The sequence below is a fragment of the Aythya marila genome (assembly GCF_965140915.1).
Source record: "Aythya marila genome assembly, chromosome: 1".
NCBI classification, from domain to species: Eukaryota; Metazoa; Chordata; class Aves; order Anseriformes; family Anatidae; genus Aythya; species Aythya marila.
In genome coordinates, this window is record NC_139042.1 from 173,766,407 (window position 1) to 173,910,585 (window position 144,179).

Sequence of the window (144,179 nt, forward strand, 5' to 3'; positions counted from 1 at the left end):
AGGATGTGACTGCAATGACTAACTGCATTACTAATACCTGTTTGTTTCTGTCATGAAGGGGAAACCATTCAGTGGCTCAGTAGAACAAGGTGTCCTAAGCAAACCGGAATTTTGCGATCGTTTTTACTACAAAGAGGACATCTAGAAAACTGCATTCTGTTTTGAATTACACAGTTCACTTAAAGACATATCCATGTTTTTGCAAAGCATGCTAGAATCCCGTTATGAAACAAAGGGAGCTGACATTCAAAATGGTCTCAACAACACAGTAATGAGAAATGATCGAAGGGATGAAGACTTTTAAAAATCTTCCAAGTGGGACTGAAAGAACTGCAGGCTAGGAAATCTTTTGTTCAAATTAGGAAATCTGGTAGAAACTTGTAATAAAAATATCCCAGAATCAATCAAAATGTGATAAACATTTTCTAATAGGGAAGAGTGGACACTGCATTTGCACAGGGAAGTCATATCTTGCAAATTTACCAGAGTTTTTCAAGGGTGTTCAAGAGTAGGCAGATATGGGTAATCATGGTAGATTTTCAATCCAATTTTCAATAAACATTCCTCTGGGAAAAAAAAAAAAAAAGCTGCCATTACAGCAGGGAAGATCCCCTCTAAACTTCAGATCTGATCAAATTATAGAAACAAAAGGTAGAAATAATGAGCTGGTTTACAAGTAAGGGAGTTCACTGGGGATCTGTGCTGAGGCTTGTGGTATTCAATATAATAATAATAAATGACCTAGAAAAGGAAGCAGATTGTAAGGCAACGACATTCTCTGATAATTCAAGGTTTTAAAAATGAATATTCATGTTATTTACTGGTGTGCTAGTAAACTAGCAGGGGAAATCTAATGCTCCTAAATGCAGGATCATAAACAATACCAGTCCAAACTAGATCTCTAAAATGGTAGCCTCAAATAATATTGAGTATTAATTCTATGAAAAATATTTTTAAGTTAGTATGGACAAGTCCCCATAAAAATCCATTCAATGCTCAATGCTAGTTAGAAAGGTAAAGAGAGAAAGTGTCAGAAAAGGAGTAAAGAAAAAAAGAGAAATCACTGTTATTATGTCACTATTAGGCTATGACAGGTCCATATTTTTAGTATTATTTGCTATTCTGATGACATGCATGTCAAAAAATATGTCATCATATGAACAGGAGAATTATATGAACAATAGATACTAATACACTCTATTTTTTTAGCTTGGAAGAGAGAAGACTCAAAAAATTATGCTAGAAATCACTGGTGTTAACCATAAGTGGCGGAAGATGAATAGGATATGATGATTCAGATGTTTGTGGTCAAAATTAAAGGACGACAAATGAAGTTATTGGACAATAGTTTGAAAGCAAAAAGAGAGAGGTGTGCAGTCATTTCATCTAATTAAATCATAGAATTCACTATGAAGAATGGTGTAGAGGCCAAAATCTGAAATGGTTAAAAAGCAATATAAGCATTTATAGAAAAATAATGCATTTGGGGCCTTAAGCTACAAAGATACCACTAGGAGTTCAGGAAACCTATAGACTGCAGAATGCTGGAAGAAAAGATAAGAGGAAGAAAAGACAGAGGAAGTATGTCTGTCTCTTCCTGAGGTACCCACTGCTCTCCCCAGTGAGAGACAATATACTTTGGTCTGACCTCTGAAGGCAAATATGGATGGGCTTTGATGACAGTAAAAAGAAGAGACAAACAAAGATAAAGGAAGTACTAGCTGTTATGAGGTCTCTGCATATGGATCTCATAAGGGATGTACACTGCAGCTTACTGTTGAACAGATAAACTATACCTGTTTCCAAGAATTAAATTAGGCATTCCAGGGGATTGTCATCCAGGACAGCTTTACACTGTATGCAACAGCTGATGTATCAGACTCTTTAAAACATTTTTCTCAGAATCTTTTCATTTTCATCAAAATTCTTCGATTGAAGGATACAGATGGTACTGCTAAAAGGCTGGGCATGCTTGAGAAGGCTCTCCTTGGGGCCCTTTTAAAAGTCAGTCACAAAATTCTCATTGATTTCTGTGTGGTTAAATGTTGTTAAGTCATTAAAAAGGGATGGGCTTTTTGACAATTGATTTAAAGACAGGGAACTGGAATATGCAGGTGCTTATACTTCACTGTTAGTTCTGAGCAACCATTATCATAACATTTTACTACATTGCTTTCTTATTACTAAGTGTGGGCAGAACTACATTGTGTCTCAAATGGTATGATGTTTTCCCACAAAAAATTAGCATTGCTCTTTTTCTCATCTGGGAGCTTTGCCACTGGTTATTGAGTTGATTACTCCACTGAGGACATTCTGTACACTGCTCTTATTAACAAAGGAGTAACATTTAAGCCAGGTTGTTTACTAGAGTTATTGATACAGTCATACCGCCAGACTTATCAGATCTGCATAGGTAAGGCGGCCACCCCACGTGGATTCATTCTTACAACATATGTGTATGCAAGGAGACTACGGAGTTTCAGCACTAGCTTTCTCTTAGAAATATCAGACTTCATGAATTATACTATATAACCTCTATTTAACTTCCTACAAGTACAATATAAGACTTAACAGTAAAGAAAAATCATGCAATTTCCCCCGCCCCCCCAACAACCAATCAAAAAAGACAACACAAAAAAAAAAAAAAAACCTTTCCTGTAATTTGAGTGACAACTGTCTACTCTGTAGTGCAGACTAATACCTTTCATGTTGACAACTGTGGAGAAAAATGTTGACCTAGTCTCGTATTCAGACCCTGTGACTGAGTGTCCATTGTGTGCTGTACTTTTCCTAGCATTTTATGAGCCCAGTACCACTGCACAGCACTTCTTTAGGAACCCTGGAATCTCATGTTCTGACCACTTCACACAGCAACATCTGAATCAGCTGAGATCAGTAAGGGTAGTTGGTGTTTGCTGACCAAGGTATTGCTATAAAGACTTCATGGGTGGTGTTGAAGGAGCTGCCCCTTTAAGTCCATATAAAACTTCTAAGAATTTTGGAATTTGTTATCTTGTAAGTGATCTATATCCCATAAGAAAAGAAAAGAAAAAAAAAAAAAAAAAAAAAGACCGGCTCAGAGTAATATAACCTATGACTTCTTATATATTCTTATGATAAATAAGATTTAGTAACAGTATAGTGTACTGATTATCACTTTTAGATATAATAGACTTTACTTAGATCCTTCACATTAGAGAAACAATTATACTATGCAAAATTATAAAGCCATGTGAACTGTACAGGAGTTGCTAATATTACTGTATGGTGAATGTAGCCACTGCCTTATAACCTCACTGTAATTCTTCACAGATATACCAGTACTTTAATTGAATACATCGTAAGGAACAAAATGCATTCCAAACAGGGTAGGAAATACTTTATGACCCCTGAAAAGACACCTAATTCATCAGAAGTCCTGCTTTGTAAAATCTTATTAAACATAAAGCTATTTACAAAGCACTCTGTCATACATACTATACAAAGGCATGGTGATTTAGAAGACACTGAGGAATGCTCAGCTAAGACAATAATTCTCATTTGGCAAAAGTAATGGGAAATTCAGATTAGGATTTCTCAAATATTATTCCTGCAGACATGCCAGACTCTGAATACTTTGCATCATATAAGCTAGTGAATATCCAAAAGACATATGAATTGCAGAAGGGCAAACAGGGGAAGAGTGGGCTAGTATTATGGGTCAACAGCTTCTGTCAGTCCTAACTGCAGTCAGTTAAACCATGGCTGTCGGCAGTCATCTCCACTCCTCTGCTGGATGTTAAAATGGCTGTTTCTGCTCGGATCGGGTTCTTACCCCAAACCCCTGCAGCTCTTTGTGTTTATAAACTAGTAGGTCTGACCAAATTCAGCAGGATTACTCCTGTTCTCTCCCATGGTACAGTGTATCGACCACAAGTAGCTTTCATGCTAGTCTCTTTTGGTTTAGGACAAACAGGTACAAAGAAAACAAGCCATAAGACAGTCAGCAATCTGCACACATCTTCAGTTTGCTGTTAGGTGTGCCAGAAGCTATAAACATAAATTCATAAAACTGTTCTAGTCCATGTCTTCATCTGTCTGTCGCACTCTAGACTGGGGTCCTGCCTCCAGCCTGTCTCTTTAAAAATAAATAAATAAATAAATAAATAAATAAATAAATAAATAAATAAATAAAATAACCTCTGTGTTTATATGCCTTTTCGAACTAGTGCAACTTTCCCAGAGGGTGGTGCTTTCCCAGACTTGTTTACCTGTCTGGGGAATTTGCATTAATCTCTCTTTCCAGTGAACTGGGAATATAATACACAATACAGCATTTTTTTAAGCATTCCCTGTTCTAGCATCTAAGACATCTCAGTATAATTGTTTTTGAAGTTTCCAGGCTTCTGAGACATCCTGCCTGTCATATGTTATTACCATTTATTATAGATTGTATAAAAACCCTGAGAGGCTGAGGAGAGTTCTTGTCTCACTAGTACCTGTTCTTTGGTGAGGAAGCAAGTGATACAGCCAGTGGACTAAACTCACACACGTATGAAGAAGACCTAATGCATAGGAGAAACCTCAGGAAGGAACAAAATTTAAAAAGACCATATTATTATAGGTAATATAAATCTGTAAGTCTTGAGCTAAAAAACAGTTAAAAAAATATTTTTAATTTTTCCATTGTTTGTCTTAGATTCAGTTTAAGCAAGTTCTGTCTAAAATGGGAAACAGGTGCCCAAATTTTCCCTCAGTCTCATAGAGCAATACAGTCTGTCCTACTTTCCAGGATTATCTCATGTATGGCTACATAAATTCATTAGGTAACTCCCTTCTTAGCTTGAAATCTTCTGAGATATTTGCCTTTAGTCTCCCACATACACTCAGAAGTGGAAAGATGGGTGCTTATCTCCTTCCTACACCTCTCATTTAATGGGTTACTTCGATGGGTACTTGAACTCAGTTAAAAGCCCCTGGAGAAGACTGAATTGTTAATTGTGGCCAGGAGTACAACTAAGCATGTCTGATGCTATGCACTAGGCATAGTTGTTTAGCTGCTGGAATATTCACCCAGGAAGTGAGGTAACTGAAATTTAGGTCTTAACTGGCACAGGGAAGCAAACATGCATCTCCAGCACACTAGTGCCAAAGTACCAAGTGGCAGGATAAACCTGAGAAGTCAACATCCGCTGGGGAATATAAGTTGCTGGGTAGGAGGGAATGGCAGGGCTAGGAGAAGAGCAGAGCAGAAGCGGCCCTGCTGCAGCCCACAGGCTGAGGCCCTCAGCTTGTAGGGGCAGGGCTAGGCATCCTGCCCCCACTTCCAGCACTGTGTTTGTTCATCGGGCAGTGACAGATTAATATAAAATACCTACACATTTCAGGATACAGCTGCATAACACCTGATCTGGTCTGACTGCTGTTTTAGCACCAGGCTCTATGATTTCTCATCTGTTCTCAGCAACAGGGAGACAAGGAAGCAAGGCCTGTATTACTTCCACTGAATTCAGTGGCAGTGCTCCAACACCAGTAAGATCAGCAATTAAACTTAAATGATGAACTCAAACCCACAACAGAAATTAGTGGCAAAAGAGAGATTAGAATGGAGGAGTTGTTGGCAGGATTTACAAATGGACATGTCAGTCATGTTTCTGAGACGTAACTGCTTAATTAATGCTTAGATAGGTTAAAATGACACAGGACAACTGGAAGAGCTAAAGCCACATTTCTAAAGTTTCTAAAAAAACATATTTCCTGAGTTTGGTAGAGGCCACAGAGGTAGAGGTAGAGGTTGAAACCTGGGTAGGATGCTTTAAAAAGAACTAAAGATTCATTAATCCTGAAACACCAATGTCATCATAAACAGTTTTTTTTTGTTTGTTTGTTTGTTTGTTTCACTTCTCATGTCTGCCTGCAACTATCTCCTCTCACTAGTACATTTACCCACTTTAGATCACTCCTCAGACAGGGAGCAGCGTAACTGTTTTCACTGTGTCAGAGGAATCTTTTGCACTATGTAAATGACAAAAAAAATAAAATAAAATAAAATAAAATAAAATAAAATAAAATAAAATAAAATAAAATAAAATAAAATAAAATAAAATAAAATAGATTTAATATATCTATATTGTTATCTGCTTTCAAAATATTTGACACATACATGAACACTCCTACAAACCATTACATAGAGAGTGGTTACAGAGAGTGGTTTTCAGACTAAAAACTGGTTTCCTTTAGGAGCATAAGTTGTTTGTCCATGTACTTGATCCAAGCATATGGATGCACAATTTATGCTCTTAAAGAAACTTCAGTGGAGAATAGGCCACATCAATCCAAACCTCCAGATCCCAGAACTCACTGAAGCAGCAGCCTCTATAGAAATCAAGAAAACTACACACTTGACAGGGAGATGTTCATATGATGAGCATCCTTGATCACAGGACAGGGGAAAATAGGATCTGTTATTCTAGATGGAAAAGTTTTGAAACTGGGTATCTTTGAGCATGAGGGTCCTGGGAAGCCTAAGATTAGCTGCAGAGTCACAGCTCCCTCATGGATGCAGGACTCCATGAAACAAGCTCTTATCCGCAGTGAAAATGAAGCTGCAGTATCAGTGCTGGCACTGACCTGTGAACATTTCAGCCATAAGCACTGGGGCTGAAAGTGGGGAGGCAGGGTTGGGTACACAGACACACACTTATATGGACAGCCTAAGTCTTGTTATTTAGTATAAGATAGAGGAGTCAAAATCCAGGGTGCCTCTTTTCCATGTGAGTGATTAACTACTGGACTATAAAGCCAGGTTTGTGTGGCTCACTGACTTGTGAAATTGCATGGTCTGGCTCCAACAGGAGGCTTGGTGAGCACTTTGTGTGCCTTCATCCTCCACCAACATGTGGCTGGGGGCTCACGTTTCTCTCAGAGGTGGCAGATGTGCACCTGAATTTTCAGGCTGAGAGCAAAATTAATTGAGTGCTTCCTTTGCAACTGCTGTAATACCCAGGCTGTTGTGTAAAAAAAAAAGGTCCTTGTCCAGTCAACAACTTTCAGAAGAAAAGCATGAACCCTGTTCCATTACATCAGAGGAGGGTTTCAAGTTTCTGCTGCTGGGGGAAGGGGATCAAGAGGCAGACCTTGAAAAGACAGAAGCAAGTTTTAGCAGACGTGCATTAAGCACCTCAAAATATGTGGGCTTAATATGTATTATTAAGACTTCTCTACATACCCTGAGCAGATTTCTGCACAGCCTGGAGGATTTGAGGTTCCATGTAATGTGTCTGTTTGCCCAGGCCTGTAGAGGAAGCACAAGAAATTACCCAAAACTTTTGGATTTCACTCTAAAGTTTTGATACACAACAGTTAATGCTGTAGTGCCTCACTTATAAATAAATACTTACTTTCTTGAAGTCTGTCCTCTTCTAGTAGATATCTAGTGTTTGAAACATCGGTATTTCAGAGAATCAGGACAGAGCTAAGAATATAATTCACAGCAATTAATTTGACTAAGTTGGCCACTCTCTCACTTTGTGAGATGCAGGGAGGAAAAAAATAAAGCCAGATGATTTGAACTGTCACTGTCAGTTTCCAAGCAATGTCCTCCAAAACAGAGGCAAGTTCAAGGGAAGTCGTATAAACCACAGTGATTCAGTCATCTGTAGGTGTAAAGCCATCTTTGGCATTGTTTGTGAACAGCATATTTAAAAAGTGGGTAACCTTAAATAATGCTGAATAAATGCATTGAAATACATTGTTTCAACAAATCTTTTCATTAAATTCAGGCTGTTGTTTGATGTTACAGAAAATCCAGATTATGGATTTTAGTAGTTTGTCCTAAAAATATCTTGGCCACAGAATAAAAATTAAAATAAATAATATTAAAACAAAACAAAACACAACTCTAATATAGCCTGAGCTCATTCCAATGCAAACTTGTTGAAAAACAATAACCTGGGGTTCTTTTTGCGCAGCTAGGCCTTACACAGGATCAGGTATTGTCTTTCACCCCACTCTTAACTTTGTGCCAGATCAGGTAGCATGTGCAGCACTTGCAGCTGCTGGAAAGCCAGAACAGAAGCAGAAAGCCAACATAATTGTTCTGTTGTGTGCTGTGGGTAATTCAGCATAAATGTGTTCATCTGTCCATACATAATCTGTATAGTATTTGTACTGTTGAATCACCTGGTATAGCAGAGACTCTGTAAAAGCAATCAAGAATGCAAAATATTATTTGCCTAGCAAGGGAATGGAGAGGAAATACAATGGAGTTTAACCAAAACAGAAATTAATTATATAAAGTTCAGGAGATTAAGGATACTAGACACATCTTTACAGATATGTTCACTCAGTGAGATTGCACCTAATATACATCTGGTACATACATAGCTTAACCACCATCTATATGCACAGGGGGCCAAAGCACCAGTCTTACTGTGCCATGACTGCCTGACTCAACTTGTCTGGCAGTGGACCTACCACATGATGACTCTGAGGATCATCTCAGAACAGGAGCAACGGGCTTTGCACTCTGGATTTACCACCTGTACAGAGCACTGTGTAATATGCCTGCAAGATTTGCTCTTCACATGCTCTTTGCATGGGTGGACAGGCGTGTGTTATTTCACTAGTTACAAGCTAGAAGAAAAATACCCCTTCCTCCCTTAAAAAAGAGGGGATAATGAGGAGGGAGAGGGGAATTCATAGTTATAAACCTTTTAGCATTGACCGTACACTGGCAGAATGAACGCTTTTCCTTACTCTATGTAGCTTTTTTTTTTTTTTTTTTTTTTTTAATTCTTTAGAGTTTTGGTCCATTTGTTCAGAAAATCATGTTATTTTCTCAGCAGGCTTCTCACAGTGGTAGGACAATACCTCATCTCCTTCCTCTCTTTCATCTTCTCTCTCTACACAAACACATTCTAGGACCTTTCTTATGATTTGGGAATCCAGTGCATATTCCAGTACTCTGGTGTAATTTCTAATATGCATAACTTGGAAAGTGCCTTAGGCTGGTGCGCCACTGGATCTGCTCCATCCTAGATGAAGCTAATCAAAGTGAGACAAACCCTACTGCTGTGGTTTCTGATCACTTCCGTATTCACAGAAAAGACTAAATACACCAAAAGTTACTTGTGGGTAAACTGAGCAGAGAATATGTATTGAAGGACATTAGTGAAGCCAGTAAAAGCAACCCACTCAAAGAAAATAGATTTTTTTCCAATGAGCTGTATTCATTTGAGGTTAGTGGTTAAATACAGATTTATATCAGAGTTTCCACCTAATAAAAGAATCTGTGTGGATGATTTCTGTTTAGTTACTGTTAGTAGGGATTTTCAAAATGTAATTTTCAAAAAAAAAAAACAGCAGGATATCTTACTGACAACATTATCAAAAGTTCATGAAATCAGGGGGTGTTGATTGTGATAAAACATAAACAGCATTCTTGATTTCGTATGTTTTTCTAGGCTGGAAGAGGAATGTATTGCTGGAGAAGCTGATACATTTGCTGTTCCAAGAGCACAAATAGGGTTTGTGACCTGAATATGCTGTGCATGTAGAAAATATGAAGCTATATAATCTGATCACATGGTAGATGTGACAACTTACAGTAAATATGAAACTGAAGAAATTTTTATGGTTATTCTGTAATCATAGAATCACAGAATCACAGAATCACAGAATCACAGAATCACATAATAGTTTGGGTTGGAAGTGACCTTAAAGACTACCCAGTTCCAGCCCCCTGCCATGGGCAGGGACACCTCCCACCAGACCAGGTTGCCCAAGGCCCCATCCAGCCTGGCCTTGAGCACCTCTAGGGATGGGGTATCCACAACTTCTCTGAGCAACTTTTTCCAGTGCCTCACCTCCCCCATAGCAAAGATTTCTTTCCTTATATCTAATCTAAATCTACTGTCTTTCAGTTTAAAACCATTCCCCCTTGTTCTGTCACTATACTCCCAGACAAAAAGTCCCAAAGACATCACCATAGCTTGCTTATAGCACAAATGTGAGAAGAGTGCTGGGAAAAAAAAAAAAAAAAAAAAAGAAAGAAAAAGAAAAAAAAAAAGAAAAAAGAAAACTAAAGCTTATATACTGACATCATTTTATCTTGGTTGCTGCATATGACTTTTGTCATGATCAGAAGTCATGTACTTTATCACAAAGACTAAGGACCATTCTCCCAAGACTGAGGGAGGTGAACCAAGACAAGGGGACTTGCACTGGGTCTCAGAGTCCCTGGTGGGTTAGACTTCCCAAAATGATGGTGGTACTGAAAAAGATAGTGGAGCTCATTGAAGTGTAAACAGGGTGATAACAGTTTGAAGTGGGAAGATTTCTCAGCGGTATGCTGAAGTTGAATGAGAGCTACCTGACTTGATATTAATAATACAGCAAATCAGTTGCCTTTGTTATGTATGAGGTCAGATGAACAGTCCCTTCTTGTCTTAAAATGTATTAATTTATGTATGGGAAAAAAATTACCCTCACTAAAGCTTTATCCATCCTGAGAGGATCAGTGCAGCATACAAGGAATAGTAATCAAGTTTCTGGTTAATATTTTAACAACAAAAAAAAATGCCAACAACTCTCAACAATTCTTCAGATAATTCAAGGTTTTCCAAACTAGACATATCAAAATGTCATCTTTTTAAAACTTTGCATTCCCTTGTTTTCCCTTACCCCCTCCAATCGCCAGTGAATCACTCCATTTGTTCACTCCATTTGAAGTCTTTTTTTTTTTCTTTTTTTTTTTTCCTCCTTCTGTGTTATTCTCAGGAATTCCTCAGGCTTGAAAACGTTACGGAGTTATTAAAGGAAAACTGATGGTCTCCCCTCTGGCAGGCACTGGCTGTTTTCTCCCAGCAGCTCCATCTCACTGGCTGCCAAGACCCACAAGGGGTAATGGCCGGCGAGTGGCAGCCAGACACCCACAGTCTCACCAACACCTTCTCCCTCCCCTCTGCACCCTCTCTGCTGGTGGCCAGGGGGGAGCTCAGCTTGCAAGCTCCTCCTGCAACCTACCACCACCTGCAGTTTTCCCCAGGGAAGACGGATCTGGAAGTTTTATGGGGTGATTCAAAGTGGCCAGAGACGTTTGGAAAATCAGGACATTTGCATTGCTCTCCTTTTCCCTGTCTTCAATGAAGTGTTACATTGTAAATGTAAATTGTCTCGAGCAAAAAATAAAAAATAGGAACATTGCAGATGTACATTGAATGAAATCCAGACTGCCTGATGAAAGGGCCAGCAATTAATTAAAAGATTATTACAAATCAGGACTTAATCATGTTCTCACGGGTTACAGTGTTGCCTTTAGACAGTTTGCTGATATTCAGTATGGAAAGTTTTTCTTTAGAGTTGTTCCAGGGAAGAGGGTGGAGGGATTGCAAAGTTTACCATTAGAGACATCAAGAAGTAGTTTTATCAACTGCTGGATTGCAAATCTGTGACAGAAAAATTACTCCAATCTTTTCAAATTGCTATGTACTTAATAAAAGACCAATCCTTTAAAGGGAGAAAAGATATCATAGAAGGAGTTTTCTTAAACTAGTGCAATCTGGGGTTGAGGAATTTGGAAGGTGTTTTATATGGATTTTTGTGGTTTTTAGCTGGGTGGCCAAAGTATACTACATTAATTTTAAGTCTGCTCTTGCAGACTGCAGCAGAGTGGAGAGTAAACAATTAGGTTTGTTTGCTCTCTGAATTGTGATACTTTGGGTCTTTCATTGATTTAAAGGTATGTTGATATTACTTTACACTTTGACAGCACCTGCCAATACAAGATCTCAAATGCTCTACAATAATTAATCAGTGAAACCCACAAATGCTCAGCAAGCCAAATACATTAATGATGAAAATGCAAATAGTTGATACATAATAATGAACAACAACAAAAAAAACTTTTAAAAATAAGAATCGTTCTCTTTCATAGGTGTTTTGAATCCTGTTTTGTATACATGGGAATAGAACAGCCAAGAAGCTGATAGTCACGGCCAGCTAGCAGCAATACAGCACAAAAAAAAAAGCTATAACCACTGAAGCAGGCATCATAAATGGGACCAGTATTTTGAGAGGTGCCCAGTATCCCGTTAACTCCTGTGCTTGTCCACAAAAAAACAGCTGGAGTTGTAGTTCATACAAATAACTGTCTTTCAGCTTAATTCTTCAGCTCCCAAACAAGGCTCCTCCTGGTCAGAGATTACAGGATATGAAAGGTTTGTTTCTGCTGTTATGGTAATGGGAAAATGTGGTAAGGATAGGCTGAGAGAGAGCATATACTGCTCCAGGCAATGCTAATGAGGGGGCCACTCATTAGCACAGTAGCCTTCCCTGCCATAAATCTGCCCCTGATTTGTTAATGCTTGCTAATATGTAGTTTACTGCAATAAATTAGAATAAATTGTACTAGCTAAATTGCCTGTGAAGTTGCAGTTTTCCTTTGCAAGACTGGAGCTGCCTATTTGGTTCATTTGCTTGTTCCGCTCTGTCCTGCTCTGCTCTGTGTGGCTTCCTGAGTCTCCAGTCCCCAAATCCAAGTTACAGATTCAAATGTGCCCAGGAGTTCTAAGCAAAACAAAATAGAAACCATTGAGTTTCACTTGGTTTCATGCTGAAATCGTGCAAAACCAGACACATTATTTTTAGAGAAGGTAATGAATCAAATTACACAAATGAGGTTTATAAGAAGTTTCCAGTCAACCTGAGCTGAGATAGAAGTACCTACGTCCAGACCAAGGTGTTAGACCAAGACAGCGCTGATCCCAACCACCTCATGGACTTTTACCAGTGCATACGGTAAAATGCTGATACTCATTTTCTAGATCCATGTGCTGCCATCAGCACTGTTGACCACACAATCTAGACAGACGCACAGAATAATCACACAGAATACCTCCATAAGAGGCATTCAAGGGATATGCTAAGGTGCTAAATTAGTGCTATTGTCCCTAAAAATAATTTTAAAACTTTTCTTTTTAAATCTGTTCTCAACTGCAGAAGTCTCATGTTGTTGGCAGAAAAAGATTAGAAGCTTTTGGTTTTTGAAAACAAGACTCATAAAAATACTTTCTCTGGCAAACAAATTTAATGTAAATGCACTATTATTTGGTTAATGGTAAAATATTACAAGTGTTGGCCTAGACCATAATGATATCTACACCAGTCACTGTTTCTGAGGTCATTTATGAAGCATGATAGAACACAGGATAACTGTTATTGGAGGTTAAGATATTTACTGGATTGCATAGCAATCACCTTGCAATGTACTGTAGAGATTTAGTGGTGCTACACTACAGTATTATTTTTTCATGTAATAAAAAGTCCCTGGTTTGTCTGAAACTCTTGTAACTTTTTGCACATGAAAGAAGTATATGTAGTGGGAGAAAGGAGAAATTATGGATGATCTTCAGAGGGGTTTTGATAGGATACAGATTCAGCTTCCTTTTAATCATCTGGATGTCATCTGGATAATCATCTGCTTCTTCACAAAAGAAAACAAACACTAGACATTTTTGGCACAAGATTTAAGTTGGCTGGTATTAACCAGCAGCTGTAGATCAAGTCCCCCCATAGTAATTCTCCCCCTCAATAGAGATTCTAATTTTAAATATTTAAGTTTCCATGTAGATGAGACTGTGTACTTCTGGAGACACACTCAGGCATTTGTTTATAGAGAAGGGGTTGAGAAGAAATTAGGTGTGTTTTATTATTTAAAGACTTGTTATACTTTGCCTGTCAGGAGAAGTTTAGCACTGTAATTAATGTTTCCATGAATTAAACATGGGGGTCTAGTACGTACAGTATTTTAAGTAAAATATATGGTTTCTCTATCATCTGTTTAACAGACTTTGCCAGTTCATATTTCAGTGTTCATTTTCAATATCAGTGAATCTTTGTTTCTTCTTCCTTTATATATACATACTTTCATATTTATAGTATTGCATTGGAAAGAAATGTAAATCTTCATTACTATAAAAACAATAAAATATTTTCAATTTTCTGCAAGTGCTCAGTATATTTGACATGCAGTCTAGACTCTGATATGAATCTAGGGCTGAACCTAGTGTAACTAGTGTAACTTTCTGGTCCTGGAAATCATTCCAAACTGAAAACACTGAGCATTGAAATGTTGCTTTACACATTATATTTCCCTTCAAAAGAATGCAAACTATTTAAAATATTTTTGCCAGTTTACAAAGATATATGACACGTTCATATGCCAACAGCCATACGGACGAATATGCTTTACTGGAAGATCTTATTTCAGATTTTCAAAATTGTAAGGCTCTGAGAGGAAGATAAAAGGTTATCAAGATAGGTCTGTGCCTATCCATTGTCATTATCATCAGTAAAGTCTTTGGCATGTGGAAATCTTTAATAATCCAGGTACTTCTATGCACACTGAAATGAGAAGTGCTAGACGTTGTGAAAATCCATCTGATATAGTGAATGATCTTTCAATCCAGTTTCTTATGCCAGTGCGTACCAATCAAAAGGATAAATCCAGCTTATTTTATTCTCACTTAATGTTCCATTAACTATCTGTGAATGGGATTGGCAATGTTTAGTTCCTGAAGAACTTGTGACTTAAGTGCTGCTCTGAGATTGGATCTGAAGAAACAAGGAAACTCCACTTACTACTTTTTTTTTTTTTTTTTTCTTTTTTTTTTTTTTTTTCCGAGTGAAGAGGGCTGGAATGAGACATTATCTTTCAATATTCTGAAAGAAAACAGTGCAGTCAGGAGCTGAAACCAAAAAGAATGCAAGGGAGCCCACAAGCAGCATCTTGTATGAAATGCGTACAGAGAATGTCTTAGGTTCTACCCTTCAGAAGCTAACCACAGTGCTATTTTCTTGATGGAAGATAAGTAAAGAAGCATAGTAATGGCATGCAGGGAGATAAGGTTATGCTTTGATGGGGAGATGGATTTTAGGAGAGATCAGGGCAGGGGAAATTTGGTAGATTGCAGGCTAGAAATTAAGATGCAAAGACAATACAGAATTAGTTCTGGTTAACAAGTGAGAAGTATTTTATTTTACCTTTTTCATATTTTTTTTCTAGTGGTTTCCAGTTTCTTTTTCTCCAGTTCACAATGCAGAATCCCCAGAGCATTTCAGTGGCAGAGCTGACTCCACCTCATCACAACTTCCTGAGATGGAGAATATGGGAATAACCTCACAGACCATTTTCTTAGGCCTGTTACAAACAAAGAATGTTCAGAGATGAAAATTAAGTTTACTTTAATTCAGGCAGGAGGAACTACTAGGTCTGGGGAGTGTGGGTAGTGGTGGTGGTGGGAATGTTAAAGTTTTCATTTTCAGAAAAAATGACTTGAATGACACAAGAACAATTTAAGGTAAGAGGAACTGTGTATCCAAATCCAGTTACCAGAAGTATTCATGTCTTCACATTAACCATTTTTGCCTTGTATATTTCTCTCCTTTTTCACCATTGAAACCAGCAACTGAATATAAGTACATTAAATTAAAAAACTATATAGGATTAATAAATGATTTATTTTGCAACATGCAAAGCTTATGCAAACTTAAATTGAACATATGTTTTGACCTAGAGAGGAGCTTGCTTGTTTTGTTTACCTGTAACCATACAAAATCCAGGTGGTAAGAGTGCCACATAAATGGACTGAGCAAATGAAGAGGACAGTCTAAATGATGAATGTGGACTTGGATGTTTCTGACTTTCTATCAATGGGAGCAATATATAGGTTCATCAGAGGTATGCAGCCAAGTCAACTCATTCCAGGAAAAAAAGTAGCTTTGAAACCTGGAAAATATTAAATAGGGAAATGTACAAAGATTTCAGAAAAAGATAATAGAAATAACATCTTTTCATAATTTTCTACCTAAAATTCTTCATTCTACATTCTAATTACTTTTCAAGGCTAGTGATTTAACCCTTCCATTCTAATCAAGAGAAATTTCATAGCTCTATGATGAAACAAATGAATTTGGTAGGTATTTACCTCTTTGGCATTCCTACCAATGGATCTTCTATGTCAAAATAATGCATTTCTTGAATTGCTGACTAGTTTTCCTTAAGTAGCCCACAGGGGTATTTGGTATTCGCAGAATATTACTCACACAGTTTGCAATTTAATCTCTAACACGACAGAATTTTCCACAGAACAGTTTATAAACATCAGCCATTTTATTGTTATTCCAAGGGCAAAGAAACAGATTTTGCTCCAAATTGCATTGACAGCTCTCTTCCTCTTGTGAAACGTGCAGTTGTTAAACATTTGCACCAGAAAACCTAAAGATAGGGCTTTTCCCACTGTTGTGTATAAATCAAATTACAGTATGGACATAATCCATGAGTCACACGTTGAAGATGGTATACTTGCAGGTATAAAGCACAGAGCTGCCACTGATATACCCTTACAATCATGTTCCCAGGGACAGCAGCTAACAGGAAACACTTGGGTAACCCATGCCTGGATAGTGCAAGACTTGTAAACATATACGTAGAGAACTATTCACCTCCATCTCCTTCACAGAAAGGCAGAGAAAGTCCAGGTCACCTTTTTTTTTCCAAGAGCCTAAATGTTCAACTCAGTGAAAATTTAGTTTGGGACTAAATCTCTCTTGAGTAAATCTCTCTTCAGTTGCTTGGAAGGATATGGACTTTATGAGCCAGATGGTCCTTCCCAGTCATGTTTGTTGTATGAGAATGGAGTCTAATGTAAGTGATTTGAATAACTCTTTTAAGATGTTACTTCAACTGTAACAGATTTAGACTTTTACTTTCAGTTATTTTGAATCACACCCAAGTTAGATATTTCAAACAGCCAAAAATCAGCTCTTCAGACCCCCCAGGGTTTCTTTTCCAATGAAAGAGATAACAAATCTCAGACTTTTGATGGTGGAAATGTCTCCATGTCATAACCAAAGACTGTTGACACTCTTAATAACTTGTTTTGATTCTGTTACTGTACCAATAGTGTTAGAATTATAATAAATTGATCTCAGTTTTGTTACCATTAAATGTATTTAAACACAAGAGGGTGGCTAAAATCTTTGTAATAAGATTACATTAGCATTCTCTCTGTTGCTATAGCAAGAGCAGCAGAACAATGGAAAATGGGAAAATACCCCAATACTGAGAGTTTGCCTGTAATTTATTTGCCTGATGCTAGGTAGAATGAATACTGCAGTGAATTTTTACACATTGTTCAAAGTTCACAATACATCAGCAAGTAGCATGGACCAGTGGATGCAAGCTACTTGGTGCTGTACATATTTCAGATGTGTTTATTTTGGACTACTAGTCTGGTCCTGTGGACTGAATGCCCATTAAACAGTTGGAGACTCCCGAGTGCATTCCTGGAATATATCTGCATTTATGATCTCTGAGACTACTCAACAATGTGAGCTAAAGCAGGGAAAATGGGGCCAAAATGCCCTCCTTATGACTACTAGGGATCTAGTCAGTAAAATTGATGGAATCGAGCTCCATAAGTGCCTGTGTTTCTCTGTTGACTGTAGTGAGAGCTTGACATGATGAGCTTATTATAGCTTTCTACACTGCAGGAAACAAATGCCACGTTGTCCATCAGGGAAGAAGAGAATGCTGTGTGAATAGGACATTTCTAACAGCATGACCTTATGCGAGTTCTTCCATATCTACTAAATGTAAACTAGTCTCTCAACCCATTCTTCACTCCATTCAGCATGTTCCCTCTTCTCCTCTTTTATCTATTTTCTGGTAATTGGTAGCACATAACCTGCTGGTTCTCTGTCTCAGTTAAAACTGGTAGTAGGTTCCAAAATGATGGGGGATGACCTGACAGACATGAATGCTGAAAGACTGCTCACTCCTCTACGCTTAATTTCTTCAGGGATAAAAATAAAATAAAAAAATAAAGAAAAAAAAAAACATTGAAAACATTCCCAAAATCAAAGCAGAAGACTCAAAAATGGACCACTTTATATAAAAAAAGGAGCCAATATTTTATAAGCTTTGCAGTCAAAGTAGGGCTGCCTCACCCAGTGTGTGAGAGCAATGCAACACTGCAGATTTTTTAGCTGGAGCCACTAGCTGTTAAGTAAATATCTTTCTTTCAAACCATTCACTTCCATTTTGGTTTTAAGTTACATTGGGCAAACAGAGCTAAAAGAACAGAGCTGAAGCAAAGAGGCACTGAAATTCTGCAAAGGAACAAACCAGAAAAAGGCATTCCTTCTTTTTCTCATATTCATACAAATGGAAATCTGAAAAGTGAAAAACTAATGGTATGTTGAATGTTCTGAGTATCTTGGGCTGTTTAAACCCTTATAGATTACTGCAGAGAAAAAGATATTTCCACTGAGTTATTCTCTGCCAGTATCAGAAATTCCCCTTTATTAAACAAGTTCAAATAACAGCTCAGTTTTTCCTAACTTAAAGAAAATGTGAAGTGTTATGTTTTCCACAGAGAAAATGAGACAATATTTTCTTTTCTGGAATAAGTCATTTTACATTAAATGAAACAACAAAACCAGAAAAATAAATAAAAAAAATCTTATTGTCGTGAAAGTGCAGCTCCATCTGAGAACAGCAGCTGCCCCCGGAGAAAGCAAAGTCCTGGAAACTGAAACATATTTGGTATGGAAAATAGAATCATTACTGTTGTATGTTACAATTTTGTATACTACTTTTCTCATATACTACTTTTCATACTAAAAGTATGAAAAACAGAACTCTGCTATTACTTAATTGTATATTAAGAATTTAGAAATCAGCAATGCATCCAGCGATGAGGACGTTGATAGACATCATCTGGAATTTTAGATCTAATATTTTTCTGTCAGAAAATATCATACGGTTTCAGGTCTTCCTTGAGATTCAAAATGAAGATCTAATGAATAGCTTTTAATGCAGGGATTTTCAACACAGAGTTTTTGATCAAAATGAGCATAAAAAAGATAGCAGCGCAGCCAGTAGCTGAGAGAGGTGTGTATGGTATAAGACGATGGATGTAGGCTCCTGAATTGCTTATACAAATTTGAGCAGCTGCACCATGAGGGGCTGAGAGGTGTGACTGAGTACTTGGTGATCTTGTGGTTAAGACATCCACTGGGTTGTGCAAAGAACTAGTTGTGCAAAGCATGGATATGAATGATATTCTTCCACATTGCTGCATTAACTGCCAGACTGTTCTGTGGTGGGTCTCTTGCCTTTGGTTTTGACCAGACATTCCACCTGGTCAACACATAACAGTTTCCACATTTCCCAATAAAGCAAGTTTCACTGGAAAATTCCCAGCCAGCTTTCATCAAGAATGGGCTCTTTTTTGTCGGGCCCAATGAGACATCCCACCACCTGACAACCTTTCCCACACTTTTTGGCAGGTAGCACTTGGTACGAATGCCAACGGGCATCATCCCGAGGCCGGAATGTGTTCACTGTAAACTGAAGCAGGCACTAAGGGGACTCCCATGAATCAAGATAGACGCTGAGAACATTTTCATTCCTGGATAACAAGAGATCTGGAGAGAGGCAGCCCATGATGACAGCCCATGATCAAGCTGCAGCAGATGCCTACACAGGTGCTAAGACAAGAATATTGAGCTGAAAGCAGACTGGGGGAAAATTAGTGTTCTCTATTTAGAAATCAGATTCCAGTTAGACAGTGAGACACTGAAAGCCATGAATTACAGAATCATGGAATGAATGTACTGCCCAGAAGAAAAAATGAAAGGAGACTCTGCTAATATACCTTTTCAGATGCTGTAATTACCTGTGAGAAACTGAGGCAACTAATTATGCAGTATAAAAACACCTAGGGACACAAGAAGAGAACATAGGAAAAGTATTAGTCCCAATGTGCATGATATGTACCTACAGAACAACTAGAACTGAACTGTCCAGAGCAGCACTAAAACCTAATGAAACTCCCAGGCCATGTTCTCTAGAGAAGTATGAGTGGGGTGTGGTGCCTCACTGCAAGCACTGGTAACCATTTCAAAGAAAACACTACATGCTGTAAGACTAAGCACAGTTCATGTTACTGAAACACTATTGTATTGCAAGGATAAGGAAGAACTCAGTAACAGCATTCCTAGTGACAGAGGTACACATCAAAGCATGCCTTCTGAAGTTAAGTATTCTGCCAGCTCTATGAAATAGAAAATATGTGCAAAATGCAATTCCCTTTTTTCTCTTTTGAGAGTAGTGAGGATGGCAGACAGTAGGAGAGTTCATACTCCAGAGCTAGCCATATGTCAAGGAGAAAATGCCTCAGGAAGTTAGTCTCTATTATAGACAAAGCTACAAGATGGACTTCTGTTTGAAAGGGAGGGATAAAGCAGCAGTTCCAGAGTGTTGTGGTTTAACCTGGTTGACAGCTAAACACCACAGAGCCGTTCGCTCACTCTCCCCCCTCCCTCTCTGGGATGGGGGAGAGAAATAGGAAAGTAAAGCCTGTGAGTTGAGATAAAGACAGTTTATTAAGACAGGAAAATAATAATAACAATAATAATAATAACAACGATGATAATACTACTAATAATAATAATGCGTACAAAACAAGTGATGCACAATGCAATTGCTCACCACCTGCTGACCAATGCCCAGCCTAACCCCAAGCAGTCCAGCTCCCTTCCCCTGGCTAGCCACCCCTATATATTGTTTAGCATGACGTCAGATGGTATGGAATACCCCTTTGGCCAGTTTGGGTCAGCTATCCCGTCCCAGCTCTTGCTGCACCCCCAGCTTGCCTGTTGACAGGACAGAGTGAGAAGTTGAAATGTCCTTGGGTTGGTGTAAGCACTGCTCTGCAACAATTAAAACATCAGTGTGTGTTATCAGCACTCTTCTCATCCTAAGCCAAAACATAGCATTCTACCAGCTACTAGGAAGAAAATAACTCTGTCCTAACTGAAACCAGGACACAGAGGATTTGGCAGTTGGCACAAATGCATTCATCGCATGTAGAGGAAAGGATGTTTGAGATGAGCTGGAGGAACAGCTACTTCACAAGCAGAAATGCTAAATTAGTAGCATACGTGGTTCTGTAAAAAATATTCATAGTCCATCAGTCAACAACAACAAAAAATGAGATCTGTAATACATTTTTTCATTATAAAAAATTACAGAAATTACAAGATAGCAACAGATTAGCACTCCATTTACTAGGAAGTGGGCTGAATGGAAGGCAAAACTGAGGTCACAGCCAAAACGTCTGTGACGCCTATAAAGCCTGTCAACAAGTTGCTCTGATTGTGCTGAGACCGCTAACATCATGCTGACCAAGAGCTTCTTATTGCTTCTTTGCACTACTCTATCATCATTTCTACTTGTGTGCATGGATTCTCAGCTTACACATAAATTCACACAGGGACTCCCTTTTTGATCTTTGGAAGATGTGTGGCAAACCTGACTTGTTGAGACAACAGGCCTCCATGCCCTGCAGTAGAGCACAAATCAGTCAGTGTCAATTGGGAAGTTAAGCACAACTAATCATGGAAAAGGTGCTTTGAAAGCAAATGAAGACAGAGCTGCAAGACATCCTAGAGTGTCACAGTAGTTATCAACCATACAAGAAGGGGCCTTAAAAAAGGATGCATCAGAGAACAACGTTTCCGTTTCACACTCTAACAGAAGAATGAATGACAGAACAAAAAAGCAGTAAATGACAGGGCAGAATAATGATCTAAAGATCCAAAGCCAATATACTCAGGTCAGCAGATATGGGTACAGCTCTCAAGGACTGGGCAAGAGCCCTGCAATAGGCAGACAAGCACTGGAGAATTGCAAGTGATCAGTCATTATTTATGTAGTTAAGCTGAGGACAGGGTCTGGACTAAATAAGAATCTGGACCATCAGTGACACCAAACACTTCTGATTTTCCCACAGGACTTGCAAACATCAGATAATAGCAAGCAACGTCAGGAGCAAGCTGGAGGCAAATGCAGTAAAAGCTACATGAACTAGAAAGCAAACAAGAACACAGAAAAAGACTCGCAAATCCATGGTGACATGAAAGGAAAGGGTGGGTTCATCAAACATCTGCACACTACTGTCTGGCCCCAGCAAGTCAAGAAAGGCTTTCACAGAGCACACACAAAAGTTATGGTACAGCTGTTCAAGAAGTATACACCCACCATCTAAGTGTTGAGCTCACGCTAACTGGGGATAAGCTATAAACTGTATGAAATGAGGACCGTCTATATTTTCTCTGAAAAAAGGATCATGATTAAGATGTGTTTTCTCCAAAATCAGCATCTCAAAAAGCACCTCCAATCCAGAGCTCATGCTCTGCACAGTAGAGGATTTTCTCTGGGTCTGCCGTGAAAATCTCTGGACAGTTTTGATGGCTATGTTCAGAGGGAGTTGAAGGCAGTCACTGACTTCTCCATCCAGAAGCTACAACAAACAGTGTGAGAGCACCATTATTAAGAATAATTTTAAAATAATAGTAATTAATATATATATACATGTTAGTATTAGGACTTACCTTACAATGAAGCAGATTTACAGCAACCAAATGAGATCAGTGAAGGGAGTGCTGATTGCTGCAGTGAAATGGTTAAGAAAATCATCACAAGTTTTTTTTTTCAAATGCTGGCTGCAGTTGTTAGTCTACAAATAATCATGTTCTTTAAAAATCTATGAATCCGTGCTTGGTTAGTGAACTGCTTGGAAAATAAGTAACAGCTCTTAGCATGCAGTTCCTGGCAGTATGCAGTGCGCACTGTGCAGTGTGCCCTGGGGAGCTCCAGCAACCAACACAGAGACAGGATTTTGATAATTGCAGTCTTGGAATCAGGAACTTAATTTTAACCTACAGTACCTGACTGCTTCCGTGGGCCAAAGTCACTCACTCAAATGTGCATTGGGAGTCAATGGCAGAGTTGGAAACTGAGTTTTGCCTTACATGCCAGAACTCAGGAACAGCACAGGGAGGACACTCTTACTGACACTTCCAAGAGTGGTTGTAACCCACTCACAAGGAGCTTCAGTCATAGTCTATGCCCAGCAGAAAACTATGTCCTCCGTGTACGCAGTGGACTCTCCAGCCACAAGAAGTGATGCAGATGCCCAGACAGAGCTCCCAAAGGAAGAAGAAGGGGAGATGACTGGTGGAATCATACTCTAGTGTCCTTGGAATTGATGTGTCAGCCAGCCACAACACAAGAAATTAAGTATTCCCTACCCTCTTGCCGCCAGGCAGTAAATGGGGACCTAAGAGACGGGGGGGAACAGAAGCAGGTTTCTGCTCAGGGAAGCTGGCAAATCCCTTTTTTTTTTTTTTTTTAATTTATTAACAGCAAAAGGAGGACAACATTTATTTATCTATTTATTTATTTACTTATTGACAGCAAAAGGAGGACCGGAGATGACATTGGTCCATTACTCAATGAGGATGATCACCTCACAAACAGGGACATAGATAAAGGAGAGAAGTTTAATGCCTTCATTGCCTCTGCCTTCAACACTGATGAAGACAGTGTTGAAGACAGCTCTGGGATCCCTGGGGCCCTGAGCTGAAGGAATGTTACTGAAGTAATGATAACTCCCAGACAACCCCAAACTCGTCCAGGATTTGCTGCTCCACCTGGATGCATATAGTTTTATGGGACCTGATAGGATTCATCCCAAGGTACTCAGAGAGCTGGATGAGATTGCAAGACCTCTCTCAATTATTTTTCAACAGCTGTCAGAATCTGTAGAGGTTCCAAGTGGGCTGGAAGCTGGCAAACGTTGTTACAATTTTCAGGAAGAGCAAGAAAGAAAACCCTGGTAATAAGAGGCCCGTCAGTCACACTTGGTAAAAATATGGAGAAGATTATTTTGGGAGTTATTGACAAACACCTAAAAGACAATGCAGTCACTGGTCACAACCAACATGGGGGTCACAAGGGGAAAGTCCTGTTTAACAAACTTAATTTCCTTTTATGACAAGGTCACCCACCTGATTGACCATCGGAAACCAGTTGATGTAATCTTTTGGATTTCGGCAAAGATTTTGATACTGCTTCTCACAGTATGCTTCTGGACAAAATGTCCCGCATACACCTAAACAATGCATAATAGTATGGGTGAACAATTGGCTGATGGATTGGGCTCAAAGGGTTACAGTAAATGGGATTACATCTGTCCATCACTAGCGATGGTTCTGGAGGGCTCCATTTTAGGGCGTGTTCAATTTAATGTTTCCATAAATTATTTGGATGCAGGACTTGAAGGTATATTATGTAAGCTTGAGGATGATTCTAAATTGTTAGGAGCTGCTGACTCTCTTGACTCTCTGGAGGAACACTGTGGAGAGATCTTGACAAATTACAGGGCTGAGCAATCACCAAAAACATGAAGTTTAGCAAGATCAAGTGCTGGATTCTGCATCTGGGGCAGGGTAACCCCAGATATATGTACAGTCTGGGGGACAAAAGGCTGGAGAGCAGCCCCACTGAAAGATCTGGGGCTTCTGGTCTACAGCAAGCTGAGCATAAGCCAGCAATGTGCCTTGGCAGCCAAAAGGGCCAACCATATCCTAGGGTGCATCAAGAACAGTATTGCTAGCTGGTCAAGGGAAGTGATTGTCCCACTCTGCTTTGTGCTGATGAGGCCCCACCTCAAGTACTGTGTGCAGTTTGAGACACCACAGCATAAGAAGGACATAAAACTACCAGAGAGTGTCCAAAGGATCACTACAAAGATGGTGCAGGGTCTAGAGGGGAAGACGTATGAGGAGCAGCTGAGGTCCCTTGGTTTGCTCAGCCCCGAGCAGAGCAGGCCGAGGGGAGGCCTCATGGCGGCCTGCAGCTCCCTCACGAGGGGAGCGGAGGGGCAGGCGCTGAGCTCTGCTCTCTGGGGACAGCGACAGGACCCGAGGGAACAGCATGGAGCTGGGACAGGGGAGGGTCAGGCTGGGGGTTAGGGAAAGGTTCTGCACCTAGAGGGTGGTCGGGCACTGGGACAGGCTGCCCAGGGCAGTGGTCACGGCACCGAGCCTGCTGGCATTCAAGAAACATTTGGACAACACTTTCAGACATACAGTCTGATTTTTGGGTGGTCCTGTGCAGAGCCAGGAGTTGGACTCAACGATACTTGTGGGCCCCTTCCAACTCAGTGTATTCTATGATTTTATGAACTCTGTGCTGAGGCTACTCTTATGTGACTGAATAGAAGCCGAACTTACCAGGTTTATAATCAAGAAAATATATGTGGAGCAGTGTCCTTGCTCATTTAAAATCAAAGCAGAAATAAGCTTTGTCTTTTTTTTTTTTTTTTTTTTTTCCTGAGATTAAACAAATTTAAGTATGTACTTGAATTTATTTTATTTTGGGTGGAGGGGGGCAGGAGAGATGATGACTTTGGCAGTTTCCTTAAAAAAAAAAACAAACTTGCAAATATAAATTTTAATTTTTTCTCCAGAGAAGTTTGATGAACTTTTAACACTTTTTGCCCAAGGCTAAGACAGTCTTAATTGCTTACATAAGGGAGAGAACGGAGACCTATTGGACCTGTCTAGAGATATCTTGAGTCTCTCCAGCACCTTATGACTCTTCACTCTGTGGAAGCTGCTGGCTTTGGATAACACATTTAAGAGATGGAAAGCAGAAGATGAGAGAGCCCATCTGCTAGCCACAGGAACTTCCCCTGCTATCCCCATGTATTTCCTGTTGGAGATCCAAGCAAGAGTTAGCACCTGCTTCAAAGCCTGAGGCGCAAATAGCTTCCCTCCTGTCCTACCTAGCTGTAGCTGAGAGCTGCTGGGGGCCTTGGTTCGTGGCAGCCAACTTGGGTGGTCACACTGCAGGGACTACACTGGGCACATTAAAGAACGGGCTCTAAACTGGACCCTAGCTTTCCTCATGTCTGTGAATCCAAGAATCACAAAATACCCACCTACATTTAGGGAGGAACAAAGCACAGCCTTCTGTTGTTACTGAAATTTAACAAAATTATTCCAGAAATAACCTTGCACCTCCACAGGCTACGTGATTCCCAGAAAGTGCCATCATTCACTGAACTGAAACACCTGATTTATTATACACAGGTGTGAGCTAATTATTACATATTTATTACTTATTATTTTATTACGTGTTTATTTTGGAGAGGCAATAGACTTTCTGTAATTAGGCCTGCACCCATTATGAAGCCCTATTTTAAGCTGCTTTGTACCTTTGACTTGCCTTAGCTTGAAATTTACCACATTTATTCTGTAGGCAATGGGGAAAGGGTCTTGTATAGTTTGAAAAATGAGCATGACCTACTGCTTCAGTTACTGGATTTCAACTCAGAAACAGCAAAGTTACTTTTCTTGCGTATTTCATTAAAAGGTAAAGGGTATGTTTGATGGAGGAATTACATCTGTTTTGTTCAACTTTGACAAGTTACCTATGAAATCGCCGGCTCTAAGGCACATGGGCCTTAGTCCTGCCTTTCACTAGTCTGATCAGTCTGAACATTCACAAAAAATGAGTGAGTAAAGCAAACAGGTGTCTACCTAATCACAATTAATCCTCCAGATTCAGGAGTTTATGATCTGTTTTCCATTTTTCACATGCATCATCCTCTGTCAGATCAATAGCATATTTGGTCATGAGACAAGGAAATAAACTACCTTCAGTTTGAACTGGAACATTTTAAGTTCCTTACTGGTATCCATTGTTGCATCTAAACAGCTTTTGTGATTTATTTATTTATTTATTTTTAATAATAGGTTCTATTACCATAAGTGCCCTCTTTTCTCATTATTTAAACACGAATCTGTGTCCCCCTAAACAAGGTCCTCCCCTTTTAGTGGTAAAATGGAGGAAAGTAAACCATTTGATTAATGCAATGGTAAGTTCCCATGACTGCAACCAGGGATAGGGTTGCTTTTTGTAACAATAATCTTTTCCCTCAGTAATTCTTGCTTGAGGTTCCCTTTAAAACCATCAAGGTCAAGCCCTTGCAGTCCTCAAGTACAATCGGTTTAATCATGCTTCCTTCCCTTCAGCAATTAAATGGTTTCACTCCCTTTTGCTCTACTCCTTAAGGAGAAAAATAAATATTTCTTAAAAAATTTAACACTTTTATAAATTATAACACGGAAAATAATTCTGTTATATGTTGGAATTTTTCTGGGTTCAATTTCCTCATTCTATTTGCTTTAAATATTTTATAGTTACAACTGCACCGTTACATTTATACGTTAATAGTTATAAAAAAATATTTTAAGTAGAAATAACTTCTGAAGAGACAAAACAAAACAATTGAATGGTTAAATTACATTTTTTAACACAATAAACAGCTTTAGACTTCACATCGAGTCTCTCCTTTGTTTAGGTAACATCTTTAACATCTTTATGGCCTCTTTCAGCTGATGCCCAAAAGGTGCAAACTTTTCAGCAGACTAAACGGTTTTTCCGTGTGAAGCAAAGCTGTCAGCGATGGGCTGAAAAAGTAATTACCAAAGGCCTTTCTATAAGGATTAGAATCCTTTAATATGCTGATTAATCAGCTTTTAAATAATGACTACCCTTGAGTAAGCCTTTCCACGTAAATGAAATGTCTTTACTTGCTGGTATATGACAATGCTATTTGAAAAATCAATAGTGATTAATACCTGAAGTGCATTAAGTGTACAAATATAATTATTTTTAGAAAGGAAAAAGTGTTTAGTAACATATTTACTGTTTATCTTTACTGCCTAGCTGATGCTTTATTCAGGGGATTTCTTTTTCTCCCAGGAGTAGGCAACAAGCATCCCACTGACTTTAAGCCTTGCCAGGTAGCTGATCGTCTCCGACTCCATCCACAGTTATTCTACACATCAGGAGGACTGCTTTGTATTTGCACTTGGATCCTCTTAACTCCACTAGCTCAATAATGGTCCTAAACAACTAGTTACTGAGGGCATTCAGCATCTCAAATTACTTGGCACTTTGAGAAAGTAAGTGATAATAGGCCTGCTCTTTCGAGCTCTAATTAGTGCTATGCATTGTAAATGGCTTCTGAAAGCTACTTCTGATGTCTCAGGAAAAGGTAACCTCAAAAAGCAAATAAATAGTAGATGATTATTTCTTTATTATTTCTTTTAAAAGACCAGTTATAATTATTATTCAATGTAATGTAGGAATATTCTACTGCTTCTTTACAAGGAAACATAATCACTTGTAAAGACTTCTAAACTTTTAAGTAGCAGGCCACTCCCATCCACATCTTTGCAAGTATTTACCAAGAAGAAAATGTCAAATGTTCTGCGTGAACCAGGACTGAGTCTTTTGTCTGTGCTTCCTGGTAAGCTCAGAAATATGCTTACTGGATCTTTCACTTTTACACCTACTTTTGTGTTAACTTTCCTGCCTTCCAATTATTCTCCTTTACTGCAATCTACATTTCAGGATACAATTCCCTATTGATATCGATTTGGCTATTTAGATTAATTTTCTTCTGAAAACAAACCCAGAAGCCTGCCTTTGGAATTAAAACATCATTCACACTTCTAAAATTAAGCATGTGCATAACTGTTTGCAGAACAGAGCCTGAAATTACCTCTTGTCTCTGTTTCTAATATCTCCAGGCTGCATTTATTTGCTGTCCTCTCATTTTTGTCCATTCTTTGAGATCACCAATGAGAACAATAAATGTAAGCCTTGACATCCTACAGGACGTTTCTCTCTGGTGTCTCCAGTCCCTTTGTTGTTCTTTTCTGAAGTTTCCAGCTGCTGTGACAGATCAATTACAAAACAAAACAAAAAAAATCAGATTTCATGGCACATATGTATTGACTGTTCTACTTTGTTCCCAGAATGGACCAAATACAGAACAATTCACTGAATCCATGGCAGTAGTAGGACTGTTTTAAGGTCACTGCTAGATACGATGAGATATCACTGTACTGTTAACTATGGGATACAACAGCATAATTCTCACTAGTTCCCTTACCTACAAACTTGGACTTTATATAAACATTGTTTTAGAACAAAATTTATAAAAGCTGACAGTTTAGCAACCTTGGGGAGAAATGACAGCCTCTTTAAAGCCAGGTAATAAAACTCCCATTAGTTTCAGTGTTATACCCCTTATTTGAAGCTTGTTTGGTCTGTGTGTGGCAATTTCAAGTCTAGCAAAAAGACTGAAAATTCAGTTGTGTAACAATTTAGTGAGTTTGAAAGAGTGAAGCAAAGGTTCCTTCTTTGGGAACTTCTAACGCCCCAGCAGAGATGGTGCTTCTATCAGTCACAGAAACCTGTGGGATGCAGCAGGATTTGCAGGTTTTCCTGCCAGGCTGTTGAGCCTGAGGCTGCTATAGAGTCTCAGCTGAAGGCTGCACTACCTGTGCTGGGAACTGACTTCTTCTAACAAAAACATACGCAGCATATGAAGTTAAATATGTGTGATCATGTGTGAAGAAAGTTAAAGTACATATAAAACATATTTGTATATGTGTATAAATGTGTGTTTATATATGAATTTACAGGTATAACATACAAATGGGGGTCTGAGCTTTAACTTCAAGTCAAGAAGGCAAGATTAAAAATGTGCATTAGAGAACTGTAGCATACATGCAAACTTTGTGGCTTAGACAAGCTTCTGCAACACTAGAAATGGAAGAAGAACTTACAGTACAAGCACTGATGTACGTTGTCTGGACTCTTTTCAACTATTTTGCAATTTTTGAGCCTCTATACATTTTTTGCTGGCAATATGAATGTCTATCAGGCTTATGAAAATGAGGTTGTTTTTCTTGTAATTCTGGTTTCATGATCAGTAATACCCGACCTCTGCATTTCTGGAGTAAATGGAAGTGCACAATGGAGCCAGATCAGGTGTGACCATGTAATTGTGTTCTGCAAAACTGGACAATATACAGTTTAATGCTATCTTTAGGATGTTATGCTAGATTTGTGTGAGCTATGGATAGATCAGATGTGATCCAGCACAAAGTTAAACCAATGGAGGGGGACAATATCTGAGCCAGCACCTTTTCAAGGGCAATGATACTAATGGAAAGAAATTGAATGCATTTAAGAAGCAGAGTGAAGTTTGTAGGTTAAAAGGACTATGCTGTTTCTAATCTCAGACTCGGTGCCCAAAACCTGGATTTACCACTATAATAAATCAGATTCTTCAGGCCACAGTTGATTTCATATGCTGTTTTCAGCAGTAACAACAGCCTAAGGTACAGTCAGGACCTCTTCCTACTGGCTCCCTGTTCCATATCATGACACCTGGCACTTTTTGTGGGGCTGCATGACAAGCTACATGAATGAACAAAGCCAGGTTAAAAATAACTTCAGAAAAAAAAAAAAAGTAATATCTAGCTTCCTGCAAGGCACCACAGGCAGCTGTGCTCACGCTGTGGAAAGGGTAGCAGGGGCAGGTCTGAGCAGGTAGTGGCACTGAATGGGAAAACCTGCAGCCACAACTGCTTGAGAAAACGGTTGTGAGGAACTGCTCACAGGGATACTGTGTTTGCACAGCATTCCCCCATCCTCCCAACTTGAAAAGTTGTCCATGGATCTAGAAAAGTCCTCTGGTGTATCAGATGTGCAATTTGCTGAAGAAGAGGTGCTGGAGACAGCTTCAGACTTCCCGTGCTTACTGAACAGCTGCAGCTACGATCATTTTCCTGTCGACTGTAGTCAGGTCTATTCCACCAGAAATCTGCATACTTAGATCCTAGTTCATGAAAGAGTTCCGGTAAGGAGGCATGCTCACCATCCATCCCAACAGGCTTTCAGTTTTGTATCCAAGACTTATTCTTAAATACATGCTCAAATGCTTTTCCGAATCAGGGCTTTTTACAAGAGTCTGGAACTCAGACAGCTCTGGAGATCAGTGTGTGCCATTAAATAACGACAGCAAAAAAGGGTTGTTTGCATTTGCAAAGTAGTCAGTAATAGTTTCTTTGGTAGAATTATTCATTCATGTGAGCTTCTCTAATGCATTTTAAAATTAAGTAGATACATATAATTCATTAAAAAAAAAAAACACGTTTAAGAAAATAAATTAGAGAATGAAGTATTTGGAAAGCATTATAGTAAGTTTAAGAGACAAAAAATGCAAAAAAAAAAAAAAGTCAGACAGCTATGCTTAAAAAAAAATCCTACCACTTAATCTTTAACTGTTGCCATTTTTTAAAATAACAACATACATTCAAAAGCCATGCAAGAGATTATGGGTTTAGTCTTAACTCTGAATATCTCTGAATACCCTTTTTTGTTGATTTCATTTTAACATAATTTATGGTTTATTTTTTATGACACATAGCCATATATATGGGTAAAAAGCACATATTTATAATTTAAGAGTTTAATTTATATACGAACTGAAATATACACATGACTAAGTTTCTTGGCTAGATCTCTTTTGATAGTATTTTAAAGTTGTATTATTTTACTAATAATATGGAAGTCCAAGGGTTTAACATTGCCTCAGGAGAATTAGACTCTGAGGAACACATTGCTCGCAGCTGCAGTGAAATATCCATCACTGAAAATTTCAGCACTTCTAATTCCATCTCAGTGACATCAGTCGGATAACTGAAATATTACTCACATGTGGTATTCAGGGAGTGTGTGTATGAAATTATCAAAATTCTAGGAAAGTAATTTTGTGTTTATCATTAGCAGCCTTTTTCTAACAACAAAAAATCAGAATGAAAAATAATAGTGCAGTGGATTTTTTTCATTATGATTAAAATAAGATGTAATTTTCCCTACATTTAAAATGATCAGCAAGCCTCTTCCTGTTTATTTTCTAGCTTTTGTTTCACAAAAATGGGAAAATTGTACTGCAGAATTAACTTAGCCAAGCTTAAGAAGACATTTTTTGATTTATAAATCATTGAAAGAATAACTCAATTATAGAGTATCTGCAATTCAATGAAAGCCAAAGCCATGGTTTCTTAACCACTGTTGCCAGATTTATGCCCAACCTGATCAGATGTTAGTATCGCTTTGATTTTGACATGGCACACATTGGCAAAGGCACCTAAAAACCTATATTGTGTCTTCTTATCCACCTAGGTTGTGGTAGGATGCTGTTTTTTTTTTTTCTCTATAAGGTTGCTTTTTCTACTGCTCAGGTCAGGTACAGTCCAAAAAGAACAGCCCAGTGAGACACTTTAGCTTGTAACACTGCTAAAGCATTGCACCCTTTTAGGCTATTTAGTTCTTCTCCATAGGCAGCAACAGCTACAGAGGACAAAACTGCACAGACAGTCCCTGAACCAGAAGTTTCTTGTCTGGCAATGACAGCAAATAACCAGAAAAAGACTGAGATTCAACATGTGCAACTCTCCACACTCCTAAATATTTTCTTTGATAGATCAGAGAGTACAAAGAGGCCTAGGAAAGGGAACAGTGAGTGAGAGGAGCTGTCTAGGCTGCGGACCCGGGATGGAAAACAACAAAGGAAAAATTCACAACAGAAAACATTTGTGTAAATGTTTGGTAACTGTTCTCTTCACTTGTCCTGGAAGAAAACCCACCTGAGAAAGTCACAGAGGGCCCAAGCCAAGAGAAGTGTCATGGCCATTAGTCAGTGCAGCGCACCTAGGATTAGAAAGCTGACAGCTAGCAAGGCTATTTGGAAGGTATCATCTGCATTTCAGAAGATTCTCAAAACATGTTGCCCTAATGTGAGAGATGCCAAAGAGGTCACACAAAGTTTGGCTTGTGTAAGATTCATAAAAGGTGTCAGAGTGACGAAAATGGTATCCTTTCCAGTTTCTCCCCATTTAATACTAAGAAGATCAATACAAAGAGAGTTTTGCAGAAGGTTGTTCACCAATCTGGCCAGCTGGTGCACAGTGCTGGTGTTTTCTGCAGCTCCTGCTGGGCTCTAGCTGGCGCCTGGCCCGTGCAGATCAGCACGCAGTATTTGCTGCTGTCAGATCCAGCCTGCTCTTTGATGCTCTGGCTCACAAAGTCAGACTTTATTGGTAAACATGGCTATTGCAAGTAACTGCTTGAGCATCTGAGTAAGTGGTGCAATGTCTGCTTGGCCTACTTCTTACCAGGTCAGTGCTTGCTTATTTTGCTTTATATAATAATTGGGAAAGCAACAGGCGGCAGACAGCTGAAAGGGGGGAGCAAGGACAGATGACACACAGTCTGCTATAACTCACCAGCTTCCCAATGATAGCAACGGGATAGCTGTGCAAAATCTCAAGTGCTACTTGCTGTGCTGCAACACTGGGTATTCATTTTTGAGAGCTATAAACTGTGTCCTCCTGAGCCGTTATCAGCTTTCTGTAACCCTCTCCACTCCACTCCTTTCCTCCCCTCCCCTTATATCTGACCCCAAATGGGATATGATACTTCACCTCAGCCCTCACCAGTCCAACTGTCATTATTTAGTTCCCTCACATAGAAAACTCCAACTGATATATCCTAAATGCCTTCTGTGATGTTTCATTGTTGACACATACTTGTTTAGTTTGTGATACGCTACTTAGATACTTTTCACAGGGTCCCCATTTTGTATTCGGATGATACTTCTCTTAAGTATAGCACTGTCCCTTAGTTTTACTAAATCTCATTTGATTTAATGTTAATAAATCCTTAATAGAACTTGTTACACCAGTAGACCACAAGCAAACTATTATATGGGTATAAAAAAATTAAAAACTACACCAATTCATATTTGCGAGAAATTTTGCTTGTTACTATTATAATGACACTTAAAGATACCTACAGTTTAAAAGGTTTAAGAAATATATATACGTATTAGTCTATTTAGCTATTTAATTTGTATGTGTAAACGCATACAGTGGGAATCATCTAAAAATACAGGATCTAATCTCAGCTAGTCATAAGGCTCTTTCCACTCAGTGGAGAGGGAGAGAAACCTCCAGAGGCTGATTCATTCGAAATGCCTTGATTGCTCATTTTAGAAAGGTAGTAATCACTCTCTGGAGGTGTCTTCCTCTATCCGCTGACTACAGAAGGAGCCAAGACAACTGCTTTAGAATAGATACCAAACTTCTAAATTGCTAAAATTACACAAGATGAATCCCAGCTGCAGCTCATTCCCTCTGGAACAGTCAATTAAACCTAAATTCTTCAAAGATTTAGGCCTTGAGTCCCACTGATTTCACACTGTGAAATTCGTATAGCCACTGACTTCAATGAGAGTCACACATCTAAACACAGTGCATACTTAATTTTGGAGGCCTCAGAACACTGACAAAAATTGTACCATATCTGCCCACGATGATTTAAACAAATATTGCCTTCAAACATTCACGCTTCTCCTCTGGCACACATTTCCATCTCCGCTGCAGAAGGGAATGTGTTAGTGCTTCAGCTGCAGTAACACACACACTGCAAGGAGGGGAGGAGGGAAGAACTGGAGGTGGTTGTGTCTTGGAGAGACACAGCTACATTTGACTGAGCATGTCTTTCAGATTCCCCTTTTGGCCACTTCTTGATCTTTCTTACCACAAAACGATTATTTATTTTAAAAGATTATTAAAAAAAAATAATAATAACGTACTAAAACAACTAGTAGAACAGACCTGGCAGGTGTTTTACTACAGTAGCACTATCCTGAAATTACTTCTACTTATTTTTATTCAAATTGACAACATTTCAACTTGAGTGCTCCTTAATGACATAAAACTAACTCTTCTTTTTTCCCCTTTGAAGTCACATCATTGTAGATGTTGATTGTTTAATTGTCCTTCCAATCATGCACTTAACTTCCCACTTAGCCCCATGCAGGACATGACTTGAAGACATTAACAATCGTCACTAATGTGGATTGCCTTAGGATGTTTAAGTTTATTTGTAATGGAGGCAAACAGTGTTTGGATGAATTCTATAAATGTTGAACATTTTCTGCCTTAGGCAAAGTTTTCAGAAAGAGTTCATACGGTTTTTCTGGTTGTAATCAGTACATTCAAATTATGCATAATTTGGTTTTCATGGTTTCAGTGTTGGATCACATAAAGTCAAGTTTAATTACTACCAAAAATAAATTCCTTTATGCACCTTGGGATATTCACTGTGGACTTATGATGCACTAGTAGGAGATTCACAATTGCTAGGAAATTATTTAAGAACAGTATATTGCTTTTCCGCAAATGCAAGTGAAATTACAATGGTTAATCACAGGAATTGAAATAAATGGTCATAAAGTTTTAATGCTATTATTAACTAAAAGTAATATCAATTCCTATACCAAATTGGCAGACGAAAAGGAGGGTGGGGAACCTCTGTATTTAGAAACATTTCCATGAAAAATATCACATGATGTGGGGTGAGATTCTTGTTTATATACACAAAGAGAAAAAGTGAAAAAGGTCTTCTGCTCCAACAGGGGAGGGACTCTTTGTGGGACTCTCTAGCAACTTCCAGACAGGTGCCTGAAGCAAAACCTTCTATTGCCTATTGCAAGCTATTTCATGTACACAAGCAGTCTTCACCAAAAAAAAAAAAAAAAAAAGTTCTGCATTCTGCTCTACTTTTTTTTCTCTTTTCTTTTTTCAAAGCAGAACGATCTCAACAGTCAACTTCTCCCTCCAGCTGTGGCCTTAGAAAAAGTTTTACTAGCCTTACAATTTCATTTTTTTTTTTTTTTTTAAATGGGTTAAGTAAGGGGAACCTGCAATAGAGTGGTGGTTGTCTGAGGATGAATTCTTACTTCCTTCTCCCAAATAGTCAGTCATAAACATCTTCAGCTAGAAATAAAATGTCACTAGGAAGATTTAGGAATGAATAGACAGGACACTAATTCTGCCAATACTCCTGCAGGGGCATTTATGGATAGGAAGGTGGATAGATGGACCACTGATTTCTATCTCACTTTATCTGAACTGAGATGTGTCAAAGCATAAGTAATGTTCTGTTTTGCTTTTGCTTCTTGCTGCTGAACACTACCTAACTCACTTTATTTACCCATGAAAAGTAGAGTATCTGAAACAAATAGTAGACACAGTTTTGGATTACCTGGTAGTCAAGGAGTACACAAGGAGACTATGATGTCCTTAATGAACACAATCATTCATTGGATGTGGAAGTGGAATCATTCACTCCTTTTGACCTTCTGACATAAATTCTGCAAATTAAACTTTACATAACTGAATAGAACTATATGCAATTGTCTCTTGAAGTGGCTTGACTCCTTTGAAAACTGACTAAACAAATTGAATTTAGATTAATCAAATTGTTAAAGTTCCTAGTACTGGTAAAAGACATTCTAACTTTAAGACATAACAGAAAATGTATAGGATCTTAGTTTGGTTTTACTTTCAGTCATCTGCTAAACCATTTGAGGCATTCTTCTTGTAGAGGTAGGTTACTTGAAAGCAGTGCTTATTTTCATTGTGCTAATGATATGTAAAAAAAATCATACTTAGCTTATGGGTGTGTCTTTTGCCTGAAGTTAATGCATCTTTTAAACAACACATGTTTGGACTTGAATCTGTAAATGCTCGTTTATCTGATTTAAAATAATCAAGGAAAGAAAAAGACATCATCAGTCTCATCCCATAACACCCATAACATCCCAATGAACGGTTTACAGTTCACTGTGTAACTTCCTTTCCTCCACTCCCAACTCACTCAGGCTACCACGCTGGTAGTCTTGTGGAGAAAACAAATCTCATTAGCCAAACAGAGAGCTTGAGGGTCTAGTTTTACAAGATTTTTTCTCTGCAGCCATGCTTCCCCTTTTTCAGCAGCGTCCCCTCAGGCTGACCTATATTCTGGCTGCCTGGGAGAGGGCCGTCTTTGCCTAAACAACCATCACGACTGATAAGCTTCCCTGTACAGTTACATGGAAAACTGGAAGAGGGAATTATTCCAGCTCAGAATGGAAGGTGGTGGTGGTGGGTGATTGTTTTTGTTTTTGATGGGTTTGTAGTCAAATCATTCTCTTCATCATGTTGACTTTGCAGTTACACTAATGCCAATGACAAACAAGGGTCGCTAAGAAGCCTTGTTACACGTAGAGATAATAGGGTGGGGGAACGTGAGACTTTTCATTTTGATAAAAGCTTACTTAGGGCAGATACAGCCCAGCCAAACCCATGAAGAAGACATATTGGAAGTCTCCCATTAGTATTTGCTTATGTACAATCATACTGCACTCTCATTAAAACTAATGATGAAGAGACCCCTGGGTTTGGGGGCTGCCAGCCCTTGCAGCGTTCGTATCAGTTGCAGAATTGGTCCCTGAGATTTCTGGAGAGAACAAATCTCCCTGTGGAAAGAAAGACTTCCTCTCATGGGCTCTGAAGGCATACAGGCATTTCAGAATTCATAATATAATCAGTTTTAAAATGCTTTTCTGAGTATTCAGATAAAAGAAGCTGCAAAGACAAATGGCTTAATTTTCTGAATTGATTTACCTTTCTTAATTTAAAACAGCTTCATATATTACTAGCACTAAATATGCATTAAGTTGTGTGTTATAAGGGCACAGTATTCCATGAATGCATGAATGGTTTTCAAAATAACAAAAGTTCTTGCCCTTTTCAGTATTTTCACTTTTTCCCCTGCTTTTTCTCAGACTTTTTCTTGTTCCATACTTCACATATATACCAGATATATTATTCACTGCTATCATAAACTAAGTACAGAATGCTTTGCTTGTATTTTTTCTTACCCTTGTATGTTAAAACTGACAGTTTAATGACTCTGTTGCCACTTACCAGTGAATCACTGCCCTTGCCAACACTCAAGATAAGACAAGCTCGCTTTTCCCAAGTAAGAGGCACTTTGCTGTGTACTCCGGGAACTGTAGTACAGAGCTTGGTTACTTTAAATCAATTTTAATTTTAGTAAGGTGTGCAATAATTCTCTGGTGCGACATAAGGATCATCATCTTGAATTTTGACTACTTTGCAGAACTAGCAAATACAGCCTATTTTGCCTAAGCAATGAATGCAACATGTTCAAGTGTCTCCTGTATAATGGTGTGAGACAACTGCACAGTTAGAACAAATGCTAGCACTTTTGAAACAGAAGATTGCTAATGATGTATAGTTTTGAAAATCTGAATTTGGCACTGTCCACTTTTTTCCTACTGGATACGGAACAGCTCACTGTTTCACAGGCTTTGTTAATCTAATGTCAACCTAATGGCTTTGAAGGGAAGAAAAAGGCTGCAAAAAGAATGATTATGGCATACCAATGTTCCCAAGATAGTTTTCATTTACAAGAAATAAATTAGAATAACTTGCAAATATACACTAGTTTTTATCCTGTGTTTCATTTGTTTGCTTCTTTGCTTTTACGTGTACAAAAATGTTTATTTCTGCAGTGTTTGTTTGCTTTTCTGCAGTGATTTCCTTAAGGACCACCAGCGGTCAACTGATCAGATGCTGAGAAAATACCACATCGCTCTGTGTACCCTGTGCACCTGAAATAGTTGCACTGACAGCGGCACGTGAGTGTTCTTAGTTATGGCATGCCTGCTTGGTTTGCAAATTTGGGATTTCTGACTTAAAATAAAATGTAGTTTTGTTTCTGTAATGTAACCTGTTCCCTGAGGTACTTATGGGAAAAATAAAAAAGTTTCAGCCTTACATATCTTGGGAATGGAGGTAAGGGTCTCTCAATGCTGCAGGACACGATGCCATCTCCCATCTCTTAGGTGCAATGTGCGTATGTACAGGTGGGACACAAAGTGCAGGGTCCATGCAGTTTGATGCTCTGCTGCTGCTGAGCAGGGGCGTGCGACGTCTCCAATAACTGCATCCACTACAGGGTCCGGGCTTCCATATGGGACTCGAACAATAGGTATTTACTTAAATTACATAGATTACCTCAGAGATGTGGAATCTGTACGCCCTGCCTACTTCCCTGAACCTCTGGAGCTGGGATCCTGTGGGGAACATAATGGGCTTAATTACTGTGTCTGGACTAGCCGCGCAGGACCCGGAAGGCAGGAGTTAACCTCACCTCACCTTTTACATGCCAGTGACCCCAGCCTTGGCTGGGAACCTGCCGGGGCCTCCGGAGCAGCTCCGGGACCGCTCCGACCGGCGCTAAGCGGGCTCGCTGGGAATCCCGGGCGCAGCACGGCCTCGCCGCGCTCCCCCTCAGGCCCCGGGGCCCGCCGCGCTGCCAGGCCCGGCCCTCAGCCGCCTCCCGGGGCTGGAAGGGGGACCCGGGCACCCCCGGCGGGACCCGCCTGCCCCCGCCGCCCCGAGCCGGGGCGAGGCCGGGGGGCGGCCCGGGGCTGTTGCTGTCACACGGCAGGGGGAGGGGGCTGCGGGCGGGGCGGGCCGCGCCGCGCTCGGGGCTCCCCCGGCCAGGCGGAGGCGGGCTGAGGCGCTGCAAAGTTTGCCGAGTGGCTGGCGGCGCTGCGTGCCCCCCACTCCCCCCTTCTTCCCTTCACTTTTTTTTTTTTTTTTTATTCTTTTTTTCTTCCTCCTCTCTACCCTCACCGCCTTCACCTCCCTCGGCGGCGGCTCCGGGGCATGCACCCTCGCTGAGAGGCTCTGTGTCAGCCGGGCTGCTCGACGGACGGGAGCGGCGCGGGCAGCGACTCCGAGCCCGCCATGCCCCGCCGGCACCGCGCCGCGCCCGCCGCCCTCCTCCTCTTCCTCCTCCTCTTCCTCGCCCTCCTCCTGCCGCCGGTGCTGGGGGGCAGCCCCGGCGCCCGCTGCCCCGTGCCCTGCCGCTGCGCCGGGCACCTCGTCGCCTGCAGCCGCCTGGAGCTCAGCCGGGTGCCCGAGCGGCTGCCGCGGGGGGCGGTGCAGCTGTGAGTATGGGGGGCTCGGTACTTGGGGGGGGGGGGGCACGTCCGCCATCTTCTGCCCCTCGGGGTGCCTCGGTCTGCGGCCGAGCAGGGCAGGGGGTCGGGGAGGGAAATGTCGGGTTTGCGGCCGAGCGGGGCGAGTGTGGAGAGGGATGGAGAGAGGGCAGGAGGGGGCCGGCTGTCAGCGAGCTCCGGCCAGCCCGAGCCCTCCGCGCCCGGCCGGCGGCGCTCGCCTTGGCCCCCGTGAAGGAGGAGGGGAGCAAAGTTAAAGTTGTTCTAATGACTTTCTCTAGGAACGTGCAAAAATCGCCAAGTGAAATCGATTTCTGAGTCAGGAAATAAAAACCAAACTTTCATACTGGCCTAGGTTTTATTTGTGCAGCTCTTGGGCTTCGTTCACTGATGGTTTTGGTTTAAACAACTTTATTAGGGCAGGACCTCGCCAAGTTTGGTTCGGTGACACGGGTTTATGAAACTTACTAGCACGTAGTGAAATGCCATGTGTGGAAAACTTACCTGCAGTGACAAACTTTTATGGACAAAGCATAAATCATGAGAGCTTTCTAAAACCTTGAAAAGTGCTGAGGGACTTCGCACATTTGTTTTTAATCTCTTGTCACTCTGGTATCTTCTATATTAGTCGAATTAATTTTCTGTTACATTTCCAAAGCAGATCGAGATAAGGACTTTAAAGTAAACAGGAAGACTTTCAATTAGCTGTGGCTAATTCTGTTCAATTGCCTCGTCTGGAGGTCATGCTGCTTTACTCATGAAATGTGGATGGCTGTATTGACACCATATGGAACTGAACATACGAGTGACTCCAGGAGGTGAATGTTTCCATGAGCAGCGTAGGAAAGTGTGAGGGGAAAGAAACTTTTTTTTTTTTTTTTCTTTTGGCTTATGTGATTGAAGCATATGAATCAAATACCGGATCTGCTTTACATTCAACAACTGGTTTTGCTTCTTATTAGATTTCATCCCTCCTGTTCTTTTGAACTATTTCAGTTACCTAACGTAACTGAAGTTAAACTGAAAACTGAAGTTTTCTGACCAAACTTAAGGTATTTTTGATGCTAAGCTAAGCTTCACTGCTGAATCTCATAGTTGAGCCTAGTTTAGTGCTGCTAAGATAAAATTCAGATGTGATGGCCACTAAACAAAAAACAAATGGAAAAGTCACAGAACTTTCATTTGTAGAGCTGTTTTTAAAAGTATTTTGCATTAGCAGTAATTAAATTTGTCTATTCCACTTACTTTACCAAGAGACAATAAAACGCATTGCAGGGCTTTTTTGTTAGCACAGGGGAGGTTTTTCTAATTAGAATTCCCTTGGTAGTGTAAATTGTCCTTATGTAAGTTCACATTCCTTTAAAAGTGTGAGAAAATAAGTTCCACTTGTATAAATAAGCTTTGGTCTGTTGTAAGAAACCCCGCTGTGATTACTCATTGGACAGCTGTGTCACTTGGTCTTAAACTCACAGGAGTACATCTTTGTAGATGTCACCAAGCCATGTGGTCTGGCTGCTTTTGTGTAAATATTTCTTTTGTTTGTGTCAAATGCCTTAGAAGTACCCTGCTCTTTCTTCTTTCCCGTCTTCTGAATAAGGGGACCAAGAGGAGTGTGGCGTTGCCTGTTACCTCCAGCTACTCAGCTGCTTGGAGCTTTGATTGCACAACATGTACAATTATAACGCTCTTCTTTTTTACATATGCAAAAAAAGGTTTGAATAGCCTGTATTATTGTTGCAACAAACTATGCATTTACAAATTGTAAAAGACTGTTTATGAATTTTATTGGTATATGGTGACTGTGTTTTCCATGGGAGTCCGTAGCATTTATAGCCAAAGGCTAGTACTTTAATTGCATTATTTCCAATACTCTTCAGAAAACAACTCTTACACCATGTTCTCAACGTAAACCCACTACAGCCGACAAGGTGAAAACTCTTGTGTTTGAGTAGGGAAAGCTCTTGTGCTTGTGAAGGTGTAGGCCCATGTTGGACTTAACACCTTCCTCTGACCAGCTGTCTACACACCCAGGCAGAAAGGACATCTGATGAAGTTGGCTTTTGAAGCTCTGTTTCAGTCTCCACTTCCTTTTGTATTCATAACCTCTGATGAAATAAACCAAGAGTTTATGATGTGGAAAATGCTGTGTGACATTCTAGTGGGCGAAGGGGGAAATCAGGAGATAAACCTGAATACTGAGTTATGTTCCTCCTTTTTGTAGCAAATGTGAGGCTAGTGCTTTGTACGTAAAAGGCTTTATGAAATGGGGTGTAAACAGGGTATAATTGCCAGCTTTGCTGTGACTTTAGCCATAAATACCATCTTTTCTAATGCTGCCTTCACAGATGATAACAATCCACAGATAAATATTTATAGTGACTTCGTGTACAAATGGTTTTAAAGTCAGATTTCAATTTACTTCTACTATGTGTGTCCTGAGATGGAGAGAACGTTTTGCTGCGTTAGAGCTGCTGATGTTTCATAGCCAGAAGTGGAGGGAGGAAGAGAGTTTGAACACTGGCCAGTGTCCTCAATGTTTGCAAATTCTCAGAGGCATTGTCGTGTATGCCTTGCCAGGTTCACCTAGGAATGCTAAAAACTGTCAGCAAGACAGAAGGGAAAATCTAAAAGATGGCTTTCACTTGTGTTTGTATTACATCTTTAGTATTTACATTTTATAAATCCTCTAGTTCTTTACCAGAATTGCCAGAAAAAAGGGCCGTATGGTTTTCACAGCTGTTTTTCAATATTTTCCAGACTAAAACTTGAACATAGCAAGCTGATTTATGAGTCACTTTGGATCAGTGTCTTAAAACAGCTACAGCCTGGCTTTTTGTTTTTCAGCTCTCCTGATTTCTGCTGAATTAGCAGCTCTATAGGCCCCAGTGGGACTGATTAAGAAGCTGTTGCTGGATTTGCATTTTAAAATTTGACTTGGGGCTCAGGTTTCGGAGTTCTCTAAGGAAGAAGATGATAATTGTAACTAAGTGTTGTAAATTAAGTTAGAGTCTAAAAGTTATATTTATAAAATGTGTGAAGAAACTCTCACCCTCTCCCTTTATGCATTAGGCCTTCCTTTCATTTTTTATCATATAAAGATTGATGTTCAGAGTTATGTTTTAGTTTTTGAATGCAGAAGCTGAGTTATGAAAGGTGTTCATATGAAAGGAATGGTGTATAGAAAATATTTTCTTTCATAAAACAGGTTCTTAAAGGGCCTCAAACTGTGGCATTCTTTTTAAAGTAGGTACAATCCCTTAAAAACTTGATCGCTTTCATTAGAATCTGAGGTGAAGAACAGGCATATATATTTTTTATTGTTATAAAGAATTTCTTAATAAAAATATAGTTTCTGAGGGTATTCACTATTACATCTGTAATGGCTTTTGAAATTCTAGAAGTAGAAGAAATCACAGAGGAGATTTTCTCCTCACTTGTAATGTGGTTTCAACAGACAAGGAAAATTCAGAAATGGAAAATGCGTGGTAATAATCTTAGTACTTTGTTAGTGTTCATTTCTAAGCGAGAGAAAAATACTGATTCATTTTCAAATCTTTTCCTTGTATGTGTTTTAAGGCACATGGAGAAATGCATTGAATTGAAACGCTCTTGTAGCTCTGGACAGGGATGCTAGAGTTTTATATCTTAAAATGCCTCAAATCCATTGCTTTTAAGTCTCAGAAACTTCTTTAGGCTTGAGTTTCACTTACAATACGTGTCTTTTACTAATGTTCTAACTCTTGGTTCACTTTCAGGCTTTCTGATTTAACTTACAAATGTAACTTGTAAGGCTTTTTTTTTTTTTTTTCTTGAAGCTTCTATGTCAGCAGTACTGAAATAATATTTACAAAAATAAATCCAATGCATCCTTTATCCAACAATTGGTAGACAAACATGTATACAGCTATGTGAAACATGCAGTTCAGTATTGTCTGGAGTTTGTTGTTACAGTTCTGCTTCGGCTTTTTTTTTTTTTTTTAGGTGCAGTTTGTGTTTGACAACCTGTTGTGAGTAAACCAGGAATAAGGAATTTGTATGGATGTGTTTTTTAAAGTAGGTGCTATATGGAAAATCTGAGAGTGTTAAAATCTTTAGTGTTAAAAGACAAACACGAAAGAATAGTTTGAAACCTAGTGCAAGTTGTTACGCTCACGGTTGCCTTGATAGACTCCAGATGGATGTGAGCTTGAGCTATGAGTGAAAGTGTCTGGCTCCAGTGTGGTGATCATGCACAGCAGTGGTTGTAATTGCAGGATTTTTATAGTTTAAGGACTCTGCCAGATTTTTTTTTCTTTTTTTTTAAACATGTTATAACTCCAGCAGAACAAATCTACTCACGTCTGTTACTGTCTGGTGGGTCCTTTAGGCAAACATGTTTTAAATAAACCTTTTGCAGGGTTTTTGGATGAAATGAAGAAATGCAGGTTTTTAGCACTAACGTTGAAAGCTCTTTGTTGAAATAATTACTGATTCTGAAGTCTTGTCTAAAGTATGAAGAGCAGTAACAAATTAGGCACTAACAGCCATGGCTTCACTAAATTTTGGCTGTTTATTTGCATAGTTCTTATAATCCCTACAGGCTAAAGCCAAATACCGAGTGAAGTTGAAGGGTAAAAATCGTCTCTACTCTGTCTGCTTTAAAGGAACAAGTTAGATTCCCATTGCTGTTACAACCTAGATCTTTTGTAACAGTGTATTTTTTCAGTATTTACATTTCAGGAGGCAGTAGGAGAATATCAAACCTGTACAGCTGATGTCTTCAAATGTTAAACAAACGGATTTTTCTCAAGTCTATGGCCAGACAAATGTTTGCACTAGACTTTTAAGCAGTGAAAGATGCAGTCCTCTAACTCAAGTGTGGTTAACCTCATTTACAGGAGAACTCAAAATCATAGTGATGAAACTAACACTTGTGGCTTTTTTTGAAAACGTTAACACTGTATTGGTTTTCCATTTTTTTAAAGAGGAAAATCTTGAGGGTTTTAGACACCTGGAAGAAGACACAGGTGTATTTTAGGTGTGGGAGTCCAGAGCTGCATCTCAGAAGGCATCCTTCTGTGGCCACCTGAATGTGGTGAAGGGTGTGCCTCTTCTCTAGGTGGCTCCCCCTGGCACCTGCCCAGCTTTTTTTGTGCTGAAAAACGCCTTACACACCTGCAGCTCTGCCCTGTGTGCATTCTTGAAGTGCCCCAGCTGGGGAAAGGTGACGTTCATCTCCTCCCTGTGCCCGACAGAGCCAGGCTGGGGCGGCTGCGCCCTGGCTCCCTGGGCCTGATCCATTGCTGCAGTGAGTGGCTGAGTGCTGGGGTACCCTTGGTAATGTGTGCATGTGGCTGGGATGGTTTGTAATGCTGGTGGTTGTTGAGTTTTATTATTATTATTATTTAACTTAGACTGGTTTAAAAAGGGGGAGGGACGGGTGGCATTGCCTATCCTTTGCTAACTTGGGAAGTGGGTGACCCGAGTCCTCCCTCATGTGGGGGTCTCAGTGGGCAGTCGCTGAGCCTCCTGCCAAGGCTGTGCTGGTGCCATAGGTGAGGACTGGGGCAGGTGGCTGGCTGCCTGCATCCTGGGCATAGTAGGGAAGATGCTGCTAGAGTCCTGTAAAGCAGATACCTAGTCCTGGCAATACTGGAAAAGTACTGTGTAAAGCACCAAACGGGGGAGGCTAAAGCACGATTTTGCTGTTTCCCTGCGCTGTTTAAGAAGCCTAAGTACCTGTCTGGGTCTCAGTGTTACATCTGTGTCCAAGGACCTGTGGTGGTGGGTGAAGAGAAACTAGTTCTGTAGATCCACAGTTGCTCAGGGCTTAGTCGTATAGCAGAGTAACACACAGACTGCAAAGCTGGCTTGGTTTAAACCAGTTCTGATCCATGTGCGGCATGGTTATGCTGGTTATCAGGTATCATCACTTCCAAGACTGTAGATGAAGAATAGGCATGTTTGTGACAGTCACAGACTTGCGCTTGGCACTCTCAGCATAGGCGACCATGTACTGAATTGTGTTCTCCAGAAAAAGTGTGGGACTATGGGAGTTTCCCCAAGAATCAAATGGAAATGTGCTTCACTTCTGCATGGCCTGATGAGGCCCTGTCTTGGTGTTGGCCTAGGCATTGGCTTCCAGACCCTTCTAGTGATGCTCAGCACCCTCGTTTCCAAGCCACTTTCAGCTTTTATCACAACCAGGCGCGTTGCTGAGTGCTCCAGATTTCAGTGCTCAATTAGCACAGGGAAAAAGTGTGCAGATGCAATTCTTTGGGGGTCTCACCGAAGTGAGGTTAAGAACTCCTTCAGAATAGTGGAACTTTTGTTTCCTGGCTTGTGTTAAAAATTGAGTGTTAGGATGTACAGCAAGCACTTTGCAGACAGCGCTGTCAGTGCAGATAAGGTAATGACAGGTTGTAGTATGGGAGCAGGAACTTGCAGGTTGTGGGAATGGATGACTAAAAAGAGGAAGGTCTTCAAGCAGGGCTAGCTGTGGTAACGTGGCCAGATGTAAATCTGTACTGCTTGCATGGATCTCTATAGACTTGCAAGTTTGAATTTCTGTAGTTAACTTCTCTGTCTTCTACTGTATAGCCATTTTTTTTTTTCTGTGATGTTCCCAGTACTTCCGAGACCACAGCAAATGTTTCTTAGGACTGTGCTTCATGATGGCTTTCAAATGGTCAAGAGGCCATATGGTGAAGATACACAGTGTCTGTAGGGAAGGTAATGCCCTGACAATGGTCAAGAAGGTGTGTTGCACTCTTAGTACCCTAGCCTGTTTCACAGCAAACTGTTGTTGGCAAAGGCTCTAACATGGGCTCTCATAAACTGCATCAATTTGTATTTTGGGATCTTCAGTGTGGAGTGACACAAGCTGAGAGCTTCAAGGGCAAGTAAGGCAATGATAATGTGAATAGTGCACAGACACCTTAAAATTCAAGATGAAGTTAGGCCTTCCTGTATATATTCTCTTGTTTAAGGTACTGAAGATTTGTGAGTTGCTTTGCAGAAGCAAGTGAGAAGAGTAGATGGTGCAAGTGTAATAATGACTCAAGGCTGAAATGGCAATGAGTCTTTACGAATTTTCCTTGTAGCCAACAGGTTGCTTTAGCCAGATACTTTGCCTGGAAGAGAGGTTTTTTTTGATGTGTATAAGTCAACATTTTGAGGTGTTTTTTCATGCTTCTTCAGTACATAAACATGCAGGCGCACACAAAACACAAAATGAGCAGTTCTTTTAAAAGGTTCAGGAAATTCTTTGACACTGTCAGCAGTGATCAAACTGTTAGCATTTATATACCTTGTAAATTTAAATGTGTTTCTATTCTAGTTCTACTAATATAAAACAAATAACTTTTTATGTACTTGGAAATGAATGATAACATATTTTTGATTGTAATTGTCTTGCTATATGCAATATTTTATGGCAAAACTGACAGGTTGTTTATTTTTGTAACCTCATAGGGACTTAAGTCACAACAAATTATCTTCAATCAAGACCAGTTTCTTGGATCACCTCCATAGTCTTCGGGAAGTGTAAGTCAATTTGTCTTAGTTTAAAAAAATGGTTTGTATATGTTAATTGTATCACTGGGATATCAGTAACTTGGGATAATAGGTTGACAATTATGCTCTGATATTTTACATTAAGTGAAACTGGAATTAATTTCAAACTTTGGGTTGACACCAGCAATTTAATAAATCCAATGTATATACTTCTGATTTACGTTAAAGCTAACTCACTTTTTTTAATATTAATAGGAAGTTGAACAACAATGAACTGGAGATGATTCCAAATCTGGGGCCAGTATCTGCAAATATAACTCTTCTGTCTTTGTAAGTAGATCTCGCTCTTGTCCCTATGTAGTGGAACTAACTCTCTAGGGTTAGTGGAAATACGTGCATTGCAGAGATTAAAGTAAAATAATTGGAAATAGAGCGGCTTGTGGTTAGGAAGTTGATTATGTCATATTATTTAGCAGGTTGTTTAAAATGTGTATAATTGAGCTTAATCCTTGTAGTTTTTATGCTTCCCTCAGATACAAAGACTGCATTAGAATAAATTTATGTTGTGGTAGTGCCCAGAAGCCTCAGCCCTGTTGTGCTAGGCACTGAACAAACATTAGTAAATGTTACGTAAACTCATACAATGCAGACTTTAATAATAGAGTGTAACTCTTGTTTTACACATCTTGGCTGAAATCCCAGTTGCGTTAAATCATGGCAGAAATCTGTTAATTTCAGTGGGCAGTGTGGGGAAATCCCCTTGACACGCAGCTTTAGGACAAATACCTAGGTTAGAAGATGTTGTGTCAATATCTTTAAAATGTCCTTCTGTGACCATTCTAATGTGTGGCATAAAATTTTTCCAGTTGCGGTTAATACATATGGTTGTGACACAATTATGTACACATTCATTGCTTTGTTTGAAAAAAATAATAGGTTGCCTGATGTGATATCTATAATACAGGCATAAAATTGTAAAAGGTGTATAGGACCCCAAACCAAATTTCCTGATTTTTAGAAGAAATCTTATTCCTGAGCATTTCACCTGAAATAAGTTTTTTTTTTTTTTTTTTTTTTTTTCTTGTGTTCTAATTTCTCCAAAATGTTGACGATAATGCTTTTAAAAAAAATAAATAAATGTTTGTATCCTACTGTTAGGTGGAGAAAAAAAGCCAACGTGTTTTCTTGTGTGGGGTTTGAGTTTTATCAATGGGAATCTAAAGTGTTTAAGCCTGGTAATATGTAGCCCTCTGGCTAAATCCCACTCATGAATACAAATTGCAAGTTACCTTTTTTGAAGAAGCCTGAAGGGTTAAAACAATACAGTAAACTTCAGAAAGCTGTTCAGCTAATTAAATTGATCACTATTCAATTGCTTACATCTGGTGATTTATAGGGGTTTGTTTTTACTCTAGGCCCAGGTCAGCTAAGTCAGCTGGTGCAGCCGCTGTGTCTGGACTGCTCTGTTTGAATAAGAACTAAGTGACATTTGATACTGATGTGGTTTCTTACAGATCAGAATCAGAAAAGAGTGAAAGAAAAAGCAGATGGTGTCTGACAAATAACTATTGAATTTAAGCGTATCATCTATTTCAATTTTGCATTAGTGTTGACATTATTTTTACACTGGCATAGCATTCTGTAGTTTAAACATTTCATTGATCTAAAGAATGTATTCCTGTTCATTTTTTTTTTACCTTGTTAAGGTTCTTTATACCACAAGGTTGGAAATATTAATAAAGTTTTATACCGCCTTGCCTTATTTGTGATGAATACAAACTTGAGAATTTGTCTTAACATCACCTCTAGTCCTTTTCATGGAAACTTAACTAGTTTAGATGAACCTAAAATCATCCTTCTGCAGCTGTGCAAAGATTCTTGTTTTCCTTTGAGAGAATGAAAATCAGTCGCTGCTGGATTGGTTGTTCCATATCCATAGGTTACTAGCTTGGTTCTTTTGCACAGGTGGTAAAACATGGGAAAAAAAAAAAAACTTTACTAGATCTGTTTTCTGTACTGTGACACATTCAATGGGGGGGGGGGGGGGGGGGGAAGGTTCAAAAAGTTGTTTTCATACAACCAGTGCGGTTAAAGTTGGTCTGGTTAGGTGATAGCTTGTTCTTATTCAAATTTCAATTACTTCTGTATGGTTTTGGGAGATTACTGAATATAGGTATGCCCAAACTCAGATTTAATACTAATTGTATGACCACTGCAAAGATTCATTGAGATTAAGTACTTAAAGAACTATTTCAACCACATTAAAGTTTTACATTGGCTAACAATTGTCAGTATGTAATAGTTAAAAACAATTGCTTATTCTTTCTACATAATTTGCATATGGCAAGGATAATTAGAGTGGTATTACATTGTTCCAAAAACAAAGCATTTTGTTCCTTTAGCAAAGGTTTATTTTTCAAACTTCTTACAGGTTAAAAATTATAAGGCTTCACATCTTTATACAGAAATTTTACAAAAAAAGGATATAAGTAAATAAGAATAAATATGCAGCAGTTGTCTGGCAAAAAAAAAAAATCTGTAATAAACCAGTTTCGTAAATCTGCAGATATTTCTATCTAATGATAGGTTTTTTTAAGAGGTAAAAAAATGTATTCAGTTATTGGAGGGGTTGTATCAAACTGAGTTAATATGATACTTATGTCAAGCGAAGGAAACGCATATGGAACAATTAGAATATAATTTTTATGCTCTTCAAAGAATAACTGCTTGAAATACACTTCCGATGACTTTCTGCAGTTTTCAACTTTAAAAATCAAAGGAGCTTATGGAACCTTTCCAAAACAAACCACTGTTTCTTTGTTGAGTCTTTGTTCCTGCTTCACATAGTAGTGGAAAAGAGGTGGTTAGTCTTCTGAAACTTGATTTGATTATGTTTCTTATAAGATACGTATAAGTCCATTCATTACTGTCAGTGAAAAGCCAGCTCTTTCTTCCAAGGTCTCCTCAAGAAATGCTGTGAAAATGGTGCCCTCCTTTCTGGCCAAAATCTTTACTGGTCAAGAAACTTTCTTCTGTGAAGTGGATAAAATTATTCCAAGTACTTGTCAACTCAGCAGTGGAGACTTAATTTTACCTGTTCTGCGAGATTTTTTTTGCCTTGCAAAAGGAATTGCACTGATAGTATGTCTACAGTGAATGATACTGCAGGTATCTGGGTACAGTACTGAATGTCTGAATTCTTTTAGCAGTATAAACAAGCATGGGTGGATTATCATGTTAGTGTAGTTTCTATTTCTGGAGCTACCTCACTTCTAGCTATCTAATTGATATTTATCTAGCTTAGATATTTTCATACTGCTGAATTATGAAGGGTAAACATACCTGGAGCAATAGATGTTCCCAGTCTCATGGTCAAAGTCTGTTGGTAATATTAAACATCGATGCCAACTTCTTGTTTTGTATGGATGCCAACAGAGTTGAATACCATGGGAGAGAAAGGTATTGGGCCCGCACACCCCCACCACTTCCCTGGAAAGACTATATGTCTGTGTGAAGGAATATACAAGCAAATGCAGGTAGGCTCATTATATGGCTGGAGATGCATCTAACATGCTCATTGCATAGATAAAATGTGATGAATATGTATCATATCAGACTACATAGGAGAGCTGCTGAGCCTTCTGGTAATCCGGAAACTCCTATGAACTAAATGGGTGGTACTTTGAGCTAAATCTGTTCTGAAGGCCTTTGGCTGTGAAGCTGTCATGGTTTCCCTGACATTAATAGATGAAATACCTGCTGGACAGAGCAAAGAGTAGGACTTATCTTCCCTATCCTAAATTCCTGAGAGTTCAACACGGTAAGGATGAGTTGGGAACTGTAGATCCTCTTCAGAATGAATGGAGAAAACTGTTCTTCCTGGAGTCTTTTCTGAGTTCAGATGACTTGCCCACTAAAGCCCATCCAGGTACCTACTTCAAACTACTTTTTAGGTGTCTGAAATTAGGTTCCTTTTGAAATGTCTGGCAAATGTACTTGGGCATTGCCTGTTTTACAGTGATTGTTACTTGTAAAAGTTTGATAATATCCTTCAGCATGATTGACCATTTAAGTCAATTATTTGAAACTGAAATGTCAGGCTTTCTTTCTGCCTAGACACACAGTCTTTCACTATCTTCTGGGAGAGAAGGCAGAAAGAGAGAAGTTGAGGCATTCGATTCCAGGGACTTCCAGCTCACCAGTCAGAACAGTAGCTGTAGCAGGCAGCCAGGTCACTCCAAGTGCTGGTCAACATCAGGTTTTGGAGGGAATACTAGATTTGCTAACTGATTACCACAAATATAGAGAGTATGGATGCCATCCACAGTAATGTAGCTGTATTAATGTAGCCATATTTACCTATAGAACCTGAAATAAGTTAGATGTTTCCTAACTTGTATTCCTGAAGTGCTTTTGAAATTGGTTAAATTGATGTAGAAATTGCTTTGAATCATAGAATGTCTTGGGTTAGAAGGGACCTTAAAGATCATCTAGTTCCAACCCCCCTGCCGCAGGCAGGGAGTCAGGTTAGAAAATTCTTTACTTAGGGGAGAATGAATGAGTTATTCTCCATTATTTCTGGATAAGTGGATCTCTTCAGTGCCCATTTCTCTACCAGACACAGATTTTCTAGTTCTAGGAAAACAAGCAAAATTCTCAATGTTTCCCATTCTAATGGTATTCCTTATTAGATATACTAATTCTGTCCTGTTGATCATGAAAACCTGCTAGAATCCATGATATTGATACATGGGAAGAAAACCTTGCCTATTAGGTCTTTCATTGCTGTAAAGTTTTGAACCTAGTTTGAATCCAGATTCCTTATATTTGTACTCTGAAGAGTGGAAGTGATTTTTTAAATTTTTTTTTTTTTACACTTCAGATGTCCATTATATGTACTGGTATAAAGGTAGTATATACTAAAATCAAGTATGTTTCAGCACGATTGCTTTGGTTGTAAGCTAGTAATGTTCAAAAGACTTACCAGAACTTTTCCATAGTGTCTCTGTAGTATAGATAAGCCCTTTAATGATTTCCTAGAGGGAAAAACAAACAAACAAACATGCTAGCACACAGGATCTGAGCTTACTGCAGTAGACTTGATGCCTTCTCAAAGTACTAAGAAGTCTTGGTTCCACTTTTGGGAAGAGATACTTAACCCACATAAGTAAAACAAACAAATGTTGTTTGAGTGTGACTTTTTTATGCTTTAACTTTGATTAATTTGAAATAGGTAATGCTGTTACTATATACCAGAATCAAAGTATGATCATACAAGACTGAGGCTTTGTTCAGTGTTGTCATTTTTGTGTATGCATGCATAAGCATAATGTATGTGATACAAAAAAGGCCTGTGGGTCTAGTATATGTTTTCATGGTGTGTTAAGAGCTCAAGAAATGATTTGGTTTAATAAAAGATTACTTAGAATTAAATTGGGTTACATTCACAATAATTGGGAACCTCCCAACAGTCAGTGATGAAGGGCATTTAAAGATGCTTCGGGTTGCGCTTTAACCTAAGGGCAAAGCGGTGCAACTAAAGCTGAAGAAATTAATTGAAACTGAGTAATATAAGTGCACCATCCTTATATGAAAGTCCTGTATGGCATTTAACTACCAACTATCATTTGTCTGCAGAGTCTACTTCAGTTAATATCTTTTGAAAATTGTAAACTCATGCTCTTTCATATGTAGAACTTAAATAAATAAATAAATTGTGAACATCATCCAGCATCGTCAGTGTACTGTATTTTGAGTGATTTAGAAAATGGAAGGCGGCAGTCAGTGACTTCGGAGAGATGGAACAACTTCATGTATTAGAGTATTCTGCCTCCCCAAATAAATTTTATTGTTCTTATCAAAATATAAGAACTATAACATTAAAAAAAAAAAAAAAAAGTTTCTTATTACCTATACCCAGGTTATGCTGTACAATAATTATCTCAGCAACAGGGACTTGAAAAGACATACATGCCAAAGTCTATTGTGTTGTCCATGGCTGTGCGGTGCTTAGCTGCCAGCCAGGTTAAACGACAACATGTATATAGGGAAATTCTAACATTAGGCTAGCATTAAATGAAGTGCTTTAAATAATTAAGAGATTTTCCATCTTGATGAATAGAATTTTTTTGATTTAAAAGCACTTATATATGTGGAACAGGTGATCTAGATAGAAGTATTCCTGTAGCTGATGTTTTAAAAAATGATCATGTTAATCTAGAACACACATAGTCAGTTTTAGTAAGCCAGAGTGGAAAATATGAAGTTCATGACGCAGAACAAAGGAGCAATGATTCAACAGTATTTTTCAAGTTTTACATTCTTACTTAGTAAGAGGCATATAGAATATGCAACACTGTAGATTTTTATTTTTTTTCCTACCCGGGAGGGTTCTTCAAACCCATCTGCACAGGAAGCCTTTAGGGCAGTTGAAACAAGGAACCACATAGCTGTTCAGTTTATCTAAGATGATAAAGAACATCGACAGTATCTTGAAATGTGAGGTTTCTTGAAACGTGTACACTTGTCTGTTAGCTGCTAGATTGAATCCATGGGTTGGTTTTTAGTAGACTTTCGACAGCATTCAGTTTGTAACATCTTTTTGTTGATATATGCTGAGTTTAAATGCTTTGAAGACACATGAAGTCGCATCCTGGATGCTTAAAAAGTAAATGAAAAAAAAAATGTCCAGGAGATAAAATGGGCGAAAAGAACTAGGAAGTAAATAGTCAGTTAACTGTAGGGCATCACAATTTTTCATAGTAAGCAGTTGTTCTAACTTAAATGTAGTTTTCTGGTGAGCCACTCTAAAATGACTAATTATTCAATTTTTAATTTCAGGCCTTTGCTGTTCAAGGAGTGCTTCTGAAAAGCAAAGTTAAAAGTCACTTGCTATATTGAAAAAGTGCCAGGTCCTCATCTTTACAGGGAAAATAAAGCAGCAAAGTTATCTAAGTCAAGAACAAAGGTTTGGAGGAAAAAAAAAATAGTTTTTTGTTTTTTTTTTTTAAAAAAAAAAAAAGGCAAAACAAACAAAAAGTAACAGGGAATGCCTAAAAAGTTTTTTCAGGTGCAGACTGGTATTTGCTCTGAAAGGCTGGTTCTGCTTGTTGCTCACCTAATCTGTGCAGAGGCCGTGGTGAACTTACTGGAGAAGATCTGCAAGTTTAATATACTAGGTTGCATAAGCAAGCTGTGAAGTTTTAAAGCTATATTATCTGAATAACCTAGCTTTATCTCTGTGTCTTACTATATTAGCTTCTTCCCTTTATCTTGCTTAGTTGCTCATTAATCATGATTTCAGTCATCAGTAAAATTTCCTCTGTGGACAGCGCGCTTTGCTCCACTTAAAACACAGTTGTTCCCTGAGATTGGTAAAGCCTTACGCTTTCAGGCAGTGGAGGCAGAGCTAACTCCATTGTGTTACAAATCTTTACTCTGTGTAGTTTATGGTATTGCAATGTCAGGTTCTTATAAGTAATAAAAACGGGAGTGTTCCATACCACTTAACTCAGATATGTAGTCTGAAAAAAGGTGGTTTTTTTTTTTTTTTCCACTCTTACATGTAACTAAACTAACTCTTTTAAGTTGGAAGTGGCTTCTCAGATCTTTGCTAAATAAGATGGCGAACTATGATGAAAGATCTGTAAATTCGTCTGTATTTTTGGCATCTTCGTGTTTTCTTCCATTCTTTTTACCATGAGAAGAGGGTGTTGCACCCACTTTTTTTTTTGGAGGAGCAGTACATGAACATGTACTGATCACTGTTTTTCATTCTTAATATGTGTGCTATCTCATCCTAGTTTGATTAATTGACGTGCAGCAAAAATACCTATCTAATTTTATGCACAAATGTACTTACTGGAAAAAAGTGGTGATTAATCCTTTGTTCTATTTAGTAGTAGTCTTATTTTAATCATAGAATCGTAAAGATTAGAAAAGACCTTCAAGATCATTTGGTCCAACCATCATCGTACTAGCAATGTCACCCACTAATCCACGTCCCTAAGCACCGTGTCCAACCTTTCCTTAAACATCCTCAGTGACGGTGACTCCACCACTTCCCTGGGTAATATTGTTTGCCCTTTTCTGTTTAAAATAGGGAAATGTATATCTAAATATTGACATTCCAGATCATGCTTCATACAGTCATCTTGAGAAGTAGAATTGAATTAGTTGAAGCAAACATGTAAAATAGTTTATACATCTGCTAAACTGCCGATGTGGAAATAAGAGTGATAATTTTCATTGTTTGGCAGTATCTCAGTGAGGAAAGCTTTTGTAAAGTGCCTTCAGTAAAGACATATATGTTTTCATAGCCCTTGTTTGCAGGATTATTTGGAATAAGAATAGGAATGACAAATCAGACTGCCATCTTGCAGTAGGCTGAGAAAAGCACTGTATGTGGAATTCAGAAGAACGCTATCTCAGTTCATATTTAGAAAGCTGCAGTCACAAGAAAGAAGGTTAGATGCAAGTCTTGAAAATGAAAGCTTGCATTCAGTAGGAGTGGATGCCTTTCCCTTCTATGCTTGCCAGAGAAAGTGGTATTGTGTGTTTATAAATCTAGCATACTGAACTGAAGTCTGGCTCCCAATATTAAGAAAATTTTGGTCAAATATTTTACAGCCTTGTCATCTCTTCAGTTACCACTTTATTATGGGAAGGATTAAGATTTGGATGCTGCCTGGAAGAGTTTGTTTTGAAGAAGGATTGAAAAAAGGGATAGAGGAATGCCAGACTGGGCTTCAGGCATAAGGCAACTTGGAGGAAGTCCCAAAAATGAGAGTGGTGGTAAACCATGTGTGACTTGGGCTGAAGTTGTGAGCAAAAAGCTAGAGCAAAGAAACTTACTGGAATTAGTTTTTGCAGTCTTTGACATTTGGTGTGGAGACTAAGAGGAGGTAAATGAAAGAATTTGAAAGGGAACCTGCCTTAGTCAGACCTGCAGACATGGAAACTAGATTTTTATGACAGCAATTAGATTGAATGATGGGAAAGGGAAGAAGTATCTAGAAACTCAGAGTTTGTTGTAGCAGAAATATAAAGTAGTGAGAGCCTAGACAAATGCTTTTGCAATGAGAATGGAAAAGAATGCAAATTCTATGAGCTATTTGCAGTGGAAAAACTGGCATGATTTTCTGAGAAACACTGTTAAAGAAAAAGATGAATTAAAAAGAATAATGGATCAGAAAAACAGAGAGCACTATTCTCATGGGACAAAATGGAAGAACGGCAGGAAATTTTACCATTAAAAGTTGGAATGAACTGAGATGCCAAGTGTTAAGTACTGGGTTTATAGCATAGAGATGTGGGAGACGGTTATTGCAAGGAAGAGTGGTATGTGGTGACTCAGTGCCTTGAGTGAAATAGAAGTGGACAAGGAGAAGATCCCTCAACAGTTGAGATTTGGAGTGGACCTAGAAGGGCGGCCAGTCTGAAGTGCCTAGTCTTCAGTGCACTCTAGGAAAGGGAGAATAGTCTCTGAAAGTAAAGGATAGATGTTTTTACTTAATGAGTCCATAAATCAGATCAAGAATGTGGTTTATAACATTGGAGGGTGTTACACTGGGTTTAATCTAGGTCATACTTAGAGTTCTGTAAGATTTTAGCATTAATTAACAATCATGGAGTGTAGCGAGTCTGCAATGGGTTATTTCTATTGTCAGCTCCTGCTGAAATAGCTGTGTTTTCATTGCTTTTGTTTACGTTCATTAAAATAAAGTGATGAGCTTATGCATTCATTTAGCTATCACATGCTAGGTAACATGGTTATTTTGGAAAGGCCAAGAAGTGGAATGGGAAGAGGCCAGGGTATCAAGAGAAGAGTTTGGAAGGAAACTTACATTACATACTGATATTATGACTGGAATCAGGAGAGAATTGTTGTGAAGTATCAAGTGTTTGGAAGTTTGTATTTGCCTCTGTTTTCTTTTTGATGATGAAATCATCTCTGAATCCTGGAGTAGTTTTATTCTGCATCTTTCTCTACACCTTTTCTCAGTTTATGTGTGGTTTCATAATTCCCAAGGTTTGGACAAGGAATTGATAGGCTGTAGTCTTCTGAGTTTTGGTTTTATACTATAAAGCTACGACTATATATCAAAAAGCACAAAAAATAAAACCAGAGACTTGCTGACATCTGGCCTGAAAGAACAATAACAGACAAGGAATGTGGAAAGAACGAGGCCTTCAGAAGAAAGACCTGCTTGCTTCAAGGAACATGTGGAGCCTGTGTGTCAACCGGGCAGCAGACTTGTAGACTTACAACTAGGACTGGAAGTGAGCCAGCTCCTGGCTCTATTTCTGGCACTATCATCTCAGAAATATTTCATGGGAAACCTTTTTTTTCACCATATCTAACTGTTGCAAAGATTTTAAAAACTGGAGGGTCTTAATTCAATACAATTAATTGGATGTCTGGTGATGAGAAGTTTGTAGTCCCATTCATTCACATCTGTGAATTTTTGTAAGGGGAGTGTTAAGCTTGAAATTGCAACTACAATATTTTAAGATATGCAATTGTTCATTAAGTTCTGTCTAATTTTAGTAGTCAACTGTGTAGAAATCAGTGGAAAAATGTAATCTTTTTTCTCTCTTTTAGGGGAGTTATTATAGAGACTTTTTTTGTGGTATGCGTTCCTTAAAGTTTTCTAACCTCATTCTAAAAGCCACAAAACATGAGTCTTCCAACACTTTCTAAGGAAATTTATTACAATCTTGATCTTTCATCTTTACAAGATGAAGTAATAGAAGATTATTTCTTATCTTTTGGTTAAGTTTTCTTCTCGTTGTCTTCACATCATTGTTTCTTGTGAGAGCTCCAAAAGTCTGGAGGAGTTTGGGGGGAGGGTGGAGGGGAAGTTCAAGAAGCAATAGTTGTATGACAGCAGTTGTATGACACCAGTGGGTGAACAGAAGGAAGACAGGTTGGAGCAACCACAAAGATTTAAAGAAATATGAAAAAGGAGGCTTTGTGCTGCAGTGTAATGGAGACCACCCTGTACGTGCTCGGATGTGGACAGTCATGTCCGCTTTGCCTGTGCTGACATGGCTGCCTCCAAGCCAGCTCTAATCTGGAAGCTGTGTAAACACAAGATCATCAAACTAAACATCTATGAACCCCAGCATCTTGGCTTCAGCAATGCTCAGAAAGACATATCTGGCCCTAGCAGAACTTTTTTTTTTCTCCTTATAGATACTCATAGTCTTTAACAAGAGACTCCAGCATGATTGCATTTGCATGTTCCTAAGACAAATTTAATATATCCTTTCAGCCAGGGGTTAGTTGGGGGACAGGAGTTACGCTGAGTCCAGAATTACAAAGGTGTTAAAACAGAGTTGTTTTATACCTAACAACTTTGGAAAACAGTCTGCACAGACAAAGCTCTCCAAAATTGTCTTTCTAGACAATTGCAGTTTTACCAGTTTGCTCCACCTCCAGACTCATACACATGCTCCTTGTCAGGATCATGGTGTAGGACAAAAAGATGAAGAGGTTCTCAAAACACAGCAGATCAAGATCTATCTTGAAGAAAGGTATGGTTGAGAAAGGAGTGCAGGAATATATATATGTATTTGTGCTGAGGTTTTGTTTAGAAAGAAAAGATAGGGCTTCAGGTCTTAATCTATCAGAGTTGCAGCTTCCATGTTACAGAATGAGAGCAATGAGCAGTCTAATTTGTAGGTTTACATAGTTACTTCTCTGAAATTGAACACATTGCATTTTGACAATCAAAAGATTCTTAGTTATACTATCTCAGATCTTAAAAAATGTTTTTTTCAGTATGTAAGAAATGTGTTGAAGTAGCGTTAACTAGATCCTTAACAAAATGGATACAGCAGTTGCTGTCCCGCTTTATATTTCCCTAGAGGCAAGGAAAGTACAAGTCAATATGTCAAATGTGTTGTAGCTGTTGTTTATATGAAATGAATCTTGAGATCATGATTGATAGGGCTGTTATAAATGTTTTGGACTAGTGGTATGGCTAAAGTCATGAATGCAGAGAGGAAAAGCTAGGGTTTCTCATATCCCTAATGAAAAACTGATATTCTGTCTTAAGATGCTATTCACATGGACTTGTGTGAGAATAATTAGATCAGTCTGCATGCACTTATTTTTTTTCTCCTGGAAGTTGGAGTGTAGACACTCAAATGGCAAGAGACATATATCCAAATTCATGCAGGTATGTTGGTGGTTTTGCCTATATTTCTCAGTGCTCCTGTCTCTTCACCTGAATCAGGAAAAGTTGTAAGGAAGCTGCAGCATGCTGTGTTTCCTGTGCATATGAAGAAACTGATCTGACTCCCACAGGCATGCTTCCGTGAGAACTTGGTGCACTGGTTCGCTTGTTGGAGGGGGATCTCCGTCTGCTCTCATCTTCCCTTGAGGATGTGAAAAATGAAACCCGTGTAGTATGTGCAGCTCCCTTTGTCTGAGCACAGCAACTGCAAATTTCACTGGAATTTTTTTGTAGGGTGAGCAAATGTACGTCATTGTGACAAGACAGGAGGATGCTGTTTGGTTGTGTTGTGACAATTAAGCATGCTTGCATTTTCAAACATGTCCTTCTTGACTAATTTTGATGTGTATTTGGCACTGATGAGGAAGCTGATAGAAATTTTATTTGATTTACTTAAATGATGTCGTGAAGAAAAATCGAATTAGAATTAAATTCTCATTTTAACTAAAGTTGGACCTTAAGGTAGAACTGCTTGGGATATGTTCAGTGCTGGGTAATCTCCTAAGTGTGAATTAGGGTGTTTGAATTTTTTTTTTCAAGAGAAAACAGTCTGGGGCAATAAGAAGGGAAGCACTTAATATTTTGCATTTCAGTACCTTCTACTAGGCAGGGGGGTACAGTGGGGGGGCTTATTGGATTTTCACTGTGAAATGGATGAGAACTTTGATGCGTAGATCTGTTTCAGTGAACAAAAGAAGTTACTTTTTCCTCGTGATATGACTTTGTCATCACTGAGAAAGAACATTCCCTGAAACAAATAAGCTGTATTTTTTGTTTTGTTTTGTTTGTTTTTGTTGTAACCTGGCCTGTGTCAGGTAATTTGCCAGTTAGTTTAAGTGCTAATCTGAAGGCTGTATAAGAGTTTTATTCAGTTCCATTAGGTCCAACTAAACTTTGTAATACAGGGGCTATTATCCTGCCAGCTGTAAGGAATTTCTGTTTTATGAAGCAATGCTGACACAAAGACAGCACTGTGTAAGCCATGTCTATAACTGAACACTTTCACACTGCAATTTAGGAGGCGTGCAGTTCAGGAAATTGCTGGCTTCTGCTGGAGCACACTTTTACTGCAAGGAAAATTTTATTCGTCACTCAAGTAATTGGCAGTTTTAATACCTTGTTAGTAATTACCTTATAAACAAACTAATGCATAAAGGCAACTCTCTATGACCTGTTATCTAGCTCACAGTCTCATTTGGCCAGTGGAACTGACACATGGTGGTGGTGTTTGTTGTTGTTTTTTATTAAAGTAATTTGTTTCCATTTATTATAAATACTTTCAGTTAAGAGTTGAAAAAAAAAAAAAAAGCTAAAAGAAAAAAAAGGTAGCTCTACCAGACAGCCTGAGGAATGAAACATGATACAAGGGCGGCATTGGAGGGGCTGCAAGATCACTTACCCATTCCCACATGTGGTCAGAAGGCCCATTAATCTAACTTATGGTTTAATTTTTGAGTCAGGATTTTTTTGTTTTAAGTAGTAATCCCTCCCTTGCATATGTGAGGATTGTCCATGCTTATCCTAAATGAGTAGTTTACTATTTAATCCAGAGCAATTATTTCCAATAAAGGCAAACACTTTCCAGAATCAATGTTTTTGTTGATAATTTAACCTGAAATCACATTTGCCTGCAATCTCTCGAAGCTGGGGAGAGTGCCTAAATTTTGGTCATTCATTATACTAGGTACAGAGTGTACTGCAGCAAGAACTGACTTGAACTTACAAGGTAGCAAGGATCATTTTGGGTTACATTCGCTTAATTAATCATGATCACTTTTCCTCTATGTACCATTAACCCCAAACGAGTAACCCTGTTCACGTTGCTGATGTATGCATACAATTCTGCACATTATGCAACTGGAATGAAAAGCCTGGTAGTTGCTGTATATGAACACAAAATAGGATTGCTGGAAAAAGTACATTTTATTGGAAGTAAAAGTAGGCGTGTTCCTTATAGTAGACCAGAATACCCATGTCTTTAAGTAGTTGCAGTTTATGTTGTGGAATTGGGTGTGATGCTTTGCTGAAGCCTGACCAGACGTGAAGTCCAGACCCTCTGTGAAGAGCTCTGAGAAGCACAAGTTTTATTCTTTGCTAAGACACTAGAAAAATTTGCAGGATGAAATACTAGATCTATTTGCAAAATTATAGAATGTCTTTCGGGGGGGGTGGGGGAGGGCACACTGTCATTCATCTCATCTAGCTCTATTTTAATGGAAATTCAGACTGATTTTCATGCTGTAGGAATTTTCAGAACAAAGAAGGAGAATATATGGCTACTATGATGTTAGTTTGGTTAAAAAAATAATACCTGATTTCATTATAATATTGTGATATATTGTTCAGTGCAAATACCAGATATTTCTGCATAGTTCAGAAATAAATGATCATAAAGCTTCGTGTCTTGCTTTAAAAGTTGTGAAATGCAGTAATTGGATGAAAGTACTTCTTTACATCCAGTGTCCTGGGAATATTTTTTAAGAACTGTTGATGAACACGTTTATTTATAGCATTCTGGTCTGGGATTTGGGATGACTAGAAATGAATGGTCTGCTTAGAGAACAACCAGGGAAATGAAATACTAACTTTTGTAAGTGGTGCATAGTTAACAAGTTTTACTCTGAAAATGACAAGAGACTTTCAACTACTGTCCTTAAATTTCAGGACCAGTAACAAGATTGCCAACATTTTGTCTGAACATCTGAAGCCATTTCAGAGTCTAGAAACTTTGGATTTGAGCAACAACAACATATCAGAGCTAAAGATATCTTCATTTCCTTCTTTACAGCTCAAGTATCTGTAAGTAAAACCTAGTATTGCATTTTTTCTTTTCAGATTACTTTCAAAAAATCTTGAGGGAAATTTTTGGCTGTGTTTTGAGGCACTAATTTTTTTTTTTTAATTAGATACCCACTAAATATTCCTACTTTCAAGCACCGATCTTATTATCAGTTGCAAATTTGAATACATCAGTTGGTGCAATGAAGTGTTTTAGTCCATGGTGAAGGTCATTATCTGAAGATGAAACAAATAGATGTGTCTGGAGAGAGATAATTATGTAGCAAAGTGAACTTAAGTTGTGGGGGTTGGTCAAGTCTTGAGTTACATGGGGTCTTATGGACTTTTTGAATTTCTGTTAATTCTTTTTATAGTAATGCAGCAAAGCCAAAGCTATGCTGAGAATAAAGTAATGGGGTTGCAACATAATATATTTTGGCAACATGCTATCATCTGCCGAAATACACTCTTGTAGAGTGGAGCGAAAATACTGGTGGTGAAATACTATTTGACTGTGGATTAAGTTGTCAAGAGCTCTGATTAATGAAATTGAGTTTATCGTGGAATAGGCAGTGTAAGAGCTTTATGTTTCACTATTAGGTATTAAAAAATTATTAAATACCTGTAAATTTAACTTTCTAGACATTGTTTCAACAGGTACATTAACAGTAACCGAATAACCTCCATGGAGCCTGGTACCTTTGACAATTTGTCTACCACACTTCAAGTATTGAAACTGAACAGGAACAAAATTTCAGCAATCCCTCAAAAGATGTTTAAACTCTCCCATCTGCAGCACCTGTAAGTGCAACTTACAATTGGCTAATTGTTTTCAGATTTTCCAAAGCACTGGCAGTGCTTGAACTTTAGCCTTTAATTTAACCAGATGCAGAGTGAGACAGACACAGAAAACATATTACTACAACCCTTGCTAACCACAGCTTTGTACTGAACAAAACTAGTTTTATATATTGGTGAGATGTGAATAGTCTTTGTGTTAAAATTGTTTTTGCTTTTCAAAAGAAAAAAAAAAGGGCAAGACAAAATGGAGAAAGGGTGATAGTATTTTTGTAAGAAAACACTGGAAAATAGTGAAATATACTTACTTCATTCACTACATCAGTCTGTCTTTATTTTTATAGAAACATTTAGAATTGTAGGATCATTTAGGTTGGAAAAGACCTTTAAGATCATCAAGTCCAACCATTATGGTTAAATGGAGGGAATTAATTTGCTTTCAGAAGGTAGGACAATAAGCAATATGCTCAAGCAAATAGATCTCCATCGATTTCACTGATATAGTGCAGTCTATAAATATTTTGCTTAATAAATAACAGATAAGGCTATTGAATATGAAAGAGGCTGGGGAAACATCTTCTTCCACTTTTTGGAAAACTTGAGTGTAGTAAGTTGACAAGAGGATGGGCTAGAACTGTGCTTTGTTAAATCGTGAATAATTATTTTCCATATAAGTTAGTCAAGAGTTGAAAATTAAAAACCCTGTTAGTTTATAATTTATAATAAGTTTGAAAGTAAAAGGTCACAAGAACAGTGAAGTGTTAGGGTGCTTGGCAGCACTGGGAATTTTGGGAACTGGGAACTGCATTTGCACCCAGGAAAGACACAGTCAAACTTTTTTTTTAAAAGTTGAACTTTTTTTTTTTAAAGTTAAACCTTTGTTTGACTTCAGCCTCTGCAGAAGTGTGTGAAAATAGTCATAAAAAGCTCATGATTTGTTAATGATCTCAGTAGACTTTTTGATCTTCAGATTCAACAGAAATTTTGTAAGTTGGTAATATTCTTATTTACAAAAGTTCTACCCATTCACAATTCAGTCAGTAGGCAGATCCAATTATGTCAGGTAGCTAATTTGCAATGAAAGCAGAAAAAGTGTATTATCACCTGAAAGAGGTATTCAGAGGAGGAGTGGGAAGAATTGAAGGTTGTACTTACTGAATGTTCTTTACAGCTTGTGGATGGTCAGACACTGAGGAGTAGGGTTTTATGTTGGGTATTTGTTATTATCAGATAGAGCTTGTATACACGTGAGAGGAAAGTTGAATTATTCCAAGACCGAGACTCTGCAAAATAGCTGTGTAATAATGTAGTTGTATAATAAAATAACTGTATAGTAACTGTATAATGATAAGTATATAGAGAGAATTATTGAGGTCTTTATGTCCTGGAGGGAAGAAGAGGATTCTTCTTGGTTTGATGGGATGCAGGTTGATAGACCAAAGACTATCTTGAAGAGGCAAATGATCACTCACTGCTATATGAGGGCCTTTTGTTAGTATTGTACAGTCCTGTCTCTTCATATATCAATTGCTGCTAAGAAAAAAAGGATCACAAGAAAACTGTTAATTTAGCAAAGAGTAGCTAGTTTAAAATTCACCATTATAAAAGTAGTTAATATTCTCTGTGATTGCATGGGGGTAGATTTCCTTTTTCACGTAGCTCAGAAATCTGCTTGGGGTTGATGCAGGTGTTACGGTTGAAACGGACCAAAACCAAGAAAATGCTGTGAAGAGCAGGGAAATGGAAAATACAGAGTGCTACCGTCACTGCAGCTAGTTCTCCAGCTAGTTATGACTTATAACTAACTTGGGTACATTTACAGTCTCTGACTTAAAAGTGGTGTGTGTATAGTGGTGGGAGGGTGAGTGCCAAAACCACTGAGAAAGAGGGAAGAAACTATCCGTAACTAGTTGTGGAGACTGAGGGAAGAATGCTTGACTCCAGATTAAGAGAGAAAAAATGTGCAGCGTATTTAATACTGGCTAGGTTGGATTATTGATTGCAATTACAAGCCCAAATTTACAACTCTACTTCTGGATAGACACCAGGAATTTACTTTCACTTTTGAGAACAGGATTAATCATAACATTCTACATGTACAAGTATTCTTTATAGCTGAACATCAAGGACCTATCAAGTACTTGTCCTCAGTATCGGAAAGGTAGAACAGTATTCAAATAGTTAAACATAACATATTACAGTAACATGTTCAATTTGTATTGCATCTCGTTTTTGTTGTTTTATGTGCAAGACATGTATTTAAATAAGGTTTGTTTCCAGGGACGTAGGAAAGGTTGTTGGTATGCAGGTAAACTTGCTCTGCTATAACTGTAAAATTTATTGATGCAGGGAGCTGAATCGCAACAAAATCAAAAAAATAGATGGACTCACTTTCCAAGGACTTCCAGCTTTGAAGTCATTAAAATTACAGAGAAATGGTGTTACTAGGCTCATGGATGGTGCTTTCTGGGGATTAACCAACATGGAAGTCTTGTAAGTATCAACTTTCATAGATTCTGCTGATAGCATATTAAGCGGAATAGAACATAAAGAACAGAATTGCTTGCTAAGATTTAAAGATGTTTTTGAAATAAACTGTTCTGGTGTGGTTTGAAAAGCAGTTAGTATTAAGCACTACGCGTGTAAAATAACATACTCTGAATGCATGCATACAACTCTAAATGTAAATAGTGACTGCAGCTATCTAGCTGGTGTTGTGAAGTCAGATGTGGACCCATGGCAAAGCACGCACAGCACTGAGTTTCTGAATCTTAGGACTTTTGTCTGTTTGTGTGTGTACAGGCAGCTGGACCATAACAACTTAACAGAGGTAACCAAAGGCTGGCTTTATGGCTTGCTGATGCTGCAGCAGCTCCATCTCAGCCAAAATGCCATCAGCAGGATCAGTCCTGATGCCTGGGAATTTTGCCAAAAACTCAGTGAGCTGTGAGTAGCTTTTATTCTATTCCAGTTTTGAAACCTGGGTACATGCCAAAGCATGAGCTTCTTACCACTGATCTGTGAATTTTTCATAACAAAGTTTCCAAGGTGACAGCAACTTTTTTGTGTGTAAGACAGTTACATTTTGTTGGAAGAAGTTGAAGCCAACCATGACTGCTTCATTTCACTGTGGCAGTTTTATGAAAGCTGTAACACAGTCATTTTCAAATAAAAGAAATTCATCCTGCAGTAATTTGTGAATAATCATAAATGCTACATAAGCTGTATGGTCAAAAATAGTGTAGTGGATTTTGTGATAGTTGTAAGGGAAAGAACATTTTCCCTGCCTGAAAGAATCACCTGGGTTGAACTGAGTAATAAATGCTGCAACATAAACATTAAAGTCCTTTTTTCCTTGAACTTGCAGAGATTTGACATTCAATCATTTAGCAAGGTTAGATGATTCAAGCTTTGTTGGCTTAAGCGTGCTGGTTGGACTATATATTGGAAACAACAAAGTAAACTACATTGCTGATTGTGCCTTCCGGGGACTTTCCAGTCTACAGACTTTGTAAGTTGACAGACTTGATTTTTGATGTAAAACAAACAAACAAAAAATGAAAAGGAAACAAACAAATAAACAAAAACCCCAGTGCACAGAAAGGTTTTGTTTTGTGTGTTTTTAATTAAAATAATGCACAAACTTTTTCTTAATTTTCCTAGATAAGCATACATTTTTTTCAGTAAGTTATTCTTTTCAGAGTAGTTGTGAAAGGGAAGACTTCTTTCTTTAAGGTTGTGCGCAATGGATGCTGGTAGTTATAAGACAAACTTCCTGTGGCATTATTAGAGTAAAGGCAAATTCAAAGGCAGCAGGCAGCACTGCTACCCACAGCTTTTGGGATCCTGGGTCACAGTTGTGTCTTAACTGGATCAGTGTTTTCCATCGTGGTAGAGCTAGGGTGGCACAACTCAATGCTTCTTATGTTGATGCTTATACTGATAGAGCAGTTGTTGTAAGCATTTGATATATATATATATTTTTTTTGAAATAGCATTTTTAAAGGGAGAATAAAGAAGTAAATTAATCTAAAAATATTCTGCTTCATTAGATTCTTCCAATTCTGTATCACCAATTCATCTGTTACCTAGATCAATGAAATAGTTACTTTTCCCTTTAGGCTTTGAAATGGTTGTTAACATTCAGAGGTATATTCATTCCTCATACGCTTGGTGTGTGCTATGTTTTTGTTGTTGTTGGTTTTTTTGTTTTGCTTTGTTTTTTTTAAGTACGTGGAGAGATACGGGTCATAAAAAGATGTAGTCAGAGATTTGTCAGTTGCCTACATTGACATGGTAGGAATTAGGTAGTAGACTTATCCTAGACTTGTTCTCCTGTAGCCCTACCCTGTTGATTCTTTGTTGAGACACCATCTTTTCACAAATCTCTCTAATCTTTGTGCTGCATAGATAATTTAACTACTACTGTAGACATTACAGGATATAAAAATGATTGATTTATTAATAAATCCGTGTGTTCTCTGTGTGTTAATGTTAAGAACTTAAAAAGGCGCAAATGTGCTTTCATTGAAAGGGGCTGCAGTTGATCTGATGTTCCTTCAGTGATAGTCCCATATCTGAAAAACCTTGCAGGGGAATGGGGGAATGTGGGTATGTTTTCTGACAGTTCTCAAAGCTTTGGTTTTGTGATCTTTCTAATTCTCAGTGGAAAAAGGCATAACTGATAGTTCTCATTGATTTCTCTCCCTATACCCTTTTCCTTTAAATAGGGATCTGAAAAACAATGAAATATCATGGACTATTGAAGATATGAATGGTGCCTTCTCTGGTCTGGATAAACTTACAAAGCTGTGAGTACTGCTACAATATTTTGTCTGATTCCTTAAAAAAAAAAAAAAAACAAACAACCTTATATTATGCCTGTTCCAAGGGGCCAGTCCAACATGATGTTATATTTTCCATAGCTGAGATGATTTTTCTCCCTTACCGTTTTGTTTGCTATAAAATTTTCCTTTCTATAAACAGAACTTTCAGACTTCAAGTCAAATTAATCTGAAATATACATTCAAATTTTAAATGCTGTACTATTTATAGAAACATTTTAGAAAGAATGAGGGTTTCCTATAATATAGGAAGTGTAAGTGTATTATCAAATACTACAGAGGCATAGTGACAGGAATAGTCTTTAATAAAGTAATGCAGCATCCAATAGAAAAGGTTTCTGTGCAAAAAAGATATAATTTGCAAATGCACGTCTACAAATAAAAAAAAAGATGCTTATGTGTATACTTTTAAGTAACCTACATCACTGAATTCTATACTTTTAACATCTTTTAAAATCATTGTAAAATTGAGATGTTGAGTACAACAAATGGGTATATTTTAAAGGTGAGATATTTGCCTGCACTGGGGAAGATTGAATGGTGCTAATTAGTCCAAGTTTAGAAACAAATGTCACAAATGCAATTGTTTAGCTCCAAAAATGCTCCCATCTTTTTTGCATTATATTCTTAATATTTTTCAGGATACTGCAAGGAAACAGGATCAGATCCATTACAAAGAAAGCATTTTCTGGCTTGGATGCACTTGAACACCTGTAAGTAGTAGATATTCACATTTAAACCAACATTGGAAAAAACGAATTTTGATACTAATTGAAACAAAAATAGGACTGACAAGCTTTACTCATGACTTTGAATGGAACACTCCTACCCTGGATGATGGAGTATTCTTAAGAGTTTTCTTCTAATTTTGAAATCTGCTGAATATGAGCTTTGATATTAATGCAGAAAGTGTTACGTGTATTAAGCATGCTATAAAATTCTTTAATATTATTGCTTTGGTTTTTGAGCTAGGGAATCATTTGTATATCAGTAAAGTAGCAAACTATTCCTGGAGTCTTCATTCTAAATACATTCAATTTAATAAATTACTCTTTCCTCCCCTAATGATTTTTATATTTATATTTTATTTATTTTATATTTTTGGATTTTTTTTAGAGATCTAAGTAACAATGCAATTATGTCAGTTCAAGGAAATGCATTCTCACAAATGAAGAAACTCAAAGAATTGTAAGTTTCTGTCTAAAAATGTCACATCTATTAAATGTGTATATCCATATAAACATATAAATAAAAAAGCCTTGTGAGACGTTGCCTGATGCAGTGGTGAACTCTTATTTTAACATTTCTGAAGGTGTCAAAGTTTTCTTACTTTTTACTTTTTAAGTGATGAGTGTATTTAAGTAAGATAGTGTAGGGTAGGAAATGTTCATTTTCTGCTACATTTGGTGTCCGGGGTCCTGATTTTAAATTGGCTGATCTCTAATAGATGTTAGGTAAGGCAGACTTTGATGTAATGTGCTATAACATCAGCAATGCTGTTGCTGAGCTGAAGCTTACTGGACCAGTGAAATGAAGTAACGTAATTCTTTTGTAAAGACCTGGTTGTCAGTGCTTATAATTGGGGCCTTCTATCCTGTAGTAGCAAAGGGACAGATCTTCACAAAAGTTGTGAAGCGGTCAATGGGAAGACTGTATTTTTTTTTTAGTGAGCTTTTTTTTCCCCTCTCTTTTTCTCTAGATCGAGGCATTAGATTTTATAGCTGCATTTTGCTGAAGAGAAAAATTTAGTCATTGTTCCTGGTGTTTTGAGCACAGTTCATACTTCCTTATTCCTCCTCTATTCATATCAGTCTTCTGTAGTCAGATCTGTTGTTCTGAGTTTCTCTATTGTGTACTGCAGCAACAAACTGGAGAATAGCAAAATGATGTAGTTCTTATTATGAGTACTTGGAGCCTCTCGCTTGTGTTCTCCAGTATTACCATTACCGTGTTGGGCACAGTAGAGAGGGTATCAAGAAACCTTACGTATTTGGTTCATTTAAAGTTCAGTTTGACTCATATTGTGGCATAGTTGTAGAAAGCAGCAGCCATATTCCTACACATAGCCAGCCATTTTTTGCCTTCCACTTCCTTAGTTTGGATCTGGTTGTATTACTTGATTAATTTGCTGAACTTAGCTAGCCAGTTGCAGGGCAATTGCTAGATTTGGCAAAAGAGAAGCTGTGGGAGCCCAGGTCTGACGGGTTTTGATGGAGATGATTTGAAGAGTGATCAGATGTGAAGGAATGACAGGCTAAAACACTGCTCCAGGAGATGTAAGATGCTAGAAGATACCGGTCAATGAACACTTCAGTGAAGTAACTACTGAGAAGTTGCTGTTGTCCCCCTATTACTTCTGAAACATTTGGTGCACCTCAATTATGTTAAACAATATGTAGACAATTATATTAAACAATATGTATGTCTACAGCTATGTTTACTTTCTCAGAAGTACAGTTATTTAATAAAAATTCCCATCTAGTTGTTTTATTTTAAGGCCCCTAGAGAGTAAATCTGAAAACAATATGACATGTATCCTGTGCATCAGAATAGCTAAAACTACTGTGCTTTTACTGCCTCCTGAGAATAACAAGAATGCCCTTAGAACTTCAATGAAAGATGACCTGTTTCATTTAGATGTGAAATGGTCGGCTGACATCCCTGGATTTTTGTTTCTGCAGTGTTAGGGTGAAAAGATAGCACAGAGCTTCTTCCTTTTCAAGAAAAAAAAAAAAAAAAAGAATTTTATGTTAATTAGTATGTCTCCATTTACCTTTACAGCTATTTTTCTTGCTGGATCCATAAATTACTTTTCCTTTTTCTCCAAGAGTAGGTAATATTGCAGACTTTGATAAGAGTTTCATTACTGACTGTGTTTTAATTATTTTTTTAAATGGTCATTCTAAGTTTTCAGCTGAAACTGAAACTCTCCCTACTTTACCTATTGATTATATATACACAGAATATACCTTTGGCTTATTCTTTTGTCTTTTTTTTTTTTTCTTTCTCTGTAAATGTAGTTATTCATGTAAATTAGGTAAGCTGATAATCATTCCTACACTTGTTATTGCACCACTGACTGTTCTTCATCACCACATCTTCTTTTTAACCATCCTTCCCCAAGGAGGAGAAAAAAATGGAAAATGAGGAAATTGCCTCAGATTTTTTTTGATGTTAACTTTCAGAGAGCCTTCTGGACTGTTGTCCTAAGTGCCCATTCTGTGTCTTCCACTGCTGATGGCAGTTTTGTACCCAAGGCACTAGAAATGTGCCTAACTGCCTGGAATTATGTATGTAGTAGAAACAAGGAGTTGAGGATAACATATCTGCTTTGTAAAATACTGAAGTCCTGACAATACAGTAATCAGATTTGAACTAAATAGTATTGGTATCTTTCTCTTAAATAGTATTGGTATCTTTCTCTTATAATGTATGTATTTAGGTTGAAGCTTAGCTTTGTATTGACTTGTGTTCATAAGGACCTGTCTAAAAGAAAAAAAAGGCAAACTGTCTTTGAATGTAATTGCTTTTTCTTAGGCACTTAAACACATCGAGTCTCTTGTGTGACTGCCAGTTAAAATGGCTACCACAGTGGTTATCAGAGAACAACTTTCAGAGCTTTGTAAATGCCAGTTGTGCCCATCCTCAGCTGCTAAAAGGCAGAAGTATTTTTGCCGTCAGCCTTGATGGATTTGTCTGTGGTGAGTATGTTCTCTATTCCTCATTTCATAGAAAAAAAATTCGCTGAATGAATCAATTTTTTTGTTGTGGTTTCTCTGATATGTTTTTATTTCACTAGTAAAATGGAAAGGGTTTAATATTTGTTAACATTTTCTTCTCTGTTCCCAAACTCTGATGTAGAAAAAAAGTTTGTGGCTTTCTACAAGATGGAAACTGACATTTTTCTGACTTTTGTTTCGTGTACAGCTTATATAGAACATAGCATAGTGTACAAGCGAAAGCTCGACAGTTTGTGGTGGTAAATGTATATGCTTTTCTAGATTTAAAGGATTGATATTGTTTAAATAACTATCATTTTTAAGTGAGACATATTTTGGCAAACTTAAGATGCTGTTTGTGGTTTTGTTTATTTGTAAATTACTTTCATACTTCATCAGATTTGATGTTATTCCTAAGCTGAGAAAATTTGAAGGTAAAATAGCCATATTCTGACCTTTTTTTGTGTGTGCCTGAAGTCTACTTTAGCAGTGTTTGGAATCACCAAGTTGTTGCTTGTATTTCAACTGTATTTTGAAACATCCAATTTCCACAGTTGTACTACTAATATTTTGTATTTCAGTATACCAGATAGTGAATGCCAATAAAATATTCTTACTTGACAGTGTGAGAATTTGAGGTGATAGCATTTGCCTTAAAATAACATATCTCTTCATATGTTTAGTAGCATTCATTATCACCTTGATGTACGTGAGGGAGAGAATAGTGAACATACACTAGGAGTTCAGAGCAAAGATACAAGTGTATTTGAATACTCTGATACATTATGTGAGATCTTGGAAAATCACAGGAAACAGAAAGCTAACAGGATGTCATATTTTGTTGTGCACATTTGATTTTTCTCTTAATGCAATTCAAACTTTATATTCTTTGGAGACAACAGTTATCATATTTGTCTTCTCAATAACTTCCATTTTGTTGCAAACCGGATTGCTTAATTTTTGCTATTTCTAAACATATCCTGTTTTTAGTGACAAAGCAGGCACAGAATATAAAATAATACATAAAAAAAAAAATAATTATCCTTTCATGTTAGCATTCAAATGTTTTAATATATTAATGTTAACTAATGAGTACATAGTGCATAATTTAGCTAGTGCTGAAAAGTAGAAGTTGACATAGTGCAGGAAATTACTGATTGTTCGATAGTTAATGAAGTATATATGAATAATATATAATTATTTATGAGAAACTCAGGCAATATATTCAGTTGGGGGATTTAAATATATATCTCTTATTTTTTAAACCACAGGGGACAGCGATCTTTCTTTTAGTTGCTGAATGCCATTTGTAATGAATTAATTTTAAAACATTTAAAATGTGTTGGCAAAGAGGGATGTATTAAGAGTAAGTAGATACATTTAACACACAAAGTAACTGTGATGCAGAAGTAACTAGAATCTGTTAATGAAATCAGTGGGTGTTTCACTGCTTACTTTATTAAATCTTTAAAAGTGTGCTATCATTAGACTTTTGGATGTACATGCATTATAAGTTTAAAATGACCACTTTTGCTTTTATAGAGTTTTCAGGAGGAATAGATTGAAACTGAAACTAAAATAATCTATTACATATTATTTGTGTAAGTGTATAAATCCTTCAAATCATGTGAAGTTACACTTTTAAAAACAGGAGACAGGAGAGAGTCATCCTGTATTTGTTAAAGGAAGACACATATTAGACAAGCTTCTGTGAAGCTAAAAAATAGGAAAACCATATAATTTATATTTTCTAAAAGCATGTATTTCAAGCTGAAACAAATCATGAAACGTTTCTGTACCAAAGATACCTGTGGAAGAAAAGTAGAAGAGATGCTTTGGTGACCTGAATTAATTCAGTTTAATGTTGCTAAAAAAAAAAATAAAAAAATAAAAAAGAAGTATAGCCCAGGTGAGGAATAGTTATCCATTATATAATAGCCGAGTGGCTTCTATAAAGTAAGAAATATATTCCTCAAAAGTGAAAGAGTGTATGTTTGTGATACGTCTGTGTAACTGTGTTTGTGTGATACATGTACTCAAATAAACATGCTGTACTGAAAAAAAAAAAAAACAAAAAAACAAACAAAAAAACAAACCAGGTTTGCTATTTTATCCTGAGATGTTATTTTGTATTCTGTAATACTGCTTATTTGAGTGACTTTCTCACAGCTTCCCCCAAATAATTGCCACATTAAATTATATTGTTATTCCATTGATAATACAACTGAAACAGAGTGAAATATGTCCTGCTGTAGTTTCATGTGGCTCATTTAAGTATATACTATGTTTTCTTAAAGTTATCTTTGAGCAAAGTCAATGCAAGTATTAAGTATTTTTTGCAAATGCTGTAATCTGTCTTGGGGACAGATTAATACACAGGTATAAAGGAGGTAAAACTAAGTGGCCTGGGAGATTTTTAAGATGCACATCAAGATCAGGAGTCCCAGATCAGGAGGACTTCCATGTTACCCTGTAGCTGGAGCTCAGCTCCAGACTTCCAGGTGTTCTATAGATGGTTCAGGTACGGGCTATCTGTATGTTCTTTTGCAACATGCTATGTTGAGGTTTTTCAAAGAAATTACACTTTGATCCTTTTGTTTGTTGCTCTGAAGCAGATGAGACATAAAAAGGCGAAGGGGTGAGGTAAAGCCTTTAACGCTCTGCAGTGCGAGCAAGTCTGTGGTAAGGAGTAGTTTGGATTTAGGAAGGCTTTTCCTTCACTACGTGCAGAGTTTGGGCTTGAGCCTTTGTTGGTAGATAGGAGACATCATGGGAGCTGGGAATACTCTAAGCCTTCTACTTCTGGGAGACCAAGCATTTAATTGCCCATTCCTTTTGTATATGCGTCTACATGCATTTGACAAAATAACTAGTTCAGAAGGTGACTAACCGTGTGAAGTAACATAAGTGTTGTTAGGGTAACTTACTCTCCATGAAAGGACCTCCAGAAAATAACCGTTTGATATTTTTGTGTGGAGTCTTCTTAAGGGATTCAGCACTGCTGCATTTGCAAGGTATACAAAACAGCTGCAAATAATCTGAAAAATTACTTTTGTGCATGATTTTTTTGTGTGTGTGTGTATGGGTTTTGGGAAAACCCTGGACTTTAACTTGCTGTTTCTGATTGCAGAAGAACTATGCTTTCAATAAAGAAAAAATCATAGCAACCTCAGGTGTTGTAAAGATGAAGGGTAGGCTTCATGACTGACATTTGCAATAGTTCTTACAGATGTCAAGGGGTAGTTCTTTTTCAGTGCTTCTGTTGAACAAACTGTACATGCAGTCTGCTTTTAAATGTGCTTTCTCTTCAATAAGAGATGACTTGGCAGAAAAAAATCATAAATATGGCATCTTTAAATGCCCTAAGGTTGACAAAACTTAAAATGAAAGCATTGTGTATCCATTTTATAAACACTTAGTTGACTCTTCTCTCAAACCTATAAAAACAAGTCTTATAAACTCTTTCTAAAAAGAGTCCTCAGGGCTCACATATATTTTTCTCGGTGTTACTTTTTGTTTTTCTCCCTTCTCCCCTCCGTGCAGATGATTTTCCTAAGCCACAGATAACTGTCCAGCCAGAAACCCAGTCAGCAATTAAAGGCTCCAATTTGAGTTTTGTATGTTCGGCAGCCAGCAGCAGTGATTCCCCAATGACTTTTGCATGGAAGAAAGACAATGAATTACTGCATGATGCTGAAATGGAGAATTACGCACACCTCCGGGCACAGGGTGGTGAAGTGATGGAGTATACTACCATCCTTCGGCTACGCAACGTTGAATTCAGCAATGAAGGGAAATACCAGTGTGTTATTTCAAATCACTTTGGTTCATCCTACTCTGTTAAAGCCAAACTTACAGTAAACAGTAAGTATGTTACTTTTTGCTTGTGGATTTGAAATATAATCATTTTAATCAAGATATGTAAACATATTTCTTTCCATTCTCATCATCTGCATCTTTTAGAAGATCCCTTAATAAGCTGAGATTTCTTGAAACGTATCTGGTTCCAAGATCACCATCCAGTTTTACATCTGGGCCCAATGTGCTGAACTAGTATAGCAAAAAAAACAAACCAAATTTTTAGTAAATGTGACAAAGTCTGTGTAACACAACAGGAAAATACTAATCTAAATACTAATATTTTCTTCACAGGGGGTATGTCTATACTGTTTAAAGAGTTTCTGTGGCAAGATCATGAAGGAAGCTGTTAGCAGAATTAGATTTTGATCTTGGTAGTCCTGCAGACTTCATATCTCCCTCCTTTTCTGTTAGCTGTCTATTGATAAATTCAGGTTGTATGGGTTTACTGCTTTTTTAGGCCTAAGAAGGATGTTAAAATGATGAATACGCTGTGCTAAAAAATAAATATGTCTTTCATATATGATTTATTATTCATTTTGGTATCACTAATTTTCCTTTAGTGCTGCCTTCATTTACGAAGATTCCCATGGACTTAACCATTCGTGCTGGGGCAATGGCACGTTTGGAATGTGCTGCAGTTGGACATCCTGTCCCCCAGATTGCTTGGCAGAAAGATGGTGGAACAGATTTTCCTGCAGCACGCAAGAGGCGTATGCATGTCATGCCTGAAGATGACGTATTCTTTATTGTTGACGTGAAAATAGAGGACACAGGCGTTTATAGCTGTACAGCTCAGAACACTGCTGGAAGCATTTCAGCTAATGCAACGTTAACAGTACTAGGTAAAAAATTGGCAATCCTTAAAGACATAAGTCTTCTCGAAGATCAGAACTATTGCTGAGCAGTTTTAAAATCGTATGCTGACTAAAAATACCATTATTTTTAGTCATAGTAAGAATAGAATAGGAATTATAATCTTCTGAAATATTATGTATTGACACATAATTATAGTTTAGAAATATGTATTCCAGCACACAATCACTATTATAATGCACAGTAATAAAGGATAGTTATGCTTCATTTCTCAGATACAGATGAAACAACTTATAATACGTAGAAAAAGAAAAATGGGCTGATGTCTTTCTTTAGAGATTTTTTTTTTTTACTTTTAATTTCCTGATGTTTTGTTAACCATCTTTAACCTATTTCTTTATACTCTTAAGTGTGTGTGATTTTATCTTTGTAAGGAAAACAAGCATCTAAATCTGATCAACTAACATGCAGACTGCAGGCTCTTAGTTCAAATTCCTTGAAAGTGTTTTCTCTCAGAATGACAGTAAGCTTCATTAGCCCTTACTGATGCATTTAATTTAGCTTTTCCTCTTGAGCTGTGAAGGAAAGGGGCATATTCCCATTCTTTCAAGGTCACATAAAGCCTATTCTTTCTTTTCAGAAACACCATCATTTTTGCGGCCTTTGCTGGATCGAACTGTAACAAAAGGTGAAACTGCAGTCTTGCAGTGCATTGCTGGTGGTAGCCCTCCACCCCGACTGAACTGGACTAAGGATGACAGCCCTCTCGTGGTAACAGAAAGACATTTCTTTGCTGCAAGCAATCAGTTACTGATTATTGTAGATACAGATGTAGAAGATGCTGGGAAGTACACTTGTGAAATGTCTAATACACTTGGAACAGAACGAGGCAACATTCGTCTTAATGTAATTCCTACTCCCACCTGTGATTCTCCTCAAAACATTGCTCCATCACTTGATGATGATGGATGGGCCACAGTTGGCATTGTGATCATAGCTGTGGTTTGCTGCGTGGTGGGCACTTCCTTGGTGTGGGTGGTCATCATCTACCACACCAGAAGGAGAAATGAAGATTGCAGCATCACAAATACAGGTGTGTAAACTGAAGGTTAGTCTTGGAAGGAAGAAAAAAAAATATGTTTGTGGTTACTTTCCAATGACTTTGTTGTAGGAACATTTATGTGCTTTTAGTCATTCAGAAGAGTGAATTGCTTGTTACTTTCAGCACTGTGCTGACAAATTTAAAAATGCTCTACAAACCCTGAAGTATGCTGATGGCTTTTGTGCATGTTTTGCTTCACCACAGATGAAACAAATTTGCCTGCTGACATTCCAAGTTACCTGTCATCCCAGGGCACGCTGGCTGAAAGGCAGGATGGATATGGTTCATCTGAAAATGGCAGTCATCATCAGTTTCTCACGTCTTCCATGGGAGGGTATTTCTTACAGCAGAGGGACAGTAATGGTAAGTATGAAATGTTAAGCAGATTTTCCAGCTCACTTGAGTAGCTACAGTTTGGCTATTGTCTTGCTAACTTATTGAAATAGCACTAGTGAAACATCTTCACCGAAGTTGAAGAGAGGGTATAAGACTTATTGCATGTGCTTGCATCAACAAGCTAATAACAGAAACTTGGTTCTGTCCATCCAGATGACACTATGGTTTTGCTTAAATCTTTTTCTCTAGTCTCAAGGGTAACTTTAAACTGATGTTCACATTTCTGAAACAAGAGTGTTCAAAAAGGATCGTGTGTCTTTCTCTGTTGCAGCTTGAAAAGGATGCTTGTAATGCAATGTAGAGATGGGTGCTAATACCGGCGTAACTTTAGTATAATATAATTGGTAAAGTTTCCTGTTAGAAAAGTTGTTAGGGTCAATGTTAACAAGCAGTTTAAGGTGAGTGTAGATTTAAAGATGCAGTATTTTTACGTATTTGGCCACTAAGAATCTAAAATATACCTCAGTTTGGGAGGAAAATGCATCTTACTGGGAAGGAGTTAGGAATAGAGATGCCGTCAGCTGATGTCAATGGAGCAGTTGTGAGGTAGTGAGAGGAGCTGCCTCGTTGCAGAGCAAGGACCATGGAGCAAGTCCATAGCTTTCAGGCTGCTGAGCTGAAAGGCAGAAGAGCTGTTGGAGCAGCCAGTGACTCCCTCTGACTTTTCCACCCATAAATTTATCATTACCTCTCTCTGCTCCAAAAGGAGCAGTGTGCTCTGCTATGCAACAGAAAATGAGCCTGGCTTCCAGTGTTTTAGAGGAAGCAAGTCCTTGGTTCTGATAATATAATGAAGCAAAGTGTGACACGTTCTCAGTCAAGCTAATTAATTGAGTGCTTTCTAGAATTAGCCTTTTCATCAAAAGGTTAGGTTAAACTTAAGCAAGCTCTAAATATACTGTGAAATTTAATTGAAAAGCTTAGGTTTTTAGCAGAATTTACTTAAAAAAGCATAAATTGAAGCTTAATAAAAGACCATACGCTGACATGTCAATTATATTTTTAAGGTATTTGCCACCTAGATAATGGCAGTGAAACAGACATGGAGGGTGTTGCAGATCCATTCCTATGCCACTATCTGGGGACTTCAGGGACTTTGTATTTAAAAGGAAACACGTATGGTTCTGAGGCCTTTGAAGCCTGCAGCACAAGTAAGTTGGAAAAAAAATATAATTCTAATTCAATTTTACGCAATGATAAATCTTTATTAAAAAAAATTGTCATCTTCTTTAGGTTGCAGTCCTGACCAAAGAACAGTAAACCTGGACCCATATGAGTCTGGATATTTAAAGAAAAAGGACTGTTACCAATACTCGCCTCCACTGGAAGATCCCTTTGACCAATGTGTTGGCATTGTTGGAATGCAGGCTGCAAGTGGCAAATTGATTACCTCCATTTATACTCAAAATGAAGGAACTGGACTAAAAAGCGGAAGTCTTAACTCAGACAAATTTGATTTAAACAGAAGTTTGGAACCGTCATCTATTATCAGTAACAGCACTTTCATGGGTATGTTTCTCACTGTTTTTACTCAAGCTGTTGGTGTTCTTATCATCTGCCATTCCCTATTTGCAACACTACGCAAATCTGATTTCTCAGTTTTTGTTTCCCCCTCCTACAATGAGTAACTCTTCGATAGTGCTTTGCTCATACAGCTAGTGTTGTGAAAAAATAATTTTGTTCAATGTTGTATGGGTTTCTTTCAGCAGGTGTCAGCAAATTCAGTAAGATAATACAGCATGTGGAATACAAGTACTATTGAAAGGAAGAGAGGAGAGATGGGAAGTAGCTGAGGAAAGGCAGTTGGAGAGTTGTACTTGACATTTTGCATGTGTTCTTGTGTCCTCTCCCCTTCCTTCGCAAGTAATTCACAATATGGCAGTGTCTATTTTTAAGGCATGCCCAACATGATGAGATACAGAACTGTATGATTAAGCTGTATCTCCACAGCAGTGCACCAGTACAGTTGGATGCTTCCGAATTGGGTGTGCCCTCTGTATCGAACTGGGAGTTAGGCAGGATATGGGCCCTCTCCTGTGTTACAGAGAGGGTGGCTTGGGGTTTATTCAGAAGCAGAATTGACCTTCTTCAAAGAAGTCCTCAGATACATGGACTTGTACCACAGACGTGGTAGCCCAGTGAGGTGATTCACCCCTGGTTGTAACTGTGAGCCTCTTCTAAGGAGTGTTAGGTACAGCAAAGTGAACGTTTGAAGCTCAGGAACAGAAAAGTGATTGCAGTAAAACTGCATAATGAGCAGATCTTAGATTACCAGAATGTCTTAATAGCTCACATTTACACATCTCTTCAGCGGTGTGGTTTTTATCTTAACGTGCTGGCAGATTTCCATAAATGCTAGGGTTCTTAAGTACATCTTCTCAAACTTCAGGCATAACAGAAGTTTTGCCTACCAGGCAAAAGGTGCACAGGAGGGCTGGGGCAGGTGAGGAGACTGACTCTAGTGTGTGAGGATATATTGTAATGCTGTCAGCCACAACTATTTACTCTTCAATGTAAGGCACTATAGAAAAATGCTCTGTCCACCCCTCCAGTCTCTTCTTTTTTCTTGGTGTGAATGACAGAAGAGTTCCTGAAGGGGAAAAAGGTTGCTTTAATTTTGAAGCTCACTAATTTTTTGGGTTGGTTTGGTTGGTTGATTTAAAATGCATATAAACACACGTACTGCTTTCATGCCTGTGATATCTGAGTGCCAAGTGCACTCAGATACTGTCGACTCTTTCCTGGCTCGTGTATCAGCAGACTTGTTCAGGGCCTGGATCTGCCTGCTGAGGCGAGGGAACCTGTGGGAATGTGTATCACTGGGCTCTTTGTTCTCCAGGGGTAGGGAGGGAGGTAGAAGTTCTAAAGCTTCACCCCTTCAAAAGCCAGATGTTCAGAACATAAAACATTGCAGATGCCACAACATCTGGCAGAGGCCCTGGGACTGCACACAGCCTCCTGGCTGCCTGCCACTATTGCGGTGGTAGGACTCTGCAGATAGGGCTTTACCACACATGTCCTGCAGAAAGAAAGTGGCTCTGCTGTGTGAGGATACAGCCTTGAGGGTTCATACCACCCTTTCTGCCCTAAAAACCTATACAGAGTTACTTGTCAATTTTCTGAGATACTACCAACCCAAGCTGCATTATCACTGTCTTGGATATTCATTATCATTAGACCTCTTCACTCAAAAGATCCTGTGGTTAGATCTTGGAGATGGGTGTGAAAGAGGTCTTGATACTTTTCTTGCCTTTAGTTTTGGAGTTGCTTCTTCAGCATCATTGTCTTCAAATCCAGCCCCCTTTTTACCCCTACAATCACAATGAAGAAAGGCATTAACAGCACTGCTGGTGTGTAAGGCAGAAAGTTCACAGCTTGGATTTTTTTTTTTAAAGACAGTTCGTTTGTAGCTTTGGTGCTGAGGCACAGCCTTTTATGTTGTGTTAGGAGCAAAATTGCTTTGCAAATCACTGATACAAATATGGATCTCATCCAAATCCATTTTTAGTAACATCTCAAATTAAAATTTCAGTTGAAACTTTTACTTGTAGCAAATAGGTGAAACTAGAAGTATGGCTTCAAAAATGAGCCTGTGACACATTCTCCTCAGAAAGTGTTTTAGGTATCACAGATACTACGCTTTGTGTCAGCTGTGTTAGGGCATCAGAGAAAGCCCTTCTTGTGGAGGTGTTAACACTAGCACCTTACTAATAGTGAAGAGCGAGGGGAACACTGATTATTTTCTGGCTAGTGAATACAGATATTTATAAATAGACATTCAACTGAAATGCGACATTCTCCTTTGGTTTATATCTGTTCTAGCCAGTTGCAGGCAGAGAAATGAACAGGTGTGAATGAAAGCATAGTTTGGCTGACAGGACCTTTATTACTAATAGGAAATGTTAGCCAGAAGAAAGACTGTTTTAGCATTCAGATTGCATGATGGTGGGTGTTGTATAACCATATTCTAATTATTCTTTTAATTTGTGCTGAACTGCATTGCAGATTTCATGTGTCATTGGTTCACTGAAGAACAGGACAGAGTGACTGTTCTGACTTAGAACAGTTCTGCATTAGAACAATCTTGTGATTTGTTTATAGTTTGGTCTCTGTCCTTCCCCAAAGAAAACAGGCATGGGAGTAGTCATGAAAACAAAGGTAATGAAGTTACGTCGTGTGTGGCTGTCAAGTCATTTACGTTGGAAATGTTTATAAAGTCTCAGGTGGTAGAATCTTGCCATATAGCTGTGATCACACTTAGGTTTTCTTTTAACAGGAAGAATAATAGTTACATAAAATCTCACCTTTGTAAACTTTTGCTTGTGTCAGTCCTTGGATTTCATTCTAATGTGAAGCCCTCAGTGAAACACAAATCTGTCTGCATCAATGTTTCTGTACTTACACATTTGCTATCTTTCAGGAACATTTGGAAAGCCTTTATGGAGGCCTCAGCTGGACTCTCTTTCAAGTCATAGACAGCCAGCATGTTGCCAACCAAAAACCTCCCATACTAATCCTCATGCTTCGTTGGACTTTGATTCAGAGGCAGATGAAGATGGAAAGGAAAGGACAGTTTCTAGAGGAGAAGATAGCATTTATACTTACAAACAGTCATTTGAAAACTTCAGGACTTCTACTTTTCAATCCTGTGCTTTGGATACATAGCTTCTTTCAGACCTGCCATTGATATCTGGAACCAAAGAAATACTTTGACATACTACTACCTCAGTGTGGAATTTTATTTAAAAAGGGAATAAGGAAAGGAAGAAGGGAAGAAAGAAACCACATGATGCTATGAACTCAGAACAAATAAATGCATTTTTATTCAAATAAAACAAAATTGCCAAAATGCTCTGAGTTTTTATACAGGGAAAGCATTCCTTATAAAAATACTATATTTCTAATTATTTTATAGCTTTGTTTTATGCAAATAATATCTTGTAAATTAATGGTGTAAATAATACAGCATATGTATTTCTATGTCAGACTTCATTTTATTGAAATGAGTAGTGAGCATTCTAATTTTGTACTGTTACTTACACCTTTTTTATAAATGGAAACTCCATGCTGTTTGCAGGTATCATGCATCTTATTTGCACATTACTTTTAATAAACTATGCTGCCATGTGGTCTCTGACCCACATTACTGTATGAAGAATGAGAAGTGTGAATTCTGTTTGTAGATAGAGAAAAGGAGTATTGCATCTGTAGGTGCCTTCTGTTGCATGTTTTCACCTTGATTTGCCTGAAACTTGTGTTTCTGGATTTACTGTGTTAAATGTGTTCATCTTCTAAGAGGGGTGTGGTCCTGCCACAACTCCTGGTGGTTGGTAAGATAGCTTCAATCTATTTGTGCCAAAATAAATATGCAAATCTTCCACTTTCTGCATTCCCACAATCAACTATGTATGCACACATTCTCAGTTTTCATGCACACAAGACTGTATCACTGTCTGTGCCTGCAACTAGTGTGCATGCATCTGGTGGAGGATATGCACGAATCCGTATCAAGTTACTTAGAAAACTAAAAAAAAAAAAAAAAAAAAGGTGCTGGAAGTCTGCCTGGTACCATCACTCTTTTCTAAGTGGTGTACTGTTAAATGTTTGCCAAATATGCAGTGCATGTCTGAGTCTTTACTTTCCCATACCCTTTCTTCCTATTTTTTGCTTCTGCAACCACTTGCATGCCCAACATGAAAAGGTAATCGAAGTACAAGATAATGTTTTCTTTGGTTTAACTCACGCTTCTGTTCCTTTTTCAGCAGCCCTTTTCTGGTTATAGATGAGATCTGTGCTTCATTCAATTGCTCAGTCAAGTTGAGCAATTGTAAATTGTTGCTGGATTAAATTTGCAGTAATGAACCCAATGCCCTTAACTATACAAAGTCAGAGAAAGAGGTTCTCTTACTCTAAAATGGTAATTAAAACTAAGTGAAAACACTCTATTTTAGATTTCTATTTACAGATGTCTACTATTTAAAAAGGCTGTGAATCCTGTTGTCATCACTGCATTAAAACAGTGAGACTCCAAAATGGTTAACATTACAGGACACTGGCTTTTTAAATCTGTCTACTTTGAAGGTGCAAACTTACATGGTTGCCAAATCACTTCTTTTAAACTAAATTAAAAGCAGCTGTTAGAGGAGGCCATCACAGACATGGCTAAAGCTAGAGCAAAGGTTTCACTGCCTATGTAGCTGAGCTAAGGGCTTTTTGTTTTTTGCAGCCAGAAACCTGGTACCCAGATTGCGATGCAATTTTCCTTTAATTTAGGCGCCAGTATTAGAGACAGGAAGTTAATCCATCCTTAGTCACTGGTGGTCTAAGTGAAGAGAATGGATTTTGCGTGCCTTAGTTTATCATATTGCCAGATTTTCTGACTCTTATTGTTAATTTGTCTTCATTGCTGCCAGATGTGCTGATGTGGTGACAGACATTGATATGGGTATTTGATTATAATTAAGTGCATTTTGAAAGAGATTAATTTTTCCTGAGTTAAGCACAAAGCTATAAGTCAATAAGGCAAGAAATCTTAAATTTGATTCAGTCAGTAACTCGAGATCATTTCTTCCCACCACTGATCCCAGCTTTTTTAAGGGGAGGAAAGCTGGAGGGGTGTGTGATTGCTTTGCTTTTTGACATATCTAAAAAAGAAAAAAGTTTTTAAAAGTAAGTACATCTTTCATTCCAGAATTAATGTTTATACTTATGACTCCATGTTAAAGGTCCGTCATGAAAAACAAGCTTTAAGTTTGTTTTCTGTAACTGGGGTAAGGTTGGGAACGGAGGCAGCGTCACTTATTTATCCCTTTCATTTTCACCCTTAAATACTTTATTTTTGGACTTTCTGTCCAAGAGTATAAAGATCCTAATCTTCCAGGGACGTGGATCCCTGTACCCAAGTAGAGGTTCAGGGTCAATGCCTGAATTTTAGACCCTTCCCATCAGCAGGTTGCTTTTAGCAACCTAAAAATACAAATGACTGCAATTTTATTTGATGCCTTAAATACTCAGAAATGAATGTTCATAAGTCCTTTTGCTAGTTTGAGTTTTCATGTTTATTGTGCTTAAATACGGTGGTAATTGTAAACTGCAAGATAGCTGTGATGACTTACTAGTTCTTTTAAAAACTGTTGATATAACCAAACATGTTTCTAAAAACTTGCAAGTGTTACCTTCATTCTCTTTCCTCTGAAGATCCAGAGGTTAGGGAGCTGGTAGATTGATGTTTACACAGCTGAAAACTAAATCATAAGCTGATGTGATGGGAAAATAAATTGCAGCCAACAATGAATAAAGCTTACACTGAATCTTAGAAGAGCCTTAGAATGAGAAACAAGTGTTGCTGAATGGCAGGATAGACATTTTGCAGCTTTTTCAGCAGCAGCAACTGAAATTTTGTTATAGGCTCACATTAATACTTGTAAAATGCTCTTTAGGGGCAGTATGCTCTTAATATATTACACAAAATGTTCTACCCAACAAACTCATACAAACAATTGATGAGGTATAGATTTCTGCAAGCTCTGAATAAACACTTTAAAGAGAGAACTGGACTGATCTGTTTACTGAAATCTCTCTGGAGCAAGCATTTCCTAACTAAACTAGTCTAATGAGGCCACAATTAGAAAAGCAGCCATATTGTTCAGCAGAAAGTTTGGGCCTAACTAATTTTCATTGTGGCACTGTCACGATCCATTTAGACTTGACTACAGAAAAAAAAAATAAAAAAAAAATCTAAGCCACAGCATTGTGTCCTGAATTACTGTAGAGTTTCTTAAGGTTTTATATGTTCAAAATTGTAGCATCCAGTCTTCGGTTCGGAAGCTATGCAGACTCTCACCGCAGAGAATGTGTCTGACTAATTTAATATTTTTGTTTAGTAGCTGTATGACATTTCTTTATCTGAAAAGTGGTGGGGAGAGCCTCACTTTAGTAAAGAGAGGAAATCTGTGTATTATGAGGTGCACTTCTTGTACATACGGTTCTACTTAGAAGAGGCGCTTACCAGATACCTTCCTTTATTATATTTTGTGGAAGCATTACACCTGGGAACTAAAGCCATATAGTGTCTTTGTGCAGTTATGTGTGGCAAAAAGTGCTTATGAGGGTGGTTGTGCCTTAGGATTAGGACTCAGTTGTTCCACTGCCACAGGATATGGCCCTATCCTATCTTACTGAAAGATATAGGGTGTCTCCAATTTCCTAGGCTGCCTTTTATTCTGCAGTTCGGTACTGCTCCCATGTCCTTTAGGGACCCTCTTTGATAACCCACACTACTCTGTTTCCATTTTCTTGTCTTGCCCTGTCACTGAGGTTGCAAGCTAGAACAAATGTATTCGGTTTGCAGAGCACAGTGTAGTTCAAGGCAAGAAGTCAGCAGTGCTGAGGAGACGAGAGGAAGCATGGGGAGGCAGGCTAGGTCACAGCTTTAGAAAGCTTTTTGTCTGAATATGCAGTAAATGCATAACTGAAGAGACAGAATATAAAATATTTATAATATAATGCATGCATTTCCTTGTTCTTTACCCTACTTCTTGTGTATTTAGTTCCACTCATTCTCCATGCTCTAAAATGCTAAAGGCAGCTATGTACCAAAGGGCGTGTCATCTGGAGAATTATGTTTTACTGCATCTACGTTCCCCTTTTCTGGTCCAAAAGAAATACGATCCATTTGTTATTCCCTCTGTGTGTGTGTGTGTGTGTGTTCAAGACTAAATATTGCTGGTGCAATGCATAGTTTCCCAGAGTCATGTGCTCCGTGGGGTCCACTGACTGATGGTCAATGTGACTAAAGAATGTCATGGGATGACAGGACCTGAAAGTAAAATCAGTAGTAATTTAAGTTCACTGCTTGTAAAACAAATTTAGGCATTGTGACTCGACTCCAGGATTTTATTTCCCACACAACAGAGAACAGAAGCACAAATTATTCTAGGTTCTGGACTTCAGTTACAGTACTTCAGTTTTCTTGAGACATTGGTACAGTCACTTCAAAGTGCTTGCTTGATTGTTGACTGTGGACTCTTTACCAACAAATGCAATGCAGGAGTTTGCAGTCTGAAAACCTGTATAAAACATGCTCTGAAATGGATGATTAATAACTTTAAGCCCTGCAAATTTCAAATGTGAAATTTTCACACTGGAAATTAGGATTTTACTTGCTTGACCGAGGTAATCGGATCACCTGAATATAAATCAAGCTTTGAGATCATGTAGGCTCTGATGCCCTTACTTTAAAAGACTTGTATGCAGCATGGTCTGAAGAGCCCCTTGTTTGCCATAGCAATGTATAATACACCTTAAATATTGTCAGCTCTTCCTTTGTTGATATGAATGTAGAAGCTGTGATTTATGTTCTGGGTCCACTGCTAGATAATCAAAATTCAGGTGTTGATTGTACAGCCATTTGGAGCAATATAGGATAGAAAGAATGGTTTCATTTGGAAGGGACCTAGAAAGATCATTGAGTCCAACCGAACGTCTCCTCAAACAGTGAGGCTTTGACTTCATTTGAAGCCAAAGCATGCAAAAGCATAAGTTCCTATATAGTTAAAGAAATTACCTATGGCTCTAATCCTGGTGTCCAGTCTGCTTATTTTAGAAACTACTGAAAAAGACTGTAATGGAGGAATGGGCATTGATGTTGAGCTTTAGTTTATGCCTCTGTCTTCCAGTTTGCATTACTATAACATGGAGAATTAAGGGTTCCATCTTCCATTCATCAACAGTGGTGGGGTTTCATGCTCTTTTTTTTGTAGAAGTGCTCACATGTGACAGTAGTATCTAATTCTGCCCTGCTGCCAATGTGTTAGCATGCCACGGTGCTGTAAGTCAGATCTACAGATACCCTCAAGTGAATGTAGGAGAGGAAGACATGATACAAAAGTTCCTGTTGTATCATGAAGTGGTTTTGAATAATCCTTTGATTCCAAGGGGATAATTTATGCAGATTTTACCATTTACTCCCTTGTAACAAAGGAGAAGTTAGAGCTGCCCTGTCAGCTATTGAACAGGGCAACTATATCATTTTCTGCAGGACACAGAATACGTTTGAGATGGAGATACTTGGTGAGAAAATCTTCTGATGCTCAGTCCACGTATGGCAGAATTGCTGGTGACAAAGGGCCCTCCAGATGGTAGGGAGAATTGCGTATGAAGAGAGATGCACACTTTTTTGAGACTGGTTAGGAGTTTTTGATACTGCTTTTCAATCTCATTTTGATTTCACACTCTCACAAATAACCAGGAAAACTTATTCTTTTATTTTGTATCAAGAGTTCCCTCACTCTGCTCATGGCTTACCTGACTACAAGCAGAAAGATATTGTGGACTATTGACTGACAAAGCTGAAAACCAGAGAGCTAGCACAAAAAAGAACTTAGTCCACTGGTATTGCATGATAATGGTAACGCATCTCCCAAGGAGGCTTTTGTTCAGTAGCAGTGTACAGCTGGGGGTCACTAGTGCAGCTATGAAGAAGCTACTGCTTGGGTAAGTGGTAGAAGACATATAAACAAGCCAGCTCTTATAACTGAAGCTAGTTCCTCTGCTGGCTTAAAACAAGCTGTACTTGTACTGCTACCTGCTGTGGGTTTGTATGCCAGCAGCGTTTAGAGAGCATCAGTGCTATGGCAGCCAACTGCCCAGAGCCTGGCTTCTGCCACGCACTGATCGTATTCTTTATTAGCGTAAACTTCTTTCTGCTATTAACCTTCCCTCAGGAAAGGGGAAACATGGCCCTCATCATAATTAGCTCACACAGCCCTCTGTGTAAGCTGAAGAATGGAAAGTGTCAGGGGCACTTGCAGCGGCTTCGCAGGTATTTGCTGTAAGCAGGGAAAAGTTAATCTGCTCGCGGATTTTGGCACAAGGACAAAGCCTATGTGTAAAATAGTACTTAGGATGAATTAAATTTCACATAACTGTGACCACACAGTAGGTAGAGTAGTAAAATGATGGCAATGATGGAAAATATGACTAATCAGAAAGCTGTATTAACTTAATGAATAAAATTATGCTTTAATGTGAACGAAGGTTCTGAAGTGCAACATTTTAAAAATGTGTTTGTTTACTGCTCTGTAGCTTGTAACAACTCTGCTTCTTTCACCTACCAGCACACCCTAGCAGTTTTATAAGTAATAGCATTTTCACTCAAAAAAGTAATTTTTATTTTTTTTTCTTTAAAAAAAGGGATGAAATTGAAAAGAGAAACTCTGTGGCACTGAGCCACAGAATTCTTTTTGCTAAATTGCTTAAATCAGAGCAAGAAAAATGTCTTGGAAAATGGAAATGCTTTGACTTTTTACTTTGAAATTACTTGCTATTGCAAAATAATTTTCATTTTTATTTTCAAATTCCCAAGAAGCTCTCACCTTTCTGTGCAGAACCAGAATACAGAACACAGAGCCCTGCAGGTTATCAGCACAGCACAGCGCAGGTGCAGTGCTCCTGTGGGCGGAGCTGTCACTTGTCTTCTTCCCACCACACATCCCTCTTTCCAAATCCATTTGATCTGACTTCTGCAGGTCCCTGCGGATTGATTCTCTTTGCTGACAGAGCATGTTTCTTGTCCTGTTTCTTGTCCTGATTTCTTCCAGTTCTGACTCAACAAGTTTCTATGGCCATAGGGTCAGGCTTAATATTTTTCTGTGTGATTAGGGTTTTTTTCAGTCTCCATATGTCTGGAGAATTACAGAAAGGTAGTCCCTGATCTTCCTGTGTAACCCAGCATGGTTTTACTCCCAGCACCAAGTGGCCTCTCTGAACACATCACCACCCCTGCTTGTCTTGCTGCAGCACACCACCAGCAGCATTTAGCAGCATTCAAGAGCTGCATGAGCACTGCCCACATCAGCACTCCCATTAAAGTGAAGTGCAAACAAGAGGCTGTATCACACAGGTCTCACTCCTACAAGGATTCTGAGCAAACTTTCTGAAGTCTATGACATTTGATCAACTTTATTTTTTCTTAAGTATTACTGTGTTGCAGGATGATGGAAATCATACCCAGCTTTTCTAAATATCATCAGCTGTCTTCCCTGTTTTCTTTACTGTCTCGCAGAAGATATGTTTGATAAGCAAACAGAAAAATTATTTTAGGCACAGAGGCTGGGAAGAGTGATCTGGGAAAGGCACTCCTCCCTCCAACCCAACCTTTCCATCTCTCCAGTAGTGTTGGACCTCTTTCCTCCTCACAAAACATTCTTAAATGGAAAAGCAGAGATTTGTTCATATGGTTCATAGCAATTACAAAGTAACTATTATATAAATTTGGTGGATTTTTTATTTTATTTTTTTATATTTTCTTTTAATGAGGTCTTTCACAAAGGAGTTTTGAGCCTATGTGGGCTTCCTGTTTAAGCTTCAAATTTTCCTCAGGAAAAAAAAAAAAGGTCTGCACATTTTTAGGGCCAGGTGTTTTATATAGCTAAGTTAAAACATGCCTAGAATGGCTGTGGTTATTCTTCTGTCTGAAAAGTAAAGCATTTTTTTTTATTTCTTGTAGTGTCTAGCATATACATTTTTAAACGTTGTTTATTTCTAGTGTTTTCTGTTTGTGAATCTCCTACCATCATTAGTTTCACTGAAAGACAAAATTCAAGTGTGCACATTAGTTGCCTCCTCTTCTTCAAATGTTCTTACAGATGTTGCTGTAAATCAATTATGGGGCTGACATAGCATTTGGCTGGGTGACAAATGTTCCATAATAATGCAGCTCAGTAAAATGTGGAATTCATGAGGTTACTGCTTGTAACATTTTCAATGTCGTTGTAAATTCCCAGCTATGTCAGCGCAGGTGGAAACAAAGTCATAAATAACGTGTGTGTGTGTGTACACACGTGCATGTGGGGAGGGTGGGCAGCAGAGGTTCTCACGTACTCATTCTTTCTAAAGGGTTCCCTGGGTGTTTCACCGCATCCATGATTTAATTCAGCTACTTGAACCAAATTAGAAAAGAAATGCCTTCATTAAAATCAAAATAATCTTGCTAACTAAGTTTCAGTGAGAATTAAGTGCAAATTGAAGCAAGCAGGCTGCTGCAGCCATGGTAGGAGCCAGCCCTGGTGAGCCATGCCAGGCTTCATGGCATTGATTCAAGTAGCGACAATAAAGCCTTTCCAGTAACCCACTGAGAGCAGCTGCTTCTCCAAGGGCTGAGCGAAGGCACCCCTGATTATCTTCAAGAGCAACCAGCAGTGAGCTGGAGCTCTATCCCGATGGTCCGCAGTGCCCTACAAGGGTTGGGATATGCCTTATCCAAACATCTTTTTCTTTCCTATTTCCTTGTGGGATCAAGTCCCAGAAGCAAGATGTTTGGCAGTTTCCTCCTTGTCCAAGTTAATCATTTTCTAATCCCACACCTTTTTAGGCCACTTCAAGGTATGGTTGTATTTAGGAATATGGCTCATCTGCTTGAGTGGCCTGTGCTGAGGAGGTGGCCCTGTCCAGGCTCCCTGAGCATGCCTTTTTTTCTGCCTTCCCTGCAGGAGCTGGCCTTCACCTGAACATGTGCTGAGCCTGTCAAGGAGTCAGACCAAAATAAGTAGTTTCTGGCTGTTCCATTTGAATTCACAAGTGCAGGACTACTCCAGAGTTGTTACACAATAGCTGAGGGTGAAACATTGAGATATCTTAGAATCAATGAGCTGTTTCTGCTGTGCTCTAAGAACATTGATTTTGTGAATATTTCCTCTCTTACAATCACTGCAAGAAAGTATTATTGCTTAGCAATCAAATAATAAGCCCAGCCTAAGAACCTCTTTCTTAGCTATTATTTCAATCATCACTAGAGAAACATGATTTAGAACAAAACACCATGTTACAGTACACAATATCTGCAGTACACAGATATTGTGACTAACATAGATCTGCATGCATGGCGTTAAAAGAATTTTTTTTTCTTTTCTTTTCTTTTCTTTTTTTTTTTTTTTTTTTTCCAAAAGTTGTAGACTTTAAAATTAGGTGGTATTACTAAAGTTAAACAAGAGCATTTAACCTTTTCAATATCTTCATGTGCTTTCTGTCTTCAACTGGTTGGAAATGCGATTTCTTAGATACGGTGATGTATGAATGCTGTATTTTCACTACTTAAATTTATTTCAGATATAATCTACCTACTAATGTGTAATAGGATTGTGAACTGACAAGAATTATTAAACTTTAAAGTTTTCAGAATAAATCAACTAACTTAATTGGAAAACTGAACAGTAAGGTTTCTATTTTTTTTCTGTTATCTACTCTTGTACAGTTATTAGTATTTATACCAGCATTTCCCAAACAGAGCATACTTAAACCTAAAGTCCTCTCAGCCAGCAAAATGTTTGATTTATGGGAATAATCATGATTTTATTCTCAGCATGCTTCAAAATCAGTCTATGCACAAAAATTATAATTACCCTGCATTTTTCAAAATAGCATACCTAATTGTATGTCCCACACAACTGAAAAAGAACTGGTCCAAAAGGTGACCCAAAAGAGTAGATTTTCCCCTTAAGCAGTAGCTGCTTTTTACTGTTGTTGTACATTGTCAGTGCCAAGAAGCCACACCAGGCTAGCTCCCACTTGGCAAGGTTCTTCCTTGAGCAGACCTCCAGCTTGCACAGAGATGGCAAAGGCTAAAATATGGGAGTGGTCCTGTGTGATGGCTCATTTTTGTCAGGAGGTAATGGTGGGAAGACTCAATAACTGTCACGAGGAAATACATGTATATGAAAAGAGAAAGAAAATATCCAGGGAGGAGTGTGTGTGGGAGGAATATAAAAACTGGGCAGTATAATTGTTCATGGGCTGGGAGGAATGAGGATGATCAGCTACCAAAAAATCCCAAGTAAATCCAAGCAAAACAGCAAGAGGAATCTGGCTGGCTCCTCCCTGCAGCTGTCCCTGTAGGCTGGAGGTTGGGGTGGTGGGAAGGAGACTGGAAATCTGGACTTTTGTCTTACTGTCACAAAGAAGAGGGACTACTCTACGCATTTTAAACTCTGTTGAATGAATTGAAATCAAACTGTTCTGCCATAGGTTGTTATGAAGAATACTTTCATTGTCTTGTATAACAGAGTTGTATGTTGTGCGTCTTCACCACCCAGCCCTGAAAGAGCTGTATTTCCTCACGTGCACTGTGAAGAACCCACACTGTGCAGCCTGACGACTTTGATGGAGGTTTTAACTCATACAGGTAGTAGTTAGGGCTGGGGTTCTTCCCACTTCATTTTAGATGAAATGAAAAGACAGGCCTCCAGCCTCCAATAACATCTGGAATCAGCAGGTAAGTGTATCCCTTCTCCAAAGAAGGCAAAAAAGAGCTAAGAGGGACAAAGAAGGCCCTTCTGTATTTACCTTTGAATGTGACTTTCTTTTCCTTAATGAATTTAGTACCCATTTCTGCATCTCCTTCTTCTAAACCCATCCAACCAAGGAACACTATAAATCAACAATGGCAGTTATGAACAATTACCTTTATTTTGAAAATTGAGTTAAATATTGAAGCACCTTTAGTAGAACAACAAAAGTTAATCTTTAAGTGTATCCTTTATGTTTAATTAAACCACCCTGGTGGGGTCCACAAAACTTACAGTACAACTGTAACAAAACCGCAGATCTTCAAGAACTGGGATAGTCAAAGGAAGGAAAAAAAAAAAAAAAAAAAAAAAAAGAATTTCTGTTAAGCACAATCATGAAAAGATACTTTCTTGTTCTGAGGCCAGTTCTGTTACAACTGAGTACCAGCTGGCCTTGTTTGAAGTCAGTGATAATATTCCCATTAAGATTTTTTTTAGTGTTCTAACAGTTAAGTACAGGACTACTGGAAGGGCTTCTAACAGTGTAATGGAACGCTGGGTTTAGATCTTTCTATTAAAATGATCTAATTTCTCATTAATGCAGCCAGCAATTAATTGGCACCAACAAGTGATGGAAATAAATCAATTGAATCAATGTTCAAAATGTGTCATTTCTCAGAAACCTGAATTTTAATGAAAAGTAATAACATACTCTGACACTTTAGCTTGTCTGATCTCCATTCTTTTCACACTGAATATGTTAGTTCTTTAAAACATGTGTATAATTTTAATTACACTGTACCATTTTAATATTCTAGCCTTAAACTGAAACAGTGTATGTAGGAGAAGGCAGTGAAAGAAAAACAAGAGAAGCTTTAACTTTTCCCAGAGCATAATAAACTAAGCAAATTCATATTCAGACCACCTACATGTCCAAAGTTGTTGTTGCAATAACTCCTGCATCTCAGCTCAGGAATGTAACAAACCTTTTGGACTACAGATGATCCAGAGGTGCAGGAACCTTTCTCTCCATACAAGTAGTATACGGCTGGATGACATTTCTGACCCTAAACTTGCCTATTGTTGGAGGTTACCTCATGGTGCTCCCATCACCTAAAAGTAAGGCATACATGTATGTGTAACCATCCAGCCTTTCCTTAGTGATTATGTTAAGAAGAAATCATTGGTATGCTCCTTGACAATTCCTAGAAACAGCATTTCCAAGAGGAGATGTGGCTGATCAGTCTCTCTCCCTTCATAGGGAACCTTCATAGGGACCACTGAGAGCAGGTGTTTAACTGTTAGATGGCAAAACTGGGTGAAACAAATTCCCAGACAGGTGGTAAATGGTTGAAAAAGCCCTGAAATTAGTAAATACTGCTTATGGCCCGAGAGATGCATTAGCCTGAGTCCTAGTTTTGTTTGGAAAAAAAGATTTTTTTTCAACATATATACACAAAGTACCTTCAAAGCCTAGTGGTCTTGCTTTTCATATTTATCTCCTTTTTACCTTCATATGAGATTCATAAATATATGAATATATATTTATAAAATAAGCATGATCTTTTCTCCTATATTATAATCATCTGGGTTATAAACCTCAAGTGGAAATGGTTACCATTTTGCCATGCTCTGATTATAGTATTCTACTATAAGCAGTCGAAAGCAAGTCATTCTTTGAAAGGGTCATTCCTTTGAAAAGAAGAGGCAGCTCCACATCTGCCTGCAGAGCATTCCCCAGCTCCCGGTTATTTCAAAACTGAGATCCACCTTTGTGCACCAGATTCCTCATATTTTTTTTTTCCTCACACTCATAATAATTTCATACACAGGGTAGTTGGCTTTGCTCTGCAGCTGGCTGATTAATCTTAATTGATAAGTTAATTAGTACTTAATAGGTGTTTACTTTCAACTTTTGAATTTGGTTTCCTGTTTAGTTTTCTGTATTTGGTGAAGGGTATTGAGGGTATTGTCCTTCCATGTTGTCATTTAAAAAGAATTAGTTTTCTCACAACAGAATGATTTGTATCTCTTATTAATACTTTCTATATTGAAAAGATCATTCAAGTCCCTTGTTAGCTGAGCACACAAAACCACCCATAGATAAAAGAAATTGTACAGATCAAGAATGAAAATTTTATTTTATTATTTAAATATTCATCTTATCACTCTTGAAACATGTGATCAGAGTGCTTTAAGGGAAGCATTGCAATCCTTGCCTTGCAGAGGCTGGTTGATCACAGAGGCTGGTTCCAGAAGGACCAGGTGGCCTTCTGGAAGTGCCTGTGTTTCATCGAATACAACAAAGTATACCTGGGGAAGAGAGATGGGATGGAGGGAAATAACCTGTGTTAGCAAGAATCATGCCTATGATTTTGCTTTGTCTTGCTTTTTCCACATGTGATGGAGAGACTACTTTATTGCTAACATACACACATTCAGAAATGTTATATTTTTACACACGAGGTTCTAACAGCTAGCTATTCATCATTAAACTGAATGTAAATACAAGCTCTGTTTAAATACATAAATGTGAAAACAGGCACAGTTTTTATCTCATGTTCCCCAAAGACCTAATATATTCACTCTGATTATGAATACTGAGAGGTGGGTCCAAGTAACATGGAGGAGTATTATATTTAATTTACAGTTTTGTTATAAAATGTTCCATTATGCAAGTATGTACTTTGTAAGTCTGAATAGTAAATATACATTTTTATGCTGGAAACTCTTATAATTTTATACTACCACCTAGATAAGTTAAAAAAAGATAAAGTGAGTCTCAAGATACAGAATAAAAAGAGAGATTAAAACATTTTTTTACAAAGGAAACTAAAGAAGAAAGAAAGAAAGAAAGAAAAGAAAGAAAGAAAGAAAGAAAGAAAGAAAGAAAGAAAGAAAGAAAGAAAGAAAGAAAGAAAGAAAGAAAGAAAGAAAGAAAGAAAGAAAGAAAGAAAGAAAAAATAAATTCTTTCTGTCTCCAGGTCAAAGGAGAAGTCCTGTTCTGAATTGTATAGTATTTCTACAGCATCCTGGGGATCACAGGGATATTTTTGGAATGGTTTCCCATTCAATTTCATCAGAACTGAATTACTTCTGACACTTTGGCCACTTTAGATACTTCTGATACTCTTGGTCAGATATGCTGGAACCTTAATGCTTCATATTTTGGTGGAAAAAAGGCAATGTGAGATCACAAATGTGGAGTATTGCCAAATTTACCTGCTGCCATCCTTTTCTGGTTATTTCTAAGTGTTGTTCCTGTTTTATTCAATTGCATTTCTAAATTATTTGTAAGATATTTAATATGATGCCTTGCTCTTGCTGTAATAACTAGCTTTAGAGAGGTCAGGATTTAATCCAGAAACTAAGTCAAAGAATAAAATACCTAAAAGTATAGAAAAGATTTTTGCAGGTAAGCTTATAAACTTTTAGTCAGATTCAGTGACTTTACATAAAGAGTACCATATGATTTAGGAAAGCAAATGTACTAGCTTGAGTTTTGAATTTCAATACTTTTAAAATTTGCAAAATTTTTTGCAGAAGAAAAATAAATTTACAAAAAAGCAAAGTTCATAACCCGAAGATTTGGAAAGCAGCCATAAAAACATCTAACCAGCAATCTGTCAGGAAATGTTTATTCAAGATGAAATAAATTGGATTCACTGAATTATCATCTTCGGTAAATAATTTGACCAGATCTCCAGGTAATCTGACACTAGTTAAAAAAAATAAAAAAATAATAATAATAAAAAAATCGTGCCTGTTGTAAAATCTTCTGTTTACTCTTCCTTGTTAAAATGTTCACAGATAATTTTCATTGGTAGCAATTTGGTGTTAGTAGATAACCAACAATTTATTACTACGTTCATGCCATATTGCTTTTCTGGCTTGCAGAAACCTATTTCTTTCATGCATAACACTTTTTCACTTATCACCTCCTGAGACTGCTTAAGCAACTGTGATTCAATTAAACCTATGTTCAATGGCTGTTCCAGTGTTTCACACTTGGCTGATAAAAGAAAGAGATGGGATACATTACTGTTATCTATTGACTTTTTTTTTATTTATGGTTTTAACCTATAAGTCTTTAACAATCACCTTAATTTTGTGTGTGTATGTGGAAAGTGCTGAGCTGATAAAAGAAAGCTATAAGTGCAATCTATATTGAGAAAGGAGTTTTAAAAAGCTTCAACATTTTATCTGTTTATGTTATAGAATTTATGGTTTGTGACTTTGTCAAATCTGGAGAACAATGTTCCCTCCTTATATGCATAGTAGGGATGTGACGAGCACTGGTAGAGCAATCTTCCCTAAACTGGAATAGCCCCCAATGCTGTTTTAAGGGTTTTTTATAGCACTTCAGTCTCATGCATTTCTGCTGCTTTGCCAAATTCCTGTGACAGGCTTTCTGGCAATAATGTAATTTCAGTTCATGATATCAACACATCAGAGAAAAAAAAAGTCTTTAAAAATTGTGATGGTGGGAAAAATAAATCAGTCAACTGTGTGCTGAGTTGTCCAAGGTCATGTAGAAAGTCAGAGCCAGAAATCCCAAGTCTCTTCTTTCTTTCTCTACATTGGGATAGGCTGGGTTTGAATACAGAGGGGAGTGTGCAGAATTTCAGAGTAACATAATCCAGTTGAGGGGAATGAATAACAAAAAGACAGATTAAAATGATTCTACAAGACACAAAAAGCATTAAAAATAGTGTGATTGCATTATTTTCACTCCCTATTTAATATGCTGGATGGCACTCATGCTTTGAAATAGTGAGAGAAACTCAGAAGACAAAGTAGAAGTGTAGACAGTGAAAAGTACCTGAGTGCTTACTGTGCTGTGTATTTCCTGGATTCATCTGAGTGATAACTCTTGAAGCTGTTATTTTGCAGGGGCTCAAAGAAATAAGGCAAAGCAATGCTTGTTTTCAGCTTCTTTTTTTTTTTTTTTTTTTTTTTTAATTAATTTGTGCAAAAAGCTGTCTTTAGGCCTTTATCAAAAGCATGGCTATCAAGATAATTCCTTGGAATCAAAACTCTAAAGCTCACTGACATGAACAGTGCTGTATGAGGCTCCTGCATACACAAAATCCTCCTTCACAACCCATAGAGATGGTTAGGTGAATTCACAGAGAGAAAAACATTCTTGGAAAGAGAAATATAAAATAATCACTGAAACAATAAGTCAGAACTGTTGGATATTTTTCCTCTTTTTTTTTTTTTTTTTTTTTTTTTTTGTACTAGAACATATTTTAACAGAGTTTATATTCTCTCTCTCTCTGTTCAGAAACTACAATTTTTCCTATTTCCCCCCCTTTTAAAACCATTTTTTTTTCTAAAAGTAGAAGAGAATTTTGTAGGCTTCATGGAGGTTTTGTTTTTAAGGATGAAAATTCTGTTTCCCTAACAACTTCAAAATTCTGGCTAGAAGACTGGTAAATAGTGCTTGGTTAAAGATATAATATGGCTACTCTGTTTTGGGGTCATTACTCAAACTGGCATCTGAATAGAAAGAGGAGACCTCAAGAAGCTCATTCTTCAAGTTACTTTCAGGAAAAGCTCCTTCCTAGCTCCTCCTTGTCATCAGCTGCCCAGTGAGCCTGCAGGACTTCTCAACTCTCACAGGAATGGCCAGCACCAAAATCTGTTGTTCATTAGCATTCAGAACAAAGATAGGCCTCTACTTCAGGTGGACCAGCAAATTTTTGACCCTGCACAAATAGGCTGTATATATGCTTTCATCAGCTTTCTGTAGGACTGATGGTAGAAGAGAGCTGCTATTAATCAAAGTGGAAACTAAACCAAAACTTGAGGCAAAGCCCTTTCCGTAAGTCTCAGCGTACCTGTATTGATCTGAAATGCTCCATCTTTGCTCTTTCAGGCTACAGTAATTTATATGATGCGATTGTAGACTATTTATTGTATTTTTAATCTACTACAGAGTAGATGATAGGTAATATTTTACTATCTCTACCTAACCCTACTTATCTCCACTGTCAAGTTATGCCATACAGTATTCAGAATCTGTGATGTGCAGCCTTGTAACCGTGACCAGGAGCCACCATCTAGCAGATGCCACACAGGAGGTGAAATTCTCATCCTACACATGAACCTGGCTTCAATTCCTAGACATGACTTGAAAGTGTGTTCAGCAGGTAGTGTTGCTATAGCAGGGACACCTGAGCAGCCAAATGAAGGAGGGAACCAGCAGGACTGTAGTGAATTTACAGTATTCTAGAGACTTTTGTTAGGAATTTCTCTTGAGGCTGACATGAGAATTAACCACTGAAATACAAACTTTCTTTTATTTTTATTTTTTTTCAAATCCATTTTCACAATCTTTGTCATCACTTATGACAGCCATGGAAAGATAAGAACTTCCTTCCTTCTTTCCTTCCTTCCTTCCTTCCTTCCTTCCTTCCTTCCTTCCTTCCTTCCTTCCTTCCTTCCTTCCTTCCTTCCTTCCTTCCTTCCTTCCTTCCTTCCTTCCTTCCTTCCTTCCTTCCTTCCTTCCTTCCTTCCTCCCTCCCTCCCTCCCTCCCTCCCTTCCTCCCTCCCTTCCTTCCTCCCTTCCTTCCTTCCTTCCTCCCTTCCTTCCTTCCTTCCTTCCTTCCTTCCTTCCTTCCTTCCTTCCTTCCTTCCTTCCTTCCTTCCTTCCTTCCTTCCTTCCTTCCTTCCTTCCTTCCTTCCTTCCTTCCTTCCTTCCTTCCTTCCTTCTTTCTTTCCTTCCTTCCTTCCTTCCTCCCTTCCTTCCTTCCTTCCTTCCTTCCTTCCTTCCTTCCTCCCTCCCTTCCCTCCTTCCTTCCTTCCTTCCTTCCTTCCTTCCTTCCTTCCTTCCTTCCTTCCTTCCTTCCTTCCTTCCTTCCTTCCTTCCTATTTTATTTTATTTTATTTTATTTTATTTTATTTTATTTTATTTTATTTACCTACGCCTCTCTTCTGTGTTGTTGCAGCTCATCTTCTCCTTGTTTTCCTGGTTTATTTTAGCCAGCTATTTGGATAGTCTTTATGTTTTACTTTGTACCAAGCTATTGCTTTCTGGCTGGGGCTCCCACCTCTAATTTTGTATATAATGAACAAAATAGAAGAAAAACAAACATAATAGTAAAATATGTCATTATCCTTTGCATCTTTTCCATGCTTTTTGCTGATCATATATGCATCATTTGTAGTGCTGCCAAGAACATCTGAGCCTCAGTAAACTACCTTTGGGATTGTAATTCCTTTATGATCTATTTTCCTTTTTCATTTTGATCTGAATAGTTTAGTTCTGCAGCTTGGAAAAGATACAGGCAAAGGTCTTTGGACTAAGTTTCTGTTCAATTAACATCAAGCATTTCACATACCATTGGGTACTGGCATAACACATTTTGAGCTGGCAATTGGCCTTCAGAACATAAATCTAATTAACTTATTTTCTTTTTCAGCTCCTATCTTACTTGGGCAGCAAACACTCTTATCAGAAGTCAATGCTATCCTAACAATAGATTACTCTCAAAGAAGGGTAATAGATGCATCAAGTTCATTCATCTATCTATCTAGCTATTTATCCTACATATATTACTAGAACACCTCTACTAAACAAAATTCACTATACACAGTTTTCTTTCCTTTAGTCCTTGCATATGGAGATATAGTCATATTTTTTTGTTGGTGGTGGTTGGTTGGTTTTTAGTTTTGTATTTTTCATGAGAAGAAGAAAAGGGATGGGATATGCATTATTCATAAGGGAAAAGTATGGACAAGAGATGGGTTTGGTGAATTGAAGGAAATCACTGGGAAAATCAGTAATTAAATTTAACAACATGCAGTATATACATAAGAGTTCAGTATGTCTCTCTCTGAAGGGCTGTATTTCAAAAGAGGCTGTCACGGTCAAAGACAGCAATGCTGGCTTTCAAAATGTCTCCAGTGTAGATACACACCTGTACTGTAGAAAACTGTACCTAACAGCATATTCCTTTCTCCTTTTGCAGAATACTGTAAGAAGCAGCTACTCATAGAAAACATCTCGTCTCAACCTGATGAACAGGTTTAAAATTAATCAAATCAAATGTGATTTAGTAATGCTTTTTTTTTTTTTTTTTTTTTCTCTCCAACAACAGTAAAAAGATTCTGGCTGAGTATCTAAGATATTGTTGGCTGCTGCGTCAATGCTTAAAAGTTCACTGAGATAAATCCCACTGATGATCTTATTGAAGTGTGAGTATTACACTATTTTTGATGTTTTGATAGAGCTGTGTTTCAAGACATGACATGCCTCATGCTGAAACTGGTGCACATGTTTTGTATTCAGGATCTTTAACAACTTTGCAGTGGATAAAAATCAAATACTGACCAGTATGCTTCAATACAGATATGAGATTTAATGATATGTTTGAGTATATCAAATATCAAATATTTATTTAAGTGAATCAATGAAGATTATGAATAAAGGTAGCACGATATAAAAATGATTTCAAAGAAAAAATACCATTTGTGTTGTGTTTTTTTTTTTTTTTTTTAATATAATGGCATCAAAAATAATAGCTAATGTATTTATATGTGTACACATTGTGGGTGTATCTTAGATACAGACAGAGCTGTGAATCAGAAGGTGAAGAGAACATTGTCAATTGTTGAAAAATGTCAAGAGTTAGTTGCATTGATCCTGACCATTTCAACTGTTGAATTAAAATTCACTTAATTAAAATAATAATATTTAATATATTGAGCTGGAAATCCCTAAAGTCTGTCCAGATGTGGAGTTTTTAGATAAAAGAAGCAGTTAAGGTAGTAAAAACATAAAGGAGTATAACATAACCCCATCACTGTTGGGAAGTGAGATTAGAGCAGATAGTACAGCAAATCTCTTTGCCATCTGCTCCTGCAGTATCTTGACCAGGTTGCAAGGCAGACAGCATTCTCCCTTTTGTCCTATTAAAAGTGACATGTGCTGTCTTCTGCATCAAGGTATTTGATACAGTCTAAACTTCACACATTCTGAATCTAAATTAAACAGAACAGACTTGGACTGAGGAAGTTATTCTTCAAAGGTTGTCCGTTGAAACATTGAACTCAATAAACTTAGAGAAGGAAGGGAACTACAGGAACTAGTCCTAAATGAGTTAATTTGTGCATTGAAAGACAGTGATGTGGGCTTTTTCCCATAGTGTTTGATGGCAATAAAGAAACTACTTTGCTTCAAGTCTCTAAGGTAGTTGATTTAAAGTCAATGTGGGTATTTCTACATGTCTTTTCCTGCTGAAGTGCAGCCATATCTTCAGAAGACTTATCCAAACTGTAGTAGAGGATGTTTATATACATGTAAAACCACTACAACAGAAACATATTCCGGGGGGGGGGGTGTGGGGGGGAAGTAAATAGGCAAGCAAAATAATTTATCTGCACACATCACACATCTTGTTATTTTTAATCTGACCTCCTAAAACAAAATTAAAAAGCTTGCTGATGTTTTTCTTGGTATTTCTGTATACACTCAAGATATCTATATGCATCATTTGAAAATACCCTTTCCTTAAAAAGAGTCATTATTGAAATATTTTAAAACGTTTTCTTAAAGTAATAAGAAATTATATTTATTTATTTATTCAGAATTTACAGAGCTCTATCAGGGACCAAACCGCTTCATTATCGGGTTTTTAGTGCTAAAGATTACAGTCTCAGAACAAAGGTTCTCATATCTTGACACTTAACTTTTTGGGGACTGTGTTTTAACAAATCTGCGTTGCTACATACCTGAGAAAACATTTAAGAAATACTTAAAAAGTAACATTATTTAAACAAATCTCCATTTTATTTAATGGATATCAGCAAAAGGAAGGTGCTTTGTGAAACTCATTTGCCCAACAAATGGACTTTCAGGTTTTTTTCTCCTTTTTTTTTTTCTTTTCCCCATTGTCTTTTCAAATCAACAAATACAAATACCTTGTCTAAAGAACAGTGAAGGAGATGTGAAGATGTGGAGATGTGAAGAGCTGAAGCATACAAGTGTACTTATCACTGTCTGAGTGCAAAAAAGACGGCAAAAAAAAATAAACTATAGAACCTTCGCTACACAAAGGTGAGTTCAAGGGATGACATGTTCCGTTAACAGAACAGAAGTGAATGAGCAAATCTCACCCATGAAAGAGCAGAGACTAAGGGTGAGGGCTAAACGAGCATCTGAAATACAAGGTATACATCAAATAGATAGAAATAACTGTGCTGCAAGTACTTCATAGACTCCTACATCATTTTACCATTTTCTTTGTTTCTTAATTGTGTTTCTCTTTGCTGAGAAAACCTCAGCTTCTTTCCTTACTAGAATGCCACTGCTTCTTTGTGTTTTTGTTTTTGTTTTTAATTTCATGTTACATTATTCAACTTTATTTTTAATTTACAAAGCAGAGCAAAAACAAATCAATGTGAAGCTACAGAATCTCCTGTGGCAGAGTCTGTACATACTGGATGGTTATTTCTTAATATCAATAAATAAAAAAAGGTTGAAAATCTCCGATGCAGGAGGAACGATAAGTCTATAAAATACTTACAGGAAGAAAAATCAAAATCAGCTAGTGCACTATTCAATTAACTCTTCCCAAAAGCTGTTATTAGATGCAGATGCCCCTTGATGAGGTATACTTTTGAGGTGGCAGTGCTTTACCTTGCTGTCTCATTCCTCTTGATGCTAGCAGCATTACCCCTTTCTGACCTTGTAGGGCAGGATTTCCAGCTGGTGAAATGTAGTCAGCCTTTCTGACTCTTAATTGTCTCTGTAAAGAAATCAGCCAGGCTAATTACTTTTGTATTCTAAAGACACTTTCACCTTGTCTTCTCCTTTCCAACTGTGTAATTCAGCATTGGGCAAACAAAGCAAAGTTAGCAATGAATTTATATGTATATTTATATTATATTTATATCCCATCCTTTATATTTAAGGATGGGATGCAGCTGAGGAATGAGCTTTTTTTGTTTGTTTGTTTTGTTTTGTTTTGTTTAGCTCAACATTAAAACAAAGGAGGAGGTAAACAAAGAGTTAATGAATCACAGAGAGCAAAGCTCAGTTCTGCTGTAATTCCACTAGAATTTCTGGCCAAGATGCATGTTTTTTGTCAAAGACACCAAAGGTAGTGCTAGTATATACATATACCTAGTATATGATATATGATGTCAGATTCTTTTCTATGCCAAAAAAACACGTTGACTTTTTTCAGGTGACCATGTCCTATGGCCTCATACAATACCCAGAAATACAGAACACTTATTAGTCATCATATGTGACAGGTTTTTCATTATAGCCTTTCTGCCCATTCTCTGATACTTAGCAGTAACACAAAGCCCATAATTTTTATCATTTTATCATTTAAATATTTTATTTTCTATTATCAAGTGTTGGAAACTGATTTTCATTTGCTTAACTGTTAATGAGTATATGTATGGGGAAACTACTTCCAGCTCAATAAACGCAGCTGGGTGTATGTGCATGTATATACCAGAATGAAGTAAACCCATTCTCTGTGTACGCAAGTTGCTGGGGCTTTTGAACCAAGCCAGTGAAGGAAGACAGCTGGGAAGGCCTTGTGGCAGCCAACCCTGGAAAAGTTAACAGAAACAGCTAATGAAAGTCTGGCCAAGTCAGCAACAACACTATCCCAGTTGCGACCATAGTGCTACGTACTGCCAGCAGAGTAGATTACAGTGCTTGGTTTATGAGCTCCTTGGCTGCCAGGCACTCTTTGTGTGTGGCCACGTACCTAGCAAGGAGTCTTTGGTGAAGAAGGGAGGGGTACTGATGCTAATGTGCAGTGCAGGAACAAACAGATGAGAATCTTCAAAACTGGGGTGTTTCCCTTAGATGCCGCTGCTTGTTTTTCAGAAGTGGCACAGCGAGGCTGATCTTCTGCTCCGTGTGGTCATAGTTTCAGTTGTATGCCATGGTCAATGAGCTCTGTAATTAATGTGGCTACATTAAAAAAAGCAGCTCTTGGATCCACTTTTTGTCCTCAGATGCATGTGTGTGGCTTCCGTGCTTCAATGGGAAGCCACATGCATAGCTGGGGAGAGAATCTGGCTGCTTGTGTGTACACATATGCGTACATATGCCTCTCTTTATATACAGTGCTAATAAGGAGAAAGAGATTTTTTTTTTTTTTTCATTAGTTTCCCACTTCCATGCTGTACAAAATGTTCTTATTTCTCAGTTTCTCTGAAGAACCCGGGGCTTTGGTGTATAGCAGTCTTCTTCAGGAAGCATGTAGGGCACTTGGTGATTGCTCTGTCCAAAGCTGCGGGATTGTTCCCATCTTTTGTCCTAACCTCTAACTGAACCACAGCCTGAACTGTGTGGAAATGTTGAAAGTAAATTGTGAAAGAGAAAGGGAGACAGAAAGGAAGTCAGGAAAGCAGGAAGAGAAGAGAGGAGAAAGAAAAAGACCAAATGTTCTGTTTGTGTCTGAGACAGGAAACAGAATACCAAAATATCCCAGAAAGGCTATTCTTGCTGTATTACTGACCCAGCCAAAACCAAGTACTTCTGGAAATCTTTCAAGAAATTCTGTTTGAGTTATTTCCAGTCATACTTCCAGACCAGAGAGGCTTGGATAAGGCATTCAAAAGTTTGAACTCTTATCAGCTGCTTCTTTGGTCTCTCCTCACCTCTGTGAGAACCTCATCTTCAACTCTCTGTAGATGTGGCACTTTCTTCTGCAGGGAACTCTGACAGGTTCTCTACTTATACAGGTCAGGCAGCTGAAAGAAATATGTTTAGTCAACCATGTTTTAGCTTGGTTCACTATGGTTTAGTTTTTCTAACTGTAAAGCAAAGTGTGGTAAGTAAAGCAATATGAGAAGCAGTGCCCTATAACTGAGCAAGAGCTGATGGTGATATTTTCCTTCCTCCCCTTGTTCCTTTTTGTGCACTGCAACATTTTTAACATCAATATGTACCCTCTTTGAGATGGGGATCACAGCTTTTTGAGTGATATAATTAGACAATTTTCTGTTGTTGCAGAAGTGACGTTGCATTTTTCTTATCTCTGAAGTTCCCTTTATATATCTGCTTGCAGCTGTACTTGTAGTTTAGGAAGCAGCTGTGATTGTTTTTTTATTATTATTTTTTATTATTATTCCCTCCCCCCCCCCCCCCCCCCGATTAGAACTCATAATATGAATAGCTTCTCTTTAAACTAAGGCAGCATTTTCCGTAACCGTTCATGTTTGGTCAGCATCTGGGACAGAGTGTGGTTCATTTCATATGTTAACTGAACTGCTTTTCTCATGCCTAGTTATCTTAAAGGTTTAACTTTAAAAAATAAAAATATATATATATATATTTTAAAAGTGTGATTAAAAAAAACAGAAATTAACACTTTATGTCTTTCATGGATATTTTTCTGTTTCAAGGAGAAAAAAAAAAAAAAAGAAGAAGAGGAGGTTAATCCTTCGCACTATATATTTGAGGTATAGAATCCATAACTAAGACAAATTATTTCCATAATCTAACAAATGGTTCAGTTTTCATTCTTTCTTGGTAAGTACCATCTCAGTCAAGAGAAGTTGTTTAAGCTACAATCTCTGTCTCAACAATATAGTCATATATAACCTTACTTCAAATTATTTAAATCCAACTTGTAATTCTGTTTGGTCTGAAATGAGCAGTTGTATATGAGTCATAGATGACATGTTCAGAAAGGACCACTGTGGTTAACTACCTTGACCTGTGACACAGGACATAGGGCTAGGCTGAATTGGGCCTTACTGAAGCTGGACCGTGACTGATAGAATAACCCTTTTAAATACTTTTTTTCCTCACATAGGTATATATACACTAAGATCAACTCATACCTTCATTTTATCTTTGTTAAAGTGATTAAGATATCTGGATTTATTTCATGTTATTATATCTTATTTTATTTTGGTTTGTTTACTATATATTTATAAGTTATGTCTTATAAACTAATTATCTTTACAAATCATCTCTGCACTCTATCAATCCTTCTTCAACTACAAGCATAGAATTTGATTGAGTATTCCAGTAATGTTTACTTTGGGACAAGTACAAAAGTGATATTGACTCTTTATACTTTCCCAGAATCCCCTTGTTACTAAATTCAAGGGTCATCTTAGCCCTTTCAAGCAGAATCTCACATGAATCCATTTAGAGCAAGACCATGACCCTGGATCTTTCCAGAATTACTGTTTCCCATGTTAGCATCTCCTCTCCTCTTAGTACGGTTTATGTCCTTTATTCCTTATTCTCTCTCTCACTTGATTTTTTGGCTTGTTCGTATCAAAACACATGTTGTTTATAAGCTTCTAGTTTATTAAGCAATCAAGTTTGCCCTTTGTCAGTAACATTTCTTTGTTATATGCCAAGCTCTAACTCTTCCTGATATCTGCAAACTTTGTTAATGATGTTTTTATGTTGTCTTCCAGGTCATTGATAAAAACTCATTAAAATATATTACCAATGTATTACCTATGGGATCACACTAAAAGCACACCTGCCTGATGATGATTTCCCTGACATCTGTCACTTAGTTAATGGATAATATATGTACTGTTCACTGTGTTAACTCTGTAGCATTATATACTCTAAATTAAAAATGTCCTGATATACAAAGTCAGAGGTTTTACTGAAGTTTAGTCATATGGTTTTACTGAAGTTTAGTCATATAATCTAATATTAGTGTCTCTGTCAGCTTGTAATTTCAAATTGTAATCTCACTGAAAAACAAACAAACAAAAACAACAAAACAAACAAACAAACAAAGCACTAGTTTCACCAAATCTACTTTCCAGAAGATTGTTCTGAGTGGCACTAATATTATTTTATTATTTAACAATGCATTCTTTCAAAATCTGTTCTACTATTTTGTTTAGGGTCACTATAGGGTTCTACTATTTTGTTTAAGATCAAGCTGACAGAGTATCTTTAGGCAGGTCAGCTTGTTTATCCCTATTAAATATCGTTGCAAAGTTAATTTGCTTACAGTTTCTGGAATTCATCCAGTCTTCCTAGAATTGTTGAAAATAGTAATAACAGATTAGAGACCCTTTCAGTAAGCTCATTGGATTTATATTTTTTACAATGCTCAAGTCATAGTTCATGTATGTATGTATGCTCTAGAAAACTTTACCTACAAGATCTGGTATGTCTGAGATGGCAAAAATGACAAGTTGTGTAGGTGCTCTTAACAGAGAAAAATAGGGTATTTTTTTCTCCTATTTCACTAAATCTTTCCAATATTTTTACTCCTTTCTCTTTCCTTAACAGGACAAACCTGACATCTTCTGACGTCTTTAAAAAAGAAGGGATCTGTGGTTGGGGCAATTATTTTTGGATTGTGAAAAAAAAATAATAAAAAAAAACCCTTTTAACTAAGTCTCCTAAGTTTCTGGTTTCAACATGATTAATATTCTCTATGTGTTTTTCGGTGTAAAAACTTGTATAAATAATTATGAATATGTTAGTTAACATTAACTTAAACATGACATCCTCTTCCCAGCTCTCATCTGACCAAGATGACTACTTTTGCTCTCTCTTGCTGGATTTATTCTGCTGCTTTCATGAGATATTTTTGCTGGGTTCACTGGGAGCCAATTCAGCTAAACAAAATAGTGTAGCATGGACCAGATCATGATTCTAGGGAAGTAAGAAAAGGCAGGGAATGAGAAGGGTGCTGCTCAGGAGAAGTCAGGAAAAAAGGTATGTCAAAGCAGAACAAATGAGAATTACTTTAACTGGGAATGAGCTGCTATATGCACTGTAGCTATTAAAAATATGTACATATCCATAACAGCATATTTTGTAACAGAATGGATGGAAGGGGAAACAAGATAAAATAAGAACATACTAGCTATTTTTGAATGCATATTTTACTGTTTTCATAACATCTGTACCATCATTTATTAGATTAGACTTATACCAAAGATGAACTTCAGGTTATGTACTAAATATATGTTTTAGCATATTTTCTTATTTGCTCATTAGTTATAAGTAGAGTGGACAATATTCTACCTATTACCAGTTGCAATTAATAATAATAATAATAATTTAGTAAGAATTATAATATGCAACAATATTGCACATATCAGTATCGATATGAAGTGCAAGAGCTACAAAATAGACAACAAATGTCATAATGGCTAAATGAAATGCCTGGAAGAATAACAGAAATAAATCAATGACTTCAAAATAAAAATTTCATCATCCTTTGCCACACAGTGATGTTGTCCTTCATCAACACAATTACAGCACGGATAAATCATAGAGCTAAATATGCTTATAATAAAGAAGTGTTCACTTTAAGAATTGGGCTCAATTAGAATAATGTTTCCAAAAAGCTGAAAAAAATGTATTTGTTAAAAAATATTAAAGACAGCAATGTACAGTATACTGTATATATATTGCAGTGCCAAAACAAACATGACCACATACATGCAAGACTAATTTGGAGAAACCGTTTCTAGACTGTAATCCTGATGGCAAAACCTGTGATTATGGGTGCAATCCTGCAATCCCCAGCAAACGTACTAGGTTTATGCAAGTCAGTAATCGAGTCAGGCATTGCCACATTGTGTCTGTTGCTAAGTTCTTCTGACTTACTGCACATAAAATGGCTCAGCTCAGTGCTTTCTACTTTCTTCACAAGACCATTATTATTGCTTGTTCATTCCTTGCCTGTTAATGAGTAAAGGAATGAACATCCAGCATATTGTTTCATCTTAAATTCATCACCTTTCTGGCATTTCTATTTGTTTTCCTTATATTTTCATTCTTTCTCAAGGTTTCTTCTCACCCTGAACTCATATTGCCAATACTGACTTCTAATGCCCTTTACAGTTCTAATTTTCTGCTTCCTGTAAGTTTTGATTCCAGTCTCTGATCTTTCACTATGACCACTTACAGAAGCCATAATATGTCATATCAACCTTGACTTTCTCTTCCATGTTTTTTGTTTTTCTTGTCCTTTCCTTCTTCTCCAGTAGATAATATTGTATCTATGAAAAACAAATTTTGACAAGATAATGCCAACAAAACCAGCAGGCTTTAATTGATATATATACATACTTATACTTATACATGTCCTGATTAGGTTGAGCACTTATTTGGTCCCTCAAGACCAAATCTGTAATATCTTCCTTTTTGTAATTCTCAATTACTCCAATAATCCAATGGATTTAAAAAATAATAATAATCTGAAAACCACTGCCTGTGACACCGTGTTCAGGTCCCTGAGTTTGTAGACATTTAGAAATCATGTCATGAAAAAAAATTCAAAAAAATGTCAACAAGAAGGACACAACCTCTGTCTTAGGTCAGTGTTGTGACAGAAATTTCAGCTGAAATAGTTCAAAATATTTCTTGCTACAGAGAAAGAAAAACATTCTAAAGATCTCTGTCCATCTGTCTCTCTCTGTAATGATTGGCTCAAGAATGATTCTGGATGCTCAAGAAAAGCTTCAAAGAGTTACTCAAAAAAGCAAGGTAGAGTCCATGACACCTAAGATTAATCCTCTGAAAAATAAAAATAAAAATAAAATAAAATAAAATAAAATAAAATAAAATAAAATAAAATAAAATAAAATAAAATAAAATAAAGAGTCTATCTGATTATCTAGACTCCTTTCTGTCTTGTAAATACTCTCAAAGCATGATTCTTCAAAACAAAATAAGTTTGAAATAAGGAATGAATCATGTTCTGCTTCTCTCCACTGGCCAGTTTATCTGTCTCGTCAATCTATATGATTAAGTTAAAGAAGATACTTACATCTGAAAATGTTAGGTAAGAGTCACGTGGTTCTAAATGTTACAATGACTTTTTGGTGAGGAAGCAAGTTTCAGGCACTTTCTGTCACTAGAATTAGCATGTTCCATGTGCTCATTTCATATTCACTATACTATGTATATGCAGTCTTATATACTATGTATACTATGTATATTAGAGTACAATAGTGCTCTTACTGAAAATGCAAGTATAAAGACAAACAAAGGTATTTTCTTAGAGGTTAGGAAATTACATTAAATTTGTAGGAGTTCTCCACACAACTGGTGAAAGTGTATTCAACATGGACTAAGAAAGAAATAGAAAGCAATTTTTATATTTGTACTTCCTTGAGTAATTGTTAGTCAAGTCTGCCTTTTTTTGACAGCAGTGCCAAAACAGTCAGTGACAAGTCAGCATGAGGGCTTGTGTTGTTTTGTTCTTTTATTTTTTTATTTTTATTTTTTAAAGATTGATAGTGATATCAAAAAGTTATTAAGTATTTAGAGCTTGCTGATTCAATTTTTCGAGAGATTGAAAGGGAAAGAAAAAGGCTTATTCTTTTATTCTTTCTCTGATATTTGTGAGACAACTACCCCAGGAAGGGCAGTTGCATCAGATCATCAAGAAATTGAAAAACAAGAAAAAAAAAATGCACAAACTCACCAACTGCCTTTCTCCTTAATTCCCTTTCAGTGACTCCCCAGCTGAAAATTTAGGAAGTAAATTGAAAAGGTAAAATCTAGCTTAATGAGCTTTAGAATTAAGGCAACATGGTAAAGAAAACAGCAACTAATCCAATTTACAGAAAAAAAGGAGGATCAAAAGGGAAAAGAAAAAGAAATCTCCAAAATAATCTTTAAAACTGGATATAGTTTTATGCTGCAAAACTAAGGTCCGTATTTTTATCTCACATTTTGACAGCTGCTTGCTGGAAGAATTGTTACTGTGGCTTTATTTTCACTTTTATTTTTGAGACTCATGAAAGAACAGATAGTTGGGGAAGTTGTGATTTTTGTAACATGTTTCTCTTTATATCAATAGTAATTAAATAAACCGATATCTAGCTTAAATTATTGTTTGATCATTTTTCTTCCTCTGTGATTGTACAGATATTTCCCAGCACAGGTGGGTTGCTACCATTTTCTGAAATCAGATAGAAGTGATTGATTTTATTAAAACAGAAAAACCAATACACAAACCTATAACAGACAAAAACCCTGGGTTCATGTGATGTAAGGTAATTTATCTGTGTAATGTAATCTCCAAGTGAGGGTTTACAGTCAGTTTGTTCAAGGACAGTAAATTACTTTAAGAACTTGAAGTCTCTAGAAGACTTTTTATCACATTTTTCACTCTGTGCTGGATAAATTTTAAAGTCCACACACTCTTCTTCTTGATGCTAAGTGCAAAGTAAGGTGAGTGGCACCAAAATGTAACCAGTCAGAAAGAGTTTTTTTAATATGAGCTATTAAATTTTCACCTGCCATATCGAAGACTGGGTGAGTGACAAAGTGTGGAGTTAGTGATAACTGTGGGACTTTGTTTCAGAGAATTTGGGAAAAATTATTAAGTGTTTTTGTTATTAACATTTTTTTTTTCTAGATGTTTTTTTTTTTTATGCTAGTCTTAAAACTATCAGTGGTCTTGGTTATTTTCATAAGTTCAGGTAAACAAAGATTTAGCAGTTCACTACTATATTCGGGCAACGGAAATCTGTTTCAGGCAAGGAACAATTTTGCATTATTGAATTTCAGATAACCAAGATTTAACTGCATTTTTTTAGTTCTAAAGTAAATCAAAACAGGGAAAGGGGTCCTGCTATGGAGAAATCTAGTTAGGCCATTTGGTATGCTTGATTTGTATGGTGCTCAAGAGATGAGGTGCTTGGTAGAAAATATACTTGAAAATAAAGCCACTGAATTGCTGCACTAACTTCTTAGTTGCCATATGGAAGATATGTCAGTAATTCATTGCATTTTCTCTAATTTGCTTTTTCTCTCCTGTGTCTATTTTGGGTGCCACTCTCACTGTTTGACTCTAGTTGTGACTGTACAGTCAAACTACTGACAACCAGTTCTAGAATAATAACAGGAAAAGCGACTTCTAGATCTAAGTGAGCACAATGCATCATGATGAGCACAGGCAAAGTATGTTACATGCTTAAGAAGGTGAATCATGTTAACTAGATCTACGAAAAAGGGGTCTCTACCTTACTCTTAACTGCCTGGTAAGAATAGGTATGTTGTGGTTTTGTGTCTCCAGAGCCCCTCTACAAATACAAATGTCATGAGCTAATAAGAAGTAAAAGTCCTCTCTTGCTAATTGCTTTAACATTTCTGAAGCTTTAAATCAGATTGAAAACAATGTGGTACTGTGGAAAGAAAAAAAAAAGTTCATCTAACTCTAACGGAAGAAATATGCATACAAAGTGAGATTTTCTGTACCATATAACATATGTGCTGGACATAACTCATACGTGTTATACATTAATTTTAATTTGGAGAGACTTTCAAAAGAAGAAAGAGTAAAAAGGGAAAATGGCAAATGTTTTCCTTTCCTTCAGCTCTTAAAGTATTCCTTAAATGCAATTTAGTACAGAGTATCCATCATTGTTCAGAACAGAGTATAAAACAGTTTCTTGGCTCTTTTTGCTGTACTATAACTTATCTTTGCCAGGAATTGTCACCCCCATAACATCTTAAAGTTTTCCCTTGGCTACATTCTCATGAACAGTAGCCAGGGAAAATGATTTACCGTGTCTGCAGAGGCAACACCAGAGGAAGAAGTCTCTGTTACAGCAATGCTGTGACGAGTGTGACATGCTGATTTTGCAGCGTGTTTTGCCAGCACGAAGCACCTACTCTCCAGAGCCCAGTTTGCTGGTGGAGTGGCTGCAGCACTACAAATATTGTTCAGGAGTCTAGGGACAGTAATGCTATTGAAAGAGCCTTTGACGTGCACTGAATGTGCTTTTGTGGATCCTGATCTGCTTTTCATAGTACTGTAGAAGTATGACTGTGTCTGGGGTATTGCTTATGAGTTCATTTAATAGCCATGACTTTTAGTTTCATCAGCTTTATTCTATGACCAGTGTCCTTGGGGTTGTCAAAGCCCTGAGGGACCCCTCCTCTTGGGCTTTCCTCCACCCCAACCAAGGCCCAGGACCCCATATAGATTGAAGTTTCAGAGTTTGCTTAGTTGCCTTTCCCATTTGGCATGGACAACAGATTTGTGCCTTTATTACTTGTCTGGTACTTTATTTCTGGATGAAAATTTCCTACTCTGTGATCTGTGATATACTTGCATCTAGAGACTTCTGCGACCTGAGGTCAATTTCCATCTGGTGTGTTGTTGGTATGCCACAGTCTTTGCATCTAGAATGGACAATGAGCTGTAGAAATGCCCCAACCTGTTTCAAAGACTGAAGTAGGGAGAATTCCTTAAAGAAAAATCCAACCATCAGTAAGAAACTTAAATCATTATCCTAACATCAGTTCATGAGCTTTTTCAGCAATTAGAAATTGTCTTTCCCAAGTAAAGTATCTTTTGTTTGTTATTTTTCATAGAATATGTTTTCCCAGATTACTGTTTTCTATATTCCTGATCTTGATTTATTGTTTGGATAAAAAAAGAGCACTTCAAAAGATTTTCAATGTCTGACAACAATTTAGTCTGCAATTATGCAAAAAACAAAGAACCATCTGGATTATTCATGTGAGAGCATAATTATGACCAACTAGTAACAAGTTTGGGTTGATGTCCATAAACTTAAACTTGATATCATTACCTATGAATTTTGGACTTTGCCAATATTATAGGAGACAAAATTGTAGGCCCATTGTTTCTCATTCCATATATGAAATGCTCATTTACATAATTAAAATGACTGACCAGAAAGAACAAGCTGGTTAAGTATTGCTCTTTGCAAGTTTGAGGAAGGTAGAAAGCTTGTCTCAGCATAGAGTTCAACACATTCCTAGTTCTTTTAACAAAAATCTTTATTTACAGGCAACATCATAAACTCAAAACAACAAAAAGGTTTCAATTTATTTTAATATGGGAAACAGAAGCAAAAGAAAGAAGGCAGGAGTGTGCTGACCTTTGAATATCAGCCTTTTCCTGACAGAAAATGGAGCCAGTGTAGGGCTCCAAGTGATAAAGCAGCAAGGATTACCCCAAATTCTTTTGAGGAATATTATTCTGCATTTGAATTAAGGATCAATTCCCAGGTTAGGAAGCAGAAGAAATTGGTACAGAAACAGCTATTAGCAGCTACATGAGGCTGAACTGTCTCCAGTACAGCTCAGGAACACTGAACCTGGTGTTCTTCATGGAGGAGCTTGAAATGAGAAAAGAAACCTTCAGAAGTAACAAATAAATAAACAACAACAAGTAGTAACAAACTAATGGATCAGTCATGAAAATAAGGACTCTCTCTTTCTCTCTCTTTTTCTTTTTTAATCAATCAAAAATTCTGAGTTCAGCAGGTTTACATTTAATTTTCCTCCCAAAAGGGAATTGTGATTGGAGTTCTAAATTACCTTCTCCATTTCTAGTTGAATTTCCATGTCTACTTAAATACCTTTTTCCCTCAGTTGTCAAGAATATATTAGCCATAAGAGAATCATGCAAAGACCTTTAAAATATGTTTTTGACAAGTTATTCTTGTCTGTTTGATAAAAATGGAAGCATAATTATGGATTATATTTATTGCACGCTGTACAAGCTAAATGCACTTTGAAGGTGATTTTGCCTCTAATGTCCCTTAAAATGTGCAGTTCTATATCAGACATATGCAGCTGGTTAGATTTCCAAAGAATGCTAGTTCTTGTAAAATTTTCACCAATGTCGGTATCTTACTCTGGGTTTTTGTTCTGTGGGTAAAAAGATTGCAAAGCCTAAAATGTAGGGGCTTGTCAAGCTAATTAAATCAGATACGTGAAATATCTTGAGCCAATGACTATGGTCCTGGCAGAAAAGAAACACGGTGGAATATGGTTGCTTCTCCTAGTTTGCTGCTTAAAAGTATTGAGTTGGCAGGTGGAAAACCTGGCTTCTACACTGTCAGTATTAGTTCTGTCTTTACACCTTCCTGTGGAAGAACCAACAGCCTCCCTTCCGGAAAGCAGGGCCAGCTGCTCCCCGTTCCTTCTTTCTAACTCAGTAACTGTCAAGTTCACTGCACAGCAGTAGGCTTTTAGCTGGAGGAAGAAGAGCATGACTTACCAGAATAGAAATGGTACTCTTTGGTAAAGTGAGAATTGTAAATCAGACTCTCCTCAAGCTGATGAAAAGGTTCATATAATCAGATTGCCAATATCCACTGTTGATATCCATTAACTATTCCATAAAACTGGGAAAAGTTTTGTTTGATTTTATGGGAAGAAGCACATGAGGACTTACCTCAAGAGAATGCTGGACTGTGAGTCCCAAGGTGTCTCCTGTGTAGCCAAATCCTAGAGAAATTCTGACATACGTTCTTAGTGACACAGCTGTATGCATAGATTTCTTTATTGTTTTCTTCCTCTGGGTGAGTGCTTCCTCTTCTTGTTGATGTTGTCAGTCCTACTCTGGGATACCCGTCTCTCTCTACAAGCAAAACCTGAACAGGAGGTTGCCCTGGTATGGCTATTCTGTATGGTGTGAAAGCTAGCACAGCAGGAACTAACCCATATATGTTGGTATGATAATCACTGTTGGATCCAGCTGAAAATAGCATTTTTTAATATACATACATTTCAAATGAAAGTGGCTGACACTTCTTGTAAACCCATTTTTCTCATCTGTATCAGTTTATCAGTTACAACATACTACCTGTGCACTCATTTTGTTGTTGTTGGTTTTCTTTGTGTGTTTTTTTTTTTTTTTTTTTTTTTTTTTTTTTAGCCAAAGTCTGGAAGAACTGAGAAGAAAATGCATAACAAAGTCTAAGGGTATATCACTTCTTTGACTTCCATTAGGCATATCCTGAGTTAGGAATAGCAATGAGCTGAGGTAATGGGTTGCACTTAACCCTCAGTGAAGATTTCTCATGGTAAGCCAGAACTTCAAGTGGTTATAATGAAAATATACGCTCTATATCATTAGATAAGTAATGCCTTTCAGGCAGTAGCAAAGTTCTGTGAGATCTCTGAAAATATTTAAGTTGTTTAAATGAATATGCCTTGTCAGTAGTATAACCTACAATATAATTGCCAGGATCATTAAGGCTTTACTGAAGAAATGTGATTCACAGTGTCAGAACAGTAGACCTAAATGTGGCAAAAAATGTAACAAAGAGATAGACATAGTCAAGTGTCTTACCGAGGAAAAAACAAGCAAAGTCAGTAAAGCAGTTTATTTTTTTTTCTGCAAAGTAGGGGTGTTGGACACAAAGGGGAAAATACAGCTTTCAAGGTCATGGTGATCCATACTGAATGGAGCTGAGTCCTTTATTCACTTGTCTTTTTTTTCCAACCTCAAATATGGAAGCAGAATGAAGCCAAAATTAAGTAATGAGGTCATTCTGAGACTTGCACTTTTGGTGTCTTGCCTGCCGTTAAATGTCAATAAGTACTGGTAAAAAGATTCCTTTTAAAGTGCAATGGCAGAAAAATGCATAACGGAAAAAGTCTGTATAGCAAAGAACCTAGCAGGAGGAAATAATTTCCATTAAATTGTCTGAAGAACAAAAATGAAGAGCAGGCAGCTGTTAAATGTTTTCACACAGTGGGTTAATATGGGTTAAATAGCACATATATTCATCTTGTTTGTGGATGTAATATGTTTACTGGATACTCTCTCTAATCACTTAAAGATTTTATTACAGAAACACACTTACATCCTTAATCAATCAACATAAATAAGTTACATACATTTCTAAATCTATGAACTGAAGACTTGTGTTGTTTTTGTTTGAGGCAAAATAACTAAAACATTTTTAAATTAATAATTATATTTTCAATGTTGGCTTTTTTTTTTTTTTTTTTTTTTTTTCCTTAATAAAATAAGCATTTCAAATTTCAGTCCATGTTTAAAAATTGGCAGATTTCACCAGGCAGACTGAACGGCTCCACTTCAAACAATATAATGAAAAAAATATTAAAATAATATCATATTTAAGAGCAGTACTTAGCATACAGTTTGCCATTGTAGAGATTTTCTATGTACTCTGTGGACTTCAACAAGGCTCTCTTGGTAATCAGACCAAAGTGTGTGAGGGTTGTAATGCTGAAGAAAGTAACAAAGTCAAGACTAGTATTATTCCTGCATCTTGGAGCTAATTCTTCCTTCTGGCATGTTAAGATGTTTCATACATGAAAGGTTATTTCTAAACAACAATTTGATCCTGTCATGCTAAGCAAATAATTCCAGTGTAGTCACAGCATAATCTCCCTCTTGTCCAACAGCACATGGGAAGAGCCAAATTCAGGAACTTAGACCCCTTCCAACCCAGCCTGCCCTGATCCCATCTATGATCCAAAAGTCAGGCAGAAATTCACAGCTAAGTGTCAGATGTAAGTAGCACAGCTCAGAATCTCAGGTCTCCGTCTGAAGACTCCTGGATCTCAAATTAATATGGGTATTTGTTCTTAATGTGGTTTGGTCAAAGCCCTTAACCAAATGCCACTGAAGCAAGGATGCCATTTGCAGATGTACTCCTGCTGCTCTAAGGGAGAGCAGAGAGGAGTATCAGAATTCAGAGTCTAGTTTAGACTTTAATACATGCAGAAGTATTCTTCTCTTGGTTAGAGGAATAAGATATGAGCTATTCTGAAAGCAGCAAACTCTTTACAACAAGAGAAATATGGATCAAAGCCCACATGAAATGCTATAGAAACCACAATATTTTGTATTAGCTTTTCTTGCTTGGAGACTAAAATACTAAAAAAAGTACTCAAATAATCTTAATCCATCTTAACCTGGCTGAATATGAGAGGGCATTTCTTTACTGTGAGGGTGACAAAGCACTGGAACAGGTTGCCCAGAGAGGTTGTGGAGTCGCCTTCTCTGGAGATATTCAAAACCCGCCTTGATGCCATCCTGCACAATGTGCTCCAGGTGATCCTTCTCGGCAGGGGGGTTGGATTAGATCATCTGCAGAGGTCCCTGCCAACCTCAGCCATTCTGTGATTTTTGACAAAGAGTTGACCTTTTATAGGCGTTTGAAGGTAGTACATATGTGGTAAAATAACGGGCTTGTTAGGAGACAAGGTGTAAGCAATGATCAGTGACCCCTTACCCCATGCGGCTGGTGACGGACTTCATTTCACCTCCACCTTCATAGCTCATATAGCATATTAAATATATTTATATATTCCCCAGGAATATAAAAAGCCAATATACTGAAAGCCTGACATTGCTTTTTCTTTTCTAGTCTCTGAGAAGCAGTGTCTACTGCCTGAGTTGCTGTCTGGTGTTTTTTTTCTTATTCATACTATGCTGTCCTGTGCACTGAAATTGCTCATTCTCTGTGCCATGTTAGAATACAATCACACACCATACTATATTGCATATACCTAAAGAAAAAGAAATTAGGGTGGTATGTGGTCACTACCAGATAAATTCTGGTATTTTCTACTTTTTGGAGTATATGGCTTTGCAATATTATATTCTCCTAATGATTTTCAGACTTCTTGTTTGTGAGGTTTATATGTCCAAATGATTTTTCAGTTACCCTAATTTTGCACTGACTTCAGAAGTTTGGCTTCTAAGCCATATTATTGGTACTAAGAGCCAGGTACAACACAGCACCCTAGTTCCACCTGCACATACTGAAATAATCAGTGTGGATCTACCTCTACACCATGAAATTTCAGGGATTTGGGTGGAAAATACTGTACTTGTGCAACTTTATTCAAGATTGCCAAATCTAGCTGAATTATTTCACTGCTGGCTCACCATTTTGCTACACAAACTGCATTGTAGCAGATTGGAAGATGCAGAAAGGCTCAGCTGTTTTAAAAAACTTTGCTGATGTATGACTTGTGTGAGGCGCAGTGAAGTTAGTGAGTTCATTTCTACATGAAGCAAGTGCTCAGCCTATAAACCCATTCCTGGGCTCCTTTACAATGTTGAGACTAGCAGTCCTGTAGCCAGAAATGTTTCTCATTCCAAAACCTAATTTTTAGAATTTGGGATAGATAGCTAGACCATTCACATATGTGTAGGGAGTATTCACTATCCAGGAAGATCCTAATTTCTCAGACAGACTGAAATTGCAGGAAATAGCCAAGGAAGTAGGTACGTCTCTGGGATGTAAGCAGAAAGGAATTGTTGAACTTACCTAGACCTTTCACTGCTCTTAATGGCAACTGAGATTTTTGTCAGTGTGGATAGAATTAACTTGCCTATGCAAAGGAATGTAATGTCATTTTGGATGCTCTGTGGTACCCTGTTATATCTCAAACTGTTATTGTGGGAAAGACCTCCATATATCCTATAGCATATATGCCAGCCACACACAGATCTCTTGAATGTCTTAACACAATTTAAATGAGACTGGATGCCTATTCACTTTAGGCAAGTGAATCCCAGCCAATATAGTATTTTGCTTGTTTCCTTGCATTAAATCAAAACTTTGGCATTAATGATTTTTTCTTTTAGAAGACTAACTCAGGATGTACAGATGTCTGGCATTTATTTCTAGCCCATTGTGGGAACCTTTGAAAATGCTTTCATTGTGCAGCCAGATTTTCTGCTGACTAACCTGGCTGGATACTAATGCAAAAAATCAGCATCTCCCTCTGTTGTAGAGGGCTAAATATTCTTTCCTACTGGATAATCCCATCGCTATCCTAACAACTAATAAGTTTAACTCAAGAATGCATTTAAAGGAAACAGTGTACACGAAAATGTACTTGACTAGTTCTTTGATGCCAGGTTCATATAGGAATGGTGTTTCTTTGAAAAAGAGAGAAGAAAATAAAAATGCTGATGGCAGTATTTCTAACAAACATGAGGACTGGAAAGATTATATTGTCTCTTGGATGGAATTCACGAACATTTTTCTATGAAATGTGAACTTCCATAGAATAATTTGCTAACTTGTTACTTTTTCTCAAATATAGCCATGGAAATACTTACTTTTGATTTACTAGTCTAATTTGTGACCATGCAACTGCTACTATCAGCTGTATTTATGTTAACTCTAATATATCACACAGAAACTTATAAATGTCAGTGGTGCAGCTTCTTGTAACAGAAGTTTTTACTGATGAAAGACCACGGGCTAATAACACAGCCCAGCATTTGCTGTTATTTGTCTAAGGGAGAATTGTAAGCATGGAGGTTACTGAGATCAACTAATTCACATAGCTAATTAAAGTAGTTAGAAATTCAAAGTTCATTGTAAAAATGTCATTTTCCCCACTACTTTTTCAATTTCTCATCAGCATATTTCACCATCTACTAAGAGGCTTTTGAGATAAAGTTTAGAAAGTGTTTTAATAGTGTTTACAATTCAACTGATCTGTTTTAATATCCCCTTTTGAAGCTATTCAAATAAACATTATAAATATGTTTGTTATTAACATATGGTGCTGATACAAGGAGAAGACTTAATTTACTGTGTTATTTATGCAGAAGAATATCCTAATGATTCCCAGGCTAAGATGAAAAGTTGTTGAGGCACCATCCATGTATTAGATAATGTCTTGGCACTTTCCCTATTATACTGTTATAAATAAATATAATGATTAAAACAGGGTGGTGTCTGGTGCATTAAGATGCATTCTTGGTCTGTCCTTGTTTCCAGGACAGATCCACCCCCTACTGGCAAGAGGATTTTTCACAACGATCTGAAAGAGAAATAGAGCCCACAAGCAGTGCAGGGGTTGATTCAAAGCCTGTTGAAACTAATTGATGTGTTTTAATCAAGCTGACAGGTCCCTGTGGATGTGCACAGGTGACATATAAAGGAAAGGTAGCAAGGGGCCTATCCTGCCATTAGACAAATAAATGAGAGTGCTCTGGGGACATCTTATTTCAGAGAAAAAAATCAATCTTTTCTCTCCTATTGTTTTTACCTGCAGAACACTTCCATTATTTTCTCTCTTACTGTTGTCCTCTTTTTTTTTTTTTTTTTTTTTTTTTTTTTTTTTTTTTTTACCTTTCTGTGCATCTGTGCAAGATATGTCTCATCTCTCCATCTTGTTGCCTTTCAGAAAAGCTGAAATAAGCAGGTTCAAACTGATTGTGAAAATGAATTTTCATTATAGCTTGTAGCAATCCACCATAAACATTAAACATGTGAAACAGAAGAAAAATTTTCATTATGGTGTTTTGGTAAAGACAGGGCAAATGAGCAGGTAACTCTGTGTGATAGGTTCTGGTGTCAAATGCCCCCTGTAACTGCTTGCGCAAATACTTGGACCCCGTGGTAGACCTGAGGTAAACATGAAAAGACTTGAGGTAAACATGAAAAGACTAAAATGAAAGACTTCCTTGATATTTGGAAATTAGCTGATATGCAGAGACATTTACTCCAAATCATAAGAACTGTTTTACATACTTTATGCTATTCAGGCTGTTTGACCCATTTTCTGGTTGCATCAGGTGAGCACACACTAAAGTGACTATTTCATGGTCTCCATCCCCAGACTGCCAGACTGTGTTGGTCTTGCTGCCTTGCTTTCACACATGAACACCTCGTGGGGCCTTCCTGGCCAGTCAACACGCTGCTGGGGGAACTGGGCCCCCAGTTCCCCCAGCGTCACCTTGTGCTTCTTGCAAGATGGAGTCACTGGCCAGGATGGTGTTAGGCCCTTGGATATGGGCAAATGAGGTCATGATATTAAGGACCATTTGTTCCTCCTGGGTAGATGCCCTGGTTTGGGTTGGGATAGAGTTAATTTTCTTCATAGTAGCCTGAATGGTGCTGTGTTTTGGATTTGTGATGAGTTGAAAACACACCGATCTTTTATTGTTGCTGAGCAGGGCTTACACAGAGCCAAGGACTTTTCTGCTTCTTGTGCTGCCCTGCCAGTGAGGAGGCCAGCGGTGCACAAGGAGCTGGAAGTGGACACAGCTGGGACAGCTGGCCCAGACAGACCCAGAACTCATGGGTTGAGATTAAGACACTTGACTAGGTAAAGCAAAAGCTGTACATGCAAACTAAGCAAAACAAGAAATTCATTCACTGTTTCCCACTGGCAGGCAGATGTTCGTCCATTTCCAGGAAAGTGGGGCTCATCATGCATAACTGTTTCTTGGGAAGACAAATCCCATCACTTCAAACATCTCCCCGTCCTCTTTCTTTCTCCCAGTTTTATTGCTAGGCATGACATCACATGAGCGCTGCTCGGCAACAACTGAGCATTGGTGTGTTATCAACACTATTTTCATTGTAAATCCAAAACACAGCATTGTACCAGATGCTATGAAGAAAATGACTCTGTCCCAGCCAAAACCAGGACAGCAGAGAGGACATTCATACTACTGAGAGGAAAGCAGTGTGCTCTGGAGAAGGGGGAGGGGCAGACAGGTGCTGTCAGTGTTACCAAACTCATGCCCTGTGTAGGCTCACAGCTGCACAGATAGGAAGCATTTCCCCAAGCATGAAGATGTGTGATATTTTTTATGTGAAGATATGTTGCTACTTGGTCAAAGATTCATTTAATCAGGTCAGAAAGCAACAAGAGTTGAGCTGGGACAATACACTTTTTCAATGAGCTCGTAATCACAGCACAGTTTCCAGGACCAGAGTAAGTATTTTGGCTGTCTTTATGTGCTGAAGCCTGTGCTCTGGTGGCTTTATTATTGCAACCAATGTTCATCTGCATAATTCACAAAAGCATGTTAGCATATCATATTAGCCCACCTACCTGATGCTTTAAAAACATTTCCAAAATTATCTAAATCACCAAGGATCTTTTACATCAAAATTTTGAATTTTGTGCTATCGTTTGGAAGACCAACAGAGTGCTGTTACAGGTCTGAATTAGGGACTCATCTAAGGATGCACAAATCTGTGTTAGTTTTGGCAATTTAATTAAAATCATCCAAATTTTTGCATACTGCTTAAATAAACCCCTCTTTTTCTTGTCAAATTCTTTTTAGACAAAGCCTGTTTGTTTACAGGTAGATTTAGTTGGAATAAAAAAATCTCTTCTTGATGAAGGATGTCTGTTTTAGTAAAGCATAAACATTTTGGGAAGATGTATGACTCTCAACAAAATTTGTCACAGATTTTTTTTTTTTAAGTGCAGAATGATCTAATTATTTTTCACCAGAAATAAAATAGCATTTTTGTCACAGCTACATATTGTTATACTGTCTAAAAATTCTTTAGTCTGTTCTAAAGTAAAAAGTAATCTAACACAATACCCTGAAAAGTTTATTATCTAAAGAATCTTCCAAATAGTTATGTCATTTTATTTAAAATAATAAAACATTGAACTCCATGTTCAGAGGAGGATTAAAACAAACAGGAAAGAAAAAGCTGAAAAATCATGAAAAGGCATGTGGCAATAATTCTCTAATGTATTTATTCTTAGTATTATTTTCTGATAATATTTCTAAGGTTGGGAGTTTGTCTGCAGTTGGCTAGGGAAATGCACAGACTCGGAAACACATTACATGTATGTTAGCTGCCTATATGTTATATAACTAGTTTTAAAATAGTCATTTCCACAGTCAACAGAGAGGGACATAGAGTGAGAAATTATGAGTTGGACAACTCCAGTGGAGTACTGGGAGAGACTTAACAACCAGCTTAAATTAGGTCTCATAAGTGTTGAAAGGTAGATGAAATGAATTCACCTGTCCTAATGTGAGTCTCACTCCAATGATCACTGGATATACTCAATGAGCATGCTTTGTCTTGGCTGGAAATTTATTTATTTATTTACAGAAAATGCACTGTTGTTAGAGAAGTAATTCCAAGAAGTACATCTCAATTCAAGTAAAACTATCCAAGGACAGAAAATTTTCGGTGCTAATGCCTCTGTGTTTCAACAGGAATTTAAAAATTGGTATGGGTACAATTTTACACTGAAAAATATATTTCAGGTTTTTAGAGGATTATTATTTCATACTACTATCTAAGCCTATTTTTGGAAGAGTAAGGCCATACACCACTAGTATCTTCTTTTGAATTTCCTTCTTACTTATTAAATATGCAACTAGTCTAACAGATCTTACCAGCAGAATCAAGGCCTGAAAGTTTCTCCCCTTCTTTCATCACTGATTTAAATGAAAACAATGCTGATTGATGGCAAACAGTTTGCCTTTCCCTCAACACTTTATTGTTGTAACATCTAAGGAGAAAGGAAGGACAAAATTGATTTGTTTTTATGTAGGGGATAATGTCCACAGACTTTTTATGATGGAAATTCAGAACAGAATCTGCAGAAGTTATATTGGATAGCAGGGAATATTTAGGCCAACCAGTGTCCAGAAGACTCAAGAGAACAGCTGAGCCTTGCCTTGCTTACAGCCTTTTAATTTTCATTATCCCAAAGTAAGCTTCATTGTCATATATTCAACATCTTTAGGCAGCAGAAACTAACCTGCCCTCGTAAGTCCTTCTACATATTTCAGACCTACTTGCTACCAAAAAATACAGATATAAATTTATATGCAGAAATAATTGTTTTTTCTAACTACTTCCCTCCTATGCCATCACCACCTGAAGCTTTCAACCTAGCACCCCAAATTATGGCCCTTCATTTGTATCCAGCCTGATACACAAATCTTCTATTCCTTCATGAAGACCTTCACAACTCAAATACCTCCTCTTACTGAGATCCTTTAAAGATTTTTCTGACTCAGGAGAAAAATCTTTTTCCAGTTAAAAACACGTGGAAAAAGTTAACTGTAAAGTAAGATCCTCTGGAAAACAATTGCTAACCTTGGACTTGTTTGTTACAGACTATCTTCCCATATTATCCCAACATACAGATAGAAATATGAAAGTGCATAATTCATGTCTGGGGATTCAACTTATCTAGCTAACCTTAATCAGCTCAAAGGCTGAGGAATTTAATTTATCAGGCTGTGTTAAGCTTTCATTGTAGTGAATAGAGGCACTGGCACCTCCATGATGAGATTGCTGTTGTCCTAAAGAGGGGTCTGACATAAGTAGCATGAATTACCATTCAGAGGTGCCTCTTTTTGTTGACTATGAAGAGAACTCAAACCAAAAACAACAACAACAACAAACTAAGCTAGACAGTATAGACAGTAAGTTTTCAGACAGATTGAGTTAAGTAAAATAAATCATGGCAAATAAATGCTATATAGCAATAGGTGGACATCAGAAACCATGTTTGAAATTAGAGTTCAGGTGAATCTGTACTTCCTCTATTTCAAGAATACAGCCATACTGAGGAACCTAGATGAGTTTTCTGTATGTGATCATACAGATGAAAGAAGCATTGTGTAAAGGAAATAGAACTTGAGTTCCTTACTTTGGCATGAACTTACTGTGGTTGTTGCAAGGGCAATATATAAAATTGCTCTTGCAGTTGCTCTGTGCTTTCAATGTAAACCCTTTTAAGATGCAAAGTTTAATTAGATTTTAGTTCTACTTTCAGAAATGTGTGTTAATTAAGGGCCTGGAGCAAAGCTGTATTTAAAAGTTTCATAAATCTTTCTGTAGTGTTGGGGTGATGATCTGCTCATCATCAGGTGTTTTGGCCTGTATGCTTCGTGTAGAAACAATTTTCCATCACACAATTTCTGCTTCCACTTCCACCCCCTACTCCTCCCTTCCCACCCCTTTCCCACCCCTCCACTGCATACAAACTTTCACTTGATAAGGTGAACAGGTAGGCCAATACATTTATGTGGAAGATGTTTTACTGAAGTGCAGCTGATCACAATATCCTTTGATTAATTCCCTCCTACCTATTCCTGTAAACAGAGCACACACAAATTTAATGTGCTATTATCCATATTATTTCACATTTTAAAATGTAGTATTTATTGAAGTTTTTTTCCCCTCCAGCTTGCTAGCAGATTTAAGATAATGTCTCTGCCAAAATCATATTACCTTTGTCCTTAAGCAAAAACATAAAAATTGAAATTAAGCTAATATAAGCCATCTTTTGACCTTTTGAGCTATGTGTGATTAGGTAAGTGCTATATTGTTTCTCACAGATAAAATTCTAGGGTGGTACTGTGATTCAACATCTAGAAGTAAAATTCAATGGATAAGCATTTGCTAGGTCACAGAGAAAGAGAGAGCTCTAGCAAGAACAAAGAAGCCTCGAATATGGAGATCTAAATCTATGTTTCTTGGCTGTAACATTTGTGCATCTTCTGAGTATTTACTCTGGCTTCTTCAATTGGCTCTAACTTTGCTTTTGGTTCCTCTCTAAGGTATTCTCCAAAAATATTGGGAGGAGCATCGCAGATGACAAGAGGTAAAACTGGCGAGAAAATTTTCTAATTTAGATTTCCCTTGATTAAAACAAAGAATATAAATACAGAATCATACCTGCATGAATTACATAATATGCCATCAAAATTCTACTTGTGTTCCTAAGGAAATAACACTAACTCTAACCTTATCCCTAAACACACTACCCTTACCTGCAAACCTAACCCTAATCCTAACCGCAAAACGACAACCAACCCTAACCCTAAAGAGAAACTGAACCTCAGTGCTAACAATAATAACACTGACCACAAACCCAACCCTAAGCCTAACTGAACCCTAAATGGAAACCAAACCCTATCCCTGACACTAAGCCCACCCCCAAGCCTAACACTAACCGTAACTAACCCTAACCCTAACCCTAACCCTTACCCTGACCCTAACCCTGACCCTGACCCTAACCCTAACTTGAAACTTAATCCCACAGCTAACCCAAACCCTAAACCTAAGTCTAACCCTAACTGTAACTAAACCTAAGCTCTAACCCTAACCCGAATCCCAACCCCAGTCCTAACGCTAATTCTAACTGTAACCCTAATCCTAGCCCTAACTCTAAATTTAAACCCAACCCTAACCCCATCCCTAACCCTAACCATAACCCTAATCCAAACCCAACCCTATCCCTATACCTAAACCACCCCCAAGACTAACTGTAAACGTAACTAAACCTAACTCTAACCCTAACCTAAATCCCAACCCTAACCCTAACCCTAACCATATACATAAACCTTACCCCACCCCCAACCCTAAACATAACCCAAACTGTAGCCAGCCCTAATTCACACAGTAACCACAACCCAAACAGAAAGCCCAGCCCCAACCCTAACCCTAACCCAATGATACCCTAACAATAAACAAACAGCCAAGCTTAAACCTAAACCTAACCATAACCTTAACACTAACCTAACTCGAATCCTAACCCTAACTCAAACCAAACATATCCTTAACCCTAATCTCACCCACACCACTAACCCTAACCATAATTAAACCTAACTCTAAAATTAACCCAAACCCCAACCCTAGTGATAATGCTAACTCTAACCCTAACCCATACCCTAACCCTAAACCCCAACCCTAACCCTAACATTAATGCTAAACCAATCCTACCCCTAACATGAACCCCATTCCCACCACTAACCATAACCATAACTAAATCTAACTCCAGCCCTAACTCTAACCCTAACCCTAACCCCAACCCTAAATATAACCCAAACTGTAACTAGCCCTAACTCATACAGTAACCACAACCCAAACCGAAAGCCCAGCTCCAACCCTAACCCTAACTCAAACCCGAACCCTAACCCTAACACAGCACTAACCCTAACCCTATACCTAAATCTAACCCCATCCCAACCCTAAACAAAACCCAAACTCTAACTAGCCCTAACTCACACAGTAACCACAACCCAAACCGAAACCGCAGCCTCAACTCTAACCCTCACCCAAACCCTCACCCTAACCCTAATGCAGCACTAATCCTAACCCTAACTCTAACCCTAACCCTAGCCCTAACGCTAACTCTAACCCAAACCTAACCCATGCCCTAACCCTGAACTTAACCCCAACGCTAACTCTAACCCTAACCCTAAATCTAACCCTAACCCTAACCCTAACCCCACCCACAACCCTAAACATAACCCAAACTTTAATGAGCCCTAACTCACACAGTAACCACAACCCAAAACGAAACTGCAGCACCAATCCTAACCCTAATACTAACCCTAGCCCTAACCCCAACCTTAAAACCAACCCTAACCCTAACACTTGCCCCAACCCTAACCGTAACCCTAACCCTAACCTCAACCTTACCCCTAACCTTAACCCTTCCAACCCAAGCCTTTCTATGATTCTATGATCTTATGAGGATCTATGATCCTTGAGGCTTTAACTAGAAAGGATACGATCAAGGTAGGGAAGATATATCACTTTCATCTGAGTATGATGAATAAATTAGAAACATCTCACCGAGGTGTTATTCGGTACATTTCAAATTACACTGATAACAAACTTTTTTCTTGAATACACAGTCATAAGTAAGCCTGAAATGGCACAGCCATGAACTACATTATATTATATTACTTAATATAATAATATATATATATATATAAAGTAAGTTAAATTTTCCCTGGGAAGTGTTGAATTTGTCATCCATGTGGAACTTGGATGTATTAAATGAAACTTTGGATCAATATCTCAATGTTTTGGTGTTGTCTGTGAACTTTAAAAAAATAAAAAATAATAAAAAAAAGAAATCTTGGTGTTGCTTTTGAGATAATTCCAGTACTCACCCACATTGGAGAAGCAAGCCTGCAATACACTGAGCAAACAGGACGGGTTATCCGTTACTGAGCGGGTAGGATTTCTATTGCTGCACCTGTGAAAGGGAGCATGTAGATACATACCTTTCTGTGGATGAGATCATCCCAACACTTTCACTCAACGTTGGCAAGAGCATAAGAAACACAATTCTAACCACATTAAAAATAAACCATGGGATCTGCTAACTTTCTATGTCCACCTGCATGTGAATTTATTAATTAACACCAAACTTAAAAAAAAAATTCACTCCGTAAAACTGAAGATTTTGTTTTCAAAGGAACTTCTTAAGAAAATAATATGGACTTCAAAACAAAAATTAAAACTAAGTTCACTATAACAACATAAAAATAGTAAAACTGGAAAGTATTTCCTTAGCACATTTGCTCTAACACTTATTAAAGGTATAAACTAAATCCAACAAAAACAATTCACAGATGTGGAAATGTGGTTAACCCGTGACTCAGTTTAAATTTTAAATGTTAAATAAAACAGTCAGCCTTCAGCAACTCTCTTTAATTCTATACATGCTTAAAAAAAAAAAAAAAAGAAAAAAAGAAAGATAAAAAAAAAAGGAAGAAAGAAGAAGGAAGGGGAAGGGGAAAAGAGAAAAAAAGGAAAAGGATAAATATCCTTAAAATCTCCTTCAAGAGAACCCATGGCTGGAAGCTGAGAAGTGCCCCTGGTAGCAAGTGTTATAAAGAAAGCACAAATGAAAAAAAAAAAAAAGACCTAAATGTTCATTGCTTTTTGTGCCTGTAAATATGCATGAGTTTCTCTATGTTCAGAATGGTGCCACACACAGAGAGCTGTAGGGAGATTTTCTTCCCCTATATGGACTTGTCAAATCATCAGAGAGGAGAGAAAAAGGTTGACAGCAAACTGCTATTCCCTCTCCTGCCTAAAAGACTGTGTGTGGGTAGCACACAGCTACAGCCTTAAGGTGGGAAGACAGCAAAATATATGCTACCAGTTCCTGAGGATGATGCGTACTCTCTCATACTGTAGAGAACATAGAGATGGAGCAATAGAGATGATGCAAAGTCTCCACTAAACTACTATTTTTTGGGGGTAAAAGTGCACAACTGTCATATATAAGGATTCAATTGGAAGGCGTCAGTTCTAGGTCCACATTTCTTGTGGAGTTTGTCCCTTGAAAATTAGTGTGAGAACAAGGAGACCAGCAGCCAGTTCTTCCATTGTTAAATGACCTATTTTGCAGAAAGATGGATTTTTTTTTTTCTTCTGAGGGTATGAATTCTGTCATGGTCAAGCTGCCTTGGGTTTAGCTTTGAGAACACACACCTGTTGAAAAAGTCTAGATCTAGGAAGGACTACCAAAGAACAGCTAGTTCTTCCAGCAGTTTTTAATTTCCTGAATCACCAACTTAAGTCTATTCTTTCTGATTTTATCTACCAGAAAAAATAATAGTGTACATCTATTTAAAGTATTGGTAAAAACTGACAATTATAGCAGATACAGTAGGAAAAAACAGGTTATTAAAAAACAAAAAAAGACAAGAAGTTTCGGAATCATGAAGATTGGAGTCAAAAATGAAAATGACATCTTAAAAGCTGTGCAGAAAAATGTCATTCACAGAGATGATATGAATGAAACTTATTTCTAAGGCTGACAGCTGTCATCTAGGTACAAGTTTTCTGTGCTTTAAGTTTTAGAGTGATTTTCAGGTAGCATTTTGACAAAGCATTCAGAAATCATTAACACTTGTTTTTTCATGGTCTATCCCAATTTTACAGATATACTTTCTTTCAAGATCAAGAGAAAAACAAACAAACAAACAAGCAAACAAACAAAACACATTTATACTGAATTTCCATGGAGGCTGAGAGCAGTAATTGATTTAGTCCAGAAGTTATGGAGCAAGGACATATCAGGGACATATTGATCTTCACGCATCTGGTCATATGATAAAGGAGCTGTGCAAATCATCTTCTAACCAAGAATGCAGTGTTTCAGTTGGCCAGATTTTTCTGGCCGATAAAACTTCACATGTTTTGTTGAAGGCAGATTCTGCTAAAATAACAATTGACAACACATACAAATATGTGCTTTCATGTAATCTCTGTTTTTATTACAATTATTCCCAAATTCTCTCAAAAACAAAACAAAATAAAACAAGAAAGTTTATTAAAAATGTAAGTTCATACCTCACTGGATGTATATTGATTTGGCTCAAATAGCAAAGTTGCCTCAGAATATGCCAGTAGAGAATCTAATCTGGTATGTGTAAACTAATAAAATCCTATTTCTACTTATACTACTTTAATTTTGTTGAACTGTCAGGACTGCATCAAAAACAAACAAAAAAATAAAGAAAACCTTGATCTAAAAAATAATGATTTTGATATATAAGATAAAATATGGGTAGACTCAACTTCATCCTTCCTAATTTAGGCATTTGGCATCTGAGACACTGCTTTCACCTATAGAGAAAAATATTCCAAACTAGAGGACAGCACTCGCTGAGGCGATCGGCTCCGGGGCAGAACATGTTCGAGGCGGGCAGGGCTTTTTTTTCGGCATCGAGGCCGCTTGAGGGAGCCGAGGGAGCCGCCAGGGCCCTGCAGCCCTCTCGAGGACGGCTGACGGGGCACGGACGGAGCCAGAGGCTCCCCCCACTGTCTTGGGCTGCAGGGTGTGCCCGAGTCTCCTGTCGGTATCTGACAGCAGCAGTGGGGGTATGCCTGTGGGAGGTGTGCCCAGGTTGAAGAGGCGAGGAGGTTCCTCCTTTGGGAGGAGGCGAGCAGGCTCAGGAGCATAAGGGAATGAGAGAGAGAAACCGACTGGTGGAGGTGTACTTTACCCTCTCTGAGACAGACTCAGGAGCCTGCCACAGCACAGGTGCCTCCTGCCACACAGAAGACAAAAGTTCCCTCATCCTGCCAGGCACTAGGAGGGGACCTAGGCCAAGGAGGGGAATGGAGGCAGGTTCCTGCTCAGGGTGGTAGGCGAGCCCTGTCCCTGCCCATCTTACCTTCACATCTACCCTTATATAACAGGTATGAAGCTCTAGCACATGACAGTCAAAACAACGATGTAGATGAAAGCCCGTCCCAGTTGGAGAGGGTGCCTAAGGCAAGGCGACCTACTCCCCGCATTGCTGCATCTTCTGCCAAGAAAGAAAGAAGGGTTATCGTCATGGGGGACTCCCTTCTGAAGCGGACAGAGGGCCCGATATGCCGACAGGACCCAACCCACAGGGAAGTCTGCTGTCTCCCTGGGGCTCGGGTGAGAGACATTGGTAAGAAAGTCACTCGCCTGGTATGACCCACCGACTACTACCCGCTTCTGGTCTTTCAGGCTTGTAATGGTGAGGTAGCAAGAAGTCTGAGAGTGATCAAAAGGGACTTTAGGGCTTTAGAGTGACTAGTTAAAGGTTCAGGGGCACAAGTTGTGTTTGCCTCTGTCCTTCTGATAAGAGGGATCGATGTTGACAGGCAGACTCATCACATTAATATGTGGCTTTGGGACTGGTGCAACTGGCAGAACTTTGGGTTTGTTGATCATGGGAAGGTCTACACAACACCAGGCCTGCTTGCACCAGATGGGATGTGCCTCTCTCAGAGGGGAAAAGGATTTTTGCTCAGGAGCTACCACTGCTGATAGATAGGGCTTTAAACTAGAGTCAGCGGGGAAAAGGGATAAAACCAGGCATGCCGGTGATAAGCTAGGGGATGGTGTGCTAGAATCAGAGGGACAGTGTGCTAGTGAAGTCCGGTCTGCTCCACAAGGTGCTACATGCAGGGAGGCACATTTGAAGTGCTTCTACAGAAACGCACGCAGTATGAGGAATAAAATGGATGAGCTAGAAGTCTTGGCCCAGTCCCACAGCTACGACATCATTGACATAAGTGAAACCTGGTGGGATGAGTCCTGTGGCTGGTGTGTTGCAATAGATAGTTACAGGCTCTTCAGGAGGGACAGGCGGGGTAGACGAGGTGGGAGGGTGGCTATGTATGTGAAGCATGGGCTGGACTATGTGGAACTTCAAGTTGGCGATGGCAAAGTTGAGAGCCTCTGAGTAAGGATTAAGGGACGAACAAATAAAGGGGATGTCATTGTAGGAGTCTATTACAGACTTAGATGATTCTGTGAATTCAGAAAGTACTTTGGTGTATGCTTAAGAAAAGATGAAATCAACATCTGGAGGCAGTGAGTAAGATTCTCTCAGCAGTAAACAGATAGTCTCCCAAAGGCAGACATCTGCATCTCAAGGCATTCATCTAATTTCAAAGTGGACATCTAAAATACATCAAATGACTCATCTGCTGTAAAAGTCTATTTTATTCCTTCTATACATGTAAAAGGAGCACAAAAGACTAAATCAGATATTGTTTCCTGTATTGAAGTTGTCTAAACTAATGAGATATAAATTCATCTCCCTAAGGTAGATTGTACATCACTGAAAAATAAAATAAATCATTGAACTAATCAGGACATGGGAAAATTAAGAAACAAAGTTGGAGATAATATATGGAATTATTTGCCAGATAAACTTTAAATTATTTGCCAGGTAAAGGAGGCTTGCAGAATCCATCCCCATCCCCATCAATAGCTCCAAAGTCTTCTGACAAGGAAGACTGATGAAATATCTTCCCTTTACCACAGAACAACGTGTTTAACCTGCTGCTATGTGTTGTTAATAGCTTTTGTCTGAAGGCATGTGTGAAGAAGATATATTTTTGTTTGTGAGGCCAAGAGATACAGGTGGAAGAAATGGGCAAACTGTTGAACACACAAATCCTTTATCAGTTACCAGGTGATTAATTTTCTGCCAAAAGTTTTTTTTTTCTTCTTCTTCTTTTTTTTTTTTTTTTTTCTTTTCAATGTTACCAGTTCATCTAATCATTATATATTTTTCTTAAATTTTACCTAGCTTACAGCACTGCAGATTTACCACACATCTGTCACAGATATTACTGAATTGAATGGATTTAAACTCCATGCAAAAGCTAATGCTTTAGCGTTTTCTGTCTCCCTGAAAAGGTTTTTGTCTTTTTTTTTTTTTTTTTAATTACTAATATAAATTTATATCACTGTAACCTGTTAAAGTCTGTGCAGTTAGAAGTCTAGAAATCTGTTTCAAACTCTTTGTAAAAAATAATCAGGGAGCATGACATTTATTTCCTGATGGACAAAGCATTCATAAGCTTTAAACAATCTAATCAAGAACCCTGCCAATTCTCTCTCTGCCTTGACACTTCTAAGGAGAACACATATCTATAAATAAAATGTTTTTCCAAATGGCTTCCTTTTGTAATCTGAATACCTGCCTTCTCTCAGACTTGCCATAAATAACCTAGGCCCATTTTATAAATGATCCCTCTTATAGTGTAACCAAAGCAAAATTTTTGTTTCCAAGTAATTTCTGTCGGACTCAAGATGTTCTTGTTTTCATTTGATGCTGTTAAAATGCCCTCTGCTCTACTGTTTGGAGAATAGAACATTTATAATAACGCAAAGAGGCTGAACTAAGATTTAATTAGAAGAGGAAGTGAACCCCTTGTTAACCCTTGTAGAGGTGCATTTTAGCTCTCTACATTTTATTTTAGGGCCAGTAGCATCCAGTAGAGGAACCGCAACAGACAACTAAACAACAATAACATCTTGAACCACTGTAGTTCTTTGCTTAGTGAGCACTTTTGCTCAGTGAAATCTTTATCCCTAAATTAAATGTTTGTTGCTGTTGTCTTTTTATTTGTTTGATTTTTTGTTCATTTTCTTTTTTTAATGACAAAGCAACAAAAATTCAAGATCAGGATGTAAAATTTAATGGGAATGAGATTCTAAGAGGTTTTATCACAGTTTTCTCAATGAAGAGAAATGAACTTCAGGATAAAGATTAATGAAATATTTGCTTTCTGGCAATAAAAAAAATCTTACGTTCCTCCCTACACCCACTACTTGTTCCTAGCCACACAGCACAGTATATACTGCTTTTTGAGATAACACAAAGTAGTTTTTTTTTTTTCTTTTTCTTTTTCTTTTTCTTTTTTTTTTTTTAAATAGAGCTCTGATAGCCATAAAATGTTTCTAATCTACATCTTACAGAAGGAAGGAACCAGTGTTTTCTTATGCTTAAGTTTCAGCTAAACATAATAAATGTGTATTCCAAATGTTCAATAAACAGTTTCTTAAAACTTTTGATTGTTCAGTCAGGATCATATTAATTACCCATGAATGTTTTTGCTTTTGCTCTAATACATTTTAATTGATTTCATTTTATTGTTATAACTTTGGATCAGTGGTTTGTAATATAGGCATATTTAATTCATGAAAACAATTTGTACAGACTTTTCCTCTAATGTACATAATATAAATTTATACTTTAACTACTGAGTGTTCTATGATATGTTTAAAAGAGAGTGGCATGTTGTGACTTGCTCCCTGTTGTATTTAAGCAGCCATCCAGCTGTTGTCATTTAGAAACACTGTAAGCAGAACGGCAAGTATAATACTGGGAAACCATTATTAGCATGTCATCACCATCTAACAGCAAATATGTTCTGGCTCCTGTCTATATTGTTGGCTAATTAAGTATTTTTATTTGTTCAACAATCTCTTAGACCATTTCCCTGCAGTTTAGTTTTATATTTATAATGAACTTACCATTATTACTAACAATCATTCAGATTTATTACTACATACTACTCACTACATACTATTACTACATACACTCACACGTAATACATATATAAGATTTTTGTTAATATGTAGTCTTTCAGTTATCTAAAACAGTCCAAAAGTGCTTCTGGCCATGTCTGCCTCTAGTAGTATAAAGCCATCATTTAACAATATTCTGTTTTTAATGGAAGTATAATACAGTTTCCATACCACTGCTTTCTAACTCTCAACCTGATCAGCGTTGCTATTGTTCCTCCCTCCAGGTTATTTTGACACACATGACTGTGGACTATGCAGTAAATGCAGTCATTTAAAAGTAACCTTTTCCTGACCTCCAAAACAGAAAAAGGTCTTTTTTAATCTGGATCATATCATTGATTCCATTTACTGCATGACCTCTCAAACAGTTGCCCTGGTAAAAATGAAGAGTAAAGAGCGATTGAGAAGAGGTCTCCAGAGGCAGGAAGGAAGCAGGAAGTCCATGAACTGGTCTCATTTTTTGAGTGCCAGTATCATGAAACTATAATTGCAGTCTAACTTCTGAGATAAGTGGGATTGTTCCTGCCTGTAATAAAGTATAATCACTTTTATAATTCTGATTTTCATTATCATCTTTTGCCTTCCCTTTAAATCCATCAAATGTTTCCAATTCAGATACAGCAAGAGCAGGGAACCAAGCCATCAGAAAAGTGGCGTGGTGAGAGTTCAAATTTAATTTTTTGTTCAGTCACAAATGACCCATTCATTTCAAGGCAAGCTGAAATTTGTTTCTTGATTTTGAAACAGTTCATTGTCATTGGGTGAAATGCATTTAGGGTGGTGTTAAAGTAACCTATTGACTAGATGAAGCTGAAATAATTTCTTGAACCTTCCTCCTTTGCTGGGTAGGCTTCCTGTGGATTTAGCTGCCTAAGAGACTTATTCACTCAGACTTGAATAAAAGAAGAAGCAGAAAAAGTGAGCTGGTGCAGAAGGTAGAGTAGGACCGTGTTTTATGGCAGCAGTTTAACATCAAATTGGCTTTCTGTTGATATGAATCTGTGCCCTCAATTATTCATTGATAAAATAGGAATAATAACACTTTCCTTTCTGTGTTGTTATGAGGATAAACATATTAAAATTCATGAAGTGTTTATATATATCAGTTATAGGGGCCAGACATTGTCTTAAATATATTTTACAGCTGGGATTAGGAGTAGATTATCCACAATTTTTTACTTTGGGTTGTGACTGTCACTAATCCAAAGAAAGGACTAGAGCCTTCCTGTCTAAATTCCCCTTTTCGCTTGCTTGAAATGTTAACAGATGTAAATTACAATGCAGAAGAAGAACAACAAAAAATCTGTCCCAGAAAGTCTAAGACATTCCTAAATTTTATTGATCCAGTTCATAGCCAAAAGTAGACTGGGGTTTCAAAATTTAATTGCATGACATTGTCTCTATCAAAGGGTATTGTTTAAAACTATGTCAATTTCCCCTAATAATTTGGTTATTTAATTTCATCTGTGATAACTGAGGCTTATATTGTGATCTGTATGGAGGTGTAAGTGAATAACATTGCAGCACCAGTGTCTAAGAGAAGAAAATGTGACAGGAAGAATACATGAGCTGAATTTTGAGAAATTGAAAATTTGAGAACCTCCTCCCCACCAGACCACTTTTTTTTTTTTTTTTTTTTTTTTTTTTTGTCTTTCCATTGTGTGGCCATGCAGGATGAGGAGATGGCACTTTATGACCTTCTTGTTTACTCTTTTTGAGTCATACGTTGAGTATGACTTGATATGATATTGAGTGATATGAAATGATATTGAGTCATATAGAGTCAGGACTATATTCTTGACTATTTGTGCCTTGACAACTTGATGAAGAGAGACAGTGTATAAAACCAAGTTCTGTGGTGATGATATTTATACAGTTCTATATGTTACATTACTGTACAGTTTTATTTTTGATTAATTTTAATTTTCATTCTCTAGAAATTCACTGACTTTCTGTAAAGGAAACTTGCTGGTTTCAAGCTTTTATTTAAAGCAAGTATGTGAACTTCTAGAAGTCATTTTTTCCTTCTTCATTTAGTTATACTAAAAATCATTTTGGCAGAATATCTTCTGTACGTACATCAGAGTCCTTGAGAGAAATGCTTGGAAAATTAGTTTCATGTACATTTTAGGAAATCTTGCTAACAGCTGCATTTTTATACTAGAAATGGTTTCAAAAGCTACATTAAAAAAAAAAAAAAAAAAAGCCAAATGAGGCAAAGTTTAAGTGAGAAAACATGTCAGCAATATTAAGCCAAGAGAAATCCAGACTTTTCTACCTTTCTTTGCAAAACTTTTCAGAAAACATACTAGGTACTGCAGTAGGTCAGATCTTCATTTGGTATAAATATGTGCAGCTCTGCTGAAATTGATGAAACTTCCTATAAGTTTTCAAATTCTGGGTCTGGCCAACTTTCAGGTTTCCAAAACCATTTCAAAGAACTGCAAGCACCTTAAGCTGAACTGATTGAATTAGTTTTCTATTTAGCCTTACTTGGAATTAAACGCTTAGCTGTGTTGTGTGCAGAGAACATTTGAAATGATTTATTATACCAGAAAATACTTAATAAAAACATTTAAAAATATTCCAAGAAGACCATCTATCTATCTATCTATCTAATCTATCTTTTTTTTTTTTTTTTTTTTTTCTTCTTCTCCTGGCTCCTCCAGCCTTCTCAATGTTGATTTTTGCTGAATGAAGAAAGCCTGAACATTTTATTTTCTCTATTTGTTTTGAATCTGTTTATTTCTGCCTGGAACTCTGCAGATGGAGAACTAGGATGAGGGTGACATCATCAGAGCCAGCACTTGGAGCTACTCAGAGGGAGCAAAAACAACAACAACAACAACAACAACAACAACAAACAGTTGCACAAATTATAAATGGTTTCTTGACATAGGGTTAGGAGAGAATGTAAATCAGCTTGTAAATTGGCCCCAAGACTGCACAAAGACAGATTTTTAAAACACAGCCTCATTTTTCACACCTCTATTTTCAATCACAAAATGAGGTCTTTGTTTAAAAGCATTTTTAAAATACTTTTATTTATGTAAGCAAAGTCACAATTACTTCACAAAAAGGCGGGATTCTATCATCAATTATTATCCAGGAGTCAGGATATAAATTAAACATGCAAGAATAACACGAATTTCCTGTTTTATCTCTTCCAATGATAGCAAGAGGAGGCTCATGCAGCAATCAAGGCCATTGTTTTGAATAGTACCCAACTATCTGTTTTTTTGTTTTATTTTTTATTTTTATATGTATTATTCAGGATTGTATTGACTCATTCAACATCACCCTGGGACTCTAATTAGAGCTGGTTCATTGTAGCAAAACTTTTGTAAACCTATCTTAAAGTTATTTAAGTTTTTAATTTAAATTTAATTCTATTACTTTTTTTTTTTTTTTTGTAACAAAAAAAAGTAAGCTGTGGGAAATGAAAAAGAAGAACAATAACAACTATAATAATAAAACCCTTTTTTTTTTTTTTTAGTTCGTAATGCTGTTCAAAATCTATACCTTCCTCTCACCTTGAATTTGTCCTCTAATTCCCCACCCTCCTGCCTCTCCTGCTCTTGTTTTTCTTGGCTGTCTCTCTAGTCTTTCCACAACATTTCCTTCCCTGTGGAAATGGCACCATTCCATCTGCCAAACTGATCAGTAGCTAACCAAATGAATATTTTGCGGTGCCTTCCCCAAACCAAGGTTTTGACTTAATCTGTGCAAAATCTGGAATCTCCAGCCCCTGGGAAGTTTTGATTTCTAACTGTATTTTCATTCAGATTCAAGTGAGAAGATTGAAGAGGGAAGAAAAAAAGAAAATCCTATTTGTGAAGGTGTAAATTACAACACATTTGGTTATTTTGTCTCCCTTGTGGTCCACTGGTGGGATGCTTTTCTAGTGTGCAGCACAGGAGCCGTAATGCCTTGGGAACTGGAGAGCAGGGGAATCTTGAATCCAGAGTCAAAGGGACTTCTTTGGCTGTATGCCATGTAGGCTTCCCAGGAGATGGGGGTTTCTGGCAGCCCCAGCAGGGTTGCCTTGGGATCTGGGAGGCAGAGAGACTGGCAGAAAGCTGAGCAGATTTCCATCTGAAATCCACCTGGTGCCAATCAGAACTGATTTGCAGCAGTTAAACCTCTTGGATATTTTCTGAAGGAAATAATTTAGATGCTTCTCCGCCTTCTCCCCAGGACATTGGCTCTGCACTGAAGCATTTTGGCAATGCTGCAGGAAGGTGGGTGTGAGAGGGCTGGTCTCCAAGGCTGGCAGGGCTCTTGCCATGGCTGGCCCCAGCCCTATGGGGCTGCAAGTGTGGGAACATCGCCTCCTTCTTCTCCTTCTCGTCCACCAACTCACTTGACAGGAGAGAGCAGCAAGGAAGAGAGACTTGTCATGAGAGTACCTTACAGCAGCTAGTTCAGGAGGAAAATGGGAGGGGAAACAAAAAAGGTTGATTGTAGCACTGGAACACTCAGTTCAGAGTGACAGGATTCAGAGACGGCAACCAAAAAATTGATGTTGTAATGAGTAAAGGTATTCTTATATTTTTTCTGAAGAGAATTTCTGACTGTTGCCTGACCTCAAAGTTGCTCATGCCTGTGGCTTTTACAGGATATGTCATTCAAGGAAGTCCTCAAAACTTGGCAGCTTTAGAAGGCTCTGAGGTAGCCTCCTGCCTGCCTGGGGACATTTGCTGATGCATCTGCTTAGTTTCGTGTTTTCCCCTAGAAGCTGACTTATTCAGGGCTCTACTGAATCAGTCAAAGGGGCAATATGGGACTGTATAGGAACAGAGGGTAGAGAAGAGACATGGAAATGGCAGAAGAAATCCTTAACTTTTCCAAATATGACTGTTTAAAATGCCCTTACAAGCCCTTACAGGAACACACATTTTATTTTTTTTAATTTTATTTTTATTTTTAAAATAAACTCTGAATGTGGTCCTCAGAAACATAATCACTCACAGATAAATGCACAGTAAATAAATCTAGAATACTTTATGAAACCATAAACGGGGAAAATACAATTGCTTTCATCTCCAGAAGACAAGACTAACTTAAGAAATAAATGTTATCATAATTGCAGCATCTATATTCAGACAATACCCTGAAGTAATTTGTCCAAAGCAACCCTTTCCCTCCAAGAGTCTAGGTTTCTGTTTAGCAACATTTTCCCAGTGAATGAACATTTTTGTTGAAAAAAAAAAAGCAACCTACTTCTGCAATCTCTGCAGTAATTGGAAATTCTCCGTGTCTGTTAAAATGATTTGTGCATTTTTATTATGGCACAAAATTAATGGAAAAAGGTCAGACATGTAACTGAGAAGATTCTTCTCAGGACAGAATTTGGACTTGTGCATTGTGATTAAAGCATTTATTTCTATCTTTCCAAATTAATTCCCTTGAAAACAACCTGCTCTGCTAAACTGTGTATCGCTCCATAAGTACAATAATACCGAAATATCAAACCACTTCATGATCATTTTCTATTAACTATATCATTAAAATTCTTCTTTATTCACATACCTCAAAGATTCCGAAACCAGAATGAATATCAATTCCCATTAACATCTTTTTAGACAATAGCATGTTCTACATGGGACAAGTCACGTAATATCATAGTGAGAAGACTTTTAGGTTTTAATCAGATAACATAGTAAATTGATGTAAAAGCCATCAAATATGATTGAAGTTTCATTTTCTGTGACAGATTATTCTGTTTCCTTGAAGGAACACACAAACAAGCTCAAAAATATTTATCACTAGAAGCTTTTATCTCATCATTTTCAGTGTAGTAATAAAGCAGAGCCTCGTATTCTCAGTGAGTTAAAGTCTGCTTACATAGTCAGGAAATGCTCTTATAAAAGCTAGAAATCACTAGCTGATGTATTTCAGTACTTTTCCAATACCTCAGTCATTTTGGGAACACATCAGCCAGAACCAAAGTGGTTAAAGAGAGAGACACTTCTCTTTTCCAGAGTTCAGCATTTGTCATGACATGCATTGAGATGCTGCTGGGGCTGCCAGGGTGTAGCAGCCCATCCTACGTACTGGCATAATTCTGTTATTGATTTCTGCCATGCTGCACTATTGAGAGCTAATTTCACATTGCATTTCAAGGACAGCACAGCAGACAGGGACACTGTAGTACAGAAAGGACACAAAGTGAGAGAACACATTTAATTTACTGCACACTATGATACACTGTCTGGAACCAGGCTCTCTGAAAGGCCAGATCTGTCCAGTTCCATCCCAAAACTGAAAAAGGCTGAATAATGAAAGAGCAGTGAGGAGGGGTTAGGTGAGGTTTAATGTGTGCTATTAGGAAGCAAATGTCCTTACTCTTCCTCTCTCCTCTTAAAAACCTGACCTTCAGCTAAGTCAACCAGAATATTCCAGCTGTGACATATTTTGTTGCAAAACAAAGTAAACAAAAGAGGCAGTGACTTCCAGAGGGGTGGGTGAGGGGGTGGTGGTTGTGGGGGCATGAGCACACTGCTTGGGGCACCAAAATCTTACATTGTTCTCTCCTCAAACTGCCAGCATTTGGTGATGTACATATGGCATATTCACAATACAGGGATTTTGGAGAGGGCTGAAATCCTGATGCTCTGGGCAGCAGGGAATGTCTCCAAGAGGCTGGATGATTAAATTCCAGCTCAGGCAACTATTTCAACACTGCTGCAATTTGAACATTGGATTGGAGATGTGATGGAGTGTGTAGAGTTTTTTTTCTTTGTTCTTTCTTGTTTCACCCAGAAACAAAAGTGGTGCAAAAAATGCCACTACTGTAAATATATCTTGATATAAAGATATGAACTTTTTGAAGATGTTAGCTGTTTGAAAAAATTAAATCATGCAGCAACTCTGAGGACATGTTTAACAGACTTCAGTATGTAAAGGCAAAGGTGCAGTGTGTAGAATTATGTGGGATCAGACATCAGGTATAATGAAAATGAGCTATTGAAAAAAAATGTTGTTAGGAAATAATGAATTAAAAATGGAAAAAAGTGAAAGTTTGACAGACTATCAAGCAGAAGCAGGATAGATGGTGTGATGCAACTGTGTAACCGAAGAGCAAAATCCTAAGAATAGTCAACTAAGTCAACTAAACAAAGAAGATGACTAAAAAGGGAGGGAACATGTAAAAGTGCAGGTATGGAAGAAAACACACAGAAATTAAAACATGAGAAATGAAGACATAGCAAGGAAAAGTAAAAGTCCCCAGAAATGAAAAATGCCATGCAGAAATTTAGGAGCTAATAACACTTAGGAACTAATAACACCTTAGGAACTAATAACACAGAGGGAAGGGGAAGGGGAAGGGGAAGGGGAAGGGGAAGGGGAAGGGGAAGGGGAAGGGGAAGGGGAAGGGGAAGGGGAAGGGGAAGGGGAAGGGGAAGGGGAAGGGGAAGGGGAAGGGGAAGGGGAAGGGGAAGGGGAAGGGGAAGGGGAAGGGGAAGGGGAAGGGGAAGGGAAGGGAAGGGAAGGGAAGGGAAGGGAAGGGAAGGGAAGGGAAGGGAAGGGAAGGGAAGGGAAGGGAAGGGAAGGGAAGGGAAGGGAAGGGAAGGGAAGGGAAGGGAAGGGAAGGGAAGGGAAGGGAAGGGAAGGGAAGGGAAGGGAAGGGAGGAAGGGAGGAAGGGAGGAAGGAAGGAAGGAAGGGGAAGGGGAAGGGGAAGAAAAAAGGAAAAAAGGTATTATTTAGACATATTATGTAGAGACTGAGACATTCAAAGTCTTTTGGTATTAGAAAAAAAATGGAAAATCTTAAGAAGAATCTTTAGAAAGGAAAATAACATAATAGGCAAGGAATAGCAGTCCTGCCTCGAACGTAAAGGTGCAGTTTTGTAACTTAACATAGTACTTAACAATTACCCACAATCAAAAATAGGAGGTCATGTTCCTATTTTCCACCACCAACCCTTCTTAAACACCTTCCCTGCTCTTTACTGTTCTGCGCTCCTGCCAGTGCTGTGGTGCCTGACCTGGCATTTGTTTGATTGCACAGTAAGCTGAATATCATCTCACTAAGCTAGCAGAAGACTAATCTAACAAAAAAAAAACACAAGATAATACCTGGCCAGGTT

General features: G+C 37.8%; 1 protein-coding gene across 2 annotated transcripts; it reads left to right on the plus strand.

Annotated features, from left to right (window-relative positions):
- The first annotated feature begins 39,356 nt into the window (after nucleotides 1-39,356).
- Nucleotides 39,357-82,813, plus strand: LRIG3 (leucine rich repeats and immunoglobulin like domains 3). Of its 2 annotated transcripts, XM_082751498.1 has the most exons (19): nucleotides 39,357-39,638; nucleotides 47,100-47,171; nucleotides 47,397-47,471; nucleotides 62,048-62,182; nucleotides 62,819-62,962; nucleotides 65,309-65,452; nucleotides 65,762-65,905; nucleotides 66,327-66,470; nucleotides 67,690-67,770; nucleotides 68,445-68,516; nucleotides 68,920-68,991; nucleotides 71,341-71,504; nucleotides 75,066-75,386; nucleotides 75,944-76,225; nucleotides 76,837-77,289; nucleotides 77,503-77,661; nucleotides 78,702-78,845; nucleotides 78,928-79,203; nucleotides 82,115-82,813. In XM_082751498.1, exons 1-19 carry the CDS (start codon nucleotides 39,436-39,438, stop codon nucleotides 82,357-82,359), a joined length of 3,330 nt encoding a protein of 1,109 aa, XP_082607624.1. In that variant the 5' UTR covers nucleotides 39,357-39,435; the 3' UTR covers nucleotides 82,360-82,813. The 2 variants fall into 2 exon arrangements, with proteins under 2 accessions (XP_082607624.1, XP_082607625.1); XM_082751499.1 differs by lacking the exon at nucleotides 65,762-65,905.
- The last annotated feature ends 61,366 nt before the right edge of the window (nucleotides 82,814-144,179 follow it).

Bases quoted from the DNA above. Each gene is read 5' to 3' on its own strand.
- LRIG3 (XM_082751498.1), top strand. From the start codon at position 39,436: ATGCCCCGCCGGCACCGCGCCGCGCCCGCCGCCCTCCTCCTCTTCCTC. The intron at 68,992-71,340 runs GTAAGTTTCTGT...GCTTTTTCTTAG, and splicing joins ATGAAGAAACTCAAAGAATT to GCACTTAAACACATCGAGTC. The intron at 78,846-78,927 runs GTAAGTTGGAAA...CATCTTCTTTAG, and splicing joins CTTTGAAGCCTGCAGCACAA to GTTGCAGTCCTGACCAAAGA.